The 118,003-nt window shown below is 39.5% G+C and overlaps 1 protein-coding gene across 6 annotated transcripts; it reads right to left on the bottom strand.

Annotated features, from left to right (window-relative positions):
- Positions 1–8,585: 8,585 nt before the first annotated feature.
- On the bottom strand, positions 8,586–96,039 carry LOC134858175 (RNA-binding Raly-like protein). 6 transcript variants are annotated; one of them, XM_063874082.1, is made up of 9 exons: positions 95,857–96,039; positions 59,821–60,094; positions 24,444–24,519; positions 23,401–23,448; positions 21,698–21,873; positions 16,140–16,256; positions 14,699–14,868; positions 12,859–12,897; positions 8,586–11,183 (listed from the first exon to the last, which is right to left on the bottom strand). In XM_063874082.1, exons 2-8 carry the CDS (start codon positions 60,074–60,076, stop codon positions 12,865–12,867), a joined length of 876 nt encoding a protein of 291 aa, XP_063730152.1. In that variant the 5' UTR covers positions 60,077–60,094; positions 95,857–96,039; the 3' UTR covers positions 8,586–11,183; positions 12,859–12,864. The 6 variants fall into 6 exon arrangements, with proteins under 6 accessions (XP_063730152.1, XP_063730151.1, XP_063730155.1 ...); XM_063874081.1 differs by having other exon boundaries at positions 95,147–96,036; XM_063874085.1 differs by having other exon boundaries at positions 14,699–14,865; positions 95,147–96,036.
- Positions 96,040–118,003: the final 21,964 nt, after the last annotated feature.

The following is a 118,003-nucleotide window of genomic DNA, read 5'->3' as shown; positions in this document are numbered from 1 at the left end:
TTATCTTCCCTTCAAATTGTGATGCCAGTTTATAACTACATGTTGCTGATAATAGTTGTTTATCTGGAGTAGGAATGAGAATAAATGGAGTGATTTTGCATTTGTGGAATTGCTTTTTATTTATTTAATTGAATCCTCTGTTTTATAAACAAGATCCCAGTAATTCCTCCCTTTTCAAACACCATATTACCTGTCTAACCTGATTTTGAAGTGTTGTCACAATGTGAAAGATAATTATGACAGTTGTAGTAAAATGACAATCATTTGTGTCAGTGCATGAATGGACAGCGACCTCTCGACAGGATAATGGGAGCAGGAGCGGATTCAGTCACGAAACCTGAAGGGTTCCGTTACACATTTACTGGCCGTAATTATAACGTGACAATTCTCAGCACTGTGTTATCGTTTCCCCGTTGAGATGCATAATAACTTTCTTTTCCATTAGGAGTCTGTCTCCATGGAGAGTTATCAGGTGGTTGTAATGCTCTGTGTTATCAGCGGGTGGGGGGGGGTGAAACCGGGGCCGGCGGGCTCAGGAGGTGTCCACATTTCCGTCCTCGGGCTGTCCTCGAGCCTCTTGGCCTCACAGCGGCACAAAGGAAGTGATTCAATTATGAAGTGACACCTTGAGGCATGTAGAAAAGCACGCTGCTTCAAAAGAGATCACTCAAAATGTATCCTCTCCTTTTATCTCCCTCCGTCTGCCAGCCTGTCTCCCCTTCTCCCTCTCAATTCAGTGATTCTTAATGGTGTTGCTCTGGAAAACATAGATAAATGTGTCTCCTCTGGGCGGCTCCCAAGGTCATATTGCTCTGAATGTGAGAACTTTTGCTTTGGACTAAAGCGTTTTATTGATTCAATTAGTGCAGAAGTGAAAGGATAACTGAAGCAACGCATCTGCATATATAATGAAGAACACAGCAGTCACATTTCTCCTAGATTTTCTCCTGCAGATCGGACTCTAGAACATCAGGAGGATACGTCCCCTTCCGACACAGAAGGCGGCGTTGGTCCTGGTCCAGGATCTAGTCCTCTCACATCTAGACTACTGTAACTCCCTACTGGCTGGTCTACATGCAAACGCTATCTGACCTCTACAGCTTATTCAGAATGCTACAGCCCTTCGCTTTCTTCACCAGCTGCCAGAATACGGTTCAGGACACTTGTACTGGCCTACCAGTCTCTGTCCTACATCCAAGACATGATCAAACCATAGACTCCAGCACTTCGCTCTGCATCTACCAATCAGCTTGCTACTCCCTAACTGCGAAGTTGAACCAGGAACACCCCAACAAATACACGCCTTTCTGCTATCCTGGCTCCAAAATGGTGAACGAGCTTCCCACTGATATCAGGACAGCGGAGAGTCTACATATCACCCATCGCAAACTGAAGACCCACCTGTTTTGGATAAGAGTGCCAGCCAAATCCTTTGTAATGTAGTTCCCGTTTACCGCTCTCATCAAGCTCCTTCCCAGCTTGATGCTTTAAAGAAAATATACAAAAAGAACATCTATACATTATAGATTGACAAAGCAGAAATAAAATTCGACCATACTTTGAATTAATGAGGAGCAAATGGCCCTGAAGTGTCTTTCCTTTCTGTAATTCTTTTTGGCGGCGCTGATCATGCTTTTATGGTTTCTGAACGCTACACTGCATTCATTATCTTACAATGCTCACAACGCAGCCCCCCCCCCCCCCCCACACACACACACAAAAATAAATACATGAAATCATTTACAAAGGCTACTGAGTGCGTCACATTCGGTTGAATGCAGTTTGTGTCCTTTAATACATGTCTGAAGATCAACGTTTTTATTAAAGTTTTCAAGGCAACAACAACAACATATTAATACCTATAAAATAAAAATACCTACATAATAATTATACTGAAGGTTAAACGATTAAAACACCAACTTAACACTCATTCATGCTTTGATCACCTCCAGGCTGGATCACTGCAATTCCCTTTTATCAGGCTGTCCAAACTCATCATTAAAGGCCCTTCAGTTAATACAAAATGCTGCAGCACAGGTTTTAACAGGAACAAAGCAAATGGACCACATCACTCCTGTTTTAGCAGCTTTGCACTGGCTCCCAGTTAAGTCCAGGATTTATTTTTAAAATACTTTTACTGACACTTAGATCCTGTAGATAGGCACCATCCTACCTACAGGATCTTTTAATCCCCTATTGTCCCTCTAGGGCATTAAGATCCAAGAGTGCAGGTCTGTTGGTGGTTCCCAGAGTTCACACAATAAGATCAGGTGCTAGAGCTTTCGGCTTTCAAAGCTCCGTTCCTCTGAAACAAACTTCCACGTGTGCACGCATTTAAGAGCAGGCTGAAGACTTCCCTCTTTGGTGCAGCGTACAGTCAGGACTGGTTTTAAACTCCTTTTTAAACATCCTCATGGACCCTTCATTTTATGGAATTTTAATGTTGTATTCTAACTGTATCTGTGTCATTGTGTTATGTAACCATTCATTGGTGTTTTCATTCTTATCTATATTTTTTTATATTGTCATTTATGTTTGCTGATTTACTGACAAATGTGATTTGTGATATTGGGCTATATACTGTACATTTGAATTGAATTGAATTAAAAGGAAATGTCAGCAATAAAACTGTTAATTATTTTCATATATTAAGTGTATTATTTTGTTATTTTCCCCTCTAACTACAGAGCTATAGTGTGTTAGGTTGCCCACGTTTGCGTTCCACGTTCCCACGTTCTAATCATTTTGAAGTAATAGAATACAGAGTAAAAACAAACCCAAACCATATATTTCACTGTATTTATATCTTAAAGTTGCCAAGTCCTCCTAACAATCCCCAAATCTTCATAGATGCAATGCAATCTCATCATTTTTTCTTCTGAATTCCAGTTTTGTGACATTTCATTTCTGCTGAAGCTGCAAATCCAAACCACACTGTGTATTTCTGACTCAGGTTTAACGGGATTAACCTTTATGATCATCCGGCTCTGGGCTCTACCTTCCATACATCCTATACATCACCGTGACATGTTTTCAATCTCAAATTACCCGGGTGATGGATGTTATCTGAAAAACCTGAGGACTTTTGCAGCTCTGGCACAGGAGGAGTTATTGTCCTTCCCTCGCTGCTGAATCAATGTAATATCATCCAACAGGCATACGAGTGCACTGGCAATATTACAATTTGGGAAGATGGACTTTAGTATTCAAAAGGTTTTATTCTTTGCCAGGAACTGCATTAAATTCTGCATGTCAATGTATGTTCACGTGGCGATGGAAGACTTTGGACGACCGTTTGACTTTTTAATCACCCCAAAAATATGAATCTGACTCTGATAAATCAACTGTATGTGTCACACCATCCAAACAGTCTGAAAGCATCCACAGGCTAACGTTAGCCTTCTGGCCTCTCAGCAAACATAATAACTTTGCAACAGCTCATCCTTCACAGCGGGCATAAATTCTTCTGATTTCATTAAAGCCTCTGCAGAGATGAAGATCGGGACACTTCATTCCAATTTTCCAACTTGAACCCGGATTATTGGCAACACATGTAGATTCATTTAAATATTTTTCAAATCAGAAGAGGAAAATATGCTCATCATGCACCCCTGAGCTAACATAATATAAATGTTAATTAAGATGTGTGCAGCGCGCTGGGGAAATGAATATTTGCAATAAGGCTCTCCGACTCGTAATCTGGAATACAGTATTAGTATTCTTTTTAGATCTACCTTTATTTTTCAACTAGGATACAAACAGTATAAAATAATGTATAGGATTAAGCTAGAGCATGAGTTTTCACCCAAGTGCTGCTTCTAAATTTGTTGTTAAACTGTCTGCAAAAGAAGTACATTTTTCCATCATCATATGTTTATAGAGCTATGTATTACTCTGAGCTACAGAATCTATTTTAAAATACTTTTATTGGTTTTTAAAGCTCTTAATGGTCTTGGGCCTGGATATTAATCGGATTTGCTTCTAACCTATGAGCCCTAGAACCCTCAGGTCTTCTGGTACCGGCATTCTGATCATGCGAAAAGTGAAAACAAAGACCCACAGTGAGGCGTATATTTATTATTACGGCCCGTGACAGTGGAACAGCCTCCCAGAGGACCTGAGGGCGGCAGAGAGCGTTCGTATTTTTAAGAGCAAACCTTTTTAATTTTGCTTTCATCTGAATTGTATTTTATTCTTATTTTTTTTCTTTTTATTGTGAGTGTGTATGTATGTTTGTGTATGAACAGTATGTACGCATACATATATATATATATATATATATATATATATATATATATATATGTATATATATATATATTTTCTTTCATTGTAAAGCTATGGGTTGAATTGATTAGTAACCGGGAAGAAGTAGATTTCGTTTCTATTTGTGAATTGTCTGTGTTTTTGTGAAGCATTTTGTGTTACCACTGTGCATGAAAGGTGCTATACAGTAAATCTTGATTTGATTTGAACATTAACATATGCATATGTGAACACTAGTGTCATCACTCAAAATTGGTTGGAGACAATCAAGAATAAGTGGAATGAAGGAATCTGCTGGTTGATGGTTGTGCCACAGATTAATACATATATTTTAAATTTCAAACATCAACCTATTACTGGAGATGCCCAACTGACCTGCAGTAGAAGCCCAAGCGTTAATCTATATTTTATTCCCACAGTAGTGAAAGTGAAAAAATCAATATTGCAGAAGTTAAACAGCGCGAGTGGAATTTAAATCATGTAGTCATTTTCATTCCAAGGCTCAAAATCCCATGGCTGAATATCTTCACTTCAGAAGCCTCAGTCATTTCTGTATAAATGAATAAACTCCGGTGCATTAGGCAGGGGTGAGACGTTTCCTCATATATAGGTTAAAAGGGAACAGCTGTGTGCGACCATGCCAGCCGTGGTGCCGTGAACTTGATACAGCGGCTAATTGTGTGTGGCATTGTAGTCGGCCCTCATTAACCTGACTGCTTTACCGTTTACTGGGGGAAAATGTGAGGGGGGGGGGGGGGGGGTTGGGAATTTAAGTCAGCCATCTGTTGCCGCCTAGCTTCCTTAACACAGTCGCTAACAGAGTGGAAGTGACATACTGACACCTTTGAGGGACATTTACGTTTTACTCTCATAACCTGCAGACCATCTTTGAAGCCACTATATTCGCTCAGGAATTAAAAGGCATTCAATATCATTTGTTTTTAATCGTTATTTTATTGAGGCAGCTGTCGATTTTACAATTGAATGTCGCAAAAACACTGTACGTTTTGATAAATCCAGCATAAATTGGTCTTTTTTTTTAACTGCATGTCTTTTTTTTTGTATGAAGCCCTTGACATCAGAACTCTGCCAGCTCAGGAAGTGCTGAGGAAATGATTTTCAGAAGTGGACACAATCAAAACAAAATATTCCATGTGGACTAAAAACCTATCCAGCTGTGAAAATGCTCTGGGTCACACATGGAACCGACTTGCACACACAAGAGCTTCCAGGAGAATGTTGCTGTTTACCAGAAAAAATGTCTTCCCAGCTGTGCCTTTCAGGACAATGTGGGTTGATTGCAAATGCTGCTCTGCTGACTCAGGGTCAGAATAAGCCTTTAGGTCACGTTGTGTGTTCCCAAATGAAGCACGAGAACTGGACAGTTTGTTAATCGGGCTGAGGGCAGGTGTGTGTTTGGAGACTCGAACTGAGGACACAAGTACAAGTCCCATATGTGCTGCACAAGTGCCTTTAGGCATGAGAACGATTCTACGGCACCTGATGGAGGTGACCATGAACTTCTTGCAAAGATGTTCAAACAGAAATAATATTAAGCCACACAGATCAACTAAATCAAATCTTTTTCAATACCTTTCCACATGTTGCTTTAACTGGAAGGATTTTCATGAACGCTAGGAACTCGATCAACTTGTGGTTTCATGAATCTTTGATATAAACATTCAATGAAATCTCGGTCTGGGCCAGTTGGAGATCTGGACGTCTTTCTCAACACTTTTCTAAAAACACATTCTAACAGGTTCAGAAGAAGTCGCTGGAGGCACAGAGTTATTTCGTCATAGACAGAAAACAAAGTCTGAGCAGACTCCGGGATCGTACTACTAAACAAACCTTGTACTATCACTTTTACAGCTAAAGCCTTCTTGTTCCTTATTGGTTGACCTTGGTGAAGCACGACAAACCACCTCCCCGACACTTGACCTTGTTAGTTTTGTAGCACGAGAGAGTGGAGTTTAACTTTCCTTCCGTAGGGAGGGCCCTGTATACAGACCTTAGCAGCGGAGCCCTCTACTCTCTTCCACATGAAGTTACACACACATTCTGATGGAAACACTGTCCTGACTGTGTACACACCCTCAATAACACCATATTGTTATACTGTATAATAGTGAGTAAGTATTATACTGAATAATACCTTTATTTTCTAATAGAGAGTATTTCTTCAAAGGGAGTTCTACTCCAACAAAATACCATTATCCTTTTTATAGCTGTACTGTAACTACTCCACTGTCAGTTTTCAGTGTTTTTCATATATTCACGTGACTTTAAAATGATCTATTTAGCTTAATCCTAATGCTGCATATTAAACACAAGAACTACTAACTGGGACTTCTAACCAGTTATAGGATGTGACAAAAATAGCATGAAGGTTTAAAGCCCCTGAAATTTGGTTTATATATTAAGTATAATAAAGGTTTGTGAGAAAAAAATCGACTCCAAACGTGAATAATAGTATTTATTGATTCTCAAAGACTGAACTCATGTGTTCATTAGGATTGTGTGGGAGTGTTTTCATTCAATTTGGTTGGCAGCAACCAAATAATCTACCAACTTCCACCTGTTTTAATGTAACAAATCCCTGATTGAGCTCACCTGTTTCTAATTGAGTTTGACACAGTTCACATAAATGAGAGGAGAAACTATTTGTCAATCAGTTTCTCTGAAGAATTCAGCAAAACATCATTAAATTAAGAATATACAAGAGAAACATGAAATCATTTCCTTGTTTTCATTTCATACATCCTGTAGTTCATCACATATTCTTATCAATTCTTGGATCAACAGGCAAGTTCAAAATACATTTCAAAATTCCCATTACTCAAAAAGGGGGCAACATAGGCTTATCAAAAGCAACACTCAACATGTAATAGAAGCTTTTTTCATCTGCAGTTCTTTCACACGTAGAACTTATACCCTTAATATGAGTATTTGTGTCATTGACTGATTCTTATAATGATTTACTGCCATTAGTGGGGAGTAGAATGACCTGCCAGAGGTGGATCTATGCAGCTGTGGCCAGATTGCATTAGTATGCTTCTCACAGAACAGTGGCAGCCTGGTGCTCTTAGTGAAATACAAGATGACAAGCTGCCTTCATGGTGTCCACTTTTCTGCCGACTGATGCTAATTTGACATCTTTTCACACATGGCACTGTAAACTTGTTAAAGTGTCATTTCAATGGCAGCGGAGCCACACGTGCTGCATAATCAACGGTATAAATTATGATTAAATAGGCGGTTTGCATTGAAGGAAGATGGATGGTAGTGAGTGGAGAGAATGGGATTTTTAAAGTCTCACCCAATAAGGATGCAGCAAATAGTTACATACATGTTTACCCAACCTATAATTACCATGTCTGCCTTTGTGTGCAGACCTAAAAGCTCCCGTATTATACTATATTTGAACAATATAGTACAGGGCCATATCTGTACAAAACATGTCTCTGAAGTGATTTGCTTAAAATACCAAACAGATCACCAATTGGAGCCATGCCTCATACCCCTCTATTTCAGCCCTGTTACAAAAGGGCTGATTCTGGGTCAGCTGCTGGCCACATGCAAGCAGTGAGTTCTGCAAAGAGAAGGGTGCTTACCGGCAGAAACTCAGCTAAATGCTGCCGTGATTAAAAGCCATATTATGTTCCAAACCACATCAAGCATTATCCTGAACAGTATGGAGCTCAAACATTTCTCTCTCGCGGGTTTTCCACAAGGACAGGACCTTTTCTATCCAACAGCGATGCTTGCTAATGTAAACACAGACCATATTACTTCCAAAACACGTCGCAAATTGTTTCTGAGACAGCACATGGCTTGACATGTTCATCCTTCAGTGTTTACCGCTAGAACAGTGCCATTATATGTATTAATATATATAGCATTTTACTTTCCCGTAGACATCCTGCTGAATACACAGACACACAGCTGGGGAGGGGATTCAGCTAGCTGACTGTATATGGGGGACGATAGGTTGGGATATGGGCGGGACGCTGCCAGGAGTTCAATGTAAAGCCAGCCCACATTTCAGTTATGACGTCATATCGGCAGCAAATCTGGATCAGCTCGTTTCTACCCCCGTTTTTAGAGATGTGGGTAAGGAGGAAAAGAGAGAGGGTTGTGTTTTCTGACACTTTGTGAGTCTCCTAACACAGCGGGGACATATTTATGTGTAAAAGACAGCAAAAAGTGCATTTTGCATAATAGGGAACCTTTAACAATAAAGCCAAAAGCTTCCTTTGCCTTTAATTCACATTTATTTGTAAAATAAAGTGTTGATCATTGAATCATTTGACTACTTAATTATATGACACAAACATTTTATTGACCGAAAGAACACAAATAGTTATCTACAATGACAAGGACTTTTATAGCCGTACAACAGTTGAATTACACTGTTTTTTTATACATGAACTGAAAATACAAAGTTACAGTAAACATGCCTTTTGATAAAAATATCTTTACAAAAAATGTACATTTCTATACAACAGTTGTCAGTTACACTATCTCTACAGGCCCCATGATTCTGGGTACAACCTGCAACCACTCCTACAAACTGTCAGTATATCATTTCAGCAATATTTTAAACTCAATAAAAGGTTTCTCTTTTTCTTTCATTTGAAATAAACACAGGAAGGATTATTTACAGGTAAAACTTAAAGGATTTTTGAGCCAGTGACCTAGATCATTTACAACAGATAAAAGCAATGAGGTTTTTATTATATTTTTTGAAGCATTTTTGCAAAATATTTCACACGTCACCATACTGCTCAGTAAGTAACAGGCTACCAGCAAAAAAGATAAACATGTAGCAGAGCCATTTCCCTTAGACATGTCTTTGGATACAAAAATAGTGCTAAATATTACACATTATCATCATTCACCAGACATTTATTTTGAGCTGCAGGACAGACATTTCTTTTTTTTTTCAGGCAGCACTGCCAGGTTGGACTGTTGTGCAAGGCGACCGTTCCTTCACATTTAATTCATTCTCTGTGAAGAAGGGTCAGTAATAACCCAAAAAAAAAACTCCCTGTGGTTTGGTTTTATTTGCTCAGGTTTGGTGATCATAAGAAAAGGTTCAAAGGTGTTTTGTGGTCCAAAACATTGAGCAATTACATTTAAAACACCCTTATCGAGGCTAGTATTCCAATGTTTTCATAGGGATAATGAGAACATTGTGTCAAACAGTAAAAAAAAAAAAAAGCCCTGCACTCATTTTTTATTACCGAGCGTCTAAGGGGCACATATCTCAAAACCTGTGCAGAGAGAACCATAGTTATCTGCTCTACTAGACAAAAATCTTGTTTTATTTTTCAGTTTTTTGGGTGAAACAAATCAAATCTAATGATGCCTCATATTATTCAACATTTACATCAGCTCACGACTGCTAATATTCAGTCAACTGGTCGTTATCCAAAGACAACAGGCCTGTGCGCTTTGATACTTGAAAGAAACCCTTAAGGAGGAAGAATTTTACACAGTACAGGGAAGCTTTACAAGCAGAGAGAAGTAGAGCTGCTGCAGTCTAAGGACAATGATGGAGGTTAATGAGCGTTTAATAAGAAGCTGTATAATTAACAGCTGGGATTAATGTTGTTAGCCCACTAGCCTTTTCTTTCAACCCTATCTAACTGACAGTATACCAGGTGTGGCAACTGATGATTCAATTTGCAGCAGTTTGTTGATAATCAGGTTGGTTAAAATCACTTAAGCCATATAAGGGATTTTTGCACCACAGCTGCTCCACATGGGAACAATGCACAAAATAAGCTGGCAGATATTATGACGCACCAAGTGAGTGGACAAATCAACCAATGCTGGCCAGATTATCTTTCATTTAAACAGGTTTTTTTTTCTATTAGAGTAATGGGATACTGTGTTGTATTTTCTCACTATTTGCTTAGGTTGCTTAGGTTAGGCCAATGTATCATTTTTTACCATTACACATGTATTCCAAATATAACCAATCCAAAAGACAGATCACATACTTCTATAACATCAAAGAGTCTCGATATATAATTAAAAAAAACCTTGGCTTGCACTTTTGCCTGAGCAGAATCAAATCAAAATGCAGTGAGGGTTAGTAGAGGAGAATGAATAAGGGGTCTTGGCTCCTGAACAGCAGCAGTGCATGTTGGGATGCACAGGCTGAGCAGGGAGGAGTGCGTTGAGACGTTGGGGCATTGCTCCCTGGCAGGACGCCTGTGCCAGTGTTGGCTCTCTACCGCTCTAGGAAATTTCTGCTTTGAAAGTTGGCAGGGGTTGGAATGTATGATGGAACAGCCCCACAGGGTATTTGTGTGATAAATGGATAAGCTGGATAAAGTTATGCTCGTAGCTCATGGCTTATGCACTGGAAAAAGCAGACCCAGACGGCACCAATGTTTCATTCGTTTTGTGAATCTCATACTGCGGTCGCAGATTGTTCTAGTCATTTGATCTTCAAGCAACAACAGAAATGAAATACACTTTGTGAAATTACATTGCAAACACATTTCATATGGTAAATTAACAATGTCATGTTCCCTTTCGTTCCACGTAATTCAATTTGCAAATCTGAATAAAAAGCCTTTTTTTTTTTACATTCCCATAACTATTTATTTTCTCAGCAACAGGATTAGCGCATAATACTCTCAGCCTCCTGCAATGAAATATAAGTCGCACAGAATATCCATGAGGTGGCCGCTGCATGAAAATGAGTCTTGAATAGATTTTCTTCAGAGAGCACATCACGTTGGCTTTGTGCTTCAGAGTTTGGAATCTAAATGTGATTCAGCATCTCTTGAATACAATTTACAGTCCAGTATGAGAGTCTTCATCCCTCAGATTTTTTTTTTTCTGTCTCTTGAAAGCGACGATGAATTCTAATACCACCAACCGGGAGTGTTTGCTGCCTCATCCTGAAGAGACAAAGAAGAAAAACTGATGAAAACACACATTACAGAACCGCATCTCCTCCTAAAACATGGTGGCTATTTATAATGCAGTTAATCTGATGAGGATTACGCTGAGTTGTAAAGCTTTTCCATTTTGAAATATCTTGGAAAGTGCAAAAATATTTTTCTGGTTTAAAGCTGCCTTCCTAATCCTACTGGACATGACTTACTGAAGTTCGTCTCACTGTGATTTCGTATAACCATATTCATATAATTTCCGCGACCTTGACTAGGATTTCAGGCTTGTAAATGCATGTGCTGTGAGGAGGTTCTGGTGAATTGGCTACTGATAGAGTTTTGAAAAGTCAGACATGAGGAAAAGAAATGTAAATCTTAAGTGTAACACGGCAAGAACTGGGACACTAGACGCCTAGAAAAGCAGATGGGGAAATCAGTAGGGGGTTAGCTATGAAAACTTCAGCTAATGTCAGATAAATTACAACATAAACATGGAAGTGAGAGCAACCAACAAATCTTTTAAGGTGAAGGGAACAGATTAATTTAATAAATTCATCCGCAAACCCATCATAAATCAAGCCAACAAAACGTCTCACACAAAAGAATTAAAGCTAGCAAGCTAACATTTAGAAAGAGATAAGCTAATGCTCACATTACTGCTAATTGTCTTCCTTACAGTTTGCTTTACACGATGATAAAACCAACATGATCATACAAGTTTAAGAGATGTAGGGCTACTGGGGAGCTGACTTTCTTACATTTAAGGAAAGATTAAGGGTAGCCATTCCCCTCGGTTTTATATGTGCGCTAAGCAAAGCTAGCTTGCTGGAGCTAGCATCATATTTTGTGAACAGACTTGACAGTGGCATTGATCTTTAGGAATGGTGAACCGAAAAAGCTACAAAAGCATCATTTTTAAGTATTGTTTTCAAGCTAAACTTGAACAGTGAGTGAAAAAGAAAGATACAAGTTAATGTCCTTAATCGAGGATTACTTGTTTTGATTGTATTCATTAATAAAGAACTAATTAGGAACACATTGTCTGTTCATTTAGCCACAACACCTTGGAGGGCAGAGTCTACACACCCTTGTGTCAGCCCACAATTGTACATCTATAATGCATAAAATGACAAATGTGACCAACATTTTAATGTATTTTTTGTCAAAACGACTTAAGAATAAATCAAAGTCAGGGGTAAAAATGAACTATTGATTTCTTTCGCTCAACAGGAAGCCAAGGAAGAGTTAAACAGAGCTTACATAAACTCATATATACAGCTGAGCACCCCCGCTACATGGAGCCGGCCAGCAGCGAGCCAACTGATGATGTTGGTGCATCATTACCCTCACCCTGACAGGCGAGAGCAGGAAACTCTCTACCTAAGGCCTCACCATTCATACCCCCTTCCACACAATTCAATTAGATGAATGTTGTTTATGGGCAGTTCTGGCTCATTGGAATGCCATTATTGCTCTCTCTGTTGAATTCCGCATTAGCTGCCCTTCAGTGGAGCTGGTCTTTTAAATGTCATAGAGCTTATGACTTAGAAGATGATTAACGAATGTTTAGAGATGCTCAAGACACAGCTCAGTGGTTAAGGTTTTTAATGAGGGGCTTGAAGAGTGGCTGCAGTGTAATAGAACAAACTCACAGATCCTGTAATGGATTAATAAACCTCACCTGATCTCAGTTGTCAATATCCGATACATGGTTCTCTATCTGAAAAGAAAGGAGAGGGAAATAAAAGATATGGAAATGATTTAGCGTTTTGAGCCGAGCAAGTTGTATTTCATTCTTTCTAAAAGGTCATCGCCGCTGTACGGTGAACAAGCGCAGCCATGCCAGCCTGCGAGAACAGTCTTTGGGGCGTACATTATCATGGTGTGCGATCAGTGTGACCTTCAGAAAACAAATACATCTTTACCACCATGTCTCTGAAAAATAATGTCTCCCATTAGCGGGGGCACCAAGCTTTCATCAAGGATAGCATGTCTGCTTAATGGCTAATAACTATATCTTTATAGAGAAAGCATGGTCAAACCCATGCAACAGAACACAGGGAGAACAGAGGATAATTATCTAGATTTCAATGCTTGAACAGCAGTGTGGTGTGAAAGTAAATGCTGAACCAAAAACTTGTTTCATATGCAGCCGTGAGGAAATAAAACACACAGCATTTAAATATCTGCCTTCAGTTCAGTTGGTTACCTTTCTTGCATTTATCGGACCTTTTTTGCACAAGCAATTGTACAGCATGTGCCTACAAAAAGATGAAAAATATTCTCTAATGGTATTACATTGATTATGGAAAACGTCCAATTATACAAGTTTATTCAAATCCAGTTGTTGATGGCCATGTTTTCAAAGTTTTATTTAATTTAAACATTTTGAGGACTGATATTGGTAAAACATGTGAAATTTGTGGGTGGCTCTGTCTCTTTGAAGCTAATGGTTGCAGAAAAATATGATTTCTGTAGAGTAGATTTACTCAAGTACTGTACTTATACTGTTTTCTTTTCTTTTACTTACACTACTTTTATTTAATACCTTCAGTTACTTTGGATTTTGAATAATGATGTGAAATATAATCAACCCTTAATCAGACTTTAGTTCCACCTGGAGTAAATTCAGCAGCTACCCTGCAGTATACACAGTCATTAAAACTAGCTGCACCTTTACCAGCTTTAATGACGCTTTAATGATCAATAATTATAAAATATATCATGTATATTAATCTGAAATGGACTAATTTACATAATGAGTTTTGGGATATTTTGATGCTAGTACTTTTACTCGAGTAACATTTTGATTGCAGGGCTTTTAATTTTACTGAAGTACAAGATCTGAGTACTTCTCCCACCTCTGGTTTCTGGTGATTATCACTGAGAAATATATTTAAACCTAGTTTTGTACAACAAAATTAAAATAAAATAAAAGAACCGTCCATGAATGTAAACAGACATTAGGTAACAATTTTAATCAGCATTACTGAATAACACAACACATAAATATGAGATTCATTACTAAATAATTACACTGTGAGAAAAGGAGGATAATTGCAATCAAAATGAATAAACTGTTTTATTTTCATCAGATATAAAACTTAAATCAGATGAGCTCCAGTTGGTTTCTCCATACAGGTCCTACTTCCTCAGCAACCTTGTGTACAAGGTTCACAGCTCCCCACAGTCAGATTCACACCGGTGGTCTTAAGCGCTCCTCTGTGTGTTTGAGCCCTCTGCTTCAATTATAGCCCGGAAGTTTGTGTGTGTATGTGTGTGTCTGTGTGTGGGCTTGTGAAGGGCCTGGCTTCCAGTGTGATAGAGGGTCAACAGGGAGAAACTGTCAGTCCACAAGCTCTCACCGTTCAGTCATGTGAAGCCCCGCTCTCTCAGATCTGCAGCCATGAATAATTCTGTAAAATTAACTTTCAGAATGCGAGAACTGTCTGCCCACTTGAGATCTCCGAAAGTGCCTTGCTCTCTGCCTCCCTGTCACGCCTGTCAGCCGCTTCTCTTACCAGATGGTGGCTGCCCTCCTCGTCGTACTCGTCCTCGCCTCCATCGGTCATCTCTCCCGCCTCCATCTCCAGAGCCCCATCTCCCGCCTCTTCCCCAGAGTTCTCTGCCGTCTCTGACACAGACTCCTCATGCAGGGAGTCGCAGTTGTCCTCGTACTTTCTCTGAGCTTCTGAGTGAGAAAGAAGGGCAAAGAGACATTTTGTGAAAGCAGTTTTTTTGGTTCGCACAGCAGTTAAAAGAAAGTTTAGTTGACTGCCTTTTTCTGTTTTTAAAACCTGTGCAGAAATGTGATGCCCCCACTATCGTTCCCAAGAGGACGTGCTGCTACAAAAGCTCGGCTGGACAGAAGAGGTTTGACCTCAACAAGTGATGTGTCCAGTGTCAACACTGTAGTTTATCATCTAAAAGAGACACTGTTGCCAATGCAGCTGTGTATACCAGCTGCTGAATTCACACAACCTGTACAACCGCAACGCAATCGAAGCCTCTATTTTTAGCATTCCAGCTAACACCAATAAAACATGATTGGAAAAAGTGTAGGCACTGACAAAGGGCTGCAGTTTCTGCTGTTGATGTGCCTCTTTCGTTGTGTAGGCAAAAAAGTTAGCACTCATTGCTAAGCGGGGAAACACTTCTGGTATATCATTCAGTTACAATTTTGGGGAATCAAAGTGAATTTAGCACCGAAGTGTAAAACTAATTCTGTGTCATTAAACAGCTAATGAGTATCTGTTTGTGTTCCAAACTCTGCAGGATCGTTCGTCCTTTCTTTTATCTATGTTTGACCCTGAATGATAAAGCTCCAGGATGACGTGTGAATTTTTCCTCAAGTTAATAGCCATGATAAATTGCATCATTATAACAGCTCATGACATAAAGTGCTGGGGGCTATATATAGGCCTACCACATTATGTTACATACTGCATTCTCTGTTGAAATGAAAGAAATGATGAATCATGTCGCAGCCTAAGCATAGTTAATCAAATATTGCTCCATGCTTGAAGCTGATAGCTTTTAGAAGCAAACATCCATCTCCATTCAAAAGGAAAACCTTGATTCTGTCAGTTTATTTTAGTATCTAGTGAAGTTTTCATGTTTGCTTTGAAAAAAAAAATCACACTTTGCTGGAAGGAGGGATTTGTGTGATTTAATGGTGATGGAATTCAAATAAAAAAAGATTGAGAGCTCAAATAAAGCTCCTGGGGACTATTGTACCCTGCATGCTGTCTAAGTGACCTTCACTAGTAGACTGTCCTCTAGTGTAGATCATATATTAAGACCTCAAAAAAAACGTGGCGTCAGCGTGGGGTTGACACCTGTCTGCAGTTATGACGGAGAGCTCTACGTCTCTTATCTCCCAAAATGTCACAAAGACTTATGGCCAGCGTATGCTCTTAATTTCCTTCCCCCCCTGCCGCTCTGATTCGTGTTGCTTCTCACCGGACTCGGCTCTCTGCTGCTTTTCGATCTTCTCCAGGCGTCCCAGCAAAGAGTCGATCTTGAACTTGATCTGCGTGAGCTCCCGCTTTATAGTCTGAAGCTGGTCCGTCTTCACTGCTGAGGGACGGAAACAAAAAAAAAACACAGATTTATAGCAACTTTAAGTTGTCCTCATTTTATTCCTGCAGTCATTTTAATGGCCGTGCTTCACACAGTTTTATCACACACCGCATGCTGTCATCTGTTAATGCTCTTAGTTTTGGATATCATGTCTTCGCTCTGAGTCACTCTATCCTAAGGGAAAACATCTCATCTGGCCATCTGTAAAGTCACCCTGCTGAAAATATAGACCTGCTGCTTTCCATTTGAAGATTAGTGCACAGCTTACGCCCACCATGCTGTGCAGTTCTGCTCAAGTTTTGCACCAAAATGCCAATCTCAGAACATACTCCATGCTGTATTTCAGCTGGCTCCGGTGATTATACTAAGCAAGGATATTTCATACACTTAGGGAAAGTATCTGCTTGGATGTGCATATTGTGAATATCAGGGATCTTAAAGTTGTAATCCTTTTATTTATATTTTTAGAAAGTACTTAGGATCTCCCTTTCAGCAGAAGCCATTTAATGTATTCATATTCTGTTTATACTGGGTCTGTTGTGATTGGTAGACCTATTACAGATGCCCCGCCCCTTATCCTAACACATACTATGTGTTGGAGTGCTAGCCAATAGAAGTGCGAGTGTGTCAAGTGTCAGAATTGAACAAAATTGTTTAATGGAGGCGTTTTGAAGTGTGTCTGTTCTCCTGTTTTATTTTGAAAAGTGTTCACCTGTTCTGTCACCTGGGGCCTTTGTGTTTTCCCTCCCCAGCCCAGCTGTGTCTTGTCCTTTGATTAGTTCTGCATGTATTTAAGTTCTGTTTCTTCTGTCGGTGTAGTGGGTTCTTTGAGATAACTAGGGAGAGAGTTATGGTTCAAATCAGCCTATGTACTTTGAAAAAGGTCATGCTAAGTTAAAACCATTGTCTCTGCTGCACTTGAGTCCAACCTGCTCTGCTAAACCCTGACAAAAACACACTGCAGGGAGGGGAAGAAACCTAAAAAGCATAATAAGGCATCTTTAAAAGAGGTTTGCTGGGCATAACATTGGATGGCTCTTGTTTTGAAGCAGTCACAGACAGGCCTTGTTAGCATATACTGCAGTAGCTTTTTTAATTTCAACAGAGTAGCTTCTAGAGAACCATACAATTAACAATGAGTGTTGCAAAATTAGGAAGAACTCAATTTCTTAAGGAGTTTGTAACTTCTAAAAACTTAAATAAATTGCTATTAGTAAACATGACTGTCAATGCTTCTTGAGTTCAAAGAATTATAACAAAAAAAATGCTATTGTAGTTTTCCTGGTTAAATTGAACTTCTATCTGGGAGTGTGTCATACAGTGTTCAAAAACAACCATTTCTTTAGAAAATGAAATAATTTGTAACATAATGTAGAGTCTTGTATTTAGGGCAACACATCACAGCTTGACATAGAAAAGATCAACTTATTTTACAGGCAGGCAATCAAAAATGAATGAAATATGGTTTCTAAATATGCATGAATGTTGACTTGAGTAAAAAACCAGAGCTAACTTAACTCAAGGAACTGTCCCAGATAATGGTCTCTGTGGCAGCAAATTAAGTCCTCTTAACAAATTATTTAACAAGTATGGGACCCGTAAAATACCAGACTAAAATCCTAGCAGCATAATATAAATGTGACACATGGAGAAAAGTCACTGAAAATGTAGGATTTGTGAGGGGAAGCGGCTAATTCACTGTATGAAATATCAACATGCATATATAAATATATAACATATAATGAAAGGTTGTTTTGTCTTGTTATCTCAACTTGAAACTTTTCACTTTGAAACACAAACTTAAACCAGTGTGTTAAAGTTGCTTACACACCCTTTCTGCAACTTTGCCCGACTATTGCCTCACTGTTAAACTGGTGCTTGAGAAACAGGGGGCACAATATGACCCCCCACAGCTTCTGTTTACTGCTTTTTGAATAAGTTATCTCCCCCTTCTGCTTTGCCAAAGTTTGAGTCTTAAGATCAATGTGTCATAACAAACAAATGCATGTGAAGGACGTAACCGTTAATTCAATCTGGACCAGCAAAACGCGGGTGTACTCCTGAACAGCTTGAACTGAGAAGATTAAAGAATTTAGACCATAAAAAGCAATAAAATAATCTTATCCCTTAACCCACGGCAGCTGAAATGTGTCATCTTCGGAGAGGAAGGGAAAAACAGAAAAGCAGAGGTTGAGAAGAGACATAAAATTCCCTCTGACACCTATCAGATTCCGTCAGGGCTGCAGAGGGGATGGATGAGTGTTCGGTAAACAAACCTACGAGTTCCTGTAAAGCTGCAGATGGGGGAAAAATGAGGAGCAGGAGACATGCAGAGAATCTTGTCAGGTATCATGTCGGCACGCCGCTCTTTAAGTGCATTCCTTTGATGTATATTTACACCCACACCACATCACAATGCAGATCCCCTCCTCATTCTGTTGCATAAAACATCTACGGTTGGAGATGTCGGTGCATGATAAACACTGACTGATAAGCTGACTGTAAACTAGCATTCCAAAAAATAATCTTTCACACTAATTCAGGGTGAAGAACAACACTGCCCAGGTAAGATCCGATACATACTTTAGGCTATTTGCTAAAACTGGATGATTAATGTGTGAACGTGACACAGGAAAGAAGGGGTGTAGAAAGCCCCCACTGAAAGCTATATTTTGGTAAATATCTGTGTGAAATCACTAGAATGTGGCTCATGTAGTTGTGTAACTTTAAAGCTGAAAATGGACTTTTTCTGGAGGGGAACAAAAGCACATAGATATACTCTGATATCACAATGGTGGGAAACACTGGAGTGTCTCTATCTCGGTGTACAAAGCAACATCCATAAATGCACACACATGTACACCCGCTTCCTTATTCCAACATTATCCCCGCTCGCTCTGGGCGGCTTACTTTGATGATAAGAATGTGTGGAACAGCTTCTAATTTATCTCCGCCTTCAGGTCTTTTTCCCTTTTGTGCTATCAGTCCCATAAGCTGCAGAGAGACAGCATACACATCCTTATCGACACAGCATCTTTAAATAGCCGGGTTTTGACGGAATAGGCGGAAATATTGTTATACAATAAGCCTTATGAATGAGATTTATGGAATGAGAATTGGATCTGATTTTAGATCCTCATGATGGAGCACATAGATTTTATTTTGGGAATAGTGAGGATGTTTCAAATCACTGATAATTAAACCGGACACAGAGCTTGGGGCTGGTGATGCTGATGTGATACACACTCTTAATGATAGTAGAAGGTTACAAGTTCAAACAGATGGATAACTGGAGGATTCTTGGAGAAAGTACTGATGTAACCCTACTACAGAATGAAACCCATACAATATGCATTTCATGTTCTAGTTTAATATCTGAATACACTAAACAGGCAGTATCCTGAATTGTTTTGCACTATTCAGAACATTTTGTAACAGGAGTGAATAAACCAGGGATGTCCAAACTTTTTTCACCGAGGGCAACGCACAGAAAAACATAGGGCTGGGCCCCTCACTAGAGGTGCGGTATATTGCCTCATAAGTTAAGTTATAAGTTAGCAAACTATATCAAATGTAGGTACATTACGCTTGAGAACTGAATATGCTTTAAGAAAACAAACAGCCCACATCACAGCTCTCCATAGGGTTTAATTTATTTAGTTGCTAGCTTCTTCCTTAAAACAGAGACCTCAGAATGCTTATAAGGGGAAATATGGAGGGTCTATTTTAAGCTTGTTATGAAAATAAGTTATTGGGCTTTTTTTTATAAACTAAGGCTTGCTAGAAAACGTTTTGACTGAATTTATTTGAAAATGTGGCTTATTTACACATGAATAATGCTGTGTGATAAATGTTGACACATATCTAAGAAGTACAATACAAGACGAGCACAAGTTTCAGGTGTGGGCCATTTTCCATTAGACTTTAATTAGCTGAGGGCCGCTTCAAAATGGACCACAGGCCGCATTTGGCCCCCGGGCCGTAGTTTGGACACCCCGGATAAAAACAATAAAAAAGATATGTTTGTGCTGTTAATACTATTTGGTCTTTAAAAATTCAACAAATTGTAAGAAGTGTTTAATCAAAACCCAATTTGAAACGGTAAAATCCGTCTAAGTATTTCGCTTATCATTGCAGCTCTACTTCAGTATCAGGCAAGACTTATTTTGACTGATATTGAAGACGCATTTGTTTGTCAGAGAGGAATATAATTGTGAAAAACTAGATTTTCGGCTTGATAAAAAATAGTAATTTTGAAATTTGAGGAAAAGAGAAAAAGGGAACATTAGGAGAGCAGTGCAACAGGGAAATTGGTACTATTCAGAATAACACAGGGTATTATAGACACGTTAAGGTCTTATTATAGAGAAGAGTATATCATATGATTGTGTAACATTTCCAACACAAGCAACCTTAAAGATGTAGTAATCATTCAGTCTTTCTTTAATAGGCTAAATGCGGCAAAAGCCAAATCTGTCTTCATTCACTGGCAATCAGCACTGGGCGTCAAAGAGGGTTTAATGTGGAAAACACAAATCTATCCATCTTCATGATCCCTGCCTCTGACAGCTGTTTCCATTCCCCCCTAAAGTGAAAAATTACTTGAACAGAGTACATAGTTTTAAAACTACCCCCGCTAACCCTTCCCCCTGTTCGGACAAGCTACCCCTTATTGTACTGTCCAATCTATCTAGGCCAGAGTCAATGCAAACAGGGATTTTTTTTCCACAGCACTGGCAGGAGCAAATTAGTAACACACTGCAGCAGCAGCAGCAGCGCTTAGACAGAGAGGAGAATTCATCGACTCTGTCCAAAAGGAGGATGGGAGATTTTTTTTCTTCTTCTCTATAAAACCCAACTGCAACTAGGTCTTCCTCACAGACCTCAACAAGCTGCTCGCGCTGATAACACTGGCTAGACAGGCAACAATGGAATAAACACTGGAGCCAATTACACAGGCCACGAATAGAGACTAACGTTTAGGGAAACACAGCTGACCACAGATCCACAGAGATGGCCCCAATCTCACATTAATTACATTTAGCATGTTAGAATGCATCACCGGTTAATGGATGGGATCCAGATGGATCCTGGGTGACAGCAATAGCTCGCCGAGTGAATAGTGCTGCTCGCGAAGCTCGGATTATATTTGTGTTTGCGACTTAGTGTTTTGCTCTACATTGCAGTGTGAGCTGCTGGAGTGAATGAAATAGCTTTTTATAGTGGCATAAGTAGCACAGCGGAATAATGCCAAGCCTTTTCTCTCTCGGAGCCCTGTTTTTATTTTTTAAGATTAGCATTTTAAGCCTTCTTTTTTGAAAAGGACAGAATGCCATTAGCGTAATTAGGTTTCGTCTCTTTTTGAAAAATCCATATTCAACAAAAGTCAAATCTGAGTGTAAACACAAGATAAGTAGAAAGCACCTTATTGTACGTACGTTTGAGCCCGGAGGAGGATGTGGGAGGTCTGGAGGACGAGGAGGAGGAAGAGGAGGATGTTTTGATGGGGAAGGAGGTCTTCCCGCGGCGGGAGGAGGGAGCGAGCACCCTGGAGCGCTTGACAGGGATCACGGCCCTCGGTGGGGGGGCCACTCTGCCATGGTAGTCAAAAAGCCTCAAGAAAAGAAGAAAGAAAATCAAAAAGATTCCACTTGACTTCATACACTTCTGCTATAAGTCACTAAAAGATGTGCTAAAGCATTTGCCATCTAAAAGCTTTTCCATTTATTTCTCACCTCTTTCTCAAGCCTATTATCTGTTCCCAGTATTGTTTTTCAAGATGGATTTTCTATGGATTTCTCTAGGGTTCTTTCACGGCAACCGTAAAACAAAAGGCAGACTTTGCAAATCCACCACCAGCTCTCTTCGTTACCGACTACCAAGGCCATTGCATGCATGCAAATAATCCCTTTACATTTCTTTGTGAAAGTGAAGAGGATGAAAACAAGAGGGTGCTTAATGTCAAATGAAGGCGTCAGCTTTGACTGTTCTCAGTGACAGTAGGAGTCTGTCACGGCTCTCAACAAGTTTGACATTTAGAAAGTGTCTCAACAGATAAGCAGTCAGATCACCAGCGGTTAAATGAGACCGAGGAAACAAGTGTCTTCCATCAGCCTCCCGTCGCATGCTTGATCTGTTTGGACATTTTGACATGTTGGCTATTTGAAGGAGAGACGGATACATCTGTCATGAGACGTCTAATGAGGGAGTCCTAAATAAAAGCGGGAAGACCTATTGATCGTCTGTAAACCACTCCCCTAAAAATGATTGTCCAATGGTCGGTCTAACTTGTATTCCTTCATGTGACATAGAAAAAGCAAAAGTATGTAAAAATTCTTTGAGGTTGGTGTTTTTTCGTAGACTTCTGAGAAAAACCGTATAGAAGCAACAATCATTAGCTACCCGGCTAACGATATTTGCTTGGAGCCAGTTCTTAGACTGATATTTGTGTCAAATGATTCATTTCTATTATTTAAAAAAACTGAATAAATGGGGCGAATCCTGCTAGCTCTTTCAAACAGTCAACTAGAGCACCAATGGTACATTTACACGTGACGAGCCTCGTCCCTCTTACAACCAACCAAAAACATCCTCCTCTGCCTCGCTAATGCTGCTTCCATGTCAGTACTGCTCGTCTGCCCTACTGCCGACCTCAGCTTCCACCCCAGCATCCACCTGTTGGCTCGGGGGGATAGTCATTTAATCATCACTTAATGTGCTATGTAAATCTGTTGAGTGATGATGTCGAGCCTAGACGCCAAACTCAATCTAATAAACATATCAAAGAAAAACGTGAGTTGTCTGACTGAAGTGCGTTAATGCAGCCAAGCAGTTCATTATTGCAAAGTCCAACCCTTCAGGCTCCTTTTAGATTCTGTTATGTAGTCAATTCATGACTACAATCTACATATTCATTCATTCAATGACAGTAAATTAGCTAGCTACCTCTAGTTTATCAAATCCGCTTTGTTCTTGTCTAAAATGATGTGTATAAAAATACTAAGAAGTTGTAAATGTGCCCCAATTATAAACTGCATGTGTGTGACAACCTAGCAACAGCGACTAATGGGCGTTGGGCTTAGGTTACAGTCAGCTGTTTCGTGTTAAATGTCAAATTTGATAACATAATGTGAATACATACCTGCTATAGAAATCATCCCTGTAGTACTCGTAATCAAATTCATAACCGCTATAAGAGACAAGCAGAGAGACAGGGGGGGGGGGGGGAAGAGCAGAGAGACGGGGGAAACAGACGAAGAAGAGATGAGATCTGTCAAAAGAAACTCAAGTTGTTTTGACTCTAATGGACATGCTCTAGTTAATGTCTTAAGCCCACCGCAGGTTAGGCAGCAGGCCGAAGCCACACTGGCATGCAAAGACCACAGATCAACAAAGAGTCTAAATAAAGGTTCAGAGGGGAAATACAGTCGGTGAATGAAAGGAAAAATCTTCTTTCTTAGACCCTGGAGAGGAAAAACCAATGTTAAGTACACTCAGGATGGCAACTCATTTAAAATTCAGAGAAGAAGTGCAAAGAGGGAGCTGTTTTGAAATGCTGAGAGTTGAAAAAGAATGCTGTTCTGAAATTCTCACAGGAGTTTTAATTAGTATTAATGTCTTTCTATTTCAACTTGAAGTGTTGTACTGTTGTTTTTTTCCTGTTCCATAATTGCTATATTACTTCCTGGCGGGTTTCAGCCGCAGCTATGAAATGCAAATGAGGGTTTATGGTAAAACAATGCATAAACTAATACATTTGTAAACAAAGATGAGCAATACAAGAAACCCACAATTCAGCAAAGAGCAAATTGGGGGGTTTAGAAACTTTTTTTGCCAATGGATACAGCATCTGAATGCACAATAGAGTGTCCCAGAGAATAAAAAAGCCTCCGTCACAGCCTGCAGTAAACAAGCTTTGATCCGTCTGTGACCAGGAGATGAGAACGGGGCAGAAAATCAGGGTCATGCTTAATGAAGCTTACACAACAGCATCTCCTCTGAGCTTTACAAACTCCAGTCAGTGCTGAAAGTAGGGAGAGCATTAAAACTCAATTAGAAATTCAAGGCTCAAACATAATAGGAATCCTCATATTCAAATATTGCTCTGCAGTTACATCAGCAGAAGACAGCAGGGTGTGGAGGATAGTTCATATTTATTTTAGGAGTATGGAGGGCAGATCTCACCTGTAAACAGCAGAGAGCGGCCGCTTGGAGCCTGCTTTGGGCCTGTAGGGCTTTGGCTCGCCCGCCATGTTTATGTCTGCAAAAGTAAAAACAAAGACGGAAAAACAAGTCAGCAATACTGAAAACTTATAATAATAGGTTTTGGTAAAACTTTATTGAGCATAAACAGCCAATAAATTGGAATTCAATAAATGTTTGTATTCAAAAACATCATTTTGTAAGAACATAACCACTGTCTTTTTAAATTATGGACACTTTAATGTGAATATGAATATTTGAATGTCGAAAAATGAAAATAAAAATAACGAAACAAGTGAAAAAAAAGATGTTGCAACTTCAATTGTGGTCACATTATATCTGAAATGTGAATTATTTCTCTATTACATTTAGAAATTACATTATTCCTATTACACTATTTGTATTTATAAATGTAGTAGTTAAAATATTGAAATGTACTTTAATACAGAGGGAGTTGTGCCTTAAATCTGCATTACAGCATTATATTGTGTTACTACTACGTATTAAATGTTTATAAACTCTTTATTTATGCAACATTTTGGGAAAAAGTCATTTGTTTCAGCTTATATAACCTTACTCTACAGTTAGCTGGGTTTTATTGGATTTCAGTAAATGTCTATCAAGACAACGTCTCCAGCCGCAGAGTAACCTAGTTTAAAAGAGGACAACTGTGTCAATGCAAGTGAAAAAAACATCCTTTCTCCAAACAGAGCTGGATCATGATAGTATTAATGGCTCTGTATTATAGCTGAAAACTCTAGCTGAGCACAAGAGAGTATAAAAGTCCCTGCCTCGTAATAAAAAGAGAGTGGTATTAATTCAACCATCTCTGTGCGGTTCCATTGTGAAGCTGAACTTTTCCTGAGACATTTGAATAAGCAATGTACAAAGCTGCAGTACTACAGACGTATAGTGCTAAGGTGCACCGCTGCGAGAGCCAATTTTCCGAGGCGAAACTGGACACCTTGCCACCGTGCACCGGAAAGATTACAAAATGGAATTCTTGTTGGGAGGCAGGACAGAATCCTTAAACACATAAAAACAATGAGAAAGAATAAGCACACGTAGAAAAAACTAACTCTAAGCCGGATGTTCCGGGAGCTTTGATTTATAGCCGACAGTTCGTTCTTTGGTATAAAAAGATACCATCAGGGTTTTGTGACAAAGCCAGTCAGTGATGCAGGAATTTTACAAATCGCCATACGTGCCTTGCCAAGGGTGTTGCAAGGTCCTTGTGTTTTTGTTTTGAGTGGCTTCCGGGAGAGGAGCCAGTGGGTCAAAACAAACCACCGGTCCAAAGAAAACCGCTCAAAAGGCAAGGACAATATTCCAGAAACCATATGGATGCAGTCATGAGGCTACATCCACAATGAAAGGGAATGATGCAGGAGAGTTTTCTTTTTATCATCTTAAGTAGCATTCGTATCATTACCAGAGGTTAGATGTGACGTCAAGGATTCATACAAATCTAAATGACAAAAGGCAGCAGAATTCAATCATCGGCTTTTATAAATTGTCTTTGATATCACACAACCTTTTGCAAGCATCTACAAACAGTAAGGTACACTGGAGAACCATTTCATAAATAAAATCAATTTACAAGGTGCCCCTGAGGGACCCAAACCAAGCCCCAGCTAAGTGCCTCCGGGGTGCACGGATTACTTAAAAAAGCACTACCTCACAAATTGTTGTTTTTCGCATTTGGCCATGTTCTCACTATCATTTTGTCCCTACAAGCAACACTCATTTGCAAAAATAATTTATGCGCATGCCCTGCCCCTCTCCTTCTCATCCAAATACCAAACAAGTGGGAAGCGCCCGGGATTCCCCCGGAGAGCAACTACTGCACGGTGGTGAAAATAAGCTACAGGCAAACTCACAGTCGCTGCTCTCGCGAGAAATAGGATTAAACCCTGCTTGGTTTGTACACGACTTACTTAGACATGCTAAAACACAGACTTGTTTCACAAAGTTGCGTGACTAAATGAGTGTGTAAGTGTGTGTGTGTGTTGAGATTAAGTGGCAACAGCTAACGAAGAAGTGAAGCTAACACGGAAGTGCCAAATACTTCGGACAACGGCTGGCAAAGCAAGTCAATACCCCCAGACTCCTACGTTAAATCAGCAGGAATAAACATGTTTACAGTCTGCATATTTCGGTCATTACAGCTCATTTAAATACCAACCCTTTAATTAGCCCATACCAATCGAGCAAAAATATAATTGGCATCCAAAACCTTAAAAATCTGTGACCCCAGATGTTGTTTTCTGAGTCGGTGTTACTTTCTGGGTTCTCTGTTGAGCCAAATCATTAGTATTCAGTCCAGCTATTAAGTCTAGCAGAGGAGAGCTTTTGCCGACTTTGACTGAGGCTGTCAGGATGTGTCTGGTTTAAGTGTTCAGTCCATTCGAACAATCAATACCACATTTTTCGGCAGGGTAAAAGTTCAATGTAGAGCCAAAAATAAGCGGATTTTACATATTGAGACAACATCTGCTCATCAAATAATTCTAATTAGTTTGGACTTGCGAAAAAGATATTTAGACTGCTAAATTGGTCTGTTATTATATTTTTGTCTATTTAATATTGGTTAGCAGCATAAACTGGCAAAAATCCGGCATTTCTGCTTGATAAAAAGGAGTAATTATGTTGTGGTTGTTATTAATGATCAATTAAATATATTAAGATAAGAGGTACTTTATTTTTCCCAAATTGGGATTCTTTTTCAATCCATCCAAACTGTTGGTTTTCATGGTTTAAGCTGCAGTCTACTAAAAAAAAATTCAGAAATCCATCACAAATCATTCAGAGATACTGAGCACTTCTTAGTTTTTGGGTTTGTAACCACATAATAATGGCCGTCAAAAAACAGCTGCACACTACTGCACCAGGGGTTCTTTCGGACTGCTGATTTCCTTCCGTTTGTGTAAAGGGCATTGGAGGAACCTAGACATGCTGTTAATGATCACGGTGATGCAGCTTTTAGCAGAACATGTTGTATCTGTGCAGCACAAAAGGCTGCTTTTTGATATGAATGAGATGAACCCAGGGCCAGGGACCACATGTGTGTGCTTTATTCTCCTCTTTCCTTTACCATTGGTTGGGTGGGAGCTGTCCGTGGTGCTGAACAAAGGGGGTCTATAAGGTCTGTTGCTCTGCTCTGTCTGCGCAGCAAAGAAAAACAAAAACGCTCTCGACCTTGTTGAACATACACATGATGCAATTTGTATTTTGCAGGCGTGAAATTATTTATAGATTTGGTATTGACTTTTCTATCTCACAGAGAGGGCTGTCTGTATATAGATACTGCACAAACACAACACTGAATAAATATTTTAGGCGCAACTGTTATTGGCTCAGTAATCGGGGGGAGAGAAAAGGTTATGGAGGTAAATTGCCGTGGAGGGAAAAAAGGCACAGAGTGTAAGTAATCTCTGAGGACAGACCTGTGTTCCCCTGTCAGGAAAACAAGGATCCGTGACTCCCCAGAGCCGCCTGCCCATGTGTTTTATTGGCCTCATTTGTTGCCTCACATCTCTGTCTCCCTCCGACTACTCGTGCTGCCTGATCTGCCGTCGGCCTCAACCCATCCCTCAACATCTCTTTCTCTATCTCACCCTTCCATTCCCTCGCACAACCAACGCCCCCCCTGTCATCCGTCACTCTCTCTCACTTCTTCCTGTGTCTCTGCGCGCACAGAGGAAGCTCATTATGGGACATTTCAGTGGTGAGCATCACCTGTGGACTCTTTTCTATTCCACACCTGTACCGACAAGTTCTTTTTCCTCCCCTCGTTCCATTAGCAAGGGATGAAAAACAGCCGAGTAATGGAAGTGTAGGCTTTGAATAAATCAGGGCCATATAGCAACATATTGCGGGGAGCTCACTGGGATTGGAAAGTACTCAACAGGACCAAAAAACATAAGGAGAGGGGGATTCTCGTTGGAATGCTGGGAACAGGAAGATACCTTATATTCCTGGAAGGAGAATGATTGAACCACTGGAGCAGCCACAAACATGCTGCACCTGCTGACTGCAATCTTTCCGTCTCTCATGCTCTCACCGTCTACGCTCGTCCTTTTCTCGTCCTCTCCGAACAGAGGAGAGAAAGCGAGCTCATAGCTTGAGGCTTCAGGGGGTAAGCTAACAAGCACCGGTCAGAGAGAAGGAGAGACGGATCATTTCAGCCAAAGAACCTCTTTGTTATAGTGTGGTCAGAATGCTAGAGCAATCTATTTATTTTTGGCAAGATGCTCTTCTCATCAGTCATCACTCTGGAGTAATGACAATTAAATCCCTCTGCTTTCAATAGCTCATTTTGCACAGGCCTTGCTTAAAAAAAAAGAGATCATTAAAACTATTGGAGACACATTGAAAATCACATCCATGGATGTAGTCAATCATAATCAAGATGAAAACTGTATCACTCATGAATAATTATAAGATCGATACAATTTACATCCAGAGCAGACATTCGGTGCTACGTCCTCACACCAAGGCTACTTAAAATAACACCAAGCATAAAGTTACAATCATTATTTATTTCAGAGTGTGTTACACTTTTTTTTGGCATGCAGTTTCCAGAAGGTGATCCTTAATATTAAACACATGACGGAATTGGATCTGAAAAAGGAACTGGATGAAAAGTAAGGGGATGACTGAAGTCTCTATAGTGTACTTAGGAACCATGAATGCCTAAACTAAATTCTAACGCAATCCATCCAATGGTTCTCATACATTGTTTAATACTGTGTATTAAATGACAGAATATGGGTTCAATTTGGATGAATTTGGAAAAGAATTGTGGCTTTCCAGTGTTCTGTATTGGCCTTCCTTCTCTGGCTTTAATCCGCAGCAGTGGTCAAGGCAACGGTGGCTTATTCTCATGGGTATTATAGGATTTGGAGCCGTCCACAATGCCAAACTGATTGAAAAAGCATGTATTCTCAGAAACAGGGTTGAGCTCGATATCATAACCGAGGGCCATGACATAAACCGAAATATTATAAGATTATATTTTGTGTTGTGTAGATAATATAAAGGTTGGAACAGAGATGTCCCTTAGTCATGCAGCTATGTCAAAAGCGATAACACCTGCAAAATGTAATTTGAAGGGCAGTTTTAATTATCTTAAACACCGTTCGGCCGTCAAGGTATGAAAATAATTCCCCCCCCTTGATAACCTATAAAGATTTGGTGTCACCTTTTTGATTCATATCGCAGGCGTGCAGCACAGCGACCAGGTGATTGACTGCAATAAACTCGGTTTTAGACGTATCATCGAGACCTTCAAGGAAATGAGAAATGTGCCCTTTACTTTTCCCCCCAAAAAAGTGGAAATTCCCCCTCGGACCAGAGCCGATGTCTCCACAACACATTTGTCACTTTTTGTCTTTGTGAGACGAGGAGAATATAATGAAAGAAAACACCAAAAAAACAAAAACATGCAGGGAAATAAAGAGATTGAGCAGGGGGGAGATACCGATCAGCTCCTTGTGGAAGAATAATTTCCCCGATGTCTTGCCCCCTTTCATTGTTATGCAAATGCCTCATTAGTGGGAGAAACATAAGCAAAGAGAGTAAAAAGAAGGGAAGAGAATGGATCAGGTGACGGATGTGCCGAGGGGACATGTAGGGATGTTGCCTCTGCTCTAGCTTGGTCGTCTTTGACTTAACTCCTCCTAACTCGACTGGTGGATATGCCTTTGTTGCTTTGATATATATCTGATAAAGGCCAGTAGGTATTAACCTGGTTTTAAATGACTACTTTATTGTCAGATGTCCTCAAAATCTCAGTATGGCATTCACAGTTGATCTTCCCTCAATGTGGAATCCTAAATTCCAGTCTTTTACTATTAGCCTTGTTCTTCCATTTCTGTGCCTCCTGTAGAGCCGTTAAACAAAGCCTCAAGGCAGTGCTGTCCCTTCAAACTGCATTTACCTCTCCCCTCTCAACACCAGCACGCAGCTTTTTTTTAACAACTCTCATCAACAGGAGAGCCGCAGCCGGCCAACACTGTGGATGTCTGTCGTCTAATTACAGTGGGGATAAAAGTGGCATGGGAGACAGAGGGCAATCTGCATATGAAAAGGTGCTCTTCTGAAAAACCTTTGAAAAATCTAATATGAAATGGAGCTATTGAGTACAACCGGGAAACAGGTTCAAGGTTAAGTGATGTGTCTGTACATTTCTCCATTTAAACGTGGAATTACTTTGCATCAATTATAGGCACGACTTTTAAAACTCATTACATGGAACATTTTGTAGAATTAATTTCATGCTATGTGGAAATTTACTTTGAGAACTTTAACAGTTTGATTGCACAGGTGTACGTCCAGTAGGGGTAAACGAAATGAACGAGCGACAGATTGCTGGAAATATGGATATTTTTTAGGTTTTGGCATCCACTGGTGAGATAAACGTTTGGTTAGATGCTTATTTGGTTACTTCATCTATTAAGAAATACAGTATTTTAATTGTCGGGGTGTCAGAACACATTAGAGCTTCAACGATAAGTCAGTTAATCAATTCAACCGAAAAATAATGTCACTTAATTTATCCATTCCTACGAAAGACTCCACTTCAACTGATATTATGCTAAATAAACTACAGTTCACGGCTTGTGGTTGCATAAAAAAAGCTATTAGAAATATCAAATTGGCCCTTGCAATGGGCATTTTGCACTTTTGTTTTAGCTAGAAAGGTTGATTAGACAAGGAAACAGTTAACAGATCAATTACTTTTGCAGTTTATTACACATACTTTGATAATTGTATTTCACCCCGATCACCTGCCGGTACTCTGACGTTAATAGAGGCGAAGAATCACATTATTACTTTGTAGATTCATTTTTTGCACCACGGATTACACTTTGCAAAGTATCGCAAGAATAAGTTTACAATTAAGATTCCGAGCCATTTATTCCGCCCGCCATATGAAACAACTTTCAAGGTGACACACTGGTGCATGGAGCTCCACATATCCTTTTCCCCTAAGATATGAGGCTGTGTCTCAGTCGCTGCATTTTATTATTAGCAGAATCCCAACTTGGAATTAATAATGTGCGCCCATTTCTCACAATACTTTACTCTACTTAATGCAGAACATATACGGCACAGTCGGCTTCACTGCATAAGCACAATATAGTCTGTTAACTCCACATTGCAAGTGCTGTTTTTCTTTGTTGATTAATCTATTACAAAATCATGTAAAAGGACTACAAAAGAGCCAATCATAAGTTTGAAAATCCTCCATAATAGCTTGTTTTGTCCCACCGTCAGTCCAGAGATTAGGTTCAATATACAATTAAAGAATAGCAGAAATGATCCCCTTTATGAGAACTCCGTACCAGCAAATGTTTTAGTATTTTTCTTATTTCCTTCTTCTCCACACATATGCCAACCGTCTATTCCATGAGATAAACATTAAAGGCAGAGGAAGAATGAGGAAGCGGGACGCAGAGAGGGCTGCAGATCATCTCCTCATGGAGGGAAAAACTCTGGAAACAATCTCCCCAACGTCTCATTAATGGAACAAAGTAACTAATCATGCAAATTGCTTCTCAGCGGGTAAGCTTAGAGACAAAAAAAAAAAAGGAAGGGAAGGAGTAGATCAAGCAGGTGATGGACGTGTGAAAAGGACAGGTAGGGAGGTGGGAAATTCGTCTCAGCTTTATCTAGTTTGGCTGTATTTGACACAAAGTCCTCGCTGAATAGTGAATCTGGACCTGTCAGGGAGGTGGATTGAGATGAAGGAGTTGCTGCATCTTATACCCAGCGCTGTTTGTCATGACCTGCAGGCGAGGCACTCTAGATACTCCTTTCATCTTCCTGCTGCTCAGATAGAAGGCCATATTGAAGGTGAACTGACAGTTTAAGTGTCAGATTTCCGAATAATCTCACAGCGGTTTAAAATAAGTTATGCCATTCACAGTGGATCTTCCCTGCTCCACGCTGAATGCGACCTCACACATCTTTCATCCCAAATCAAAGAGTAAATTAAAATGTGTATTCTCTAAAAGCCTGCAAGAAAGAAAAGACCACTCGTACAAATGCCAATCACAAGATCCTAAATCCCAAGTGAAGTTTCCAAATTGCGTCTTCTGACAGACCCAGAGTTGAGATTCAATTCACTAAATAAAAAGAGACTCATATTTGAGCTTTACACGCAGCAGATGATTGGCATTTCAGGCTTCAAAGATTCACTAATGGTTTCCAAACTAACTCATTTTGACATTTTTTGTCTTTGAAGGGCTTCAATTAATGAAAATGTTTGCCCATTAGACATTCTTTTCTTATTATTCGTTTGGCACATTACGTATCAGAAAATCACTTAAAGTGACATCTTCAAATTGCTTGTTTTGTCCCAAAAAATATAGCTGAAAATCATAGAAGACTAAGACACATTTTACCATTTGAGCGTCTGGAATCGGTGATGTTTGCTTTGAAGTGACATAAATAACTGATTATCAATTATAAGCAGAAGATTTATTTTCTTTACTTCTATGATTTTCCAAACTCATCCTGTTCCCTGGCTTGGCATCAATACCATTTCTTCAAAAACCACATCCTTCCTAGTCCTTCAAACTGCTATTTCTTATTATATTCCACTGCAACATCTCAGTGAACATCCCATTACAGAACTGGAGCATCTCTCTCTCTGTAAACACACGAGTGTGGCTTTCACTCTGCCTCTCTTCCTCGCTGCCTCTTTGAGGCTGCATGGCCCTAAGTCCGAGGGGGATCAGCTCATAATCCCCCCCCCCCCCCGCGCTCCTCGGCAGAACAGATAAAGGCGTGGCATCGGTTTGAGATCCCATCCCTCTGTGTGACCTATAGCGCCCAGCCAGCCAGCCAGCCAGCCAGCTGTCTCATGCCAGTCAACAATGATGCAGTGCAGAAAGCGGACCATCAGGGCGTCCGGACGGATGAACATAGGCCCACTGGGGGAAGCTTATCGGTTGGGAAGCGAAGCGTGAAAACAAACACCTAGCAGTCAGACGCACTCACATTGAGAAGAGTTTCCTCAGAGAATCAATCACGTTAATAATCACCATCGACTCTCTTCAGTGCAAAAATAGGTCGCTTTGTCTCTTTGACGTTACAGCAGAAGGTCTTACTGACATCATGCTGCTTAAGACATTTATATTTCATTCAAACAAGGATTTAAAGGGAATTACTGACTGAAAGGCATGTTGCTGGCTTATGAAAATGTGATGCCATTTTTAAACATCCCTGCATAGGTGAGAGACAAGTGCAATAACAGAAAGAGTGAGATGTCATGAGATCATTTTGTTCTGCTTTCCATGACGGACCTCAACTTCAACATATTCATACAGTTGTATCTGTCATTTTTGCACGTTAGATCTAATATTTATACACACCATTCACTGATGCCTGTTGCTGTAAATAACCAGGTTCTTCACGATAAGACAAAAAACCTGCCGTTATGCACCATTTCTTCCCCAAAGAGCTTATTGCACACAGGAGTATGGATAATAAGGTGTTGTTGGCTTACGAATGCCGGTGTTTTATCTGTGCATGTGCAGATTGCAGTGTGTGTGTGTGTGTGTGTGTGTGTGTGTCACTGAAAGCTTGTCTTTATTTCACACTGATTGGCACTTCCCCTGGCAACAGCCCAAACAGTGGAGCTGCTGGTGGTGGGGGGGGGGAAGCGACATCTTGTGACAACTCTGTCACTTTATTTCATCATCGTCCATCTTCCAAGGAGTCTCATTAGGTCGTTTCTGAGGGATAAAATCACATTTCCAAGAGTGTGATGCCGCTGATTGTCCAGGTCAAAGGAAAGGCACAGCTGGTGTGTTTTTGAAAGTGTAACAACTGCATCTCGAGCGGCAACTAAAGTATCTGGAACGGATTATATTCTGTAAAAGCTTGTGATTTATTCAAGAGAAGCAGAGCAGCACACTCAGACACAGATTTGTGTTTCTTGGTTCCTGTAGACACGCAAACTGAACATTTGGGGAGCCAAGCTGAATGGAAGGCTAGTCGAAAAAACCCACAGACATGCAACCATGACTGCCCTTGACACATGGCTTAAGATACGCGGAGGGCATCTGACAGAAAATGTAACAGCCTGCCCCCTGTGCCCCCCCTCCTTCCACCAGCAGCAGCAGCAGCACACAAATAAAGCCACAAACGAACATCCGCAGCACAGAAATATACATTCATTTGTCATGCGTTGCAGCTTTCAATCACGACAGGAATTGCAACCGAAAGAAGGAGGCCCTGACGGAAAGGAAAAAACCTGCAGAGAAAAGTCTAAAGACTGTGGGTCGAGAAGGACGATTCCTTCCATGATTGATCCATTTCCCTTTGCACTAGCAGAGTTCAAAGTCTTCCGATGCTTGAAGAAGAAATCTACATACTGTACACAGACGAGGGAATAACACACGCACAGGGATCAGGCCCCGGGGATGCAGAGGGCTCTAACCCCATTTGATCTCTGACGATTCCTTAAACATTAATGGACTACAACTCAAATACGCAAGCTCCTGCTCTGGCTCGCGAGAAAAAGAGACGTTTTCTATCATGGTTTAATTAAACACAACAGGCAACATCAAAAACACGCATGCAGGCTTAGGGTTCACAAAGAACACAGCCAAGACACCAAAAGAGGAATATCCTGACGGGTATTAACTGCTCAAACAGAACAGATACCTTCACCTGACTTTCTAATTAGGGAACCAATACTGTGTGTTAAAGCTGGTATTTGTTTAAATCTATACACAACTGTTAAGCCTGTTTTGAAAAAAAGGAGCTGCTGGTACATGGGAAAATAATGAATCACTATAGTAACACCTACACAAACCTCTCCTCAGTTATACGTTACGCACACATCTATCGTTGACTGAGTCTGCAATGTCTGCTGAGGAAATCTCACACAGCAAAAAAGAAGCCATTGAAGGACTGAAACCAAAGTGTTGTGTTGAAAGAAGGCCATGTGTTAAAAAGTGCACCTGAGGACACTAAAACACAACTGCAGTTCTCTCTCATTTACCGTCCATCATCCACATGCATCAGAGTCCACAGCACCATATGGTAATGTTGCAGCTTGTACACACTTCGCAGGTTTATCTATTCTCTAAACGTACAGCAGGGACTTGAATCCGCAGCAGTCTCTGGTATAATAGAGATGGATTCAGGGATGGTCTTCACCAGCCGATACGCCCATTAATTGGCTCTATACCAGCCTCTCACTGCTCTTTGACCTGGTCTCTTGACACTGACTCTTCGGTGCTCTGTGTCCAAATGTGGTTGTCCTCACATCTTGTCTATATACAAAGCAGTACATCCAGAAAATTATGCAGTGAGACTCATTTATAGTCAATGCAGTGCACAATTTTGCATTTTTCTCTGCTGAAGAAAAGAGTCTCTTCCAGAAACGCACACATGTAGACAAAAAACCCTCTTAAGCCTCTATCGCTCTCTACAGTTGAGTGTGGAATATCGTACCAGAAATAATTTAACTAGTTGTTTATTAGTGAATATCCATAAGATTTTACCTTAAACCATGCAGTGGCAACAGGCTTTGAACTCCAATCTGTATAAATGTTACCATCCCCATTGGTATTAACCATTCACATGTTTTCTAAATTATTCAATAACAAATTCATCTGTGGATTATTTCCTCGATGTATTGATTAACCGCATCCCCATTTGATTGACAACACATCGAAGGTGACATCTTCAAATGTTGTCTCACAATCTAAGAAGAAACTAGGTAATGATGGACATTTTTCCCCAGATAAGAGACTTGCTAATTATTCCTTCTGTCAATTTATAACTGAAGGGACCAATTATTACCCCAACTCACATTTTAGGAACACCATTGTTGCATGGATTAAAAAAACATTGAGTAAAATAATGAATTAGAGAGCAAACTGTGTACTCACTACAGAAGGACATGTAAAAGCACCAGCAGGACCATCTTTACATCAGAAAGCAGTTATAGAGCACAGTTCTTGTTTATTAGAATTTACATTTTTGTATATAAATTTGAAAACTTCAAACTGAACTGAACCTTAAATGATACGTTTCCATAATCAACTTTGATGAAAACAATTATGAAACAACAGCAGAATGGATACAACAACAGTGCAGGATGCCTTTTCAAACTAAAATATTGACGCAAAAACAAAACAGTAAAACAGGCAGCAGGATTTACTGTTTGTCAAAAAAAGATCCTCCAAAATGTGTTAAATTACAGACAAAGACAAAGCGTTCACGCGCCACGCATATAGCGGTGGTTTAACCTTTAACTTTGGCTGAAACTGTGCCAGTGTTTTATAGAAATGTGGCCATAACAACTTATATACAAAAAAAGGCCTGCACGCAGTTTAAAGCGAACCGGAAGCATCTTGAAAATCATTAATCACGGCTCAGTATTTGAAAAACTTGTATCGCGCGACATCAGCATAATGAAAATGTCCTCGCGCGCACAATGTCACCCTTAATATGCTGCACTTACATCTATGGTTGCGACGCTTCCCCTTGTACATGGTCATTGTGTAGCGGTCCAGCTTTGCGCTCTTTCAGGTCCTCTTCAGGTGCTTCAGAGACACAGAGCGTCGGGACTTTCGTGCTACGTTACTTTGTGAGCAGGAATAAATGAGCCCTTCAGACGGGGGATTGGAGGCGCCGCTGGAGCGAGGACTATACCAAACTCGGAGACGGGGGAGGGGGGGGCAGGACTACAGAGCACCTCAAGCATAGACAGTATGACCATAAGTAAAGTAATCACACATAAATAGGAGGAATGAAATCTGAAAATGATATGAATAAAAATACATGTCTTGAAACAATAGAGTATTCTGTCACAATTAGTTTAGTTTAATTTTTACATTTAGTCTCACTTAGTATCACTCTGAATTCAGTATGAGGTTCCTTTATCAGCTCATGTTTCTAGATGATATTGATACCTGCAATTCAACAAAAATACATTTAACAAAGTGTATATTCTTATACTATATGTACTGACATGCTAGTTGCATTGTGAGGCTGCACTTAGCACAGCTAGCTTTTTAGCTAATTGCAACATTTACAATTTTTAAATTCTTAGTTTAGCATAATATATCTTTTTCTTAACAGCACTATGCACATGCTTAAGATAAGGCTGATGGCATGATGACTTCATGGCACTCCATCCATTTGTGCTGGGATATGTCAGGCTGGCTTACACCGCCACCAATAATGACCAAAAATACAAAAACCAGTTGGATCTAAATCATCCAAATGTACTTTTGTACTCACTGTCCTTCAAAAGTGCTTCAGATTTATTCAGATCTTATTTTAAGAATATTTTAATTTGGATTCACACATAGAAAACACATTTTTCTTTACTATTTCAAATCCAACCTTTAAAGAAGGACCTTGAAGGTGAAACTGTATCAGTGACACTGTAATGCTGTCTGATTATTATCTGACTCTGTTTCTGCAGACAGTGACATTGGTATAAATATAATATTCTACTCCCACAAGAACCTCTGGGCACAATTGGGAAAAAAAGGTGCATCTCATCTTACTTGCAAAGAGTATTGTGTTGCTACGGAGACAAGGATAGGGAAGCAGCCTGGATGTTGATTTTGTGCAATCCATTTCACTATATTACATTACTTTTTTTGTGTGGGTTGAATAATAACACCTTTTTTTTTGGCCCAAGATGAATATGAGTAAAAACAAAACAACCCCGAAAGCCAACTGCATTGAAGTAGCAGGAATTCAATAAGTATTGGTGCTGCTCTCACCTAGTCAAGAATGACAAATGGTTTTCTTCATTCTTTACCTTGATACCAGAAAAGATGAAACCCCTCAAAGTGAGTTTTGTGAAAATAAAAAACAGCAAAGAGGATATATGAATACTTGTGTATGCCCTGGTAGTAAGATATGTGTTTTATTGTAGAAATAGCTTCCTAACATGTTCTTATCACATTTAAAACCCATTCTTTTGATGTGGAAAACAGAAATAAAGGTAAAATCCTGTCACAATCATCAGCACCAGCAATGACAAATACAACTGTATTCAAAAGTATAGCAGGGACATCTGGTGTCCATGATGGATTAATACAAGCAGCCTCAAGAATGCAATGGAAGGCATAACATGAGGACATTTCATTATGTAATGTTAATACTCTTTATGTGCTTAATTTTACAACTTTTTTTCTCATAAAAATGAGCAATGAAAAGTACTCTAAAAAGGATACACAGACGCCTTTGGGCCTTTTTATCCAATGAGCATCAGAGAGAATACAGAGCGAAAGTAAACTCTTCATTTTCAGAGATATGCTGATTCTTTATCAAATGCGTTTAGCTGAGTTTAGCAAGCTGGTGGTTTATGAAGCGCTTCTTTTCTCCAGCAAGTCGAAAACGTTCTCTTAACAATGACCCAAAAAAAATGCCTGTGATCTCCATGAGGCTACTAAAGCAGCAATGGATCTAATAACTGTTGTGTAAATTTCACTCATGTTCAAAACCCTCTGAGAATCATGACATTATTTTGACAGTTTCCCTTCAACTACAGAGCATGTGTAACACGTTTGAGCTCATTGTTTAGCTTTTCTTGCAACTTTAGTTTGTGTGTTGTTCCTAATGATTGCAAAAAGCAGCTGTTTTCAAATATAATGGTCTAAAAAAGCAGCTGGACAGTACATTAACTGCAAACCACCAAATGGCTGACAGACAGTAACTTAATGCTAAACATAGTCCAGTATTTAGCCCACATCGAGCCAGATACTTCCCTGTGTAGTTGTTGGCAACTGAAATTAGTTAAAAAGGACAATATAAGGTGTATAGGTAATCAGAAAAGAGTTTGCCTTATTAGACAAAAGCTGAAAATGCATCAATGCTTGTTTCACTGCCCCCATGTGGGCAAAAATACGAAATACACACCTGTTAATGCAGGTTTAAGCTGGTTGTAAATATTTCATATGGAGGAAAGGGTCAAATCTTGAATATGCAAATCTCACCAAAGAACCACAGTGCTATTATAATTGTCCATTGTTCGATTATGATTGTGATCATATTAAAGTATGTCTTCTTCTCTAACTGTCATATTAACCCTTTTCTTAAGTAGCCACTGTCTACTTGCGCCACTTGCTGCTGAGTATTCCTTAGTATTAAGGGAAGATTTAAGTGAAAACTTGTTTTAACTTTGGATGTATTTTGTCACTGTGGAACCGATTTTTCCCATTTGTCTAACAGACAATCATTTTTGAAATTGTTCTACAGCACAAAATAAACGGGCTGCAATGCAACCGCTGGAGTGAAATACGAATGAAAGGCTCAAATTGTTATCATAAATGTCTGAAAACATTACGGAACAAACACATATCATTTGTTTCACTCATTTACGGTTGGTGTCTGTCTATTAGTTATTGCATTATGTGACTCTTCATAATGTTGTCAGACACTCATAATAACAATATGAGCGAGTGGCCAAAAAAAGCATCCTTTTTTAGGACTTAACTTGATAGAGTGCATTTTCTCTGATCAACTGCATTGCAGCCTGTTTAGCTGCAGCTGTATTACTCAATAATGGACCAATTTCGAAAAAACGTTACCCCGTTAGTCCCAACATTTTTTTCCAGGTTGACAAACACCTCGATTCAAAAGAACAGTGCAAAAGCACTAACCACATCGTTACTCTTTTTAAGATAGAAAGAGATTCTAAGAAGTTCATGCATCAACCTCATCTGAAGTGCTCTCCATTGTCAGACCGTCTCTGCTGGCATTTGAAACACTGGCATTTGTTAACAAATGACCCTCATTAATAGCTGAGATAGACGGATGCTGTGGATGCCCTCGGGGAACATCTCCTACATGATGGATATAAATCTGCACAAGCTGCATCCCATAGGCCTGTGCCTTACAGCCTATCTGAGCTCATTAGACAGGCACTGCTTTTGGCACTGAGTAATTGCAAGCGTATCTCGTGTCAACTGATGCAACTTAACAGTCTGCGACAGAAAATCATCTCTCTTTGCTAAGCTTACACACTCATGTGATCGGATTTGGTCCAAATTGACAGACCAAGACGTCAAGGTGTCAACATATTTTAAGAAACACTGAAAACAAACTGTTGGGATACAAAGCTCTTGTGGTAAACCTGCACAATCTGTCAGCATTCACAATTACAATTAAAAGGTTTTGTAATGCACACAATATGGCCTTTTTTAGCAGAGTTTTCTTATAGATTTGCTTCTCAGGTTTATGGAGATTGCACTCAAAGGGACAGTGTGTTCGAAGGGGAATAACAACTATCCCCTTGGAGAGTTCTCGAAATTACAGTATTAAGGAGAAAACAGGCATCCTGTCCTACACACACACACACACACACACACACACACACACACACACACACACACACACACACACACACACACACACACACACACACACACACACACAATGCTTCCCTGTGGTTCAATTGTTGATTGCCACCCAACTCTGGGGAGAATAACTGCACACTCTAGTGGAGAAAAAACAACATAACAGCACCTATCCCTTTCAACAGAGTAAAGGAAACATCAATATTTACACTGAAATACCTTTCACATTAGCATCTCCTCATAAGATGGACAGAGACAGATGAGGGTGTATGAAGCAGACCTTACACTGAAATAAATCTCCTGTCTATACCGTGTGTTTAAGTAACTAGGGTCAACTCAAGATTTGTCCCAATGTGTGGGATCAAATGTCATGATTAAAAGCAGAATGACTTTATTATAAAAATCACACTGTCTGTGAATATTAATCAGCCGATGGGTTTAGCCATTTTTGCTAGACTGAATTCGAATGTATGAATGCTAATCATTCATCCATTTGTTTCCCATTTTATTCAGGATCATAATGGGAGCTGACGCCCGTCCCAGCATGCCTTTGGGCCAGAAGCGGAGAACCACCTGGCTGCCAGTCTGTTACAGAGCATAACATGCAGATAGAAAAAGATCTATCACATTTACACGTATAGGTTTAAATTCTGTTTTTTAGGCATGCTTTTGGAGCATTGTTTCATTATAATATAAACAGAAACAACTATAAATTAATTCAGTTATTCATCTAAATCTGTTTGGATAATAACATCTGTAGTGACATATAGCTCTTAAGAGACCACTCCAAATGCTTCTTCAATCTCAATCTCTACATGTATGGCAACCATTCCAGTGTCTGTTGAATTCCAACACAGAGAAATGTCAGTAGTTTATAGAATACAAGAATACATCAAAATAAATAATTGAATTCAAAGAGATACCTATAAATAATAAAACCAAAGAAATGGATAATATTGCAGTGGTCTTTTCATTTTTTTCCGGAGCTGTATGTAAGGTATCACTGCTATCTGGTTTTGTCAAGGTGTATGCGTTACATTTCTTAAATAGTGGAAATCACATTTCATCGGGCAGAAAAAAACAAGCATTGTCCCTAATCTTTAGTGTTTCAGCATCCAGCCCACACCCTCTAAAGTAAGACGTGATTTTGATTTGTTTGGCCCTAATCTGATTATCCCTTTCTCCTGTTTACTCCTCATCCTTATTTTCCCTCCATCCTCCTCTCACTCACAGATGTGTCTCTCTTTTTTGCTTCCTGTTCTCCATCTGTCAGGGTCAGATCGCAGATTCAAATGTTGAACTTGCCACAATTGCTTTTCATACAGACATTAAAAGCTGCCAAATCTAATTCAGCTCAGACGCTATCAGTGTCACAGCAATTCACATCGTCTGCAGAGATAAAACAAACCACACAGGTAAGCGGCAGTTCATAGATATCTAACCACAGAGGACAATGTCTCCGGTAATGGAGTCACAAATTACAGAGTCATTGCCAATACTCCAAGGAAAGAGGCAGTGAAGATTTGTACTTACTTAATTAAACAATGGTTTAATTCCTTTGCTGTGAGGTGAAGAGCACTCACAATAAAGTGATTATTACACCATGTCAGTTCTGGTACATGATCATACATACTCTTTGTCTGGTACTGTGTAGAGGACAGGCTGTTGTTAACACATCTGCCCTCACAAATGATGTGAAAGACAATGTTTGTAGCCACTTTTGACCACACATCACAGAACTGTTTTCTAACAAGCACGCCATCCATCCATCCATCCATCCAGCCATCCATCCATCCGCCCACCCACCCATCTCCATCCATCCATCCATCCATCCATCCATCCATCCATCCATCCATCCATCCATCCATCCATCCATCCATCCCATCCATCCATCCATCCATCCATCCATCCCATCCATCCATCCATCCATCCATCCATCCGCCCACCCACCCATCCATCCATCCATCCATCCATCCATCCATCCATCCATCCATCCCATCCATCCATCCATCCATCCATCCCATCCATCCATCCATCCATCCATCCATCTGCATCCATCCACCCATCCATCCATCCATCCATCCATCCATCCATCCATCCATCCATCCATCCATCCATCCATCCATCCATCCATCCATCCATCCATCCATCCATCCATCCATCCATCCATCCCATCCATCTATCCATCCATCCATCCATCCATCCATCCATCCATCCCATCCATCCATCCATCCATCCATCCATCCATCCATCCATCCATCCATCCATCCATCCATCCATCCATCCATCCATCCATCCATCCATCCATCCATCCATCCATCCATCCCATCCATCCATCCATCCATCCATCCCATCCATCCATCCATCCATCCATCCATCCATCTGCATCCATCCACCCATCCATCCATCCATCCCATCCATCCATCCATCCATCCATCTATCCATCCATCCATCCCATCCCATCCCATCCGAAAAGAATTCCTTTGTATGTGAATCTCTTTTTATAAAAAAAAATATAAGCAGCTTTGTAAAAGTAGTCTTCTTCTGTCCTGAGGTAGTCCCTGCCTTTCAAAAGCATCCCGAAGATCTCCCCTTTTCATATTGATCAATATGATATGCATTTAGCAGTCTTTTGTGAGATCATTTCTTTTCTGACAAGCCCGTCCCTTTTACTAATGCCCAATCCTAACTTTTGACATAAAAACAAGTTATTTTAAGAAAGTACTTTAACACATCTAAAATACATTTGAATAATTTTCCTGATTCCAGAATTATGAAAATGACTAAATCATATATAATTATGACCTTAGAACTTGAAATGCACATGCATAAAAACAGCAGTACAACATATTTACTGTATGCAGTTTTTAGATCTGAAGAATACATGTTTTGTGCACTATATCTGATCAGCTGGTGCAAACGGGAAGATAAACAAGCAAAAGTAAAACCTCTTTAATACATTTCAATATGTTATATAATGTTATCCCCGTCTATTTCCAGGCATTCAAGATGATGCACTTCAAATCGAATTGAACCAAAATCCAGACTGCAGGTCACACATGAGCACATTAAGATATAGACCTTTCCTCTCCACAGCAAAAAGGCAATTTAAGAAACAAGAACAAATAGAAAATAATTCAATCAACTAAATAGCATTCATGTAAGATACTCTTCCGGTGTAAATAAATCTGTGAGGCATGATTACTTCTTTATGCTTACTCTACTGGTTATGACAGTGGTAATATCTGCTGTAAACCACAGTGTGGTGCTCACTGACCATACAGTGAAGAATTGCTGTTTAAACACACACTTGTGACTCCATGGACTCCATGTATGAGGCGACGAGACTGACACTGTCACGACCCATCATCTCAAACCAAATGAGCACTTGATGAATTTCCCCTTTTGTTATAACAAGCGCTCGTCTTGGCTGGGGCTCAAATTTCATCTGACAGGACGGCTCCCACAACTCAAAGTAATGAAGGCAGCCCATCTTCCCCTGTTAGATGAGGTGCGTAAATGCAGACACAGCTCATTAATAATTATGTCACACAGGTAGGCTACAGGAAAAAAAAAAAGTGACACACTTTAGAGCTCAAACACTGAGTTCCAAAAACTGCATGGCCCAATTACAACTACTATATTCAGTGAGTCTGTCTTCTAAAAAAAATGATGTTCCCATACAACTAAAATGAATGATCATTTACCTATTTTAGGAAAACACATTGTGTCCAGAAGCAGTTACAAACATGTTATGAACGTTGAGTATTAAAACAAAACAAAAAGTAGTCATAGCCACTTAGTTTGTTTAGGTAATAATTGGCCTTAAAGGTTCCCTATTATGCAAAATGCACTTTTTGATGACTTTTATATATAAATATGTGTCCCCGGTGTGTAAGGAGACTAAGAAAATACAGCCGTCTCTCTTTTCCTCGATACTCACATCTCTAAAATCGGGGGTAGAAACGAGCTGATCCAGATTTGCGTTGGTTGTGACGTTATAACCAAAATGTGGGCTGGCTTTACATTGAACTCCTGGCAACGTCCCACCCACGTGACAACCTAATCCAACCTATCGTCCCCCATATACAGTCGGCGAGCTGAATCTCCTCTGCAGCATCTCTGTGCATGACGTCTGCAGGAGGGACTTAGAGTTGTTGTATATAACACATATAATGTCTCTGTTCTAGTGGTAAACACTGAGAAGTGTTTCAGAAATAATGCTTGATGTGGTTTTGAGCATAATATGGGGTTGAATCACGGCAGCTCATAGCTGAGTATCTTCTCCCATAGTAAACTTTCACAGAGGAGAGATCATGACGCTGCAAAGGGGCGTGGCCAGCTTCAGCTCATCTCAAATCTAAAGCTTCAGCCACAGCATCAGCACTTCAGGAACAGGGCTGAAATAGAGGGGAGTGAGGCATGCTACAATGGGTGACCTGTTTGGTATTTTGAGCAAAACACTTCACAGACAAGTTTTGTATATATATTGCCCTACGATATATATTGTTCAAATATAGCATAATAGGAGACCTTTAAATAAGTAAATATGTGATGTAAGTAAAGTATTGTAGCAGAAAAAAGTACGAGAAAAATAATCCTCCAAACATATTTGACAATGCAATTGTGTTGTATTGGTAAGCAATTTATAATGATGCACAATGCGTACCCTAAAACCTAAATCCTTAAAACCTTTGTAAATCTTTTCCATCAGATCAGTAAACACACTTTGTGTTATTCTTTATCCCCTATCCTCACCAGTTTGATGCATTCTTTGACCTTAAAATCCTCATCTTTAACTGCAATAGTCAACAACCCGTGTGAATAAAATAAATGGTTAAACGGCTCTCATTTCTGGTCCCCGTACTTTGACTGGTATGCTAAGGCAGAAGCACTTTAGGTAAACCTCAGACCAGCTAACACAATCTAGTTTTTACGATTCAATAATACATGTGACTATTCCTTAGGACCGCCTCCTTTCTACCAACCAATTTTCCTTCTTTTTTGAAATATCATTGCAACTTGTTTACCACTTCATACTCCTCCACCAATTCTACAGGCTAATAAGAATGTGTGAAAAAGCCACAAGGAGTTGTCAAGGTCAGGCTTGCATTTCAAGCCAGCTCCTCTCTTTGAACAAAACGCCTACTTGTGCGTTTAAAGCTTGCATTCGTTCATTATTCCTTTGGGCACACTGGAGACAGCTGTGTGTCATGCTTCCCCTTCCTCAACATCTGCAATGGTCCTTGTGTCAGCTCAGTACCGTGTGCACCTTTCGGCTTTAGCAACTTAACTCTTATCCAAAGAGAGTTTCACCAAGCGAGTTCAGTGGTTTAATCAAATCTTCACAGAATATGCAAAATATTCTTTTTATACAGAGGTCAATTCAGGTAGAAGTCATTATGCCTTACTGATTCCCTTAATTAAATCTATGCTAGTCACAAAGGAGGAGACAGATAAAAAGAGAAGAAGCTGAGTTTGAGAAAAGAGTTTTAAGCTTTGAGATAAGTGCGGAAAGGGCTGAAAAAAGTGTCAGATGTTTTGTTTCATCACTGTACATTCATTTAGACACATGCTTGAGTGTGGATCTATTCTCAGAGGCGAAACAATCTTCGTAGCTGCGCCCCAAATAGCAGAAGCTTGAGGTCTAAAAAGGCCAAGTGGCCAGTTTTGTCATGCACCGGCGCTTTAAACACTGCTGAAGTACCTTGGGATGGTTATGGCTTGACTGTCAACTGTTTCTGGATGAAGTCAAAGAGGTAACTCCTGACTGCAGCTTATTCAAAGTATTGAGTTCACTAAACTTGAGGTAGTTAACCGCAATAATGCTCGGCATGATTTCTTTTTTCTGGATAGCGGAGCTCAAGGCTGGGTCTCGTACGCCTGCTCTGAGTCACCATTCCACATAGCAACTGGACGCAATGATTCACAGGCCTCAAGATAGCATAATCTGTAGCATAATTGGTGAGGAGGCCTTGTAAATAAGAGGATGAGGATGGGAGGGGGGAAGCAAAACAGATGAGAGGGCGAGGAGACAGACAGAGTTAAATAAGGGAATGTAAGAGGACAAGTCAACACTTCAGAGAGCAAAAGCTTGCTCCGGGCGAGGTTATGGGCTGTTTTTAATGCTATTTTGTTTATGCTGTCCGTCTTCATTTAGGGGGGGGAGAACTCCGCAGCGAATGTGTCACTATGATTCTTAATTTGTACGCTAAGCAGGGGGGGGGGGGCTGGAGTCAAAGGGGTCACACTGCAGGGCCTTGTGAGCGGGAGTCCGCAGAACTCCTCAGGGGGTCGCAGTAATTATCACTGCATGTGTAATCACAAGCATTACTCACAGGATTTGTCTCTCGCCATTCTGCCCGAGGTGCATATCGGCAATTAAGAGACGGACATGACTGACTGGATCAATTATTATGGAGTGTAAAAAAGGGCAGATTATCCATTCTGGGGTCTTTGTCAAGTCTGTTACGAAGGTCTGTCTGTTAAGCTGTGCAAAGGTCGCACGGCAGTGGTCTCTGTCATAGCGGGACTGCACACTGCTTTTCTAACTGAAGTATTGCCTCTCAGCATGCACAAGCAGAGAATATGTAAGAGGACTAATCCTACACAAAGGCTCATTACTAATGAAGCACATCGCAGGGACGTGTAAAGACTAGCCTCCAGAGATAATGGTGGTCTTATCGCAACAGAAAACATGCATATTTATTGTATTGGTTTCATTTTGTTGTTCTCCCTGAGGTTTCTCCCACTTCTTCCCCTGTTGATTGTTGTGTTTCTTTTCTTGCTCTCTAAGGACAGAGGGTGCTGGTTGTTGTAAAGCCGCCTAAGACAATTGATTTTGCATTAAAAGGAGTCCAGATGTCGAACTCCATCAATTATCTGGTATTTCAAACGCGTCCTGTGTGCATCAGCATGCACTATATGTGAAGTACAAAAACAGTCAGCTCTGCATATGCATGGGGAACAATTATCCAACTCCGTTCTCCTTCAGTGGTCCGGAGTCACTTCCCTTCGCAGCCCGTCCCCCTCCCCGCTGTTTCTCTCCTCCCTCCTCTCTGTAAAAGGCGGATGTAATATTAATGAACACATCTCCAGCCAGGATGCTTGTTAGGCTTCAAGCTAATCCTATTTCACACTATCCCCACTGTTCACCTCAGTCTGGGCTTCCATCAGTTTATATACTAACAGCTAAAAGCTACAAGAAGGGACAGGGTGGGGGGGGGCTTCAGGGATCCTCGGTCAGACAAAGGAAGGAAATGTATCCTCAGCCGGTGAGGTAGCTGGCCGGTCAGTCGGAAGATATGAAGACAGGAATGAAGATGGATATGTGTCCTCTACTTACTGACTCATGTCGGTGTGTCGTTATATTTTGGGTGCAGTCACGAATGCCGGTACATTGGTAGGGAATATAAACACTTTACTTTACCAAATTTAACACAAAACGTAAGGAAATGTGTGTTTGGTAGCTTATTTCTTTGTTGTAACAATGCTCTTATCTTTCAAATAGTGCCACATTTGTGAGGAACATGCATGTGTGGGAGGACCAGCAGAGCTGAGTGTGTGGGTTGGGCCCATGAACAATTTGACAAATCTCCTCTGCCAATACCAAGCAGTTTTTTTTGCTGTTGAGTCTTTTGGTGTTGTTTGCTGGATTGGATGATTGAAGTCTGATGAAACAAGACATATTGGCAACAATATATTTAATAGAAATCTATTAATTTAACAAGCAGCCTGAGTGTGTGTGGAAGAACCATACACAGCCACAACAGCCTCTCCTCCTCATGGTGCTCACCAGCCTGATCACACACTGCTGTGGGACGGCATCACACTTTTCAACCAGTTGTTGTCCCTAAGACAGCCAGTGTGGATGTGTTGGTTACTCTGGCCCGGACAGCACGCCCAAGCTAATCCCACAAGTGTTCAGTTCGGGACTGCAGGCCATTCCCTCCGCTCCACTCCTACTCTATCCATTGCAGTAATCAGCAAAGCGTTCTCCACACCTTCTGCACACTGGGACCCTACGATCCAAGCTCTGTAGGCAGAATCTGGACTCATCGCTGAACATAATTTTCCTCCACATGTTGAGGTTCCTGTGCAAGTGGGCCGGACAGTGAAGGGCAGTCAAGGCAAGCCTCCTGGCGGCCATACGAGATCGGAGATTGGCTGCAGTTTGGCATTGGCAGAGGAGATTTGTCACATTTTTCATGGGCGCAACCCACATACTCAGCTCTGCTGCTCCGCCCACAAATGCATGTTCCTCACAAATGTGGCACCATTTGAAAGGTCAGAAAACTGTCTTTCCAACGGTATAAGAAGCCAAGAAGCATTGTTACATCAAATAAATAATCTACCAAGTTTACATTTAAATAAAAAAAGTTTCAGACCCCCCCATCATTTTTTCTCTTGACCTTATTAAAACCTAATTTATGGTAGTTTTTAAGCAATTACCACACTTTGCTACAAACTAGGCTTGCAGCATTCCTAAAGAAATGCATTAATTGCCTCTTTTCCCGAAATGGCTTGCCTGCATTTGGGTTGTCAAACCTTTTATATTCAATGAGATGCAACACTGTGGGGCTCTGCTTTACAAAACAGAAACAGTCTTTGTGTTTGATTGTGTTTTTTATTAGAAGCCTTTCATCTCTGCCAGATTACATAAGATGTTGTGTTTTTCGTGCTGTTTGTATTTAATGTATGCTAACAGAAGGAAGTTCTAAAGTAACAATTTAATTAAAGTAGAAAAAAATCAAATATATGAACCACCATTTCAATTCCGGAAAGTAAGGCATTAGAAAGAACATTAATAACTCTTAGAAAGCCTGTTCACTTGTTTTTTTTTCCTGCTTAGATGCATGAATTATATGAAATGGAACATTATTGGGGTACAAAAATAGTTTAGAATCAGTCTTTGCATTAACACCTGTAAGGAGCAATAAGGGCTCAATCTGTATGTTATATTTCTCATGTCTTGATCCACTGGAAATCTACTGGAATATCCGTGGGCTATGGAGAGGATATTACATTTTTCATTTTGTGCCGAGGAAGCAGGTTTTTTTTGTTGCTCAAGGGCACTTTGACACGTTGGCTGTTTTGACACATATTTCGACATATTGCAACCCATCAAACAACCAGCACACCGCCCTGCCCCCCGATAGGGATTTTTACTGTATATAATATACTTCACTGTTGCTCTCTGGCTGAGGTGATGGAAAAGGAAGCTCTGATTGATAAACAAACAATGTATTATATTAATTATATTCAGTTTATGATAAAAAGCATTTTTGCTTCACTTATCTCTGTAAAGGAAATGCTGATTGCAATTTAATGGCTGTGGAATTTACACACTATGTGTCTCAAAGGAACCATGTGATGCTTTCTGGGGTTTTCCTCTCCCTGTAGTGTTTATAGTTTTTTGTGCATGTCAATGGTTTGCAAAGGTTAAATCCGAAAGTTCCCTCCAGAGGGAGTTTCTCTCCCAGACCCCCCCCCCCTGCATGAAACACCTCGATTTGACTCCTTTGTTTACTTCCGTAACATAGTGACATCACTATGTAACACTTGTGATGGCAAGCGCACCAGCATATTATAAGTGACGTGGCTAAGGGGTGGGACAGCACTAAGTGGTTCAAACAATCACACCAGAGCCGGCCAGCTAACCAATCAGAGCAGACTGGGCTCTGGTTTCAGACAGAGGGTGAAAAGAGGTGCTACAGCACAGGCAGTATGAGAAGAATATAGCACTTTATGAACATTAAAGCATAGAAACATGTCACAGTAGAGACAAATAATACAATAGTGTAATAATATAATAGGGCCTCTTTAAGATTACACATAAGCCTTACTTTAAATGTGCGATTCTGTGTACTTCGGCTCATGATCCTGCTTTTTCAAGAAAACCTTAAACATATACTGTACACTGCCTGCATTTATCCCTAGAGGTAAGTGGAACAACCATTGTAGTTCTGACGTAAACAGAAATCATCCGGTTGCATTCTGGACAGCGGCACCAACAATAATAGAAATTGAGAACGCATGGGGGGAATTGAAAAAAGTTCTGTGCTATAACATACTGTCTACTGTACCAACACAACCAAAGAACAAAATCAAGGACACTGGCATACAAATATACCAACCATATACACGCACACACGCACGCACGCACGTACACACACACACACACACACACACACAAAGAGTTTCTGGATCCCGACTGGATTGCGACTGTGATTCACAGCTCAGTGTTTCTCTGCCTTTTGAACCCAGGTTTCTAATCAGAGAATTAGCTTCAGTTTCCCCTGCCAAAATCCACACAGTAATCCATCTCACTTTGTCCACACAGTGGCTCATGCCCCACTAACGCATTTGTCAGTATGCTTGAAAGAGGGAGAGGGATAGAGGAAAAAGAGAGGAAGAGACAAAGAAACAATAAGAGATCCTGGCAGCGGGGGAAATGTACTTTCCTGGTTTCCTGGGTGGCTTTATTAAAGCCTATTAGTTGCACAATGACAATCTTTATATTTCTTAAGTATTGTTTCCACAAGAGAAACACGTTTGAATATCCTGAATACATTACAGCTCAGATAAATCCTCTGCTCTGCTGCTGTTGATGTTATTGTATGAGTGTGAGCCTGCGCATCGCTCTGTACCTGATGTTATGGATTCTTTTGTCGAGTGCTGGGTCAGGCCAACTGTGCATTCAACGTCCGGCCCAGTCTCTCCGAGCATGATTAATGAGGGAGGAGACGGACAACCAGGGTGCATTCTAATCACCCACAAGGACAAGCAGAGATATGGAAAGGAGGGAAGAGAGAGAGCAGAGGGAACGAAAGATATGTGTATGTATCGACGTTACAGTGTGTGTGTCTGGTTAAAATCCTTTTCTGACTCGAGCACAAACCTGAATTCTTTAACGCTTCCCATCTGCAGGCACACACAGACCACACACACACACACACACACACACACACACACACACACACACACACACACACACACACACACACACACACACACACACACACACACACATGCTTAGACACAGTGGATACTCAGCTTCAGAAACAAGAGGACATGAAAGACACAGAGGGGGCCTTATGGGGTTAGCTTTGGCAAGGCTCAGGCCAATGGATCAAGAGGAATTGGACCATCTAGTTGCATAGTGCAATACCCATTAGGCCTCTCACTCGTCATGCTTCTGAACCTGGCTTCTCAAAATAAAGTTACTGAGCTGTGCAGTTATTGTAGACATAGTTGGAATTATCTATGCAAATTTCGATGTGAAAGAGAGCATGTGAATACTAATGCAGAATGATAGAAAGAATTACAGCAGCCAGGTGGAGAAAAAGCAAGGGGATTGGTTTGGATAGACATTAAAGAAAAAATCCCCCTCGGGTATTCACTTAGAATGTTAAGCCTCTGATATTCAGAGCATTTCAGGAGTTTGTGTATTTTTTGAGTAAGTGTTGGAATTCTATATGAGTTGCATAATCTTGTATTTTTCTAGAACACAGCTGAATCTAAATACTTTCTTAACAGGAGTTAGGAATAAAGAGAAGCCACCCACTCACCGTGAAACAACAACTTGCTTTACACATTTGTATGTTTAAGATAAGAATGTTTCTCTTGTGTTGCTTTACATGTAGTTAGAGTCTGTTAATGACTTCAGAGAGAGCCATGTTAGCTGGTAGCTTTATCCTAAGCTAAGCTAGCAAGGTAGTGGAAGCTAAAATCTAACGTACACATTTGGCAGTGATATCTTATTTTTTGTGAATCTTAAGAGGAAATTGATTCACTGCAATGTTGACCTATTAGTTTAAGGCACCTATAGTTTAAGATTGTTTTTATTGCTAACTTCAATCTTACAAGTCAATGGAACAGTACGTCACCCTGTAAGAGGCGAGTCTTGGTCAAAATCCGTCAGACTGTGCATGTCATACTAATAAAATGCAAAAGCGACATTTAAATAAAGTGAACAAGCAATTCAAGTGGTGGTAAAGCTCTTCATGATAGCAGAAAAAAATAGTACACAATATGAAACTGTATTTTCATAGCGTCAGCATTACCCTCACTCGCTAATCTATAAAGCATTATTTCTCATCATATAATGAAGGGTTGGTTTGATTTATTAACTCAATTATCCCAAAGCGAAATTTGTTTTCAGTGAGGGTAACCATTTAACATAAGTCATTTTAAAGAAGCCATTGTACACATATGGCAGAAAACCAGCAAAGATGGTGTCATACTCCACAAGCAGAGGGAAAACAGTAATAAACCATGGATCCAAGACCACTGTTTTCAATTGTTTGCTATATTTCTCATACAACTGTGTTCTTCGAACTACGACAGCCCAAAATCACACAGAGTGAAAGCCGTTAAAAGAATGTAAAATATGTATTCCATAAAAGTCCACTATTGGCAGCAACTGTACTATATGAAAATATCTGTTGTGGCCAAACGGCAGTACTACAACTTCTGTATCAATCCGTGACGACACTAAAAAAACAACTCAGTTTTAACACTCTTATAGCCTTTATTTGAATAATTAGTGAAGAGTTGTAAAATGCATTAAAAGCTGAATCCAGATTAATTTTCTCTCTCCACTCATTGTACTGATCCAAAAGCGGGAGATCGGGGACAGGGCTTAAGTGAAAACTAAACTGCGCATCATCTATGCTCTCGACAGCAAGGCGTGATGGGTAATTTGTGACCTTTTGCTCTCGAGAATCTCAGGCCATTTTGTCTTCACGGGCCAATAAGTAGCTCTCATAGGAATGAACGAGGTCCCGCGGCCCGCTGCCATCGCTGAATCCAGATGTTATTATACATCCATGAGTTTATTTCAACGTTTTAAGTAAATACACAAAATCAGGAAGCAAAAAGTACAATACATGCCTTTGGTAGGTGTATTTCCCCACTGCCGTGATTTGACACACTACACACTTACAGCAGTTCTCCCTCCCTCTACCTGTCCCTAGCCCTTCTTCTCTTCGCCTGCTATACTTCTCTGTCCTGTGCTCCTTGCTATGCATCATGTTGGCCCACAATGACGATTGATTGCAGTCCCACTGCCTTTGTAATCCGCTTAGGATGGATTTTGCATCTAAATCACGTTATTATTTATGTGCGTAACTCTGGCCAGTGCTATTTAGAAGGCAGTATGATTGGTGATCCATCACACATTATCCTTCACGTTGGTCATTAATATTGTAATGGGATGGACCTTCACCATGACACGTCCAGGTGGAAAGGAATGCAGATCTCTTCTAGGGGGGTTAGGATACTCAAAACAGGAGTCCACAGAGGGAAGATTATCAGGAGTGCTTGCTACAAGACGGACTCTCCAGAGATGTTATTATTTCCCTCACTGTCTGCCATTAACCTCTCTCCTTTCCCTCCCTTACTCACAAGTTGCTCAGTAGCTTGTATCCTAATACGTGGCCCCTTTCAGAAAAATGTGGGATGTTATTCGTTCATTGTCCTTTTCCACCAGGGCTTCAATCACTACCTGCCAATCACACAAATCTGCTGCCTACATGGCGGTGCACAGAAGCAGACAGTGCCACATTAGGACATAATTGAATCAACCACCTCTGTAGATGAGAAAAACAAGGAAAGATAGATCTTCATCGTACCACGTAAATGGTAAGGGTGGTGTGCACTGCAACATTTTTTATGCATATACATCAAAGGAATCCAACAATCCTAACTCTTCAGAGAACCTCAGAAAACTTTTAGGATTTAAGCTAGCTAGTTTCAGTTACACATGAGTTATACACTGTGTTGTATACATTTAGATTTGGAGAATCAGTGGTGGATTTGTCAGGTTTAGTGCACACTGGGACAGCTGAGGGGCAAAACAATATGTCACTCTTTGACTCTATGGCAGCCCACAGAGTTGACTCAGGAGCGAGGCCACGGAGATACACAACACAGACCTCAGTGGGCGAAGAAGGAAAACTGCTCAGATGCATTTGAGGTTCATGGATGCCAGCAATCATCATGTCACCGTGTCAGGAAGAATTCCCCAATTCAGCTTTTAGCCAGAGGGAAGACACAAGCGAGAGACAGAGAAACTTGTACTTAAAGTGCCTTATGCTACAACAGAGAGCTGAGCTAAGAAGGCTGTGATACTGTTGTGATTGCAGAATGCGAGCTCCACCCTTCTGAGCAGAGGTCTGATTAGCCAGAGTAACAGCTACAGCTTTGCAGTGCCTTTGAAACTGATAACGTTAGCTAATTGCTTGACATCTTCAGAAACTTCTCAGTAAACAAATTAGATCCAGGCACAAACAAAGTGATGTAAAATGGTTTGAATGATGTCTTTCGGTTTTATAAGATTTCCACTAAAAGAACATTTATTCCCGGTATCCTGAAAATATGCCTTTAACATAGCGTTAGCGTACAACATGTTCAGACCTTTAAACAGTGGTGAGAAATTCCAATGTACTACAAGGCATTACTGCATGTCTGTAATGTTATATATTATGTGAAGTGTATTACCTTCTTTAATAATAACTCCTAAAACAATATCCTAAATATATTCAAATGCTACGCAAGTGAGTGCATGTTAGTTTTAAATCTGTTTAATAAAGTTTGGAAGGAGTAAACAAATTAAATTCCAAAACACCGCATTATGCAGATTTATTTACTTAATGGAATTAATTGGAATACGTTCTCAGCACCGCTGTGAAAGAGACAACAGAGGAAATATCCTTCAACTCTACTCTGCAAGACTCAAAATTCAACATCTGTGTTCATGTGGAGTGCTCTAAGACAGATCTCTTTATGCGTGTAGCCCAGAAATGCACAGAGAAATTGCACTTGTGCCATTCAGAGTAGCATTGCACGCACTGCCATTAAGTAATGATTGCCGGGCTCACAATCCTAGATGTGTTCTCATGAACTCCTATTCATATTTGATAGGGTAATGGAGCATCCCCTTTTTGCCACTGAGCGGCAGGGGGAGGAAGGTGCTGCCAGCTGTGCTATAATAGAATTTCTTGCATTAATTTATCCTCTTTTTTTATATATATAGGCGCACACACACACACACACACACACACACACACACACACACACACACACACACACACACACACACACACACACACAGATTCAGTGATAGTCTTATCTTCTGTGGAGGTGGCATGCTTTGACCTTTGACTCTTGTGTGTCACTGAGTGCAAAGATAAGTCATCACCAGTGCCTCTGAGCAGCTGAGGTGGATCCGTGCAGTCGCAGAATGATGTGATTATTCCTCTGACCTCTTTACCAGAGCTGTGCTTTTTAAACGTACGTCTGCCTCCACAACAAAACTCCCTGCTCCATTTCATAAGGGCTTCGAATGATCTCGATGGCCAACGGTGGTGGAAACACCAACATATCTAAATGCAGCACCTCCAGTAACACAGCTTCAATGTGATCTCTGAAATTGAGGTGAAATCCACAGATACTTTGCAGAGGTCATTTACTTAAATCTATATCAATATGTAACTGATCCACTCATCTGCTATTCCAATATACAAGGCATCAGCTTGAGAGGAGACTGAGGGTGTCCTTGATTGTCAATTAAGACTCTCCCAGTCATATTCCTGCCGCATGACGTGCAGACTGAGTGATATCACTGAGGGCAGTGTTGCCTTGCTGCACAGTCGGTTTGAATTGAACTATGGTGTCACATTTTTGATAGTGCGCTTTCTCAAACAAAACCAAGAAAGGATGCATAATGAGAGTCTTATGATTTGTAGATAAGTAACTAATAAATCACTAACACCATTATTCTGGATATGGTAGAGTGCTCATTTTGGCTCTGACCAGTGCTGGTCTTGGTTTAATAACTGTTTTTTCTGCTTATTCGCTGATTACAATATTCCGAATGGCACATAGGAAGCTAATGCAAGACTGGAAAGAGCAAAAACACATCAGCCACCATTAATCGGGCAAACAGAGCTCATCCTAACTTGCTATTTCTTTTTTCTTTACCATGCTTCATTCATTGTATATAACATCAGAACATTTATTTTGTAAGTGAACATCCAATTAGTTTGTGAAAAGGCAACATTAAACGCTTACAAGACAGGCCTTCATGAACGCTACACATTTTAACAAAAAAAAAAGCAAATGAAGAAAACCAATTAGGCTCTGCTTACACCTTTGGCTTGTAGCTTTGGTGTTTTGATCTCAAGTGGAAAGCTCTGCAAAGGAAAGTTCACACCTGGCATAAGAATGCATCTTCAGAAGCGTCTTGATTGATCCTATCTGTTTCAGGCAAACTGAACACCCAGAATGTTTGTAAGCTGCAATCTGGGCTTTTTGGAAAGGTTCCGACATTGTGGATGAAGCCAGCGAGAGATAATAGAAAGGAGGAACAAAAGGAGAACACCTGGGTTGTTGAGGGCCACCAGGATGCTAAGCAAGCATGAGCGTTTACGCTACAAAATATATAATATGTCCCAGACCACCTTCGCAGGTGGTTTCAGTGATTGGATCATCAGGTTTTTGCTACTCGTTTACTCTTGTATCAGGGATGGCCACTTTGTCGCATAAGGATTTTAAAACCATGTGAAAGCACGGTCTTTGTAGCCAGTTGGAATTTTTAAAGAGGCTGGGGCAGTCAGAGTCAGATTACTGGTGTTATGTTTAGGTTAATAAATGTGTTCTGGGAATACAAAGAAGACCTGTCTTTTAATAACCATTTAATGAGCTTTGTATTTTCTTTTGTTAAATAATGCATTTTACACTGCATATATGTCAAAGCTAATGCTCATTAACACGGTAGTTAACAGTTTGGGGAATATCTTTTTCACTGGGTAATGGCCTTTAACTGAGTTTGTTTCCCTCTGTTGTGTTCATTTTCTGTATTTTTCATTATCAACCCTAACCCCAAAATACCCCCCTTAGGATATTGGATAATGAAGTGGCAGAATGTGTAAGTGGTTAGAAAGATAAGCTTCAAGCCAGGGGACAAGAGTCCTGCTGAAATGACCATGAAGAAACTATTTTCCTACCAAAACCATGGTGGAACATTCTAGTACCCTCGCTTACCTTGTATATAATTGGGCGATCGCTTTGTATTTTTGTAATTACAAATGCATGCAATTTGAATTTAGAACTAGTTGCAATACCATTGGCCGAACCACCTCTATATATTTTCAGGGATGTATTGTGACTATATGTGTGTATATGCATGGCATTTTCAATGCACAAACAACTTCATGTGTGCAGCGTTTCGAGGTCAATATATCTCTGGGCATTCTGCAACAATACCAGACAATGCCTGCCTCTAAGCCTGTGCGTAATGCAACATCTCAAGGACTTTGATCAGCCATATGAGACAGTGATGGCTTCTTTCTCAGTGCAACCACTTCAAATACATATTGATACCAGGAATAAATGTAAGGATGTTGAATAATATAAGTGCAAAGGGGTCTAGTTTCCCGCAGATCGGACGGACACATTATTAATTGACATGCCTTAGTTCCAACTATTTCTGTCAACAACATTCTGCTAAACCTCCAACTGTAGTGTCCACCTGCTGTTTGGAGCTTGCTGGTTCACTGTGGGAAGCGACCAGAGCATGAATGCCAAATAAAAACTTGCAGGTATTAACATAATTAATTAATCCAACACTAAAAGAAAACAATATTACATTTCAACACCATTTTAAATACACTGACACCCTTGTACGTCCTGGCACTAACCCTAACCCTAACCCTGGTCAAAATAACAAAAAAGTTGCACACTACCAAACATCCACTTTCACCGAACTGTTGGCTTTGAGTCTTCTTTCCCTTTGTTGTTGTAGTTATTATTGTCCATTCACAACCACTGCTGTGTAGGGCTTACTGCAGATCCCTAATGCCAAATATAAACTCTGTACATATTCAGCATTCAAATAATAATCCATCCTGGTTCCATTCTTAACTTCCATCATGCACCGCTCCCTTTCATCGTCGTACGTTGGTATTTTCAACAGTATGAGTAACACCTACGTCACTTCCTGGCGAAATTACCGTCCCGCCCACTTTTGGGGGTAAATATTTGCTTTCATTTGAATGGCAGTCAATACAGACTCTAAAGTTTTCGACAATCACATCAAACAATTCAGATAACCACTCTTTTTTTATATCTAGATGTCTGGATTTATCATTTACATCAAATGGGAAATGATGTCCGGACAGTCTGCTGGAGGATGAGTGGCAGGCAGCAGGCTTACACTGAATCTGTGAATTCTGAATTACATAGTTTCTTTTACTGTCCTTTTTTCTGTAGAGGAAGTAAAGAAACCGTAGGTCTGGTTTTATTTGTTGTTTGAGGTGCAATATATGACTCAGCAGCTTTAAGACATAAAGAAACTATTATTATCCCCAATCAAAAGGTCTGATGCCTGCATGCAGATTCATCCAGTCATGATTATTTTAAAATCATGTTTTAAATAAGCAGTGTCTAGCAATGAGCACTGCTGAATCTAATTCCAAAGCTTCACGAAGAAGACCAAAGATGATGCCCTTCTCATAAAAAATGAATTATAATTCAGCAAAATGGTATACACACATTTCATAGTCCACAAAAGCAGCCCAAAGCATGCATAGTAGAACAGTGATCCTTGCCATTTACCATATTCTGCTAGTAGTGTGTCTCTGACATACTTTTGCAAGTTTCTCCCTGGTAAATGCTAAAATCAAACTGTGGTTATATTCACTTGTAGATCATTTGACAGATTCCACAGGGATTTTCTCCAAAACAGCGTGACAACAAGCACAGATACTTCAGCATTTAGGAGCCCAGGGAGTTTCTAGACTAAAAGTCGGCAAGGTGCCCCAAGGCATATTATGTTCCTGGGAGAGACAATCCATTAGTCTTGTGAAGGCTTAAACGAAACATCCCGTAGTCCAAGGGAAAGGTTTTTCTGAAGGGACCTATCATGTTAGCTCTTCTGATGCCATCTGCAATTCGAGTACAATGCTACAAATCACTAAAGAGAGAAACAGTGAAAAGCAAAAGTGACTCACCAAGAGGCTGTCCAGCGATGACACGTGCATTTTCCCCCGCCACAGCTGCCCGTGCGTTCCTCTCGTTCAAATACTGTACGAAGGCGTAACCTTTGTGGACAGAGCAACCCACTATCTTGCCGTATTTGGCAAAGATGACCTCTATGTCGGTCTTCTTGACAATGGCTGTGTTGAGATTGCCAATAAAGACTCTGGAGTTTAGGGAGCGCGGGTCATTCTTGTTGGTCACGTTGCTGGTCTGGAGTTTACCAGTCATTCTCCTCCAGTTGCCCTCCTGGGACACAGACAGAGGAGGGGAGGGGAGGACATAGCTTTAGAGGTTTGGGGCAGTCTAACTCCAGCTAAATCTAAATCTAACATTATGGAACCTCAGGTCAATATTATGAAATAAATAAGAAATTATGAAATAAGTATGCCTACAGTCAAACATATTACCAATGCAACTGTTATTATGTTGGTAAAAATGAAGTGTAAGTTTGTCATTTTCATTTTCATATTGCCTCCCTGCCGGCTCATTAAACACCTGCTAGCTTACTAGCTAACTCCTGTTGGCTAAAGTAACCACAGTAAATACTGTCTGTTTTTGCACTTCAAAATTGTCTGCATTGGATAAACATAATTTAATAGCAACACTGTCAAAAATATGTCGTTATCTCCCTTTAGAACTGGCTTTCTGTGGTGTCACAATTTGACTAACATGAGCTAGCTTGTTAGCTAACTGGCAGTTTCTGAGGTGACGGCTGGATGGTAACCCTTGAATTGTTTAAAAACAGTTAGGTGCTGATCTTAAATAGTTACAGAACAGGTCGTAGGGAAATGACTGTTGTGACAGTTTTGCGCTACAGGTTTCCAGACCAGCTGAGAGGTTGGGGCCAAAATTAAAATGACATTATGACATGAATTATAACGTGAAATAAATACATAAAGCTACTTTTGTACTGTGATAACATAAAATAAGAATGATTATTATCTGTAATAACATTTCATCATACCCACTCAGTTATTTCACAATTTCTTATTTATTTTATACTTTAACACTTCAGGGCTCCATAAAAGACATCGATTGCACTTCATCAATATATTTTACAATGTTTTGGAGGGTACACTTCATCATATTTATCATTGGCAAGTCAACTGCTTACCTCAGCATCCTTTTTTTTGCATTGTTAAAGTGCTACCACTGTATGGCTGAGTGGGAGAATTAGGACTAACAGTATGTGAATTTCACAGCAGTTTGCTCTGCTTTGTGAGAAACCAAATACAGTAGCTGTCAGTGAGAACACTTTGCTATCTCAATACCCGTATTGTTGCGTCCCTAATGCTTTGTGTGCCGTTTCACTGATCACAGAATGTGGAGGCTGTAATTCATGTTACAGTTCTATTCAGACAGTTTTGTGCTGTCAAGTTATCAGTACACATTACTCCCAGCTTCTGTAGGTCTCCTCTGCAGTAATTATGAAATGACCTTATCATGCCCCGAATGTTTCTCTAAAACATGATTTGCTGCAGGATCAGAAAAATGATGTCCCAAAGAATGGATGCACTTTATTTAATTCCACATTTAATCAAAGATAGCATAAAGTAGATGCTCATTTGCTTTTCCCATAGATTTTTGTTATGTACCTTCATTTTGGTTTAATCACTTAAGGAAATCTGTTTTCATTACAGTTTATATTTCAGTACAGTGTAAACACAGTGAAATAGTGTGAATGAAAACACTGAATATTCTAAATTTGCCTCCTCAGAGTCTCTGTCACAGTGATAACTATTCTGCTTTGAGACGAAGAGCCTGAATAATGGATCCATTCCTTGGTAAATAGGATTAGTAACCAAGGTAACACTGATGTTGGAGCATTGAATGGACACACACACACACACACACACACACACACACACACACACACACACACACACACACACACACACACACACACACACACACACACACACACACACACACAAACACATTTTGTCACAAGCTGCTGTCTTTCTTTTCCTTTATGCAACTTCATTTTCCATTGCAAGAGGCCTTGTAGATCCTTCCAGCTCAGCCTCCCTGACGTGACACTGTATCTTCACAATTACAGGATGTATTTTTATTGTGAATAGCTGAACTATAATGGGTTTATTCAGCTTATTATAGCAGGGAATGCAATAATGTCCAAACTACAGTGAGCTGATGTAATTCACAAACTGAGTGAGGGGTAAATTCTATCACAAGGTCGCTCGCTCGGTATCTACGGTAGATGATGAGGAAACTGACCAGTCATCCAGTAAATACAAGAGCAGCCATGTGATTTACAGAGAGAGATTCTCTGTCAGGCATCCATTACACCTGAGACTGAGATCATGCTAGACATTCAGCTGCTCACTCATGGATAAACACATATTATTTCACCTGGCAGCACATGTTTTTAGCACTACATCACGCACAGTGTGATGCTATGGGCTTGACTTTTCAACATGTACTACGGATGTGTGCCGATGTTTATAGTGTTGCATAAATGTGTGTTGATTCTGCGTGTGTGTATGTGTCTCTCAAGTGGCCTTGACATTTATCCGCAGCAGACAACTGGAAATGAATGTGGGGCCAGCACACACACATACATGTTCTCGCTCAAATGAGCTCCAGAATGGCCACTTGATGGTAGTTTAAGCCCACAATCTGACACCCAACCCATATTGATGTCAGCAGACAGGTCACAGCGGACATACCTAATCAGTAAAGAAGCGTTAAATTGCTTCTCTGGTCAGATAAATCAGGAGAAGGTTGCGGTCACAGAACCCTTTTACCACCCTGTACTGTTATATTTCATGTTGTCTTGTCTGTTGTTTTCTTTAGAGCTGGAACCTAATTTATTCCATCACTGCTTTTCCTGCTGACCTTGCAATCTACTTTATTTACAACCTCCATTAGGGTTCTCATCCTTTTGAGGTGATAGCGTCATGAAGAGAAACATAAGGAAACAACACAGTATGTGACAGGCACCGGGAGTGTAATTGGCAAAGTAATTGTTCCGAAGACTTGACATTTCTTGTTAAGAATAAGTAGCACAAAGAAGAGCTTTATCCCGGAAATAAAGTCTACAAATGGCTTTTAGAGGGGAAAATTGATGACCTGGTGTTCACCCGCTCTTTAAAAATGATTACAGCTTCTACTGTACGGCGTTTTGTCAGTAAAGAGGAGACAGATAAGTCTTTCATGCCAGCATGGTCGTGTCAGAATAGGTGTCACATTTTTTAAAAGGTGGATGTCTCCTCTTGGAATGAAGCATTTTGTTCCTGTGGCATTACAGAAAACCCAGTGAAGATTCTTCTCCTAATATGGTATAATAAAGCATTGCAATCTCATGCCAATGGAAATAATTATGGATTAGGTCAGGGAAACAGCACCAAAGGTCATGTGGTTGACATCATTACTAGAACTAGATATATTACAGTTTGTACCTTGCTCTGTAATGCATTGTGCATTGGTGGACAGGCTCTTAAAGGTTGTGGTTGGGTTCGGCCACCTGCCTGATTTATAGACATATTTTCATACAGGGAGGTAACTCATTGAATTGATTCCTTTTGTAATTTCCTTCCACTCCACCACTTTACATTTCTCTTCGCCAAGCCTCAGACACTCTGCTGTGATTCCCAAAGCATCTTGACGGGTTGCGGAAAGGCTGGAGAAGCTGCTCACTGAGACAGAACAGACAAAGGTAGCCTGATACACCTTTTCCATTGGTGGAGCTGCCATGTACTGCAGAGGTGGAATAATTGCCTTGTGGATTCCTTCCATTTATATCACGTCTTAAAATGTGTCTCTCTGCCGGTGAAAGCAATGGCAACAACCAAGAAATAAATTCCCTCTATTTGTAAATCAATGAGGATATATGCTCTGTAGGATAGGCTGCAGAGCATTTCTGTGGTGCAACCAGCCACAGTGCGCTTTTGTGAAGCGCATTCAGAGGGGGAAGCAATTGTGCCAGACAATGACAAACGAAAGTCACCGTATTTTGTCTGATTGGACTGGGAAAGAAATGTTGTATTATATAAAAAAGGATAGTGGCCTTAAAGCAATTAAATGCCCTAGCCACGAATCAACCGTCTCCTTTAAAGTGTGTTTAGTCTTAAAGATAGACAGGTAAAGCTTAATTTGTCATTTGGCTTCATCAGTCCACCGAGTTGGGCTGTGATTCTACTCAGTAAGTACACGGCTACAACAAATAGGGTGGATACAAAGGAAGAAAGACAACCTTACCTGCCAAAGGGGCTTAAAGCGCTGTCAAAGCATACATGAATTACAGTGAGTGAGACATTTACACAATATCACTTTTATGACTATCACCATTACCCTCTATTATACAACCCAAGCTGTTTGAAACATCTTTGTAAATCATCTCTCAGGCCATGTTTTAAAGACAAAACACAGGGAGATAACAACATGCAGCTTTTCTCATACCTTCTATTGATTGTTTTATAGTTCTCTATTTAATTTTAATTTTTTACAGTTTTTCAAAATGTATGTACCTCTGATGAAATCCTTTCTCTTAGAAAAAAACGTGTTATTATTAATAATTAAGGGGCAGCTTATCCGGCAGTTCTGAGCAACAAATGGCAAAGTAAGCAACTACCTCACTAACATATCGGAGACTTTAGCAAGAGATATTACGTACAACATTTTAAAAATATACTATAACATTTGTGATAACTGAGAAAAACATATTTCAAAAGGTTGAAACTATTAAGCTTCTTAATGTTACTTTTCCTCTTACGTGCATATACTGGTATAGGACAGTGCTGATAGAGTGGTGCGGTGATGAAGTAGGCCGACCCGAAAGTGAGCATCCCAAGGGGTCCCTCCACAGAAAGTGATGGGATTTCCCCATTGGACTTCAGTTTATTGCAGAAATTACTGTAAGCTCTGTTGCCAAGACACGTTTATGATACAGCACACGTTATGTCCAGCAGGATCATATTCACATATTAACATAACTGTGTGATTTCTGAAGAGTAAATGCACTCAGCAGAATGTGAAAGCTAAGGTAATGCTATAAAGGAACTACATCACGGTCGCATGGCTGCGTGTCACCACCGTTAAGCTTAAGGCAGCCTTGTGTCAGCGTGATATTTAGTAGTTTATTTAGTCTTTTTAAGTTATTTTTTGGGGCTTTTTGCCTTTAATCGGATAGGAGAGTGACAGGAAAGTGGGAGAGAGAGTCGGGGTGGGATCAGAAAGGACCATGGGTCGGGAATCGAACCGGGGTCGCCGGCGTACGGTGCAGGTGCCCCAGCACGGCCGGGGCCTATTTAGTCACTTTTTCTATGATATGTAGAAGCTTTGGACATTCATGAGTGGAGTATATACTGATTTATTTTAGGGCGTAGAACAAAACTTGAAAGTCTTGTGAGCTTGTGTTTACACCACACCTGATTTGAGGCTTCTTACCACAAAAACCTTCCAAAAACCATTCGCTTTGAAACGAGGGAACCAGAAGTGGAAAATGCTAAGAATACACCAGGTTCTAAGACTCATTACGGCACCACTGCACTCTGTTAAATGAATAACAATTTGGGTCATTTTTCTTTTTCTGGGGTTATAAATGCTTGTAACAAATGCCTAAGAGTTTGTTTTATGTACTTGAGACTACTTGGTGTTCTGTGTATTTATGGTCTAGGGAAAAACACTATTCCATATGTACCTCATATATTTAGTCTTACCTCAATACTACAGCCTCTAGTGGCTTTAAACTCTACAGCTCCAATCTTTTTTCTTCTGAACTCTTCTTACAAAACCTTTTCTCAGAAAGTGCATTAACTATCGGAAAGCCTCAGAGCAGTTTTACAATTAGCCAAAATGCAAATGGGGCAATTTTTCACATGGCCCTCAATCACCTGCAGAGGAAATAGATAAAATGAGTTGGGAACAACTCCTGTGTGCCACGGCACTGCAGGCTCAGGGTAAGTTATGAGTGGGATTTGCTATTGTCCTGGGGGAGTCGGCTGTTTGTGATGGACAAGGGAACACTTCAAGTGCAGTGACAAGATTTTATTTCTATCGATGGCAGTATACAGCTGCACAGAGTTGAGACTAATCTGGTCAAACACAGCGAGCTGTCGAGCGCGGTATAGATCAATCTCTGTCTGCTCTTAATCCAATGTGATTGGTAAGGATAGCACAGGGTGTTTTATGACACACTGTTTTGAAAGTCTCTGCCTCACTGTAGAACTTTGCTCCACAGAATATTTTAAATCTCACAGTGCTGCAAAATATGACATGTTTGAAATATGCGCAAAACAAAAAATAGAATATGTTCCTGCATAACCAAACACAATCAGAGTGATACAATAAACATGTACACATTTTGACAGTGTTGCATTCCTTCCTTTCAGTACAAGTAAAAAGAACAATAAACAAAACTACTCAAGGGCAGTTGCTACTACGTTCTAACCTCAATACACCATTGGTTACTATGGCAATGCATCATGTTTATGCAACTTATTAGTTGTTCTGGATGGAAATGGAAACGGCAAAGTGCAAAGTATACTGAAGTACACTCTAATGGGCTGAAAAAGTATGAAAAATGCAAAACACTTTTGCTCTGCATATGCATATTTGAATGAAAATCCCATTCCCTCTGAAACTACAACGCCTCTTCAATTTTCATGCCCGGTGCATTAACTTAAACACTGCATTTCAAAACTGAAACCCATGTTGTAGTTATGCTACAGTTATCATGTATGGAGGGGCTACAGACTGATTTATTATTATGCTTTCACCAGTAATGTGTATCGATTGAACCACAATAATAATCTGTTATGACTCATGATGACAAGTTTAAAAAGTCTGGCATTTACTTTTGTTTTGGGGGTAAAACAAATACACCTGTGATGTTGTAATTAATGAATGCAATACAAGCTGTTGAGAGAAATCTGATTTTTATTTTACTTTGCTTTCTGAATTATCGGCATGATGTCTTGCAGTTTCCCAACCCTTAGCCCAGCATAATATTTACGTGTGATGTGATTCATTTGCGTACATTTTTAACCGTTAAGGTTTCCAGATTAATTGCAAGTGCAACCGCATTAATGTCGACAGCTCTTGATATCACACTGCATCACCCCGCTATATTGTATATTGATACCAGAAGTATGAATAAACGTGAACAATAACTATGGTTGCAATAACTATAACAGCTGTAAAACAAGTGTAAGAACATCTTGCATGTTTGGCAGACTGACGTATCATATGGCATTCCAGACTGCTGCATTCATCACCAACTCCCAAACAGTAGTCAGAAAGTTGATTTATTACTGGAGATTTCATGATGTATGTATTACATACTGCGCACTTAATACCAGCTTTATACCAGCTTGAATGTTCTGAGTCAATATTTTCCAACATTTGCGAGGAGGGCAAACACATGTAAACAGATCACTGACATATCTTCACTGCTTACTAAAACAATTACTTTGCCTGCCTTCCGCCAAAAGCAAAACAGTAAAGCAATTAAGTGGATAATGCTGTAGAGTAGGTGAGGATTCTGTTTGTGTTCACTGCCATGAACGATTTCTACCGCTTACGTGATGTGATCCATTGTTTTTACAAATACATGTTAATAGACGCTACACATTTGATAAAATAGGACTGATATATAAAATATCACTGCTTAGGAAAGAGCATGTTGCTTCCACTTTGCATTAGGGTTAGGGTTTTCCCGGGGCTATGATGTAGTTAAAGGGGCCCTATTATGGTCATTATTAAGTTCATTTCTATATTTTGTGCCTCTACTGTGACATGTTTCAATGCTTTATTGTTCAAACAGTACTTTATCTTTTCTCATACTCCCTTTGCTGGAGCACCTCTGTCTGAAACCAGAGCCCAGTCTGCTCTGATTGGTCAACCGCTTAGAGATGTCCAGCCACTCCGGCTATATCGTACATTGTGATGGAGCACCAACCAATCGAAGAATCGAAAGTATAGAGTCCAATCAAGGCTTTTCAGGCAGATGGGCAGTGTGTAGGAGAGAAACACACATTTCATTTAATGCTAACAGAAAAAAAACAACCCAATTATGCATGCTGGTTCTGAATGTTGTCATTTGTTTATCTTGCAAATTAAAATGCTATCTGGTGCAACTACCATTATACCCAATGATAACAAAACTTCTTTAAATCCAAATGAAGATAAAATAAATAAATAAATAACTGAAACCAGAGTGTTTAAATATGCTAAAATGTTGTAGAGGTGCTGATTTGAAGGGTCTAATATATTTGGTCGTTGACCGTGCCGCTCTCCTCATTAAATCTGGATGTGTCATCATTAGCGACTCCAAGTTGCAGCTGCAGCTGGGACAAATTTTTAATGGGGGCAAATTAGCATTTATTAACATCTACTCAGCAGGAGGAGTAAAACAGAAGGCCCACTCTTCATTAGGAGTATACTTAAAAGTGTCTGACTGTACTGAAAACATAAACTGCAGCCATGGCTTCAGCCTCCTTTAGAGTCACGTAGCCAGACAGTTTAATGTGTATTCAAAGTATAGTTACAATTATCAGTTTCCAGAAGGATATTTCTTATTTATAGGCAACATTCTGAGTCGCACTGTGCTCAATTGCTTGTATTGTAAAAGGATGACAGGCACTTTTTTTTTTACTTCAATGGATTGGCAGCAGCTCTGTGGGATTCAAATGACCTTACAATTGACCGGTTATTTTTATGGAATTATTATGCAAGAGAGAAGGACTATTACTGTCCTCAAAATAAGCACATTTAAAAAAAGTTATTGCTCGTGTTTTGGACTCTGCATATGAATGCAAAGTATTCTGTTTTTGAGTCAATGGCCAAGAGTTTATAGGGATGATATAATTGGCATTCCCTTATTTCTGGTGGTGTTGCTGGTCAGCCATCTGTACCCTTTGATGACCTATATGTCAGCAGCGGTTTCGTTAAGCTGCAGCTGCCCTTGCCTTTCCGCACCGCCTGCCATGAACACAAAAAAATGCATGTCCATGTCCCTAACCCATACACTAATGTGCATATTTCAGCCGTTGGTGTATCACCAAGTCTGTCGTGCCATTGACACGCCGAAAGTTCACACCTTCTAGCGACAAAATCAACGGAATTCACTAATTCCTTTTTGAGGTAAGCTGCCAGGGAAAATCATCGTACACAAGCAGAGTTGGCCAAGAACATTTGGCTATGGCTCTTCTTTATGTGGCCATCAGGCTTCAATGAGCAGGTTTTCCAATGTCAATTTCATTTTTTATTCATCAACATTTTGTCTGCCAAGTGAGAAAAAGATGAGAAGTATTGTATTTATTCATTGCGCACATGAACGGAATATGAATCAGTACTTGTTGGTCCAACAGGGTAACTCTAAAACTACAATGTGTGTGGGTAGTATCCACAAAGTTATTTTTCACTGTGAACAGCATTTGCAATTCTGCATGAAGGGACCTACGTGCATGAGACATGTTTGAAATACCCTTCAGATGGACTTTGATGATACAAATCTCCATCATGTTATGTTTATGCCTGTGAATGCTCCGTTCTCTTATTGCCGGCTGAATGTTCAAAGGTAGCAGAAACTTTGGGTAACACATTGACAAGAGAGAGAGAAGAAAAAAAAAACCCTGCATCGCAAACTTCAAAGAATCCCCAACACTTCAAAAGCTTCTTCATGGTTTTGGTGACTTATCTTCAAAGTCATGTCAAGGATTGAACTGATAGTGCCGCTGTGTATTGCAGGTACAAACATCCTTGTCAGTGGCACTGAGGAGTGAGGTGTAGAGAAGAGAGGAGATAAAAACCCAAAGCTAATTGAGACAAAGTCTGTCCCTCGTCTGTGCGAAACACAAAGCCCCATGGCTGAAGACATTTGGTAATTACAAGTGCCAGAGAAGCGATCAGTCAAATGAATACGTCATTAGAAGTTGCAGCCACGCATTAAGGTGAATTAGGGAGATCCTGGAGGTTTATCGGAGTCATTTTGGAGCTTAGTGCAGATCTATCTTACCTCGTTACCTCCTTGTGCAATAAAGTAATCTCAAGAAATGGAGAAAAATGTTACGCCTAGAGAGGAATACTTATTACGGAATAACTTCTACAGCCTTTCCTTCTGCACCTGTTCAATCAATATTCCCCTCATAATTGTTTTTGAATGTATCCTTTGACCAAGAGCCGATCAATTAATAAATACCACCAAATGACTTCAGTTGCTTGCTTTTTATTGTCACTGTGGTAGGATATGGAAGGATATACAGATATAAATTCATTTATGTGCAATCCAGTTTTATTTGACTGATTTTGACACATCTGTACCTATTTTAACCCAAACCAAAGTCTTTTGTTTTGAACCTGTCAAAAGTTACATTTCTTTCCTGTGAAGACATTTATTTTGAAAAGACTGTCAGCAAAACTGACACGTGTGCTTGACATGATTATGAGAATGAACAAAATATGAGGAATAAGCTGTCATAAGATATTCCACAAACACTTTTCTAAGTTAGATTAATAATAAACAGACTTTAAACATACAGACTACATGATAATAAATTCAGTTTTGTCTATTTATTGTTATATCAGATTACCAATGTTTTCTGTTTTACGTTTGCAAATCAGAGAACACTGTACAGGAATGTGTAAAATCGAAGAATGAAGGAATTCAAGACAAAAGCAGAGCTGGCTGCTCATTTCAATTGATTCCTCTCCATTAAAAATGTGCATATCAAAGCAGCCTCTTGTGGGGAAAAGCATACTTTCAAAAAATCGAAGGAGTCTTAGCAAACCCTGCATTTAATGGCTGGATCTCAACAACCCACAACCCCCTAGGTGCCACAACACTTATTACTCGAGAGAATGACACATCTCCTCTTCTCACCAATGTATGGCACACATTTCAATCCAAAGCATTGGACGTGTCATGTGGAAGAAAACAGAGAGAGACAGGATAAAATAAATGACTTAGAGAGGGAAATTGAATCTTCAACAGCTTTATTTAATTGGCTGGCTGCATGTGGTGTCTTCATTAAAAATGGCTCCAACCCTCACTGTCTGCATATAGACACTTCATCACGCCCCCTCGTTTCATTTCCTTTTAATTGCACTGTGTTCGTAGCTTAACAGTGAAGAACTATTAAAACAATCTCAATATTTGCTGACAGCCACACTCTGTAAAGAGTTCACTTGCTGTCTAAATAATTCAGAATCAGGAAGACAAATGTATAATCTTGATGAAGTGGGCTATTAATGCAGTCCATGATACCCGGCTATCTTTGAGTTTCCTTTACCAATGTGTGAATTGGAGGTTGTAAATCCTGCTAATTTCACATCTTATAAGCTAAACACACTGCAGCTCACTTGTTCCAAGCTGTAATTGCAAGACACAGTTGCAGATATTTTACAGCGTTTTGGTATTAGAGCCCAAGGGAACCCTTAAGGGCCTCCCTTGGCAATAAAGCCGTCATCGTGCTTCATGAAGTGTAGCAGTATTTTTGTCTTCTTCTCAACCTGGCATATTTCCATTTATCTGGTCTGCTGACATGCAGGATAATAGCACACTTTAGTCAAATGTATCAGAGTTGAAATGTTTGTCAAAAAGCAGCAGTCATACTGAATAAACACACAGAGCCATGCATACACGCTCAGAAGGCAATGCACCGGTGAAATGCACAAACGCAAGCCCATGTGCATACACAGATGGCGTAATACCCACATAATCTTACACTCACACATACGGCAGACAAAAAGGAATTGAGAACCTCATACATCGATCACAACCCTTGAAGTATAAGTTTTGACAGTTTGACAGCAAATGTTGTACTTTGTGTAGCTGAAAAGGCTTATGGAGTCTGTCTGCAGCCCTTGACACTTCTTCTCCTCATAGAGTAATAAAACGCACGCACCATATGGCTTTATGCATAACACTACTCAAACCTGAGAGACTTCACTTGCATCAGACAAAACAAACACAATATAAAAATAGACATTAGAAAAGTACCAGCTCAGTGGCGGGGTTCAAAAAGCAGCATTATCATATGTATTTGAAGGGGGTTGCTTTTTCAAGACATCCATCATTTTGAAAGAAAGGACACCTACTCTCTGAAAAGGATTGCTTTCAAAAGGCTCAGATGTGAAATGTATTTACATCTGAGCAATATTTATGTTTGTTTTAGAGGTAACAACGTAATATAAAGAAAGGTTTCAAGCACTAGAAATAACTGAAACCCTTCAATTCCTTTTAGCAACATACTGGATGAGTGGCGAGCCCTAAAGAAAGAACACATAAGGACATTGGAGCTATGGATGAGTGCTCACACCCTCCAATAAATGGCCTCAAACATTCAAATGGCAAAAGTTCTTATGAGGGGAATGTTGCTTTGAGGTTGACGGGCCACCTTAAAAATAGAAAAAGACCACTGGGGGCTGTTTTTCAGACAACTGTCACTAGTTCTTATCCCAGATCCATCTCCATGTCCCACATACTCGGTAACGATTACTCAACATGACTCTTCCCAAAAATATCTATAAATAATTTTTAAAAAATCTGGAAAAAAACATTGACATAACAAATCTTATCCACTAGGATTAGGGGCTCTATATCTGTCAAATTCTAAAATACCTTAAGGGGAAGTGAACTGCAAAACCTTTGATCCTCCTCTCTCCGTCTCCCTCTCATGCCTTATCACATCATCCATTTCCTCACTTGTTTGTTGCCGTGAGTGACACCTCATACTCAACCTTATACAATATCTGTCAGATTGCATTATTAATGCTGATAGAGCGCCGGATGAATCGGCATGTGAACAAACCGCTCGCGGCGAGGGAGAGAGTTGCAGAGAGGTCACAAAATGATCAAGGAATCGTGAGGAAATAAATGACAGAAGGGGCGTATTTCGTCTCGCCACGCCAACCCCAGGGAGTTTTAAATAGATAGATAAACAGCTTTTGCATGGAAGAGTGAATCCTGTTAATTTGTCCTGCTGGTGAAGTTAAAGCAAGTGTAACACAATAATAATCCTCCCTTGTGGTTTCTCTTCTTGACACAGTGTTTTACAATCTTGTAATCACCGCTTCCTGTTTATCACGTGCTGCTACTTGCATGGTTGCAAAGTTATGGGTTTACTTGAAAAAAAGCGATAAAGACTGTCATGTTATAATGACTGCGTGCTGATTCGCTGCTTTGCCTTGCAGAGCTGGAGAGGATTAAGCCTGGGTTCCCTTCATAGCTAACCCAATAATATGTATGACAGAGCCGAAGGCGGCTTAATGTTTACTGCTTCACATCTCTCTGAGGAGCTCGGACGTACCGCATAGACATGCCTGGTGCTATTCTATCCATCACCTCTGCTTCTCCTCACACTAAATCACTTCTGATACCTACTGCACTGCAGCCCACCTTCAGCCTCTGCATTACAGCAGCACAAACGGTTCCATCCGGCTGCAGCTATTTTTGTTAGCGTCCTATAGAATGTATTCAACATACAGTACAGTGGCCTTTGCTAACACACATAATGTGGTCCCCAGTGAAGAGTGCTGTTATGAATGTTTTTATTAACAACAGCGCAACACTACACTTTTAAAGCAACAGAGTTACCGGTTTGTTGCTTTGAAAGTGTGTTGTTGCTGTCCTGTGAAAACATGTATCTCCAAAGATTGAGCTTAAATTGTATATGCATTGCATTGTCTGCAGGGACTCGACCAAAAGGCTGGTTCACGTCCCCGGTCGGACTGGAGAGGTGCCAGTTAACCTCCTGGTCACTGCCAAGGTGCCCTTGAGCAAGACATGGAACCCCCCCCCCCACCCCCCCCACCGACCACCACCACGGCTCCCCAGGCACCGTACAACAGCTGCCCACTACTCCTAATTGGATGACTTAAATTCAGAGGTTACATTTTGTGTGTGTTCTATTCTGTGTACTGTACATTATGTAACAGTAATAAAATAAAGTTTAACAAATAAAGATAAAAAATTAAGACATTATCTTTCAGGTTAACATTTTTAAAAAGCACACAATTTATTAAATGTCTCTTCCTGAAAACTTTGCTCCCCTTTTAATGGCCAAACATACCCAAAGTAATTTAATCAGATTGATTATTTATAACTTTCCCTTACTCTATGAGGATTTTCAAATGATTCAGGAAATCCTCAGAGGTCTCAGTGACCCAGTTGTGAAACACGGTGCTCTATATCTGTACAGTTATTGGTGGTGACAGCGTTCTTAAGCCGCACCGGTGTAGCAAATTGTTTATATGTGAATAAAAAATGTATCATTTAACAACAAAGAAGAATAGACTGAAAAGGAACAGACCAAAACAAGATATAGCTTGATGTGTCAGCTCAAAGTCAGCCACAATATTAAAGGTCCCATATTATTCTATATTTGAACAATATATTATAGAGCTGTATACATACAAAACATGTGTCTCAAGTGTTTTGCTAAAAATGCCAAACAGATCACCCATTGTAGCATGCCTCATACCCCTCTATTTCAGCCCTGTTCCTGAAGTGCTGATTCTGAGTCCGAGCATACGCACGCAAGTGATGAGTTGACAAGTCTGCAGCAAATCTGGATCAGCTCCGTTATACCCCCGTTTTTAGAGATGTGGGTAGATAAAGAAATGCACAGTTGCCCCTCTCTCCTCTGCTTTCCAAGTGTTTTTGTTGTTGTCTGTCTTCCAAGTTAGTCATCGGAAGTCCATGGTTGCACGACAAAGCCTACATTTTCAACTCTCATGACACTCAGGACAGCAGCACGGAGAGTATTTCAAGGTAGTGACAGCACATGCAAACTGAAGCTGAGCAGTGTTCTTTCCCCTGTGAGAAAAAGATGATGCTTTCTAATGAGTGCCAAGAAACACAAATAAAAAGGGTTGTAACTTTGTCAAATTCTAATGTAACACATACACAGTTGAGGACATGAGATTTTGTCAACAGCAACTTTAAGGACACTTCATTCATGCTTACGGAAGATATTGTCAACAACAGAAATGAAGACATTTTTTGAAGCCACATTCTAAAATAAAGTGAAACAAGCTACAAGACATGTTTATTTTGTTAATATAGCATACGTCTTTTCACTCCAGACATCCTTAAAGATTTGAATAGTCATCCAAAAAACATGTGAGGACTAATTTTACAGATTTGGAAAACATCCCAGCTGAAAACGTCATTTCAACCAATTCAATTGTCTTTGTTTTGGTTACGTAACAACATAATAACAATGAAGAGTTTTCACTTCTGGAGTATCTGAATCCATTCGGAAATGTGGCACCTTGGTTAAAGAATATTTAAATGACAAAGGCAACAAGCACCTTTTCCCTTATCTAATGACTCACCGGGAGCTTATTTATGAAAGTGTTTTTGGTTGTATGTGATTTTTAAAAAGAAAACTGGAACAACATGAATTCCATAAAAGAAAATAGTTTTATTCTTCAATTAATCAATTACTGTTTTCAATAAATGAAGACTTTACACCTTAACATTTTCATGGTTGCACTACCCTACATTTTTTTGACATGTTTTTTATCTTTTGAAACTTTGACATTTCCACTAAAGTCATGTCTGTTTAAATTCCTATATTTTTGTTTTCCTGCCTGTTCTGATTGTCTGCCCCGCCCTGATTATTTCCACCTGAGTGTAATCACCCTGCTGCCCTCATGTTTGTGTGCCCTCTCCAGCTGTGTCTCGTCTGTGAGATTAGTTCTATTTGTATTTAGGTCCCAGTCTTCTGTTAGTCTCCGTTTGAGCCTTTGTAGTGAAGTCTGTGTCCCTTTACTTGCCTTGCTTTGCATATGGATTGCCTTGAATATTGGTATTTTCTGTTAAGTGCTTCTATGCCCTGCACTTCAGCCACCCTGCTTTGTTTCCCTTCACACAGGGCCAAGAAGCAAGTCAAACATGTGTCAATGAAAGTTAAAACATTGGAAAAAACTCAATTTCTCTTTTAATTCTAACACTCTGCACCCTACCTTGTGAGACAATTCTAACATACCAATTCTACAATCTGTTTTTCAGATTAAAAATGAGTTGTTCGTGCCCCACCAGTTGTGTACATATACAAATGCCACTGGGTATGAGGCATGCTACAGTGGGTGATCTGTTTGGTATTTTCAGCAAAACACTTCAGTTTTGTATAGATATGGCCCTATAATATATTGTTCAAATATAGTATAAAAGGGGACCTATAAGAGAATCGTCAATTTGACACAAATCTGAAATGTTTCCTGTGTATTTAAATTGAACCTCAGAATTGCTAGCAAAGGACATGTATAATCTGTTCACTGTAAATACCTCAACAATCAAAGGTCACAGAAATATTGGTTTTGAGATTTGTTTACAGACAAATATACAACCACTGTGTGCATTAAGGACATACAAAAACACAAAGGGCTTCTCATGTGGAAATACTTGTTAGTCTAACATCCTATTCTTTGAACTGCAAGGGAGGCTTTTATTCCAGGCTTGAGTAGGGTCTTTCAGGTAGAAATACATCAGAAAAAGCACTGCATTTTTCCGAGTAGAAAACACTTTCATCTTAATGGTTTCACCTGGCGTAAGCTGCAAAATCTTCTGTGTTAATAACCCATGACTGCTGCTGGACGAGGATGAGATTGAGAAAGGGAGGACACCTGCTCCCATTCGTCACCTTCTGCATGTGATGTCACGTCTCCAAGTTTTGTCGCAATTCCTTGTGTCCCAACTATGAACGTGGGTGAGCTGGAAACATGCCGTGGTATGGATTTTATGGCAGCAGTTACAGTTGTAACAGAGCTGTAAGTGGCAGACTAGCATCGCAGCACCCATTCAGCCTCTAGCCTGAAATGCAGTACAGTACACGGGTCTTTAGCTCTGTGTTTCTATTGTAATCGTTGGAAGTGCGTTTTCTATCATTTGAATTGGTTTACTGTTTGTGGATCTGATAGATGTCAGACCTTATTAGCAGTGAAATGGTTTTTACAAATGTATAGTAAAATGCACTCTAGGTGTTAAGTTCTGCAGCCTTTACATCACTTTATCTCCTTACTTACCTTATGCTTTTCAAAAAACAGAAGCCAATTAAGAGAAGTGTGATTTTGCTTTTGTGCGATACTCAGATATGTGTCGGCCTATTTCAGGTCGGCAAAATACCTTTTTTCGTTATTGCTTTTCAACTCAGTTTTTCTGTTGTTTTAGCTTTTGAGGTTGAAAGTGTATCAGAATGGAAGGTTCGGATTAAACGCATTTTGTGCTCAAACCGGATCTATTGTCTCTGTGGTATCTATGCGCGAGGGTTTTCTAGACACTTCAATGTCAAGAGTCATTCGTTTTCTCTCGAGCAGATTCAAACTAAAATGTGTTCAAGATTAAATGTTAGTATTGTGTAGATGTCTGAGAACATTCTAGCCCACACAGGCAGATGAAGAAACAGGTTACTCTCATTCAATGTAAAAATGGCACCATGTTCGAACCTGGAATACATGCATTTAAAGAAAAGTGGAAGTACAATCAACAATTTAGAGCATATTACACTACTTTATTCCCCTAACAGGGACATAATATTGATAGATTTGCTGGGTCAATAAAAAAAGAGCTCAGGCTTGGATCGAACATGTGAAAAGCCATGCCCAAAAGTGGGCCCTATCCCAGCTTAAGTGTGGTAAAACTGATCAGCTGTTTCACAAGAAGTGCTTATGGCTTTAATTTATACAGGACAAAAAGGTAAGCACTTCCCTTGAAGAGATGCCCCTATTTTGCTGTACGGTGTTTGAGTAAATAATCCTTATGCTCAACTGAATTCACCAGCAGCTATCAGAAGGGGGTATTGTAATCAAAGCCAAACTGTGCCTGCAGATGCCACATTCTGTATTCCTCTGCTGGTAATCAATAGCGCTGAAGTCTGCTGGTTTGTGCCGCTGGGTCATGTTTACTATTCAGTGTATATACAACAGTAGAGACAAACTCGGAGTTGCTGGTGTAAAGAATTCTCTTTGAACAGTGCAGAGCAGGCAAAAACTGATGCTGCTGCTACCATTTAGCAGTGCAGTGTTTTCGGTAAGTGCTGCAATTATCCTGTGTTTACATATATTATACAGTAAAGTACAGTGACACAGCAGAAGTTTTGGAAATGCATGATGCTTCAGAAATAGAAATATATATAGATATGATTTTATTATATTAAACCTACTGTATATTCGGCTTAGCAAATGTATCACTGTGACCAAGGCTTGTTTAAAACATTTAAGATCAACGTCTATTAAATGGTTCCATTTTGTCGGTTCAGCATGAACAGTTTTATTTTTGATTGTTATTCACTTTTAAAACAATCCCTCAACTTCTGTCAAGGGATTAGTACTAAAGGTGAATGGAGATATTCAAGAAAGTGCGCTTGGATTGTTTTTGTGGACTGGGAGCAGGAGGGAAACAGCTACAATTTTTCCAAAGATACAAAATAAATCAATCAGCACCACAAAAGCTTTCTAATTAAAACAATTATTCCTCATTTGTTTAATCTGTAACTGAACTGTTAAAACATCATTTTACAGTTTCATGCAGAGTGACATAAGTATATCCATTCAATTTCAGTCATTGGTCCCGATGAAAGGTTTGTCATAGCCGTTAGGGGCAGAGTATGGGACCCAAATGCAGACAAAGAAGGTAGACTGGGAAAAGTTCAGGGATTTATTGATCAAATAAAGGTACAGGTGCAAAAGTGAGGTGAGGATCAAAATGAATTGCAAATAGGGAAACCAATCCAAAGAGGGCAGGAGGATAGCGATCAGCCAAGGTTAATAACACATGTCAGTAACAAGTCTCTGGTTACACGTTTCAGGTTTCAGGTGTCAGGTGTCAGGTGTCAGAAGCCAGCACTTAAAGGAATAAGGCATATAGCAACTTTGACCATCTTGTCAAAGTACTAGCAGATATTATCTGGCACTGTAGATATACTTCTGGGCTGAGAAGGGGAAGTGGGAACAAGTGAAGAGGTGGGCATCGAAGGTCAGGGGGCTTAAGGTATAGGGGGTTTTGCAGGGCAGGTGAAGCAATTAAATAAAGGTGGAGACATGAGAGCTATGAAGTGTGAGACATGGTCAATATAACTGGAGCATCAATATTTAAAGGCTACAGCAGATAGTCTAAGACATAAAGGGATGGTGTCCAATAAGGTGCCTTTCAGGTGTGAAATAGGAATGCAAGAACTTTTTGGGGAAAAAATAAATTACGGTTCCAATGATTATGCGCCAGCTCATGCAGACCATATTTAAATGCCCATGTGTTTTATCCTGATGATGTGCCATGATATGAAACTTTGTCAATTTAAAACTCCAGGACAGGGGAGAGATTGGATATAGGCCTACAGTAGGTGAGGGACAGGCGACAAGTGGATGAAGGAGTCAGGTGTCTGGATCAAGTGGAAAAGTCTGAGGACATCCTTGGGACAGGTACAAAATGAAAACAAACAATTTAGTGGGCTTTAGAATTGCTAGTAGGTATTTTGAAATGTGGGCCGAGTTATCCTACCTGTAACCCATTGCTTCCAGTTGTTATGCTACGCTAGGCTAATCAGCTCAAGCTCGATAGCCAGCAAAAAATTATTCGACTAAATGCCAAAATATAATTTTGACAACGGATATTTCATATCTGAAGAAGCTTGGACTCCATATATATGTTTAACGCACCCTTGAAAAGGCAGCTATGCGAGAGTCAGGAAATGACTGAGCCAAATAAGTAGTCATTAGTTCTGTCAAATATTATTGTCCTTTTCAGCTGAATGATTGTAAAACTCTTCTTGTCTTTCAAAAACCCACGATAGGAACTCATGAAATATGTATGACGCTGGGCAAACAACATGATGTGTAATTATCATCAAACACAAGTGTACACAACGGCTGCAATCAAGCCACTTCTGTCTCCCTGTCAGTCAACCCGGGGAAAGGTTAAGTTTCACTCCTACTGCGATAATTTCTGTTGACCTTTCGAGGTCGATGTCTCAAACCCGGCAACGTTTCTCCACATTCCTCGACACTTATTAAATCACTCAGAATACGATCAGAGTTGGGCTGGCTAAAAATAACATTCCTTCAGATGCTGTGTGCGCCGCCCTCTCTATCACGTTCTCTGAAAAGTGTTGCTGCATAAGACACACATCTTGACACATGACTATGACAACGGCAGCGGTGTAAAGTGGGAGAAGAGACACAACAAGGCGATTGAAAAGCATATTGAGAGGTTACAAGGAGTATTTTTGTTCATCTAATTTGGCAAATGACACTATTTGATACAGAACTACGTGAAATGTTTAGCATCTTTACCTCGCTACGGGGACAGTTTGTATGAAATAAGATACTGCTCTAATGGGCTGCAGAATTACCATCCCAAAACATCACTGTAATGTATGCAGCACATGTATAATGACTGTGTCTATAAGTTCAAGTTGTATACAGGACACAACACTGGTTTTATTCCTGGGTGGAGATCTAATACGTGGTGCTTACATTTATTTCTCCTTCCTTGGGCCAGTGCAAGATGTGGAGGAAATAATTCACTATTACAATCCAATTTTCCTTTAATGTCCTCACCTGCAGTAAAGGGATATTCAAGACTTATTGGCAAGATAATCCTGTTTATTAAATCCTTTTTAATACGTTTAAATAAAGTACAAAGAAAGAGTAATCTCACCGCTTTATTTTGAGCAAAGAACGTACACCTTTATTTCCAATTATGCCCTCTTAATGGGACATCTGTATAGTAATTCCATACAGCATTTAGTTGCTAGCTGCTGTCTCTTGATCAGTTCGCGCTAATATAAATATAAAGTAAAAACCTTTAACCTTGGCAGGAAATGTCATACTTGTATTTCTTCAGAGTTTAATGGCCGGATGATTCAATGGAGGATACAAAGATAACATGATATTAATATTTGAGCCTGAGAAGTAAAAAGGGACAATCCAAGCAACCCCGCTGGCACATCATTGGATCTGCTCTGGGCAATATAACACTGACATGGGTATAATGACTGTGTATTTAGTTCGCACACACCACTCAGAAAATGTTATGTCCCTCCAGTTAATCTCAATTGTTCCTTCACCGTGTATTCCAGCGTTAAATCTCCTACATTTGAAGGGCTTTTCAGCTGTTTTATGACCAGATTATGATGGAAGAAAATTGCAGCCTCCAAAAGCAAAAAGACCCACCAGTGCTCCAATTGCATTAGCTTCACCTTACTGCTTTCCACAACGAGAAGACAGCTATGCTATATAATTCTCATAATATTTCACGACATTACTTTTCCATTTGAACTAATATAGATTAAGTTGCATTTTATTTCCGTAATAAAGCCATCCTCTGCTGAGTTCTAAGTCTGAAAATATGCTTTTTCACTTGCCAGAGACAGTTAGCTTAGCTTAGCACAACGACTATAAATGGGGAAAAAGCCGATCTGTATCTGGAACTAATTTCTCAAACTGAAGGGCTCCGCCACCAATTCATGAAGCTTAATTGGCCGGAAAATGTCAAGAAAGGTGCAAGAACTAGTGTCAATTTAGAACGAAACCGACATCCAAATATTCGGCCTGGTGTCTTAGGCCTTGAAATGGTGGGCTAATCCTATTCAGTTGGAATGTAATGGCCATTTAGAGAAACTAAATATCTCTACGTCTTTAACAGGCAAACATTTATGACGTATAAATGTCTATCAAGTGTCCCTTTTTAAAATGAACACTGAAGAAGATATACTATAACCTTGAGTGAACATAAACCAGAAGGTTGTCTAAACACATTATAAGAGCTGAAGCAAAAGTAATGGCCTTCTGTCAGCTGCCAATGTGGAGATGTCCTGTAGTGCCTCTGAATAGAAATTAATTAAAACAACTCAGCGTTGTTGGGTTCGGAGCATTTTTCTTTTCCTTTGCTTTGCACTAGCAGCCGGCAGTCAGTATAAATATTGTTAAAGGGACGTTCTCCACTTGCACCCACTCGTGCACGTTATGCCAAGTGGCTGGACACGTGTGAGTCAGAACTTAGTAGATGCCACCAATAGCATTGCAGGGAGGCAATAAAACCCTGGTAACGCACAAGTGCCTCGTTTTTCCTTGTAAGCATGTGGTGTTTCCAGGTTTGTGCTGGTGCCCACATTGCTTCTTATTATTGCTACAGCAGTCAGAAATAAGTCTTCTATAGAGCAGCTGTGTTTTAGTTATTGTTCAGACAATTGGAAGTTAACTGCGAAAGTGTGTATAAAAGAGATTTCAGAAACAAAATAGTCTCCCGAAAGTTCACCATATGTTCTTTAAACATATGATCTGTGCAATTTGTGAATAACAGCAGCGCCACCTTCTACTTTTCCTTCCTGTCTTTTCGCTCAAGCCACTTTCAACCTCTTCACGCCTCCTGAAGCACCTAACCACTCTCCTTTTTTTAGCCCCCTGGATACTAACACTTTCACTCGAAGACTCATGTTGGCAAATCTGTGTGTCAAAATCAAAGGTTGCGAGACTGGAAACTCCAAAGAAAACGAGGATGAAAAGATGAGACAGCTGTAGAGCGAGAGGATGACAGCCACAAGAGAGACTGTGCATTGAATTTGTTTAGAATTAAATTGCTGCTTTGTCCATCTGCACTAACAGCTGGTGATTTTAAACCCCGAAAAACAAGAAAAGAAAAGCAATAAACAAACCCCACAGGCATTTGTTCCATATTTTCCAAGAACTACCACTGTTTTCACAGTAAACGTGTTGTTTTCTGATTATATAATCCACATGAATTGAGTAATTGCTTCCACTAACCAACGCACATCCTCCATATGTTACTGTTTAGATGCTTCTTATATGTTTTCTTTCTAATGCATGTATTATGTCCAATGCATTTAAACACTTTGTATTCATTTGTCAGTTGTGATCCAGTGTTGATTGTTTCTTTCCCCCATGAACGGGAACTAAAATAAACCTGAATCTGGCAGTTCAATCCCTTTCACCCCTTTTCATTGTTTAACACAGTCAGGAGGATGTTACTGGATGGGAGTCTTATCTGTGAATGTGCCCGAATCAGAGCTAACATGGAAGAAGTGGCTTGCCAACAGATAAAGAGAAAGAGACAGACAGCTAAATAATCAGCCTGCAAAGACCTGGAAGAGGAATGTAATTACTGAATGGACAAAGCATCTGTCTTTCTGGAGGCTTCTGGTGGGATTTCTGAGGGTGGAGAGATGGGCAGCCCCGTGGGGAGGTGGATACTGAGAATAGAGGTAATGTGTTGAAAAAAGGAGAGGAAATGGAGAGGGCATCACATCACATATTGTCACCAGTGCACTAATGTTCAATTGTTCATTTTCTTTTGATAGTGTAGCAAAAGAAAGAAGAATAATTTAACCGTCCATCTGTCTGAGTGCTCTATTCTTATCTAAAATCAGGAAGTATATTAAGAATACACTAGAACCTGGTAAGTATACCACAATACCATTTATTTTTGGGGGTAAATTGATTAATAATACCATTTGCAATACTCACACTGTATTTATACTCTCATTTTGATCTATAAACAACATCGATTAAATTGATCAAATACAAAACTGGATTTGTACTTGAATCTTAAAGGACAGGTATAAACTGCAAACTGCACTATAGTGAAACTAAAACAGGATGTCAGAATGCATGCCCTTTATGTGATGACAGAGGTCAGATACCAGTTAGGCTAGTCTGTATGTCTGATAATGATTTTAGAATGAGGACTTTGGGTTACCCGCTGGATTGGAGGTTAGGGCACTAATCAATTAAGAGTGGGACCTTTGTCAGACCCCCCCCCAAAAGAAATCAGATTTGAACTCAGTATGAGCTTGAATGGCATGATTAAGACATATTGACATTATCTCTCTGCCTAATTTTCTTTTCACTTCGGTCCCTTTACAACCAAATCATCTTTCATCACTTGATTTACTTTGGATTTAAAAAATGTCTTCAATGTTGATACAAAATCTGAAGTTCATAGTGTTTTCCCCATGATATCTACCTTGTATGTAGTTTGTAATGAAGTGTTGTAATGTTTGTGTTAATCAAAGACACACACTGTGTAACTGCAAAACGGTATCCTACATTATCAGATTATTTAAATGATGTACTTGGTTACATCCTTGGAGCATATAGTCTGCGTGGTGAAACGATAGACAGTGATACTCTTATTTTGAAGAACGGTTGGTGAACATTTAATATAGCTGAATATTCAAATGATCTAAAAAAGACAGCAATTCAGCTCTCCCATAAGCTACTGTGTTTAAATGTAGTATATGGTTTACCTTAACAGTTACCTTTGTTGTTTACATTCATCCAACACGTGTACCGTTATAGTACACTGTGCCCTCGTGTCATGAAGTGTGAGCTGAGTGCATCAGGTGGAGTTGTTTCATGTGTTTTTGAACAAGGTATGCTGTCCAGCTGGTTATGCATTTTTCTCAAGTGGTTTGTTTTGTATCAGAAATGTGAAGGCAGTTCATGGCTTTCATCTCACGCTTTACAGCAGTTAATAGCTTCACTGATATTCTTCCAAAAGACAGACATGCATTCTATACCAATCCACACGGCTGTCACCTTGGCACAAAAACATTCTGACCCATAAATTGCAAAGAAAAGCAATAGCTGCTAAGGTCTTTTGATATTTCTTCATCACTTAGCTCGTAGGACTGTGTTGCTTTCCTAGCTATTGCTTCACATGTTTACATCCTAAATCACTCTCATTCTTTCAGTCAAGAATTAATTGGAATCCGAAATTGCTTTTCAAATTGTTTCAACTTGCATTGACTGACCTAATTAGTTCAATGATTACGCTCCCTCGGAAGAGATGCCTGCCTAAATGATGTGACTAATTTGTATGAATATTTCAAACTGATGTCTGCAATTAATGCCATTTACATATGTAATGTGTCTCCTTGATTACTGAATTATGTTTGTGCTCCCTGATGATGTCACTGACAGGTGTCTTAAAGAGTATATGAATAAGAAGAGACTCGAGCAGATGTCCTCCTTCATTTACCTCACACGTTACAGAACTCTGTAATGCGGCTCTACCTGCATTACAGAGTTGTCGGGCTCCTGTGGCTCGCGATGACTACACAGCTCCCTCTGACAAATGTATTCACAGGCATCCACTGCCTTGTCAGAAACTGACAGGAATGGATTTTCCTGGCAGTTAGTTCCCAATGGCTCTAAAAAAAGGAATTAATTACCACCGTCAATGTTGATTCTATCTGTCCATCCTATCCATCTATTTAACCATCTATGTAGATCTAGTGCCGCAAACATCTTTATTCTGTCATTTCTTTTTTATCTGGTCAAACGTTTGGGAAAAGATTCCTTAAGCAAGTTGGTAAGGTTTCACTCATGTTAATTTCAGAATTTATTGAGATATATTGTTCCAAAATGATCTCAAATTACTAAGGATTAGCCTTTCCTCTTCCACTGGGAGCAATATGCTCCATAAACGGTATGGCTGAATATTTGTGTAAATGCTTCAGCTCCGTCCAAACTTTGGACAGAGCTAGGTTAGCTGCTTACCATCTTTTAGCTAGCTGCTGGCTTTAGCTACAGATTTAGCATATCGATTCTTGAAGATGCAATTTAAAAGAAATCTATTTGGTAACAAATGCGTCTGGCAAGCTGCAAAAATATTGAAGCGAAACATATGAATGAAATAGTTCTTCGGTATCAAAGTCCTACCCTTTCTGCTCACCGTCCACACCAACCTCAACATCTGTAGGGAAAACATTTGTGTGTTTCTTTCACCCAAAAACATTTGCCACAGCAAGTAATCCAGGCCATCATAACATTTATTTCTCCAAAACATTAGTGGTATACGTACACCTATTTTTGAAAGAGAAGTCTCAATAACCCCCACTTTTGAGACCCTGTGTTCTGGAGAGTTCTGAATGGTTTTAATGTGCCTCTCTGGTATGTTAACATTTTCTGAGATAAATTAGCATCACATCAATTTAACAGAGGTTACTAGGAGTACACATTCTGTCGTTCTGGTCATCTACTATGTATCCGACTCCTGGGCTTTTCCTGCCTAACTAATACATTTTTAAAGAGAGAAAATGTTTGTCTGACCAACAGGCTATGTTTCCAAACCTGGTTAAGAAAGTGGTCAAAAAGCCAAAAAGGCTGGTTTGATGGGATATGTGACACACATTTAAAAATGTGTTATTGTTCTGGAAGCTGCAATGTACCGTGAGGAACAACTGTTCACCAGAATGAGTAGTAATCATATTAGTATTAAGAGGCAAGGGAATTCATAAAATCAATATCCTTTAATAATGCCAGGCCATGCTTCCTACGTAATTCAGGTGCTGTTTAATAAATGCAAGATGTTTTCCCTCAAACAAACGAGGCAGAGATCCAAACCCTGTCTCTGCACAGTGATGAGTGTACTCATGATGTTTGTTAGAGAAAGTGGACGGAAACAGAAGTAAAGTCTGTAATAGCCGCTGGAATCTGCGACAACACACGGCAATGAGCTCTATGATTTCCTCTGATGTCAAAACCTGGAGGAGAAATCAATATGAAGAATGAAGCCTTATTTACACTCTCCACCTGATTGACTGCGGCTCCGTGCGAGATGTCAACAGGCTATTAATGTTTCAAGAGAAGATTGCTTTTTGAGGCTAAGTGGGGAGTTAAATGATGTTCTATTTTTACACATAAACACACTGAGTAGGGAACACTTTAGCGAGACAGATGTTTTAAAAAAAAACCTCAGATTTAACTCGGAGGGCCTCGGTAGCCTGAGTGTAATCAGTCAGCATTTGCCATTCTTAATCTCAATCTAGAGAGCGTGCAAACCTGTCAGGGATGCATAATTCCAGGGATGTGTGCATGAACTCAAAACACACAATTGGGATTATTTTATAAAGGCTGGGTTCACTTTGTGTCCTATACTGATAAACTAAGAGCTGACTAGAAGAAGGCTTTACTTCTTCCTAGTTAGTGGAAGCGCAGCAAACTAAAGCACTTCGACAAAGCCAGACAAAATGTAAATACATGTGAACCCCTTTGAATGAAAAGTCTGTTTATATGCTGGATTCCCTGTCAGGCTCAATCAAAGTTTGAATGTGCAGCGGAATCCATTCTAGCCATCACCATCAACAATCCCCCGCTACCCCTGAGTGAACCGTTTGTTGAGAGAAACATAAAAGGTTTTCTCCGCGGACATGTTCTTCGCCTCTGGGGTACACAAACTCAATAGCTAGCAAGCTACCTAGCCGTCTCTCCTTGAGTGCACCTTTGCTTTCCTAGTGGCAGACACAGAAAATTGAGGTCATGATCCTCGTGAGTATGTGAGTCAAGATGCCTCTGTGTTGAAATATCTTTCGTTTTTTTTTTCAGTTTCATCTGTGTGAAAGATCTACTCAGTATATTCCTAGATATAGACCTTCTCCTGATTACTAAGCATTACTGAGAATATTAGGGGTATTTTGCATTGGTGTACTTGCAGCTTGTTTTTGGCACAATTTAAAGTGATCTTATGTAAGTTATCATTTTCTACACCTTTTGAATACTTGTTTTGCCCTACAGTATTTCATTCTGTATTTGGCTAATATCATAATCTATGATTCTTTTTACGAGGTTAAAGTCAAAGGTCTGAAAAAAACCCTCAGCCAAACGCTGATTAAACACCATGTTATGTTTCAAACCACATCAATCATTATTTCTGAAACAGAATGGAGTTCAAACGTTTCTCTCTCCTGGGTTTTACCACAAGGACAAGACCTTTTCATATCCGTCTCCTTTACACACATTCTCTCCAGTACAGCGTTAGCTCTGAGTGAGGGCGATGCTTGCTATTGTAACGACGATAGGTCGGGACATGGTGCGGGACGTGGGCGGGACGTTGCCAGGAGTTCAATGTAAAGCCAGCCCACATTTCCGCTATGACGTCATATCGGCAGCAAATCTGGATCAGCTCGTTTGTACCGACGTTTATAGACATTTGTGTAAGGAGAAAAAGAGAGAGGGTTGTATTTTCTGACACGTTGTGAGTCTCCTTACACACCGGGGGCACATATTTACATATAAAACACATCAAAAAGTGCATTTTGCATAATAGGTGACCTTTAAATTTGAAGAATTTGGACAAAAATGATTTTAATTGATTTTCAACTCAAACAGGAGTCTGTTCAAGGATGAAAACATTTAATTAAATATATATTTTTATCATTTTTGGTTCAGAACTGCTTGTCGTAAATATATATTTTATGCATTTTTACATTAAATTAAAGTGTCCGAATACCTTCAAAGGCCACTGTAATTAAATTTGAGGTCAATGCAAGCACACAATTTATCAGCATCAAAGCATTTGTTTGCATTATCTGAATGCAGCACAATGTTTTCCAAGGTGATTCAAGTTCTCTCCTGCCCACCCCTCAGTTCAATTATATAAGTAGGTTTAAGTTTGGTGTTTAGACACAGCAAATCAACATAACTCATTTTACTTTTCCCCACTCTTGGCCACAAACTGCCAAGGTTGCTAAAAAATAATTTGTGTGCAGACTTTATTTATGAATACCAGCTTCAAAGTTCTTCGAGCTTTGACACCGCTTCCAAACTGCCCTAGGAATGTGGATGGATAATGAGCATTGGACCTGTGGGCACAGACATCTATAACCCCCCCCCCCCACCCTTCCTTATAAGCGCAAGGCTGGAAGAATGAAAGAAACGTGAGACTACAAACGATGAATCCTGACTGAAAGAGACAAAATACATTAATAATCGGACTCAAAGGACGTATGCTGTGTTCCCGTTTTGCAAGGTCACCACTATAGCTGCATCCTGTGCTTAGACTATTGGGTTTGGAATAAAGAAATACAAACAAGCCACAGTGCTTTTTAGCCCTATAGCCACACGATAATAAGTGCATTCAGAGTTTCTCCAACACTTAACTAATAGCGTGGCTTTATAGTTGGTGTCTTTTTGTGTGTCTTTGTAGTCGGTTAGTGTGTCTTTTTGGTTGATTCATACCTCTTGTGTCAATTACTGTCTTTCTGCAGTCAGTTTAGCATCTCCTGGGGTTATTTACAATCTCTTTGTGGTCCTTTTGCATCTCTTTTTAATCACTTTATGTCTTTTTGGTGTCTCTCTATGGTCGTTGTGTGTCCCTTTGCAATTGCTTTCATTTGTTTTTGGTCCCCTTTCTTCTTTCTTATCTCTTTACAAGTCCAATTCTGTCTTTCTTTGTTCTTTTCTTCTACTCTGTGTTTTTTTGTGTCTCGTTGTTGTCATCTACCTCATTCTGCAGTCGTCTTGTGCCACTTTCAAGTTGTTCTGTGTCTCCTTTCATCAATCACATTCCAGCCCAGGGATCTAAAGGGGTAGGTGAGGAAGTAGGTCCCTTTTTTAAATAAAAACCTCCTTGCTTCTGGAAATTGTCCTTATGCAGATGTACAACAAAACGTTTAATAAGCATTCAAATACGGCGGCCTCTACACATGAGTTACGGCACGGTATATCGTGCCTGTTGAGATGGTGGTTTCAGTGTGTCAATGCTTCCACAACTGGTGACACGCAGGTGAGAGACAGCTGAGGCCAGCAGGATGACAGTGAGAACAGCTGATCCCTGCAGAAGCAGCCTGGAGCTGACCCAGAAGAGGACGCTTCACTGTAATCGGGTCCCTCAGGTAATCTAGGCAGGACATTATCTGCTTCACTGCTTCTCTGCAGCATCTGGAGAATCCCCCACCTGCAGAAGGCCTTGCCGCTCCTCTGCCACTTTTCATTCTCGGTTTGTTTGTTTTGCACTCAGAAGTAGGATCTTCATGTCATGTTTGTGTTAAACTTTGTCTCCTCACTTCCATTGGGTCTTGTTAAAATATCTTACCAATTAATTACTTTCATGCAGGTATAAAATAAAAAATGTTTTCCAATTAACGTTCCTCCTGCATGATGTGTGTACACTTATTACACTCATGCACAGGTCATTTGTAAACTCCCAGCCGCTCTGCTTCCTAATGTTAATGCTTTCGCGTCTTTTATTCTCAGTGCAGGCAGAATACTAAACTCTCGAGGTTGACATCTTAGACCTTTTTATTTTTATATTTTATCTTTTGTATTAATTCTCTTTGAAAAGCAGCTTCTAGCATTTATTAGTATGCTTTTTTTTAAGTGTTTCTTTATGCTTATTTGTACATTCAATGTTGGTAAATGAGCGGGAAGATATTATAATGGGGAAACAAGTTATAAAAGCATGAAAGAAGTTTTCCGGGAGACCTAAACTTTAATGTTTTGGGCAATATTGATGTGTAAAAGTCACTGGGATAAAAACAAAATGCATACGTAGGTCAGAAAAGAAAGACACATCGTACTATTTGATTTGTTTTTGATGGTGTCTTTGCCTCTTTCCAGTTCTCCTGTTCCAGATACTTGAATGTGTATAGGTGTGAGTTTTTACATGTAATATATCCATAATGTTTTACAGTATGTAGGTAACATTGTTAAGTCCTTCCAAAAATGTACAAGTACTTTTCCATAAGCCTATAAAACCAGAGCTCAGACTTTTGATCATTTCAGAAAAGACAGTAACAAGCAGAAAATAGTTGAGTAACCTTTTGTACGGTTGTCTTTTTTTTTGCTTTTGGATTAAACTTTAATGATGTGCGCTGCTGACAGATGTGGAACAAATGTATTAATATGTCAAAAAGTTTAGTTTGAGGAAACAAACTCGTAGAGAAACAGAGCCAGTCATTACCTGGATCTAGGCTTTGAGAGGAAAAATAATACACATTCTATCAGGGGCATTGATGCTGAATCTGCAGTAAATGTAATCTGAAAACTAATTCAGTATGTTTTGATCCCATGTGATGCTGCTGCTGCTGAATGTAATTTGATGAACAGTGGGATTAGAGGCTATTGAATATGATGAATAGACCTGAAAGAGACGTAGCCTGGAAGCTATCAGGTTGGCTGGATCGATATTTGCACACTGAGCTGACAAAGTAGTAAAAAAGCAGTAACTCCACTTACTTTAAGAAAAGAGTTTCACTGTTAAGTGACATGTAAAGATCCTTTTATCTGTGTGAGTTCAGATATACTTCCTTATCAGGCTGCATGAACCCTAATTCCTTCTAAAGTTAGAAAACGTAATTCCTCTGTTAATTAATTGGACCTTTTTAGGCTGCATTTTTACTGCTGTGATTTATTTCTATTACACAAACACCTGCACTCAAAAAGCATTGTTTGTAGGAAGGTTTTCTAACTGACTGAAATTACAGGGATGTATCTAAGTGGCAGCCGTGATTAGAGAAAGTCTCTAAAAGCTAAGGAGAGGTGCCTCGATGCTTCCCTTGCTTACATCCTTTAGCATAGGGGTTCACAGGACCAGCAGTAAGTTAACTATTTGTTTAGCTGGCTCCTTAAATCAATTCTAAGGAAAAGTAGTTAGGAAAACACAGATTATGTAACATTGTTGGAATATTCTGCCACAAGCCAACGCAGCTACGTAATCATGCAAACTCCTATCAAAGTTCACTTTAAATCATACTTAGTAAAATAAAAAATGACCTGAATGTCTCATCAGCATCTAATCAAGTTACAAACGGGCACACTCAGTGCAAAAAAGTGAATGAAATATAACTACAAATGGTATTTCCATGATAAATTATGAAAGCGTGATGACCATGTCAGTAGAGAAGGGTCATTTGAGTGAGACACGATCACTCAAATGATTCCAATAATAGACGGTGGGAAGTCATTCAGCCTGACCCTATTCTTCAGATTTGGGTTTAATTGCCCACAGTATGAAGTGTGAGATCCCCTGACTTATGAAATTAACAGCTCAGAAAAGGACAGTAAAGTACTTAATGCTCATTGCAGGAGAATGAGTCATGCCAAAGGTAAGCTGTTTATCTGGTGAAAGGGGGCGGGGGGAGACATGATGTACATGCCAGTTTTAGTATGCTCCAGGTTATGTAGATATGGGTAAGGGTTTCCAGCTTCATAAATCCCGATGGAAGAAGCTTTAAATTGATTAAAATGTTCATATATTGAATATAAATCAAGCTTTAGCAGGAGGAATGAGTCATTTGTTAATATGTTGCTCTGGAATGTGGCGATCAGGGTACATAAAGATTGTACTTCTTAAAGAAAACAGAAAAGAACATCATCCATTGAATATATCTTTTATATATCTTCTGTTAAAGACTGCTCTTTCTTGTAAAGATGAAACTATAACATTGTTGACCAGGTCTCAGTCCAGAAAGCAAATGTTACATTATGTTTAAATAATAAAAAGTGCTTTAAGAATTCAGTAAGTAACGTTGTATTAGGTATAGAATTTATTATTACAAAAAAACATCCTATATAAATCTAGAAAATAACGTATGATTAAATTAGTCAAAGGGGCCCTATTAAGCTCATTTTCAGGTTCAAATGTGTATTTTGTGTCTCTACTGTGACATCTTCACCCGATTTAATGTTCAAAAAGCTCTTTATTTCTCTCATGCTGCCTGTGCTGCACCTTCATTCACCCTCCATCTGAAACCAGAGCACGGTCTGCTCTGATTGGTCAGCTGGGCGGCTCTGTTGTATTGGTGAAATGCTTTGTGATGTCCCGCCCTTTTGTTGACCATATACATCCACAAAGGCCGATAAAACACACTCCGCAAAAGGGAAAAAGCGTAATAGGAAAGGAGGAGGAATATGAACAAATGCATTCCTCCCTGCTGAGAGCCACGGGTAGAGTAATTCTGAGTTCTGATTAAAAACACTATGGAGACATAACAAGACACTTAGGTCAGAGAAAGTATGAGCGTGAACTTTAGATTGACTTTGCAGCTACCAGACATGAGATTGATGTGAGGTTATAAAAGGGCATCTGCTATGAAACTTTCCACTCCCTTTGTGCATATATGGAAGAGAAGGCCAATAAACCCACTAAAGCTCTGCTCCTGCTTATATAACTTTAAGCTCCTTTCAGAATCCCTTCCAACATCTGAAAAAAACATTATCCTTATAAAACTGTCTTAAAGTTGGCTTCTTTTCAACATCTTCTTAAGTCTTAATAGTTGAGATTTTGATTGTAAAGGGTGTGTGTGATAAAAGACACAGTTAATTCAACAGAAGATGCATCTGGACTTGTTAAATGTATCTGTAAATGTGGATTACGGTGTTCATACCTGCCAAAGCTAACATCCAATTAGATAACACAACATATGAGTAAACTATGCAATGCACAGAGTATCCATAATGTTTCCATTTTGTCCAACTCGGTGGTGCTGAAACCTTAACTGCTGTTACACTCACACATTCAGACCTACATAGTTAAACATATACTAAGTGTACACAATTTGCTCTTGCCTGATGTTTTATTCATGGTAGCAGAGGTACATCCATTCATGAGCGATCATATTTCTCTGTAAGTCTCCTGTGCAGGTCTGGCTTGGCCTAGATAACAGGACACCTGCCTGGAGGGGAGACACAACACCGCAGGACGTAATAGAAGCTATCATAATGCTTAGCGGGAGACATGTCCAGCAGCCCTCTCAACTAGGGGGCGGACAGAAATGTCCCTGTCACACAGTGTAATGATGCGGGCAGTATTCAAAATAAGACACTGAATGAGTCTTACAATTAACACGTAGATTAGATTTAGCAGATGCTGGTGATTCATTCTGCAGAGCTAAACAACAGCAAAGTGTGTTGCCTTGTAGACGTTTTTATAAAAAAGCATCTCGACACAGTGAGCTTCTGTTGTCGGGAGCTAAAAATAAAAGCCTTGAAAAATCAAGTAACTTTCACTAGTTAAATGTAATTAATTATTGATGACTGAACCTTTTCTTTAAATATCTTAAACTCCTTGTTTGAAGAATCAGCTGTTGTATAATCATGAACATGGTAACGATAATGCTTTAATTCAATGCAGGAAAAATAATGGACCCCTCCTCTTAAAAATTGACACCTAAATCTGTTTAATGACAGCTCTGTGAGCAAACATTGAATGCAAAGGCTATTAAGACTGTTTCTAAATGGTTTCACAACTTCAAAACCATTAAACCTCCCTGTGGGTCTCGATCTACAGCTGCTTTATGAGCTGCATAGATTTTAACAGGAGATAGGGGAATCAATACATGATAACAGCTTTTCAATACATGATAAAAACCTATTATCTTAATTGCTTTTATCACTTTCTCTTTTTAAAACTTTGTCTACCTAGCTCTGCTCTCAACATTTATCCGTTCCCAACATTAAACTGTACTGATTCTGATCTCCCACCTTAACTTGTTTAATGACACCGGGGGACTTAACGGTCTATACCCAGACTTTATGGTCCACCCTCATGTATTTATAGGCTTACAATATTGCACTAATAAAACCTTTTTGTTCTGTAAAAGTGAATACTTATGGTTCAAAATGAAGCAAATTCATCAGATGTTATGTAACAAATTGTAGCCAGTACTTCGGATAAAATAAGGATTAGTCATAGAAAAATCCAGAAAAAAGTCATAATAAGGTTTATAAATCTGTACTTTTTGACTCTATACTCCTTAAAACTAGACGTATACATTTTGATATAGGAAGTATTCCTTGAATTAGTACAGGAAAATAATCAGAAGTGGTGTAGCCTACTGAACACAGATATATCTATTTCCTTTTCTAAGGCAACTATTTACTCATGTTTGCATGTCCTAAAGCACACCCTTAATCTGAAGTTAAACCTTGCTCTTGGAGGATTAATACACCATAAACCCTCTTTTAGTCCTGTCAGTGGCCCTATTCCTTTCCTGCGAGATCAGATTTGTCAAATCCGAGGGTACTTATGATTTAGGCCGATTTGAGTTTGTCCAGCAATGAGGAGGGCACTTAAGTGTACTTCACATCCTGTAGTGGAAATAGTGGGGTTTTTTTAAATCATAATTTCTAGTAGCATAGCCTGATGCAGTTAAAGCATGCTGCAGCAAATGGAATTGTGATAGCTGCCCCTGCAAGTCCAGTATGGATGGAGTTGTTATACTTTATCTGCGGGAAATCAATTCAGTGGTTATAGTGCATCCTTCCGAGGGACCTGCATGTCGCTACTTACATTTACTCCTCAGCTGCGGTGGCTCGAAGATTGTTGAACTCAAAACAAGGAACACATTGTGATCAAACGACACGATTTCAAATCCTTGAATTGTTGATCGCGTCCCTTTATGATTTTTATTGTTTTGGAATGCATTACGATCATCTCAGATAACCTTCAGATAACATTGATAAAGAATGCCTTTTTTTTATAAGCAATTTGACTGGCCTTACAAAACAACACGTCAGCCACAGGTGCATATTTCTGTCACCTTGTTCTTTATTGTTAATACAGAAACGTGTCCACTCATATTATATACGTATATATACCTGCAGAAGGGAAAATGTCTGTTCATCCTCGTTGAAACAGAAAACAAAAACGCATTGAACTCCCCCAAGAATCAAAACTCCCCTCGTCCACCCAGCATCATCTAGTCAAAAAACGATAACATCCAAAAATACTTGACACTGCCACCAGCAAAAGTATAATGAAATCGAAAAAAGAGAGCAACACAAAAACAACAAACCTGAGAGCTCAGCTGCAAGAAAAGTATCACGTTAAAACGTTTAAAAAGGACTCCTTGTTATAAAGAAAAGAAGAATAAAGTAAAAGCAAGGGCGGTGGGATTCACCGACACATCAAAATCACAAAACTCGAAGGCAACAAACAACACTGCAAAATGCAAACCAAAGCATAGCAACAGCAAAAGTCGACAGAAACAAAAAATAAAAATGTTTCAAAACCACCAACAAATTGTTTGAAAAATCTCAATACTGACAAAAGCTGCTTGGTTTCGACCATCGAAACAAAACTGCCAGCAAGTAAAGGCTCTCTCACGAGCGATACCGCACCGATTACCCTGTTGGCACTCTCGATCAGAATAACTGCATGCTAAAAACTTGAAGCCTGGATGTGAAAAACGCTCAAAACCACCATGTCAATGCTCAATTCAAACACCAGCAAAAGGAGTAAAAATAAAAAAGGGGGCAATTAAAAAGACAAAAAATGCTTACAAAAAAGCCATTGAAAATGTACTCACCGAGCGGGAGTAAAATGTTGCAATAAAAATGTGATATGGCTCAAAATACAGTATGGCGGTTCAAGCCGAAATGCTGTGCCTTTTCTCTAGATCTCTGCCTCCAGCTCGTCATGTGACTGAGACAGCCTCGACTTCCAGCAATAAGAGCCCAGTGTTGAACAGCTGATGCTGAATGCTCTCCTAACGCCTTGACTCTCTCCAAAAGTAAAAAGAGGTAGTCCTTATCGTCCCACAGTTATGACTGAGCTGCCTGTGTGTTTTCTTTGGCTTTTTTTTTTTCTGTTTTAAAGATGCAGAGCTCAGTCGATGTCAGCGCCACGGAGGGATCCGGACATGCTTTCATTCCATTCATAAGCAGGAGCGTTAAATGCACGGCATGTTCTGTTTTCTTGTGAGGAATGAAGGGCTCTGCCTGTGGGATTTTACCGCGGGGCTGGTCATCGCAGCAGTATCATTTCCATACTATAACGCGAGCCCTGACCACGGTGCTGAAATCAGGCGACACTGACAAACAAGCAAACGGCATCACAATCAGCCCAACCCACAACATGTGAAACCGTACATTGAAGAAAAGCAAGTAAAAGTGTCATGTTAATAATTTCACCCAGCCCTCTCCATGGTGATTAAACCTAAGGCTGTTTATGTTGGTAAAAACTGATACCTAAATACCATACATTGTTTACTCATTCTAAGCAGGATTGTTGCATGTTGAATCAGTCATAAAGTCAGCATGCATACCAATACTTGAACAAGACTGTAAGATACTGATTCAATAAAAGTTCATTGTGAACAAAGAAAACTAAAAGCATGATAAATGACAATTCATTTAAGTCTTTGGAAAATCATCTTGCATTCCATGAGGGTATTTGGATACATTGGAAGTGACATTCATGGTTGCAGTTGGATTTGCAGGGATTGTCGACACATATTGTTGTATTTCCTGTTAATACGTGGATCTTTCATGTGGGAAATACAAATAGTACAGTATTACACAGTTCTGTCCATGGTGCTGAAACTCGCAGCACATTGAGAACAAGCCATGCTTTCACCACCGTATCTCTATTTTACTAAATGGTGCCATAACATAACAAGAAGTAGAATTGAACCAATTAAATAGTGAATGTTGTCAGACATTAAAGGTCTCCTGTTATGCTATATTTGAACAATATATTGTTGGTCAATATCTATACAAAACTTGTCTGTGAAGTGTTGTGCTCAAAATACCAAACAGATCCCCCATTGTAGCATGTCTCATCCCCCTCTATTTCAGCCCTGTTCCTGAAGTGCTGATTCTGTGACTGTCGCTTTAAATTTGAGCTGAGCTGAAGCTGGCCACGCCCCTTTGCAGCTCTCTCTCTCTGAACGTTTTCTACCGGGAGAAGACACTCAGCTAAACACTGCCGTGATTAAACCCCATATTATGTTCCAAACCACATCAAGCATTATTTCTGAAACACTTCTCAGTGAACACACAGACACACAGAGGTGCTGTGGAGTGGATTCAGCTCGCTACTGTATATGGGGGACGATAGGTTGGGACGTGTCACGTGGGCAGGACGTTGCCAAGAGTTCAATGTAGAGCCAGCACACATTTCGGTTATGACGTCATAACCGAAGAAAATCCGGATCAGCTCGTTTCTAGCCCCGTTTTTAGAGATGTGGGTAAGGCGGAAAAGAGAGAGGGTTGTATTTTCTGACACTTTGTGAGTCTCCTAACACACCGGGGACACATATTTATGTATAAAAGACATCATAAAGTGCATTTTTGCATATTAGGGGACCTTTAAGCCCTGTCCATGGCGCTGAAATGACGATTGGAAATGTTCATTTATTTACAAATGGTTGTATAGTGCATTTTATGTAGCAGACTTTTTAATGTGTCAGATAAGTCATTTAAGTGATAATAATGTAAGTTGGACCTTCTAACAGCCTATTCAATATAGTTGTTTTGTCCTTCATTATGCATAGTTGTACCTTTTATTGGTCTTGATCTCACCATACGTTTCAGTTGACATTTGGAATAAATTACAATTTGGTCAAGGCATTAAACTACTTAACAATACCAAATGTTTAACAATTTTACAATTCAATACTGTCCAACAACGGCCATGTCCACTGTGCTCAAATCGGGGGTTGTTGCAAGTTTCATTTTAGAATAAAGAGCTGCCAAGAAAAATCAAAGCTGAAAAAGCATGTCGTTTTTCATTGCTTCCTACATCATTGAAGCGTCAAATGGAGCTCCTTGAAACAAAGAGCTAAAGAAGTTGAAGCCGCAAACAAAACTGAATGCTTTAATCGTCTGTATTTGCCATGAACATTGATTGGACATCCAAAAAAAAAAAAAAGCCACATTTTGTCTCCTATAGCACCAGGTCCCAAGACGGAGGGAATGCAGTACATGTAAGACGAAACCCCAGCAGTATAATGTCCATGGTTCTGAAATTAGGATACCTTGGTAGATTTAGGATAGACAACAGTATTAGACATTTATATGGCAATAAAACTGAATTGTATACTTATATGTGTTCGTGATTTAGACCATAATAAAACAGAATTTCAGCTTAAATACTCTCTCCATGGTGCTGAAACCGGATGGCTCTCACCAGCATTCAATACAGAGAGACGCAGTGTTTATGTTTTTATTCATGGTTCAAAAAGGTGCACTCACCTATCTCACCATCCTTCTCTCATTTTGGTCATAAATACATCTGGAAAATTCAGGCTATAGTTAAATGATGCTGGAAAGGAAAGTAATAATGTGTTATCATTATCGTCTGACTGCAGTTGTCAGACAGAATTCTGAACAAGTTCATGCAGCACACAGCGCTGGGGACAACTGTCACCATGCATTCATCATAACGGTGGTTGGTGCACTGTTTCTACCTTAAGCACTGTCTAATTTAATCCACTTTCCAAATCACATCCAAGCCTTTGGGAGGCTGGATTTTAAAATGCTTCACAGTCTCTAAAGAATGCAGTTAATATCAAAGAACAGCGATGAAACTCTTCTTGAAGCATAATCTAGCAACTAATTAGTTATTTTATTTAGCTTTTTAAGTCGCAACATACTATATGACACTGTTTTTCAATGTCATATAGGGTTATATGGTAACAGTATCATAGCAGAGCGGTCTCTGTGCTAATAAACTGAACTTGACAGTCAGCATGTTGTTGTGCAGGACATGTCAGGACATAATTACTAATGCCTCTGGGTGTTAATGACCTAACCCACTGTCAATGAGGTGATTTACAAAGCGGCAGAGGTTTAACTTAAGACTTGGATAGTAAATAGACAGAGATAGACCCCAACACACAGGCAGAGCAAAGGTAACGTAGAAAATTCTATTAAACCTCAGCCAGTTTGATTCCCTGTAATCCAATATCAACCCTCTCTAATAAACCATGACAAATGCATGAGGTTGTTATTGATAAACAGTCATTTGGCTTAACATTCTCCCATTTTAATGATGCACGACTTTTCATGGAAGCCCTGGAAGTGGTGAATAAAGAATTGATGTCCCACCCGACATGATTTATACATATGTGACCATAAACACGGCAGATGCTGTCAGGTTTGCAATACACACCCTCCAGGTCGGTGTGTTTTTATCAGCCATACTGGTGCATCAGAAAGAGGCTGGCAAGGTTAAAGAAATGCCCTTTATGAATATCTGAAATACGAAATATCAATCATATCAACCGTTTGACATGGAGGATTTCTTTGAATTCAGCAGCCGCCCCGGCATGGCCAAACACACAACGATAAAAAAAAAAACTTTCTTCCTTTTCTGGACTAAGCTGAATCTCACTGCACTTGCCAACGGTAGTTATAAATAAAAAATAAAATAAAGTACAAAGCTAAACAGAATCATAATTCATCGCCTGGTATGTGTATGCCCATTAGTAAAACACTGAGCACGGACCACTCATTGCCCTCGGCGATAAACAGCCAATCAGAGGCACAGCTCAAAACATGAGGGCCTCTGGACCTTTCCACACATCCAAAGTGTTTCCTCTTGAGGTGGATAAATCAATATGTGTTTTTACATTATTTATCGACTGGAATCAAGTGCAGCATGCAGCAACACTGAGCAAAAACTCAAATTCTACTTGTTGTATGTGAAGATGAGTTGTTTTATTAATGACCAATAACCCCTCTAAGTTATATATTGTATCTGACAGCCCTGCATATCTTCCCTGACAAACTGAAAACGCATCTTTTTCGATTGTACTTTGGCAATTAAAAACCAGTACTGACCTAAAAAACCGTTAATGACTTAACTTAGGCCTCGTAACTAATTCACCAGCACTTTCCATGGCATGACTTGCTGGAAGAAAACATATTTGAACTTTCCTTGTGGTTCGGAGTTTGATTCTCTATGGTTTTTGCACCTATTGTAAGTCGCTTTTGATTAAAGCGTCAGCCAAATGTGATGTAATATAATATGATACTTTCAAGAAGAATATCTAACAAAACAAAGCAATTTTATGCAGCTTTTTTGCAGCTTCTTTTTATGAGAATTTGTGTTAAGTGGGATAAACTTCAATGTAATACCGCATGGGATCTTATGACAATTCAAAAAAAATAACTATGGGCTGAATGAATATCCTTTATTAAAGCAATGAGAGGATTTGTAATCTTTAATTACCATTTTGTCAAGGAGTGTGCAGAAATTGTGTGGGATATTTTAATCAAAAATAAATGGAGTGCGCACACATGACTCTAAAGGGATTTAATGCTCATTGCAATAAAGGGTTACATTTACAAATCTTAAGCTTCAGGTGGAAGGATTATATCAAATCATTCAAAATGTATATTTCACATCTCCTGTGTTTCCTAATATCAGGATTGAATATACAGGAAGGCATATTTCATGCATATTTTAAAAGGTTGGAAATGCTCTTGTGTGGGCTGGGTCATTTAGAAAAATGTCAGCCAATGCATTTTAGGAATCAGGCTTTATTGAAAGGATCCCCCGTGTATCTGTGAGGAACTTTCATTTTCATTCCTGTCAATGGGTGCACTCTGTGAGGTCTGACTGACCCACAGCGGCCTGTTGTGACACTGGGCAGACTTATTGACAGGAAGATTCATCCTGCAGATAATCATCATGTTTGACTCAGAGTGGTCTTAAAAAACTAAAGAAATATCAGCCTTTTCTACCATCTGAGACTAACTGTTTCAAGATTTTAGCTATACGGATAAATGAACTGGCTAGTTCTATGTTTTGTTTTCTTTGTAAGGTCACCTGTTAAGCGAAAGGCACTTTTTGATATCTGTTATACATAAATATGTCCCCGGTTTGTAAGGAGACTCACAAAGTGTCAGAAAACACAACCCTCTCTCTTTTCCTCCTTACCCACATCTCTAAAAACGGGGGTAAAAACGAGCTTATGTGGGCTGGCTTTACATTGTCCCGCCCACGTCCCAACCTACCATCCCCCATATACAGTTGGGTAGCTGCATCCCCTCCCACAGCTGTGTGTCTGTGTATTCAGCAGGATGTCTGCAGGAAGGACTTACAGTAGAGTTGTTATATGTACAATACATATAATGTCACTGTTCTAGAAAGAACATGTCATGCTATGTGCTGTATCAGAAACGTGTTTTGGAAGTAATATGGCCTATGTTTACATTAGCAAGCATTGCTAACACTCAGAGCTAACGCTGTACTGGAGAGACTATGTGTAATATAAAAGATCCTGTCCTTGTGGTAAACCCCGCGAGAGAGAAACGCTTGAGCTCCATTCTGTTTCAGAAATAATGCTTGATGTGGTTTGGAACATAATATGGCGTTTAATCACGGCAGCGTTAGGCTGAGTTTTTGCCGGTAGACACCCGTCTCTTTGCAGAGCTCCATAGGGGCAGTGGCCATCAGCTGACCCAGAATCAGCCCATGTCATGCAATCAAACCAATACAAGTTTTCTATCCTTTCTGTTCCCATATTTTCTACAAATATGATTCGATATATTTACCTCTCAATAATCTAGAAGTTTTCATTGATATTTCGAAGCCCGCTGTTCCTGGACAGGATATGATTGAAGGGATTTTACCGTTTTAAATTTGTAAAATGATCAACTTTTGCTATTTGCTGTTCAGTTGTTTTCAGAGCAATGCACATCTAACTATTTCTACCGTGATTATTTCACAATCACAGCATTCACCTTGGGGAAGGTAAAACGGTTCGTCGAGGTGTGTCCTACTCAGATTTCCAAAAAGCACAGACAGAGATGCTGTGTAGGATAACTGAAAACAAACATGTATTAAACAATACACTCTGGTTGACTTTGCAGTAATAATATCTGATCTAATTATGCTAGGTCATTTGTAAAACGATAGCTCTTCCACTATCAATCCCGCCAAGCATATCAGCATTCTCGTGTGCTGCAGGTTGAGCACAGGACATTTACGAAATGCTCATTATCAATATATGTGTGGCAGCGGGGTGTGGTTAGGGCGCCTGTAGGAGTGGCTCAGCCGGAGGCGAGACAGCTGATCGGGATCAGGTAATCAGGCACTGATTAAAGTCATGGTCGTAACCCGGTTCTGTGTTCTGTTGCAGTAGACTGGGTCCTGAGGGAGAACTGTCTCCACCTCCCACGCCAGACGAGAGCGACTAGCCAGCAAGAACGTTGTTAACGGGCTGTGCGGAAATAAATATATTTTGTCTCAAAGTACCAGTGGTCCTTCCATCATTGGGAACCCAGGTGTGAGTTCACAATATGATAATATAAATACTGGATGAAGAATTTAAAATAATACTTTTTACATAACTCAAAATAGATGTTCCCACTACAAAACACCTATTAATTTAAAAGCTCTTAATGGCTCCAACTACTTGCAATTCCTCCACAAATAATTTTCTAACCTTTTTTCTCCAATTCAGTCCTAGGAGAACAATGGGATTTTTGCAGTATTTTCATTAGTATGCTGGTACTGCAAAGCTCTATCAGAGAGACAAGCAAAGTGGAATTTGAAAGCTGCATTATTCTTGTGCGGGACAGCATGTTCCACTATCTTTGTTCCTCTGTCTAACCTTCAGCTGGGGCTTCTGAGATCTCATACTTACAGTCTCATGAAAAAGGCATCTCATTATAACAAGAGGATGCTCTTATAAAAACAAGACACTGCGCTTTTTCCTGCAGCTTTACAGCACATTTCTGTACATTTATAGCTTTATTTATACCTCGAAATGGGATCTACATAGTAATGAAGCAGCTGTTGGGACCACTACAGGGCTAAATAAAAAAAACTGCTGTTCTGATGTACAAATGAAAGTCAAAAAGACAGAGGGACAGATGTATCAGCATTTTAAGATATGAAAAGTAAGCTCAATCATCTTTTTCGGGAAGTCTGGTAAATAGAGAAATGCCTTTAACGTGGAACATGCTGTTTAAAATATAATATCAGGCTGCTTCGTAAAAGTCTTAGTGAATATTTGTTCAGTTTAAGATTCCCAAGATCATTTTTATGTAGCATTGAACCTGACACTTTGTCAGTCTTTGGATATATTTATATATACTTTGCCTACAGAACAGCTACTTAAGAATAGATCGGCATGATATCTGAAAGAGGGAACTCTGAGTTACGGCTATTATGCTTTTTGGGGTTTTCTTTTTCCGGTAATGTGCTAAGTTGACTCAAGATTGAGTTAACATTTTAAAATATAACTCACCGTAGTTTGCCATCTATTGCCATATTTTCATTATCCTATTTTTCTTTGGAGCTTTTATGGTTGTTGGTATATTTCAATTCAAATGTGGAGTAATACTTGTCTTAAGCATTTTCTTTTTCAATGCTAAATATTTTCAAAAATATACTTCTTTATATTTTTGACCTTCCTATACAACTTATTTTTTATGTTCGCACCACCAGACACCAAATCAAATTCCATGTATGTGTAAGCATACCTGGCAATAAACTTGAATCTGATTCTGCGTTTCTCTACCCCTTGCCTGAAACGCCTCGCCTAGTGATTGTTCTACTCCCGCCACATAGTTACTCACTACCGAACACTCCAATTCTAATGGCTAGTGGCAATCATAACCACAACTGACCAGTCAGACCAGACTTTTCAGACAGCGGGTGAAAAGAAATGCTGCAGCACAGGCTGTATGAGAAAAATAAAGCACTTGTTGAACATTAAAGCATGAAAATAAATACAGTATTTTCTCTTTCTCGTTTAACGGGTTCTTCTCAAAGGAAAACCAATTGTATATCCCAGAGTTTGCTTCCAGGTCTTGTAAAGTATAACAGCATACGCGGAAAATGCTGTAAGAACATTTTTGTTGCTACAGAGACAATATCAGAGATGGCCTCAAGTGATGTCACTGAGGCCACAAACATCCCTAACGCAGATTAATACATCTTTTGAGAGTCCCACATTTGTTTTCTACCTATGCCCCGGCTGTTTGTCTGTTTGCTCATTGTCTTGTTTGCTATAAACATACTGTGGTTGAATAGTCAACGCTGTCATAATCAGAATAACAGTCAACAGTTTTTGTAATTGTCATGCAAACCAAAGCACTCTTGTCTGGCTGTGAAATAAGACCCAATTACAGACGTTCTGTATTCACTCGCATTGTGTTTTCCCTTCCCTCCAAGTTTGATGTGTTGTCAAGGGAGGTAAACAAACGTATGAATAAACAGGTCAGAGGTTGAGATGCTCACAGAGAGTCAAATAGCCGGTCAGACAGACATTTGATGCACACACGCTTTCCTTGTACTCACAGCATGCTGCAAAGCCATCATACAAAGCATTTACTCTTGCAATTCAGTTCAACGAACAAGGGAAATGTCCACCTCTGTATTAATTGTGCTCAGCAGGGGCTGGGAAACATATCTCACATTCTGATGAAGAAAATAATTGGCTTTGGAAAGGAATGTAAACAGTGTAACTTCATCTAAAGTGAGTCATAAAAAGGGAGTGAGCAGCAAAAGAGGAAGAAAGGTGTCACTGAACAGATGCACACACATCTGTGACTTACCTTGTTAGCAGCAATGAATTGTCTCGTCATGCAGGGACATTCCATTTCTGTTTGACTGCCCCCAAATAGGCTGGGCATGATGACCTTTAGGCACAAAGTATCCACTACAATACCAGAAGCATTGTGGAAGTGACAAAAGCTGTGTGCTGCGTGAGCCCTTTTGATAATTACACATTTTTTAAAACTAAAATACATGACGTTTCATTTGTTTGCATCCTACGCTTTCTCCCATTAAAGCATATGAGTGGCTGAAGACACTGGGAGGAATTATACAGCTTTGGATTTCTGATGTTATATCACTGGACATTTTCACAGATGCTAAACCATTTCAGTGGACTACTTTGTTCGATCACAGAAGCATGAAATTGGTCCAACTGTGACTGTTGGGATTAAATTGCGTGTGACCAAAAACTATATCAGTTAACTGGTTTTTAATGCATTACTTAAAAATCTATTTACTTGAAGTGAGTTTGTGCGTGAGTGATTCTTAAATTTACCTAGAATACTTTTTCTCATATTCAAAAATGTGTTAAAGGCCCCATGTGACCATATGATATTCTGCCAAAGTTATATCAGTTTGGTTATTAATTCATGACGTTACAGAGACCTACTTTATATTTAAGATTTCAAATCTCATTACCAGGGGATTGAAAGATATGTACACTTAATTAAATATATATAAATAAAGATTGGATTCCCCTTATAAATTACAAAAATGCAATTAAATTGAACTACATTTAAAAAAAAAAAGAAAAAAAAAAGATTCAACTTTATTGTCATTGCACAGAGTACAAGTACTAGGACAACGAAATGCGGTCTCTGCATTTGACCCATCCTAGTGTTAGGAGCAGTGGGCTGCCATTATGTACGGCGCCCGGGGAGCAGTGTAGGTAACCAGTGTCTTGCTCAGGGACACCACGGTGGCACTTGGTCTTTCGGGGACTTGAACTGGTGACCTTCCAGTTCCCAGGCCAAGCCCCTATACACCGATTCGGCGAAGTGACCGGAAGTAGAGCGGCCGCCATTGATGCGGTGTGCGTGCGGTGTGTATTTCGCGGTATTTCCATAGACAGTAAAAGGGATATTTCGCTGGATTTGTGAACGAGATTTGTGAAAAGCAATAATTATGCCAAGACAGTCTGGAAGGGCGTGTGCCGTCATCGGCTGCTTCAATAACAGCCAAAAGCTTCAATTATGGAAGAAGTCTGTGTGCGAGACACACAATTTAAGCGTAAAAGAGGACTGTCCATGTAGTAGACCATTTGGTCTACACCGCTTCCCTGGTCGTGTGGAGGATGAAGGTGTTCGGAAGGTGTGGATAGTAAACATCAACAGAAAGAACTTCATCCCAAATAAAAACAGCACGGTAAGTAGGCCTATTCTCAGTATTTTCTTGGTGAAGGTAATTAGCCTAGTTAACCATTGTGAGCCTTTGTTTACAGTGTGAACACATTTTAGGCTATGCTAACGTATGCGAAGGTCCGTGCTAAGGTAATGTTTGGCTAACGTTACATGTCCGTGATGATGGTGATTATCTGAAAGTTGAAGTTGCACGTAACGTTTGTTTAAATGTCATGTAAGTAATTTAAATGTCATGTAAGCTTGCGTTAGCATGTTAGCTACAACAAACGTCAACACATAGCGATGTGTGTTGACAGTCTATTTTCTTGCTGTACCCTATTTTAATATGTCATACTTATTGCTGAAACAAGTATTTAATTCCAACATTAATAATTACATTATTTTTTAATCACGTGGGCTGTCCTTAAAGATTAAATGCTAGTTAGCATGCTAAGGTCAGTAAGTCAATTCAACGGAAGCTAGCTGTGTTTACATCTCCTTCTACTTTCCGTTTACTAATATTTAATTATATTAATTCATGAATTAATATCAGTAATTTCAGATACCTTCATCAGTAACTGGAGGCCACTGTCTGACATCGTCCAACCAAGTAACTTTATTCATTTGGGGTTATGGTTATCTTGCTATTATTGATAGCATCAATGACTGTTGAATGGATAATGAGTGTAATGATTGAGCACGCACACCGCAGCAATGGCCCCGTCGCTAGATGGCGACATACACAAATCGCTCACCGAATCGGTGTATGGACTTCGCCACCACCGCCCATACTATATTGATGGACATACGGTACAATGTGCCTCCTCTCCTTTGCTCTTTTCTGAATGCCTTAAAGAGCTAGAATACACATTGCACAAAATGAAATGACGTAATGGCTAGTCTCATTATTTGTCAGCCGTAGACATGGTGGGTCAAACTACCTGAAAATTGTCAATTCATTCAGAGGATTTAAAACACCATTTGTGAAATGTGTGAGGAATGATTTTGTATTCAAGCACTCTATTTTTCCCATTTCTACATCCGTTTTTGTCACCTGAGAACACCACTGGTGTTTCTGAAAATGACAAATTGAGAGAAATATAAGGGCCTGTCCACCTTTTCCTGTGAAACTACACTTGCTGCCGAATAGTAACTGTACTAATGATGAAAGTAATGATGTGATTTACTACACCTACTGCGAATGCATCTTTCTTGCAAAACTCAAATTCCTATTTAAAGATGGCAGGTTGTTAGCCAAAAACCAGTATGTACATTGTAAGCTAACAGTGTTGGCTAGTAATATATCGTATTAACAAAAGCCTGGATGAGAAATGTTAACAGTCTATTGTTAGCTAAGAGCTATGCTAATAATTAATGTGCATCTGCAGACTAACTAGCATGTTGAATTGATGCTTTGAAGTAAAACAGGAACAACATTCAGATGGCTTATTAACCAGCTAGCATAAACTTAAATGTGTTGCTAAAGCTAGCATAATACTGATGTTAATGCAACACAGGGAGTTTCTTTGTGGCATATCATCATTACACTGATTACTCTTAATTTAGAACACATTTGAAGTATATCTCTCGTGCTCATTATCGATATGCTGAACCACATACCAAACATAATTGCATTTCTGTGTTTGCAGTTCTATGTACCCCAAACCATTCTGTTTTTATATTCACCACTTTCTATTTAATAGCTTTTCAAACTTAGTGTTGCTAATCGATACTTTTGTTGCTCATTCTTCCTCGTTCTGTTCATTATACTTCCTTCTTCTTAGTAAACAGGCTGTCAGTGATGAAATGCCAGCACTAAAGGAATCTTCCAGTCCATTTATTCGTATACTTGTGTTTGGCATCATAGATTTTGTCCGACTGTTTGATGCAAAACACAGAAAGCAGTGAATAATTTGTATATTGGTGGTTCCTTAATTGTTATAGGAAATGCTTTGTGTACAGTATATTGATATTGTGATGGTATTGTTGCTGAGGAAAAGGCACACACTTCTGCAATGCTTGGCCATGTATATGTATGCCTACATCTATTAGCAAAACCAGCCCTAAGCTACAGAGTTATAATGAGTCTCACACCGTCAAGGTGAAATGTAAGGGTAAGCTAATCAATTATGCAAACCTGTTATACATAATGCCAATGAAGCCTTTGTCAGTATGCATTAGGATTGTGCTACATGATTTGTAGGTTGTTTCAGGCTCTGAGGCGGTACTATTATACCACATCAATCTACTTTTGTTTATACTTCGTACAGTTTTGATATGTTGGCTTTTTTTAAAATACAAATCCCTATTTTGGAGTAAATGTGAGGTTGGATACCACCTGGCAAATAACAGATGAAAGTCATGTTTTTATTTAAATGGTGAGGAATAAGGAATGCATAACCTGTGAATGTGGTGAGTATTTGTAAGGCTCATCTTCAAGCAAAGCATGTTCTCTGGAAGGGCTTTTGGTTTGCGTTTGTAGGCGCAGGTGCTTCAGGAAGGAGGGTTCCAACCACTCGTGCCATAAGCCATGGACATCATTTTTAATCAGATTCTGCAGAAGCTGATAGTAGAAAGAGGTCGGTAGTACTTTGGCAGCTTTGCAGGTCTTCCTTAAACACATTTTCCTGAAAGCAGAGGGCAAGAAAGACTCTATAGGAGCTTGCCTGCTATTGTTCCTTTTCATTGAACCTTGCAGTGCTTGTAAATGGCGATTGCTGGTGCTTCTGGCATGTAAGGCTTGCAGCTAGCTGACTAGCTTCCAGCCCCTGATGTGTGCCATCACGAGCCTTGTGCTCTTGGCTTTAAAAAACAATGCTCATAGTGTTGCTGCTAGGCCACATGGATCGGGGAATTAAGTTGTAATGACATGATTTCAATTTAAACAACCGGTTGAATTTGGTGGTACTTTCATATTTGTGTATATTTTAGGCTTTTTAAAAGTGAGAAAATGGAAAGTACAGTGTAGAAAATGTACGAGGCTATGACATTTAGTGTTGAAAGTCGGGGAAAGTGTGGCTTTTGCAATCTTGAAAAAGCCTGCCATGGAGGTAGAGCTGGACAGCTGTATACTGGGGTTGTATATCCTGTACATTATCTGAGATGTGTAAGGGAATTGCATTCAAAATTCATGTCGCTCACCTGAACGCTGATACAAAATGATTGTGCAACTCGATATGTTTTTTTTCTTGGATGCAATGCAATTCACTAATGAATTATTCATGCACTTACTCATCATACATTTAATAATTATAAAAATGTTACCTCAGGCTCTTCGATTAACTCAGTTAGGAAACAGAAAACAGTTTAAATAAAACAGAAAAATGCTCACCAAAGTTGATTCAAGCATGTAACTTTGAATTAATGGGGATTCTTAGTGTAGAAAGGCAAACAAAAACAACCAATAAGTAGAAACTTTTCTATTCGGGCTATTTTAAATAACCTGCACTTTTAAATGTCTCTTAATAAGACCAGATGCATTTATGTCAGTCACAACTCTTCCAGCCCAATCTTCTCACAGCTATAATGTTCACACCAAACATGATGTGGATTTCAGCATAATGCACCACTGTTTGTTAACAGTTTGAGTATTTGTTCATGTATTCATCTCGGTGCTGCATTATAAAATCCTTTGAGAGAGCATTTGTTAACTACTCTCACTCTGTTTACAGATAACTAACTAGCGGATCATAATTTGAGTGTATTGTACGCACCAGAATGAAGAGGCGGATGCTGACTGGGGCTCTTTCTCGACTCGTTTTCTCCGCATAAACACACGGTTATGACAAGAATGCTGCATTTACTCAACAGGGATTTCTAGCTTATGCACTAACAACATGAATATTAATTACGCTTTCAAACTGTATGCCTGACACAGGGGGCTTATAGTTTGCATCTAATTATCGTTTTCAGATTAATTCTCAAGCCACTTGTCAGACTCTATATACATTTAATCTAAAATCTGGTAGTGAAAGAAGGTAGGGAGAAGTAGAGAACATGTGAGGGAAAGCTACAATTGAAACCTTGTTTGCATTTAACTTGATATTGATTGGGGTTTAAAGTGCAGGTGCTATTATTTATTTTACATCATGAGGGAGAATCTTAGTATAATGGTGAACCCTCATTTTTCAGATTGTTGATAAAGTAAGGTGTTAAAGCAAATAGTGCTGCAATGTTTGTATGAAAACAGGCACAACATTTAGAGATTTGCTTTTCTAAAGCTTGCTCCTTCCTGTATCTCTAGCTATAGAGCTTATCTATTGTTATTTTGTTATGTGCTTTTTGACCAAAATCAGATCCTTTCAAGATGAGCATTAATGGCATATATCAGATATTCACCAACTAGGATTGCTTTTACTTTATACTGGAAACATCCTTTGCTCATTCACTTGAACAATCTCTTTGTAAATTCCTTCCTTTCTTTAAGACTCCAAGCATAGTTTGATGATTCAAACAGCAGTGGTTGTTCCATCTCAATGGTATTTTACCATGCTGTGCTGAAAAGCTTGCAGCAAAAGAAAACACAGCCTTTCTAAAAGGTTGAAAATAGGTTTTTGACTATCGTATGATCACATAAAACCATTAGTATGAGGCATACCTTTTCTTAACTTTTTGAACAGCATGTGAACTTTCAATACTGTGCTCTAGAGGCAGATTTTCTCAGCTAAAATGTTTCCTTTTGCCTTTATCAGTAGCGTCAAACCTGATCAAGGGAAGCAAAAACATGTTTTTCACGTGCCTGTAATCATTTCTCAACTTTGAATTTCCACCCACATCACCACAGCTAACTATCTCGTAATATTTACAGGAAATGCTGTGATTTATTTTAAAATAAACATTACACTTAATGTTCATCTTCAATTGTATGTGAGACAATCAGGTACAGCTGCAATATAAGATATGAAGTTGAGTGATGAATGTGAGAAGCTGACAGTTGAGATCACATTCCCTCACCTTCCATATGCTGATAACCAGGCCTGCATGTCATCTTACCGCTGCTCTCTGTTCCCATGTGTGTGTTAATTCATTTTGTATTGTGGACATTTTTTTCAATTTTAATCAAAGCAGACAGCTAAGTGAGCAATTAGAAAATCAGCATGTTTCAAAATAAGTGTTTAATCCAATCAACATTAATAGAACAATATGATTTTGCTGTACTAAACAAATACTGGGTATTTTTTGTTCTATAGGCTCTGATTTATTTAGCTTAGCATCACAAACTATAGTATTAACACCTGCTGGAAACATAGGAACTACAACTACGTCTCAAACAATGTTTTATAATCAAAGTCAGTGTTAAGTCGTGATGTGGGCTGGCTTTACATTGAACTCCTGGCTACCTCCCGCCCACCTGACACGTCCCAACCTACAATATGGTCCCCCATATACAGTCGCAAGCTGAATCCCCTCGAGCAGCTCTGTGTCTGTATATTCAGCAGGATGTCTGCAGGAGGGACTAAGAGTTGTTATATATAATACATATAATGTGTCTCAGAAATAATGCTTCATGTGGTTTGGAACATAATATGGGGTTTAATCACGGCAGTGTTTAGCTGAGTATCTTCTCCCGGTAGAAAACTTTCACAGAGGAGAGAGAGCTGCATGACGCTCTAAAGGGGCGTGGCCAGCTTCAGCTCAGCTCAAATTTAAAGCGACAGTCACAGAATCAGCACTTTGGGAACAGGGCTGAAATAGAGGGGGATGAGGCATGCTACAATGGGGGATCTGATTGGTATTTTGAGCAAAACACTTCACAGACATGTTTTGTATAGATATTGCCCTACAAAATATTGTTAAAATATAGCATAATAGGAGACCTTTAAATCAACTTGAACTTCTTTAACTGATTCATGTTAAGAAAAAGACTAATTGTGCTATCTTCATTGCATATAACCTTTATTAGTCAAGAGAAATTAGGCAACAACATTGAAATTAAATTCACTACCAAATATCACAGATACATGGCAGTTTGTAATACAACATTTTCAACTCGAAAAATGAAACGCACATTTTTCAAACTACACAACGTCAAGTACTTTTTGAGAGATTGAATGTGTGACCTACATGCCTAGTCAAGTCAAAATAACTGGCGTAACTCCTTTTGACGGTTTAAAGCAAAGGGACTTTCAGTATAGAAATCTTCAAAGAAAAACAAGAAGAAAATGTGAGGAAAAAAAGATCTTGACGTTTAGGGGATGCATTGCCATTGAAGCCATGTTTTTTTTTTTTTCAACAATTAGTATTCATGAATGTTGATTGTAGAGTATAGATGTATGGATTATTAATGTTGTGCACTCTAAAAATCTGTCATCAAAACTGTTGCCCTTCCTCAGCATAATTGAAACTGATTTCTTTCGACGTCTTTCCTTTCACAAGTCTTTGCTCTCATCCTAGTTTGTATTCCTTGCTGCTCTTCCTCCTGGCATACACATTACTATTTGCTTTACCCCCTGCTGTGCCTCAGTTGTTTGTCATGCAACAATGAAAGGCACAGGCTGAACTCCATGCAAACCCGATGTCGTTTCTGTTGACTTTTTAGCGTGTGGAAATTCTGCGCTCTTTGAAACTGAAACAGCTCATTAGTTGGTCTCTAGTATTACAGTGGATTCACCACATCTATCAGCAGACAATGAAAGATAATTCTGCAATGTAATAATGCTTTGTTGTGAGTCTCCAATTCACAGCCATTATTTTAAGCAGTTGCTTTTTGCACACAGAGAACAATAGGAAGTGCCAGTGTTGAAAATGTATATGTGTCCTAGCTATATTTGAACTTGACAGACCTCCTGACAGCATTGGCCATCCTGCTATGAGCAAAGAGCAGTTACTACAGCAGATATTTTGAGGGAAAATGCTTAGGTTGATAAACAAACCGTTTTCCTTTTAAAGCTTTTACATTTTTGGTTTCTTTGTAAAACAAATTTAAGCAAGAAAAGAGAGAAATTGTTGGCCGGTGATTTGAGGTTGTATGTTTTGGCAAAATTCACATTCTATCTTCACATGATTTGACATTTATGAATTTCAGCCCTCTAGGGGACCAGTGTGTTGCTCCCTTAATTGTCAGTCCAAAAAACACCACATAGCATCTCTTAAATGTTTAATTGTGCCATTACATTGTAACAAACTGTTTCTCCTCACACCTCCTCTTGAGAGATTCACAAAACAGACAGTCAATGCAGCATGGTGCGGACGTCTTGTTGATGCAGTTCTTACTCCCCAGCATATTTATAATGAGGAAAACATTTTTGTGTTTTTTGTGGGGGTGCAATCTTTATGTATGCCAGTGGATTTTGATGAAATTTTCCTTCGATTGTTCTCGTATTCCTTCCTTTCTTTGTGACTTTGAAAGAAAAAGATCTTATACATTTACAGAGGAGGGGTACTTTCTTCTTATACAAAAAAACCCTTTTCCAATCATAATTTCAAAAGCTCTCATTTTCTAAGCAACACCCTTGATTTTTTTCAGTTTTCTTGCAAACTAAATCTATTTAAGTAGGTCAAAAAGGAGCCCAAACACCATATCTGTACGAGTGTTAAATAATATCTTCTCCAAGGCCTGATTCACCACAGGCGGGCGGCAACGCTTTGAAAGAAAACTTTCTCAAGGACAAAAAGGAAGAGCTTAAAATGAGTGAGTAGAGGAAATGCGGTCTATAGACTGTTTCAATGAGAAGATGCTTAATGAATTCATCTTTTCTCAATTCGGTGGCCTGTCAGGCATCCCTGTGGCACGCTGCGCTTTTATTATTTTGCCATTAACTACGACTCACTATCAATCACAAAGAGTTTCTTAACTCTGAGCTGCTCGATTATGGACTGCTCATCTTCCCATCTTCAACAAAGAGTAATTGCCTTGGATCAGCTTGGGGAATCTGTGACGAGTGAAGGTTAACAAATGAGGACTTTGAAGTATTTTTTCTAAAAGCTATTAATAACAACTTGACAACTGGTGTAAGTAACAGGACAGAGGAGCGATGTTTAGCGGTCAACGTGTAAAAAGAGATTGTCCAGAGAGTGCGATGGTGCTTGCATAAGAGTAAGGTCTGAACGATTATTATCAATGTTCCAGAGATGCAGGCTAAGGGAGGATGGTGCGAGAGGAAGAGTGCAGAGAGAGATTTTTCCCCAAACGCCTTCTAGGGCTGAAAGGAAGCTCTGATAAGGCTTCTAAGTGTATAAGTCTTTGCCAGGATTTGCACTGTGGTGAAAATAGAGTCATAACAGACAAGGAAAGATAAGCTATGAAAATAATGACTCTTTTATTCTTTCAGCCATAATATAAAAGAAGCTTCAACCACACCAATCCAGCAATTAGGACTTTAAAAAGCACACAAATGAAAGCATTAAGGAAATGAATCAAATACAATTGATTGAATTAAGTAGGAAATAACAACTGTTGGTATTGCTATTGCTGAGTTACGTACAATTAACCCCCAGGGTTGCATTTTAAATTCAAGCACATCTATAGCCAACAGTAGAACTAATCTGGTTTATTTTTGAAATAAATAGAATGAGACCAATGTTCAATGGCAGATACAATCGCAGCAATGTGTGATTATATTCATTTTTTCCCCACATTGAATTTATCTAAAGGGATATTCAATTGAAGTGCACGAAAATGACAATTAAGTAATTGGATGTTCGATAATCTTGTAGTAAATGTGATAACTCTTTAAGAAACAATAATTAAAGCCAACCAATGATGAAATATATATAATTGCATTGCAAATCAGTGATAGAAAATGTGCTCTTGCCTCAACAGTGTCTTTCCCACAGGTTGCCCATCTCTGTCCCTTTCAAGGCTGGTATCAATGGTAGTTCTTTGCACAGTCTTTACTACAGACGTCACAATTAAGTGGCCTTTTTTATAAACAAAATACTGGCTCTAAAATATACCTTAAACTTGCTGGGAAACAATTCTAATGAAAGAAAGAAAAATAGTAATGACTGATCATTTACAGTTAAATACCTTTAAAAAAATGAAACCCTAACCCTACACTCCTTAACATAGGTTAACACATTATATATATATAAACAGTTACAGAGTGAAGACACCTTGTATGATGTTAATACTTGACATATCGGTTGACCAAATGTCCCCAGGTATTGTGTTCCATTTGTTTCCTGAATAATAACCATTAATGCCTGTTTCCAGTATTTCTGGTCATGTTGGAATCTCACCACTTGGTCAGGTTTATGGAAAGATAAAGGTATTAGTTACATCTGGAAAAGTCAAAAACATAGAACATCTATGCAGCACTAAGCATATGAGCTTCCCACTCTCCTTGGGAAACATCGTGCGGCTAAATGTAAATTACTGTTGCAAATTTGAATGAAAATCAATGAGACAGGGTTACGCTGCAGGTGCTCTTTCATCTGCGCTATGTATGTATTTTTATTCCAATGCCATTTGCAATATTTAAAAATAAGTGCTCAGAATGATTTTACAAAGCCTTCCGAAAAGCCTGAATTAATGCTGTGTGATATGTTTTGTGGAGTGACCAGAGCCAGCTGGACTAATGTCGTCCCATTATTAATGGTGAGAAATGACTAAACTGTGGTACATTAAGTATATTGGTGGGAAATAACTTGGCATTCACACTCGCTTCAAAAATAATTGGATTGGGAATACATTAATCTTCTGTTTGTTGATTTATATGTTCTTTAAATCCTGAAAAAGCAGCGCATCTACTGCACACGCAGAAAAGTATTTACGCATCAGCAGCCCAGCTCGAGTGTCCCCTGTCGATTATGGTTGTGCTGGATAAGTGACTACACCCTTTGTTACAGTAGGGGCAAAGAAAAATGTTTGACAGTGTGATGATACTAAGTAGAGTGAAAGCAGGGACAGGAACTGTGAAGTATCAGTCTGGCTTTCACCGCAGAGCTGGTGACTCAGCACAGGCCTGCAGTGGATTTCAATAAATCAAAAAGCTAACTGGACTCAAGGGGTGGCAATGGCTGAGTGTTTCTCATAACAGCTGTGTAAGTCAAAAAAGAAGTGAGTGACAGTTTGGAGAGGAGCCAGGGAATAGTCAACGTTACGATTGGCACTGTAAGCAACTTTACTGCGGATCCCTTGATTACCTGTTCTCCCCAGTGCATAAACACCCTTTGATTTGTCTCTAAAGTGAAACCTGTTTCAGATTTACTGTCCACAACATGTCCACAGCAGAACAGGAAGTGGTGTGGCCACCAATCAAATAGTTTGACAAGCTCTGCAGCCATGAGTCCAAAAGGAAATACTTAATCACTGAAAGTACTCAGGCCATTCATTAGATATACTTCAAAATAAAAGCATAACTGTATAAGCATGAGCTGAATATTTAATTGCATGGTCAGTTGAGAAGCCTTTTTCTTAGTCATGGTGGAATGGAGAAACCCTACAATGTGATGCCTACAAAATAAGTTTCAAAATATAAACCAACAAGACATATGCTGGAGGTTTTCATTGTTATTAGGGACCCAAATTCCCAATTGTAGGAGTTAGGGTTGTAGTTTTTTGTGGGTCGACACTAACCCTAACCCATCAATTTGGACATTTTGAGTCATCAAGCCATTAAGCTAGCAAAATATTTTTCTGTCAGCTCAGTATTCAATCTTCGTATTTGCTCTTTGACAACCCCAAGAAACACCCTCGAATGTCCATCTCTTTAGCTTCTAAATGGTTCACCAGGTATGCTGTTTGGTGCTTAACATCCACATTGTTAGAGGCTTTACGCCGAAAGCAGCTGCTGAGTGGAAACAAAATCAGAAGTTGCTACCAAACAATGAACTGAAAGGCAAGGGTCTGTGAAGCCAAGGGGAGCTGCAGATCCATCAATCACTCCTTACAAATTGTTGCTATGTTATGTTCACAAATATCGATTATAGCCACTTCAACAAGCTGCTGTGACTTTCTTGAATGTATAAAATCATGCTTTGATTTTCAGTAGCAGATATTTAGGAAAACAAATGAAACCTCTTTTTGACATTTTCAAGAGGCATTTAATAAATATTATTCCGCTGATAGTACAACATAATGCGGGCTGCATTATATTCCAGGCAAAATGTATTGAAGATAATATGCCTAAAATTGGCATTCATACAGTATCACTGCAGTGTGTTGGAATTCCTTGTCCTCAGTAATGGTCATAACTGGGACAGGCTTTGGGTTAAAGGTGGTCTCCAGCTCCCCAGCGAGTGTCAACTTCTCTCAAAGTCTCCTTCAGCTACACACTAAACCCTTAATTGCTCTGAGGCTCGGTGCTTCCTTGCTGACGCTCCACATGCTCTCGTTACATTCATACATATGCAGAGAGGTATTGTGTGCAGAGCAAATGCTATATAGTATGATCATTGTTAATATAGCAACATGTATCCTTAATTAAAAACAGATTTAATGGAATAAACAAAAGGCTACAGCCATGATTTGAAATGCTACCATTATAAGCAGCATCTGTCATTACAAACTCATGAAGAAATCCTGCCTCGCCTTTCAGCACCGGCTTAATCTATTTTTATACATATCATAAGTGAATGCAGAAAAAGCCGTGAATGCCATTGGAAGAAGCAAACAAAATTACAAGCTCTACTTACGCAAGCAAACATAATTAACGGGCACAGAATCTGACAGTGCACCTGTTATAGTCCTAAAAACTCATCCTGCCTGAAGAGAAAAGCTGCTGCAGATCTGCTTCCTTTATAATGATGCTGCTGCTCTAAAATTGTAAAATTGTCTCGGATTTGTTCAAAAGGGGAGCAATTTTCTGTAAATGTTTCTGAACACACAGCGGTGACCGTGCCGTATCTGGTGGGTTTTCACATCTTATTTTTTGT

Source organism: Eleginops maclovinus, chromosome 21 (genome assembly GCF_036324505.1).
Source record: "Eleginops maclovinus isolate JMC-PN-2008 ecotype Puerto Natales chromosome 21, JC_Emac_rtc_rv5, whole genome shotgun sequence".
Classification (NCBI taxonomy): Eukaryota; Metazoa; Chordata; class Actinopteri; order Perciformes; family Eleginopidae; genus Eleginops; species Eleginops maclovinus.
This window is presented reverse-complemented; position numbering and strand designations above follow the sequence as displayed.

What these genes read in the sequence shown, in the direction of transcription:
- LOC134858175 (XM_063874082.1), bottom strand. Translation starts at nt 60,076, where the DNA reads ATGACTGGTAAACTCCAGACCAGCAACGTGACCAACAAGAATGACCCG. An exon ending in AGGGATGATTTCTATAGCAG is followed by an intron (nt 21,874 to 23,400) that starts GTATGTATTCAC and finishes TCTTTTCTTGAG; the next exon opens with GCTTTTTGACTACCATGGCA. An exon ending in ATCCTCCTCCGGGCTCAAAC is followed by an intron (nt 16,257 to 21,697) that starts GTACGTACAATA and finishes TCCGTCCCTCAG; the next exon opens with CAGTGAAGACGGACCAGCTT.